Raw genomic sequence first — 144179 nt, forward strand, 5'->3', positions numbered from 1 at the left:
AAATAGAAATAGACTCACAGACATAGAAAACAAACTTATGGTTACCAAAGGGGAAAGGGCAGGGGAGGCATAAATTAGGAGTTTGGGATTAAAATAAACACACTGCTATATATAAAACAGATAACCAACAAGGACCTACTGTATAGCACAGGGACCTATACTCAATATGTTGTAATAACCTACAATGGAAAAGAATCTAAAAAAGAATATATATATATATATATATATATATATATACGTATGTATAACTGAATCACTTTGCTGTACACCTGAAAATAACACAACATTGTAAATCAACTACATTTCAATAAAAATTTTTAAAAAAGAATCATTTCTTTAGCATGCCAAAGACACTCAGAGCACTTAAGAGATTTCTAGGCTCTGAGAAGCTCTGTGCCAGGAATTGGTGGAGTAAGGGTGTGGGTAGAGCCTGAATATATATTTCTTATTATATGAAAACTATAGTCTTACGTTAAAAAAATTTTTGGTTTATCTTTCAAGTCTCTTTTAACCTCTAGGTTTCTCTTTACGCCCTTTTGTTTCCATACAGTATCTGTCGGAGGACCATTGATCTGTAAAATTTCTCACAGTCTGGGCTTTGCGGATTGCACATTTATGGTACAGGTTTTTGTTTTTTTAAAAAATATTTATTTATTTATTTGGTTTTGCCGGGTCTTAGTTGCGGCATGCATGTGGGATCTAGTTCCCTGACCAGGGATCGAACCCTGGACCCCTGCATTGGGAGATTGGAGTCTTCACCGCTGTGCCCCCAGGGAAGTCCCTATGGTACAGTTTAACATGTTCCTCTGTCCCTGTATTTCCTGAAAATTTACAGCGGGATCCAGAAACTGGATCAGATTCAGGTCAGGTCCCTTTGGCCAGACTATAGGATGCACTTAATAACTAGTTGTCTCTCCCTTTGTAATGTTAGCGGGCTTTGGTGCTCAATGCCTTTATCTGTTAAGTTATTAGAGATTGCTAAGTGGTGGTATTCTAATTCCACCATTTCTCTTTTCATTTGCTAATTGAAATACATTTTTAAAGAGACACTCCTTCTTATCTACTACTTGGTTCCACAGGGGGCTTGTCAGACAATGTTTAATTCTTCTTTAGTTACCAGTTTTCAGGATGATGAACTCTTTTTCTGTAATCTTCCAAATGCAGTCCCCTTTTTTTTGGCCTTAACTTTATGAAGTTATGGATTTAAACATATTGGGTGGGTTTCAATCCATTGCAGTTATTTTCGTTATTGAAGGTATGGTCCCACCTTTGGTCTGAAGGTGGCATTTCACATTGGCTCCTGGGTCCTTTTGACATGACCCTAGGAGTTGTTGATAGCTTTTGTGCTATATGGTATTAAAAGATATTTCAGGCCATTTATATGTTTTCTGCCCCAGGACTATATCATCAGTCATTTCTCCAAAAAGTGCTGGTTTCTTTCAGTGAGAAAGAATGCTCTAGGAATGCTCATTGTTACTGGATTAATTATTGTTTCTCAGCCTTTTCAGCAACGTTATATACACATATGAAAATATATATATATAAAAATCATATGTATATGAAAAAATTTTTCCTGAGTTCATATTGATCTTCCAGTTCAACCTTAAGATTCTAGAGCTGTGACATAAACTCTATAGTTTTCTCCTACTATATCTGTAGCTCCTAGTTTTTTGTTTGTTTGTTTTTATTTAATAAATTTGTTTATTTATTTTTGGCTGCATTGGTTCCATTGCTGCACGCGGGCTTTCTCTATTTGCAGCGAGCGGGGGTTACTCTTCGTTGTGGTGCATGAGCTTCTCACTGCGGTGGCTTCTCTTGTTGCGGAGCACGGGCTCCAGGCGTGTGGGCTTCAGTAGTTGTGGCTTGCAGGCGCTAGAGCACAGGCTCAGTAGTTGTGGCACGTGGGCTTAGATGCTCTGTGGCGTGCGAGATCTTCCTGGACCAGGGCTCAAACCTGTGTCCCCTGCATTGGCAGGCAGATTCTCAAGCACTGCGCCACCAGGGAAGCCCATAACTCCTAGTTTTTAAGGACACAGGGGATGATAGAATTAATACGGCCCCAAATTTTGCATTTCTTTTATCCCCTATCAAGCACACAGCAGCCACAGAATAATAGTGCCAATACTACCACGAATATATTTAAATATTTTTTGAGCCTATGTTCTCCACAATCTCTAATCCCCCATTAAAAAAAAACAGTTGTCTCTACCTACATTGTCAGAGCACATCCTCATGACTTACTATGACCTCTACATTTCAACACTCACTTACTTTTAGTTCTACAAATAATGGTATATTTAGTGTTCACCATCGGTCCTTACGCCCATGAGTGTCTGATCATTTGGGGATCTGAAAGTCATTCTCTATTAAATTCCTCAGGAATAGCTGACTGGACCAGTATTCCTTGCTTTCTTGAAAGTTCATAGTAATTTGTGTTTATGTTGAAAAGTCAGTTTTGCTGGATATAAAATCCTTGGCTTAACGGAGCGGTTGGGCCCGTGAGCCGTGGCCGCTGAGCCTGCGCGTCCGGAGCCTGTGCTCCGCGGTGGGAGGGGCCACAGCAGTGAGAGGCCCACGTACCAAAAAAAAAAAAAATCCTTGGCTCACCATCCCTTTCCTTGAGTTTCTTAAATAGGTGTTCCACTTTCTTCTGGCAGGAAGTATTGCAGTTAAAAAGTCTAAAGATGGTCTAATTATCTTTCCCTTACAATTCCCATGTTCTTTTTTTCTAGATGCCCAAAGTTTTTTGGGCTTTTTTTATTTTTTAAACTTAGTAATTTTACTAGACCATGTCTCGGTGTTGGTTTTCTGGGTCAGTAGTCTCAGGTGTGTACTATGCTTTTCCAATATATAGTTTCATATCCTTTTTTTATTTCAGGGAATCTTTCTTGAATTATGTTTTTAATATTTGTTTTCTTCCCTTGCCTTGATCACATTCTTAAGGGACTCCTATTATCTGCATGTTTAATCTTCTTTGCCTACTTCAACATTGGCTACTTTTTCTCAAATCTTTTTTTAAATTTTTTTTTTTTTTTTTTTTTTTTGTTGCAGCATGCGGGCCTCTCACTGTTGTGGCCTCTCCCATTGCGGAGCACAGGCTCCGGACGCGCAGGCCCAGCGGCCATGGCTCACAGGCCCAGCCGCCCCGCGGCATGTGGGATCTTCCCAGACCGGGGCACGAACCCGTGTCCCCTGCATCGGCAGGCGGACTCTCAACCACTGCGCCACCAGGGAAGCCCTAAATTTCTTTTTGATTTAAAATGCTTTTTAAAAATTCTGCTATTACTCTTCAGGCATTATTTCTGTCTATTCATCACTGTGTTCCTTCTAAATTAGTCTTCAATTTTTTTTGTCTTTTTGTTTTTTTGGCTGTGCCACGTGGCATGTGGGATCTTAGTTCCCCGACCAGGGATCGAACCCCCACCCTTGAATCGGAAGCATGGAGTCTTAGTCACTGGACCACCAGGGAAGTCCCAAGTCTTCAATTTCTATATAAACTTTTTTTTGACTTCTTTTGTAAGTTCTGTTATCTCATTCCTGAATTTTCCTAAATGTTGTTTACTCATATATTTTAGCTTATCTTGAAATAATAGGTTACTTTTGATCTGTCTGTTGTCTCATCTCTCTGGCATGCTTTGATCATCTATTGGGATGTTTATTCTGCCTCTTCTGTTCTTTTTCTTATAGTCACTTTGTATGGAATTTAACTTCATTCCTTGTCCATTGCTCATTTTTAAGTGGAATTAGTTCTCCTTAACTTTCCAATTAAGGCAGTGTTCAAGAAGGTTTGTCTAACTCCCCAGAGTTCTTCTAACTCCTCCTCTGTTGCTTTTGTGTCTTGTTAAAAGATCCGGCAACTTGCTTTCCGAGCAAGGTTTCTGGGATCCATTCCCCTTAACCACTGTGACCTGGATCTTACCTTCATCTCTGTTGTCTCCGTCCTGATCAAAATTATTCCATCCCCTGAAGTTTCTCCTCTGTGTGTGCCCTGTTCTAGAAGAAATACCTGGCAGGCCCTGAGCTGCCCCAGTCCCTTTGTCCTTCTTCCCACGGGCCTGTGGTAGTCACTTGCTATTGGAAGGGGCAAAACCCCTCTTGGTTTCAACCGTTGTTCTCAGAATCCACCTATATCTTTGCTTTCGGATGGCTTTTAATCATGGTCCCCTCTTTCTATAATTGCACTCCAGCTAGAGGTAGCAGATGCGAGAAACTTTGTCACTGTCATTTGCTGTTGTAGTGGGAGGAAGAACAAAGAATATACCCCAGGAGCTTGAGCTTGGCAACTGAACTATTCCTAAAAATTAATGGTTTATAATGTGGTTGAATGGATACTTTAAATAAATAGTAGGTTGACTGACTTCCTAATTGTATCATAGCTGAAAGGAGTGATAAGTGTTTGTTTTAGTCTCACATCTTAATTTGGAAAATTTTGACTTGATTGTCATTTAGGCCCAATTAATAATTTTTAAAGTTTTCATGAATACCAATAATAAACACTTAATTCTAAGATATTAATTGCATAAAAAGATAACATCTTAAATCTTGAGTAGGTCTGTTAATCTCTGTATTAAAATAGAAATGCACTGCAAATTTATTTTAAAGATCACTCTACTTTTTAAGGGGCTAATTTAAGCCTAAAATTTAATCTTGAACATGAAATGAAAATTCGTATTTTGTGACAAGTGGGGAAAATCAAGTTATGAATCATTTGTAGTCTATAGTGAATAAAAACATTATGAAGAGAAGAATCATCTTTTCATGGAATGTCACTTCTATTCTTGGGGTTGAATGCCTTGACTGAGTGGGGTGGGACCATGAAACCAGGGTGGTGGCTCGAACAGAGCGTTTTGGAAGATTACACTTCAAGGGGAAGGAAAAAGGCTTGAGTATCAGCCAATTACCCATTTATGGAGCAGTTTAGCTGACTGTAAATGTATGACCCATGGGACCTGAGGATAACTAGCTGTAGCATCACCTGTGGGCCCATGTGAATTTTTCTGCACCTGCAGACCACTCCCAGCACCCTGACAACGCCCCACCTTGAACTCTGGTTTCTCTCTCTTCCCGTCTGCTTGAAGGGCTTTCTTTGGCACTTGAAGCGTGCCTAGACGCACACAGGTGCAGCTTGGAAGTGAGTGGAGAGTGATTGCCTCCAGGGATAAACTTCAACCAGTAGGAGAGGGATCGGTGGGTAAATGCTCTACTGGGCATTTTCCACCTGGTATCTCAGGTGACCCCCAGGGGCGACCAAGGAGCATCCTGACCATCCGTGAACCTCACCGACTTTTCTCCCTTCCTTGTTCACTTTCCTCACTTCTTTCCTCGTGTTTCCTGGGATCACCTTCCAAAAAGCTATCTTCATGCAAATCTTTGTCACAGTATTTCCTTTTGGGAGCAACGAAACTGTGAACTAATTTGGGTATTATTTCCAAAAAGTCTTCAACCTAGTCCCCTATATCCAGTCTGAGGAAGGGAGAAGGGCTAGAAAAGGTGCAGACAGAAAGCAAGAATTTGTCAGTTCAAATCCAAGTTTCTGATGGTAGCTTAGAGCCCACCTTACAATAAAGATGGGGCATTGGCCGGCAGAGTCCCTTGGCCTTAGCCTTCAGGTCCTCCAAGCAGCAGCCTTTGCTGGACTCTGTGCTTCCACTGCCCTTCAACTGACGGTGTGACTTCCCTTGAGGTCTCCCTCCAAGACAGCATGACAGATCCACAGACATGAGTCTTGCAGGCAACTCAGCACTTTCTGTTTGGATATCAGTGATTATATACATTCGCCTCTTGGAAATTTTGTTAACCTGAACTTGTTCCTACATCTGGTCAACCCCAGATTCGGTTTCGGCTGCTGCAATGTTGATGTCCTGCACCTGGCACACGGGGACATCAACCAGGACACATCTAGCTGGCGCCCCCTGTGAGGCCCAGCGGGCACACTGAGTGGCCTCCTAGGGGACAGTCATTGCCTGCTTTTCCTATTGTAGCAGGAACTCTGAGATGTCAGTTGTTTGTTGATGCCAAGACAGGCACTGAAGCAAACTCGATGGGTGGAGATTCCTGCCGTGGCCCCTCCAGAGGGAAGCCCCAACTCCCAGCTCTCAGGTGGTTGTCTGTGGGTGTCCTCCCATCAGTCCTGTGTTGAATGAGTGGGTTGTTCATATACCTCACGGCCTCTCCTTTAATTCAGTTATTATTTTTAAATACCACCTTTCTTTACATCTGACCTCTAGATTATTCTATGATAGAGGTTCACAAAACCTTGCTTGTTCGGTGCATTTTTTTTTAATGTCTAAATTTAAGACCTACACTTCTGATTTCAGATAGGTTTTCTTACTGAAATATCATCCTGACATAGAATTATAGAAAAATGATAGAGCAAAATCCAAATCTCAATGAAAGAAAACCTAGGCAGTTGATCAATGGCACAAGTGTAAAGTCGTCACTCATTGTACGTCATTGAGTGGCCAGCACAAGGGTTAAGGGTTAGAGAGGAAACACACATACATTTCTTTGAAGTTTGAGCCTGAGGAGTGTAAGATGGGCCCACTTATTCTCCGTCGAGATGTCATTGATTTACCATTGGGCTCAGGTTGACTCTGTAATGTGAAAGGAGCTAATTGCAATGATGAGATTGACTTAGAAGAGGAGTCAGAAGGCAATGTCCTTTTTGTTTGTTTTTTGTTTGTTTGGGGGTTTTTTTGCCATACGCGGGCCTCTCACTGTTGTGGCCTCTCCCGTTGCGGAGCAACAGGCTCCGGATGTGCAGGCTCAGCGGCCTTGGCTCACGGGCCCAGCCGCTCCGTGGCATGTGGGATCTTCCCAGACCGGGGCACGAACCCGCGTCCCCTGCATCGGCAGGCGGACTCTCAACCACTGCGCCACCAGGGAAGCCCCCAGAAGGCAATGTCCTTGACGGGACTTCTGGGCATGCGCTTTCTTTTATCACTGGTCTTTGGGGACAGAAGAACGGTCATCTCACTGTTCTTGTAGGCGGCTTAGTTCTCAGAAGACTCTTGGAGATGCCCGTTTTTGAAAGAGACTTCACAGCTTGATTGCTCTTGGTTTGGGTCAGTTTAAACATTTGTCCATTCTGAGTTCATTCAAGTGCTTCTTGGTGGCAACAATGTTCAGTCACTCCTCCAAGCGCTGGTGTGACAATGGTGAGCGAGTCTGGGAAGAGACAGTAAACCAACAAATCTCTAAACAGGAGAACGAAGGAGGCGGGCTCTGCAGAGAATGAAAGGGGGAGGGGGTCACAGAGGGCGGAGACGGGGAGAGGACGTTTAAGATGGGACTCTGTGATGCTCAGATGAGGGGTATACATTTTGAGGAGAGGAACTAGGGGTGGCCAAGGCCCGACGTGAAGGATGAACTTGGCGTGTTTAAGGAACAGACACAGCCGCATGGCTGGCAAAGCATGAACCATGTGAGAGAGGCACAGGTCAGGGTTAAGAAGCAGACAACCTAGCGGCCTGGCAGGCCATGAGAAGGGCTGGGTTTTATTCTAGATGTGGTGGTAACCTTTGGATTTTAGGCTGAGAGAAGGAACACATCTAATGTTTTTAAAGTTCTGCCTCTAAGAGTCGAGGCAGGATACCCATTACGAGGTGCTGAAGATCTCTGGAGATCAAGGTGTAGAGGTCCACCCTCACATGGGGGCTATGACAGGACCCAGTAACGGGCTGCAAGTGGGGAGTGAGGAAAAGAGGGGGTGCCAGAAAGACCAAGATTTTTGGCTTGAAATCTGGGTGAGTGATGGGGTGGTGATTACAGAGATGGAGGGGATGCAGGAAGGATGCAGGCTGCGGGCAAGGGAGGGAAATAAAGAATTCTGTTCGGCCTCTTGAGTCTGAGATCATTCTTAGACATGTGAGGAGCCATGTCAATAAGCAGTTGGATCTAGAAATTTGGAATTCCAGGAGGAGATGAGAGCAGGAGATATGGATTCAGGGGTCAAATACAAGGCGCTTAGAGCCTGGAGACAGGATGAGATACCCGGGAAGAATGTGCAGAGAGAAAGAGGAGGGACCCAGAGCAGACCCTGGATATGCCCTCAGTGAGGGTCAGAAGCAGAGGAGGGGCTGGAAAGGAGCATCAGAGACCAGGAGGGAAGCCCAGAAAGCGTGGGGTCCAGCAGGCAGGAGAGGCCCCCTGCGAAGGTCACTGAGACGCTGGGATGAGGACAGAGGAGGGATCACTTGACTGGCCAGGTGGAGCGCATGCATGACCTTGACACGCGTACCTAGAGCCCATGCTCTGCAACAAGAGAAGCCACCGCAATGAGAAGCCTGTGCGCCGCAACGAAGAGTAGCCCCCGCTCGCTGCAACTAGAGAAAGCCCGCGCGCAGCAATGAGGACCCAATGCAGCCAAAAATAAATAAATACATTTATTTTAAAAAGTTCTGAGTTCTTTGGAAATGCTGTGCGGTTCCTTAGTCTAAGTCTCCCTCATTTCTCCTGCTGCCCATTTTCCTCTTAAACCTGCTTCATTGTCGTCTTCCAAAGACCTCTGCTTTTTCTGCTCACTTCCGCCTCTCTGATTCTTGTTTCTGATTCTTGCCTGTTGCCTATCATGACTCATGCCACCCCCTGGCCTGGGCGGAATACTTGCGCAAATTCTTTAAGCCTTGAAGGTGCATGACTCAGCAGCAGCCCGAGGGACTGAAAGAGTTAAGATGGGTTTTGTTTACGAAGTGCTTTCTTCCAGGGCTGCGGAGGGAAAGAAGCAGGGCCTAGGAGTTGGGGCTTTGGAGCCGACAGGTGCCCACACTGCCACTTCCTAGCAGAGGGATGTTTGGCAAGGTACCACCCTTTCTCACCTGGGGCCCCCGGACACGGTTGCCCAGGCTTCGCACTGAACAATGCTAGGAGGCTCCATTCATGTAGAAGTCTGCACAGAGTAGCTCCCGCATGGGCGTGCTGTGAGCAACACCCACGGCCCACACGCCCCAGCCCTGACCCTCTGAGTCTGTTTCCTTCTCTATGAAACACACTTGATGATTTCATAGCACAGAGTCCTTGGGGAGCATGGTGCATGGAACCCTGCCGGTCTGACACTGGGCACAGGGTATTGGTCAAATATGTGGCGATACATGTGACCGGATGCCGGGAGGTGTAGGAGGGGCCTTTGTCCTTGGACGGGTTAATATTCCAATGTGCGAGGCAAGACAAACCCCTTAAAAATAACCACTTGGAGGTGTGTGGCCCTCGGGGGGACACTAGGAATGTCTCGGCCGGCCACGTCCTCTCGCCTTTACCATTCCAGTGCAGATAGGCCAGAGTCCCAGCACCAGCATAGCCTCCCACCCGCCCCCCGAGGGATTCTGCTTGCCCCTGGAGCCGGCTGTCACCTGTGTGGCAGGTCAGAATTAGAGGCTTCTGGAGTAGGCTTAGCCCATGACTGGTGGGAGTTGGTGCATAAATGCCCCAGCTTCCTCGTCCTCCGGTGGGGTAGCTCAGAGGCAGGTGTCCTACACTGGCTCCCAGCTTCCCCAGCAGGATGACGCTCCTTCACCCCACGGGGATGCTGGCTCGATAACGCATCCTTTATTGGCTGCTTTCCTCCCTGGTCTTATTCTCCGCCCCCTACTAGCATCGCTGGCACCTGCTGAGTAGCTCCCGGCGTTCCAATTCTCACCTCAAGGTCTGGGTGTCCCCAAACCCAGACAGTGACCTGCCAGTGTGTTCCTGCAGAGTCCACGTCATTCCTGACCCATTACCCCCATATGTGAGCATCTTGAGGGCTGAACCCAGGTCTTCTTTTTTTTTTTTTTTTTTTTTTTGTGCGGTACGCGGGCCTCTCACTTCTGTGGCCTCCCGTTGCGGAGCACAGGCTCCGGACGCGCAGGCTCAGCGGCCATGGCTCACGGGCCCAGCCGCTCCGCGGCATGTGGGATCCTCCCGGACCGGGGCACGAACCCGTGTCCCCCGCATCGGCAGGCGGACTCTCAACCACTGCGCCACCAGGGAAGCCCCCCAGGTCTTCTTTGACCTTATAGGCCCAGGACCCAGCATAGCCCATGGCACACGGAGGACCCCCCTAAACGTGTGCTGAGTGTGAGATGCAGTGTGAGTTTCTGTCATGCAGCACAGCTCCAGGGCTAAGGTAATCTGAGTTAGCGTATTTCCCCCAGTATCTGCTGGGGGATGCACTTCATCATTGTCATCGCATGTTCTACTGAGTGATCCTTAAAACTTAAGCCTGTAATTTCAGGCAGACGTCATTACAGATTCTGGAGAAGCGGCAGGTTGAAGGTTCTTGAAATGTAGTGCAGAGTCCCCAGAAGATGTTTGCCAAGGGACTGCCCTCTCCTTTCCCCTGAGGACGTGGGTGTCTGTGAACTGCCAGACCCGGACACACCCTGCCTGTGGCCGAGGTCTTGCTGGAGTATGTGGGAGGAGACACTGGGGTGGCAGCCTGCCTTCCCTTGAGAGCAGCAGCTGCTCTGTGTCCCTCGGCTTCCAGTGTGCAGCCCGCATGGACTCCCTGCCCATAGCTCGCCGTCCCCAGGTAGGAGCGGGCCGTACATCTCACCCCCACTTCCTCTACTGCCCCTTTTATTGAGGTACCAACCTACCCTCTGATTAACGTGAATGCTGAATACCTAGGTGGTATTTTATTCCCAGCTCCGACCCTCTGCCTGTTGGTGATGACTGCAGCTGATGTCACATCTCCAGCGTGTGTTTCCTCGGCGGCCCCGAGGTCGCAGCTCTTTACCTTGATTTATGCTGGTTCCCTTCCTGCCTCTCCACATTTGTTCTGACATCACGCAGATCCTTGAGCAGGTCACTTGACTTCTCAGGGCCTCAATTTTCTTGATAGAAACGTGGGGATAATGGCATATCCCCTGTAGAGATCTTGAAGGATGAAATGAGATAGCCCACTTAAAAATGCTGGGCACAGTGCGTGGCCTTGAGCGCGTGTCCAGTCAGTGTAAGTTATCGTTGCTGTTATTAGCCGAGCCATTTAGCTGGGTCCATGCCTTGCTGTTTGCTTTCGGATTGCTTGCCCTGAAGGTCTCGTATGCGTCGTGCTAGCCCCCCAGGTGACCTTGGCTCTGAGATAATCATTTACATCACCTGCAACCCCTTCACCCAGCTCCCCCTGATGAAGCCTCTCCTCTCACACCTCTGGGTTGACTACTCACCCTCTTTGGGGCACTTGCCCCATCTAGCTGTTTCTTCTTCACCTCTGAAGCCCAGGTCGGAGGCTGACCATAGGAGGATAGGGAGGGGGTCTATGAAAGCACGCGGGGACTTGTGTTAGGACCCAATTAACGACTCATTACTGGGCCCAAAGCACGAGCACTGAGAGCAGGAAACAGCTCAGGAGGAAGAGAGGCCCAGGAATGGCTCCTGGCCTCGGGAGCTCTTCTGCCCTGTCCTTCCTTCCACTCTCCAAGGCTGCCTTTGCCCCTGGATCCCAAACCCCAGCCTTGTAATTAACACTTGCATCTCCCGTCTCCAGTCCATCCTTCACTGTGAGGCACCCTCAAGCTTCTTCAACAGACACTTTTACCACCTTGGCTGACATCCCTGACACTCCTGGTCCTATGTTACTGTGATATTTATAGGCTTGTAGATTGCAGACCCCCATAAGGGGAGGCAGGCTGCGAGGTGAATGAGAAGCCGACAACGCAGAGCTGAGCTGGGCGGGGCTGGGCTCTCGTTAATGTCTCTGTAAATCTTCCCATGCCTTCAGGATGCTCAATATCTTCTTATTCATCTCCATTTTTCAAGGGGAAAGTGTTCAATCTGTCAAGCCTGTTCTTTACAAATGGCTTGTCAGTTGTAGCGGCATCATGGACCTATGATTCTACCAAGGAGCTAGGGAAGGCTTGACGCCTCATGATAACATCCTACCTACGGTCCTAACTGAGCAGCAATTTTTGTCCAGCATGTACCAGCAACGGCGTAGGGGCTGTGGCTACGGAGACCAACAGGAATCATGCCGTTCTCCACTCGAGAGGCCCCTCATTCGTTGAAGGAAGCACCTCGGTTAGTAGTTCCATGGTGGCCGTGGTCAGTGTGTCAATACCAATGTGTCCAGAAGACCTGAAGCAGACCTGGGGGTGTGGAGTCCATCACCCCACGTGGGGACGCAAGAAAGCCTTTGCAGAGGATGGACTTTTTAAAAATGTTTTTTTCCACATTGTGGTAAAATGCACTTGACAAAATTTACCATTTTAACCATTTCTAAGTGGACGATTCAGCAGTGTTAAGTGTATTCACCCTGTTGTGCAATCAGTTTCTAGAAGTTTTTCATCTTCCCGAACTGAAACTTTGTACCCATTACACAATAACTCCCCCCAACTTCTCTCCTCCCCCCTCCCCCCCACCCCCCCGCCGGGCAGCCACCATTCTCCCTTCCGTCTCTGTGAAGCTGGCTGCTCTAGGAACCTCATATAAGTGGAATCATACAGTATTTGTTTCCGGGTCTGGCTTATTTCACTTTGCATAATGTCTTCAAGGTTCATCCACGTTGTAGCATGCATCAGACTTTCCTTCCTTTTCAAGGCTGACTAATATTCCATTGTGTGTATATACCAAATGCTGTTTATCCGTCCATCCTTTGATGGGCATTTGGGTTGTCTCCACCTCTTGGCTATTGTGACTACTGCTGCTATAAATATAGGTGTAGATTTTTTTTTTTTTTAAGTTGAGTCTTGAACACATAGGATTTCCCGGGCAGAGCAGAGGAAAACAGGGGCCAGGAAACACACACAGTGCAAAGGCACTGGGTCATGGCAGCATGGTGGCCTGGGGATGGCTCGGGCTTCCGTGTTGCTGGGGCCCACACAGGTGGTACAGAACAGGGGGAGTTGAGCCTGGACAGCTGAGCGATCTGGGATCGTGATGGGCTTATGTGCTATAGAGAGGGCTCCAAGTCACAAGACATCATGATGCGAAGGTTGTAATTTGATGCAACCTGTCACTCAAGCGTGAACCACATTAAGCATTTTCTGGATCTCAATGGAGCGCACTAAAGAAAACAATTTCTACATTTCCCGCTCACCAGTCATGGGGGACCGAGCCAGGGCATGGTCTACTGGGCTGCTTATAAAACTGGTCTAAACCCAAAGGAGGATTCAATTCCAAATCCCACTATGTGGCTGACAGAACTTTCCATAGCTGCTTGGTCCTGAGAATGGGAACCCCGTCTAATTCTAAAGCTCTGTGATCTCGGGTGAGCTACTTAACCCTTCTGAATCTCAGACTTTGGCTTGTTACATGAAGGACTTGGATAAGTTCTAAAAATTCATAAAAAATCCTCTTATGTACTTATGAATTCTATCAATGTCACTGTTAAATATGCTGCTATGTGTCCCTCTTGCCCCGCAGGAATATAAATCTGCAAATGGTTGACCTTAGACAAATTGCTTAACCTCACTGCATGTCTGCGTCTGAATCATCATCTGTGAAAAGGGATGTTAGATACAATGCCTCCCCATTTCTTCCTGCAGGTCACTGCACGTACCCATATGGAACTTATAAAAGAAAGCACTTAGGGTAAGATGTTGCTGTGTCTTTAACAGTTTAACAATTTATCATCAGGTAATTTTCTCCACCTCTCAGACCTCCACGCTGAATACACATAATCTTTCCCAGCTCTCTTCTCCAAAGTTCCTGGTTTTCCTCAGGTCCTAACATCCTACTTCACTTACTCGCAGGATAATGTCTGTAGCGGCCTCCCCACTGCCTTTGGGACACCCCAGGCCCTGCCCCCCACCCCTTCTCGTCTGTGTCAGGCCTGCCCCTTCTGGTACAATGCCCTCCCGCCTGTGGCCAGAAGTCTTTTCTGTTCTTCATGTTTCAGATAAAATCAGCCGGGCCTCCAGAAAACAAGGCCACCCAGGAAGACAGTTTCTCCCTCCTCTGGTGGGGATCGCTCAGAGTTGTCTCATCATTGTTTATGAATTTGTGTTGCTGCCCCTTTGTCTTAGGTCGAGTTACCCAAGAATCAGATTCTGTGAAGGAGAGCTGTGTGCAGGAAGGTACGGGGAAGAATCCTTCAGATCAGCCCCATGGGGGAGCAGGGGACGTGGGGTGGGAAAGCAAGATCGGGTGAAGGGAGAAGGTGTGTGTGATGCAGTTTAACTCAGGCCTCGGCTCATCCCCTGGGGGCCCTGGAGCCGGAGCGCCTTCTTGGGGATGACCTCCTTGGCCAGGTCTTTATACCCCATCATGGACAGGTCATTGTGGGCTGCCCCCAGGTGGGATGCATGACCTTAGGCTTGGCGACGGCTTTGTGAGGCTCGGAGGGAGACTCAGCTGAGCGTATCCTCTGCCAGCGCTCCCAGCAGTTGGGAGAAACAGTGGCTCAGTTCTGACGGGGTCCCCGGTGGCACAACCCCACGTCCAGCCTCTGGACTCGAAGCCCAGGGATGAGAGGAAACAGGTCTTGTGCATGTGTTCTGCCCATCGTATCTCACACTATCCTGACACGTGGTAGGTCCTCAGTAAACAGTCATTAAATGAATGGAGAAATCAACAAATGAGTAGCCCGTAACATCGACAGCTTCAGTCCGATCATTTTTCATTTTTGTTTCCAAAAAGTTATTTTTAGTCCCATCGATTTTGTTCTCTCTCTTTTTTTTTTACATTCCATTTTAATGTTGACTGTTATTCTAGGCCTTTCCTAGACTCTGCACCTGGGGTTCCCCGGGACACTCCCTGGGGAGGAGTAATAATTCTTTCTTTTTTTGATGGTGGTAAATTATCCACAACATATAATCCTCCTTTAACTATTTTTTTTTCTTTTATCTATTTCAAGTGTCCCACCCAGTGCTGCTTTAAGCACATTTAGGTTGTTGTGCGACCATCACCGCTATACACATCCAGAATGTTTTCATCATCCCAAATTAAAACTGTATCCATTAAACACGAACGCTCCATTCCATCTTTCCCCCAGGCCCTGAGAACCTCTATTCTATTTTCTGTCTCTATAAATTTGCCTATATTAGGCACCTCATATAAGGGGGATCATACAATATTTGTTCTTCTGTGTCTGGCTTATTTTAAGGTAATGTTTTTAAGGTTCATCTATGTTGCAATACGTGTCAGAAATTCATTCCTTTTCAAGGCTGAACGACACTGTATGGATGGACCACATTGTGTTTGTCTGTTCATCCATCAGTGGACACTTCAGATATTCCCACATTTTGGCGCTCATGAATGATGCTGCTATGAGCATTGCTGTACGTATATCTGAGTCCCTGCTTTCAGCTGTTTTGGGTATATACCTAGGATCATTTTTTAAAAAATATTTATATGTTTATTTATTTATTCATTTGGCTGCATCAGGTCTTAGTTGTGGCACGAGGGATCTTCGTTGCGGCACATGGGCTTCTCTGTAGTTGTGGTGCGTAGGCTCCAGAGTATGCAGGTTCAGTAGCTGTGGCATGTGGGCTCAGTGACTGTGGCTCACGGGCTCTAGAGCGCAGGCTCAGTAATTGTGGTGCACGGGCTTAGTTGCTCCGCGGCATGTGGGATCTTCCTGGACCAGGGCTCGAACCCGTGTCCCCTGCATTGGCAGGCGGATTCTTAACCACTGCGCCACCAGGGAAGCCCCCTAGGTTTACTTTTAAAATAAATTTTTTTACCTTCTTTTTCTAGAGGTGAAAACTTTGGCCTAAGGGAATAAAAGCCTTTTGTTTGATATTTGAAACTTTTGTTTATGCGACATGTTAGTGGGACAAGAAAGCCTTTTTGAAATAAGCCCTCTGCTCCATGCTGTAAACCAAAAGAAACTGCAGCAAGATTGAGAACGTTCTTGATCATCGCAAATTTTTACGTGTATATGTTTGTGTTCTTTGGCATCTATAGCTTTCATCAGATTCTCAAAGGATCTGCAACCAGAAAAAATTGGTTAAAAGCTACTGGATTATAAAATTAAATATAAAAATTCAAATCATGAAAAGCTGTAAGAGGATAAAAGGAGTAGGTATCCCACCTCTACGGAGAGGAGCTCTAAGTATCGTACGAAAAGATAAAAACATAAAGGAAATTATACAAGAGAATTTGCTCGGTAAAAAATTTTAATTTCTTATATAAAAAGTAGCAAAGTTAAAACTGACTGGGGGAGAATGTATAGAAAAAGGTAAAAATTATTTTTTGCTATTATATTAGTTTTCTGTTGCTGCTGTAACAAATTACCGCAAAGTCAGTGGGTTGAAACAATGCAAAGTTACTACCTTCCCGTTCTGGGGTCCGAGGTCCTAAGTGAGTCTCCCTGGCTTAAAACCAAAGTGTCAGTCAGCAAGGCTGTGTTCCTTTCCTGAAGCCCTAGGGAGAGAATTGGTGTTCTTGCCTTTTTCAGCTTCTAGAGGTTGCCCATTTCTTGGCTTGTAGCCTCTTCCTCCATCTTGGAAGTTGGCAATGACCCGCTGAGTCCTGAGTCTTTCCAACATCACATCCCAATATCATATCCATCGGACACTGAATCTTCCGCCTTCCTCTTCACTTCTAAGGACACTTGTGACTACAATGGGCCCGCCTGGACAATCAGGAGAATCTCCCTATTTTAAAGGCAGATGATTAGCAACCGTAATTCCCCCTTGCCATATAACATATGCACTTACAGGATCTGGGAAGTAGGATGTGAACATCTTTGGGTATGTTAATTTCCTAGGGCTGCTATGGCAAAGTGCCGTAAACCGGGTGGCTTACAACAACAGAATTTTATTCTCTCTCAGTTCTGGAGACTAGAAGTTGTCCTGATGGCTCTGCCCCCTCTGAAGTTTCTAGGGAAGAATCCTTCTTTGCCTCTTCCAGCTTTTGGTGACTCTGACAATTCTTGGCATTCTTTCCCTTGTAGCTGTGTCAGCTCCATCTCTGCCAGTGTCTTTACATGACCCCTTTCTTTCCTGTGTATCTCTATGTGTCCTTTCTTCTTATAAGGACACCAGTCATTGGATTTAGGGACCATCCTAATCCAGTATGATCTCATGTTAACGTAATTCCATCCGCAAAGACCCTACTTCCAAATAAAATCTTATTCTGACTGTTAGGGTGGACATGGATTTGGGGGGACGCCATTCAGCCCATTCCAGGTGGGCATTATTCTGTCTGCCACGGACACAAAAGAGGTCCCCTGAGCTTAGAGTGTTCCTACTTGGGTAACCCCACTCCTGGGCCTCAGCACTGCCCTCGGAAGAACTTGAGGGAGCTCCTTAGAGGCCCGTGTGCCCTGGGAGGACCTCATTCCCAGCTCCCACCACAAATTGCCCGTCTTATCTCAACAAGATGCCCAGAAGATCAGTCCAGGAAAGCGTCTCCAATCAGAGCTGGATTTCTCTGCTCTGCAGCTCACGGAGGCTTCAGCTTCCGCATAAATGACCGTCAGACACCCTGGCCTCTCAGCTGCTTCATCTTCTCACGTTCAGCCTCCTTTTCCTTCTTCTCACCTTATCTCCGTGCTCCCATGTTCATACCCTCCACAGTGGCTCTCAGTCCTCAAAGCAGAATTGTGTGGAGAGCTTTTAAAATGTACTGGTGCTGGGACCTCATGGCCAGAGGTTCTGATTGATGTCGTCTGGGGAAGGCCCAGACAGCAATATTGTCAAAATTCTTTTGAGCTGCCTGTAACGCAGAGCCAGGCTTCAGGGCTTCTGCCTGGCCCAGTTGTTGGCGCTCTTTGAAATCTTTTTTTTTGATTTTGTTTTTAAATCCCTGGTCAGTTGTAGATTTGCAAACATCTCCCAGTCTGTCACGTTTCTGTTAATTTTACCAACGGGTACACTGCTTATCAGAAATTCTTAATTCTGATGCACAGCTCTTCTAAATCTTGATCGCACCCTTTTGCTGCCCATTTTCTAGCTAACTTCCTGCAATACCGCCAACAGTCAACAGGACTTATGATGCCCTGATTCTTCTACCTGTTCATTGGTCATCAGCAAATTCCTTAATCCTCTTGTTGGGTGTCTGAGGTCCTTGCGCCATGGTTACCATCCTGATCTTGTATATAGTCTGATTGGAGGATCTGAGCCCAAGAATGACAGGATTTGATGTACATTTTAAGGATTGTGCCAACTTCTGCATTGAAAACAGACTATAAGTCAGGACTAGAAGCAGGGAGACTGGTGATTCAGGTAACTTGGACGTCCCTGCAGTGACCCAGCAGAGAGGGGACAGTGCACGGGGTATTGCAGGGATGAAGGATCGTCCAGGGATGTGTGGTAAAGGCGGCACCTTCGAGACTTGCTGATGCATCAGATGCTGGTTTTGAGGGAAAGAGCAGAACCAAGATGAATTCATGCTTTTTGTCTGAGTATCTTGGTGCCCTGCGTCATTTGCTGAGATGGGAATACAGGTGGAGGTGGAGGGACCTTGAGTTCAGCCTTGCACACGCCAAGTGGGAGAGGCCTGTGAGAATCCAAGAGGACTGCTCTGGGTCTGGAAGCTCAGAGGAGAGGTTGGCACTGGGAACGTAGATTTGGGTTTCATCAGTACACGTAATGTTTTATGCCGTAGGACCAAAGGAGGTCACCCAGGGAGTCAGTGCAGATAAAGAAGTGAGTCCTAGGGTTACACAGTGGTCAAGGGGAGGGGCAGGGTTTAATAAGAGATGGAGGGGGAGGAGCCAATGAAATAAGGGGAAAACCAAGAAATTCTGGCGTCCTAAAAGGATGAAGGGAATAGTGATCTTTTGTCAAATGTAGCGAAGACATCAGGGCACCGCAGCACTGAGACCTGACCACAGATGCGGCGCCGGGGAGATCATGGGGGACTTGGCAGAAGCAGGATGCTAGTGGGACAAAGGTCCTGCTGGAGTGGTTTCTAAGGGAAAAGATGGAAGATGTGGTTGGCAGGATAACCATCTCCTGAAGATGTCCATGGTAGAACCCCCGGAGCCTGTGAGCATGTTACCTTACTCGACAAGAGGTGCCGTTGAAGATGTGATTAAGGGTTTTGAGACGGGCATAGTACCCTGGATTATCTAGGTGGCAGTGTAATCACACGGTCTTTATAAGAGAGAGGCTGGAAAAGGGAAGGAAGTGGATTCTCCCCGAGAGCCTCCAGAAGGAATGCAGCCCTGCTGACGCCTTGATTTTAGCCCAGTAAAACCCATTTTGGACTTCTGACCTCCAGAACTGTAAGATTATACATTTATGTTGCTTGCAGCCACTAAGTTTGTGGTCATTTGTGATAGTAGTCATAGAAAACAAATACAGGAGGTAAATCCATGCGTGTTTGCAAAGTGTTGGGGGTGATGCAGATGCGCTAAAGCTCTCTGAAGATGCAGGAGAGGAAGGGAGGGGTCTAGGAGCATCATCCTTGAGCCAGCAACAGAGGCTGGGACCCAGGACCCAGGACCCAAGTGGGTGGAGGGGCTGAACTTCATCTGTACAGGAGGGAGGCCAGATACTGTGATGGTCCAGAAGAAGGTAGGTGGCTGGACTTGGTCAAGGGAAGATAAGAAAGTTCTCTTTGATGGCTTCTGTCTTCTCAGTGAAATCAAGAGGGAAGGTTATCAGCTGAGATGAAAAGGCGGAGGGAAAGATGGAAGCAGGAAGGAGAAGTTATGAAATGGTCCTTTAGAGAGTGGATTTGCCGTGCCGTGTAGCGCGGGGGATCTTAGTTCCCTGACCAGGGATTGAACCTGGGCCCATGGCAGTGAAAGCGCTGAGTCCTAACCACTGGACTGCCAGGAAATTCTCCCCTGATAACTTTTTTAAAGGGAATAATTGGAGAGATGCACAGTGTTTTATACATAAGAACGTTTCTAGCAATCTTGTTTAAAAAGTAAAAAATTGGGAACAGCCAGAAGGGCTGACAGAAGGTTATTAATTGAAGAAATATGTTATATCCATGATGGATCACTCTGCAGCCATTATAAACCGTGTTTTAGAGGACCATTTAATTAAATATGAAAATGTACTGTCTTGTTAAGTGAGAGCAGTTCCAAACAAACATGCACAGAATGAAACCAATTTTGCAGAGATAGTGTATTAAATATATGCATGAAAAAAGATGGTCAGGAAATACTTAAAAATTTAAATAACGATTATCCCTGGGTGAGGGAATTACAAATCATTTACCTTTTACATTTTTCTGCATTTTATATTAAATAGAAATTATTTTTATAGTATAAGGCTCTATGTGTGTGGAGAAATGAAAGGAAAATAGTCCAAAAGGGAAGGACTTGGAAAACTACACATCGATTAGCTAAGTACTCAATAGATCTATTATTTCATGATCAAAACAACCCAAGAAGTAAGCACGACAGTCATACGTGACTAGTGAGGAAATTAAGGCTCAAAAAGTAAAGTAACTGGGATTTCCCTGGCGGTCCAGTGGTTAAGACTTCGCGCCTTCACTGCTGAGGTTGTGGATTCGATCCCTGGTCAGGGGATTAAGATCCCGCATGCCACGTTGTGCCACCAAAAAAAAAAAAAAAAGTAAAGTAAGTCCTTCTGTGTCACCTGTAATAAGAGGCTTTAGCGTCAAATCCAGCTCCTCTTGTCCTATGGCCTCCCTGCCCCTGTGCCCAGAGTTCTGCCAACCAGCTCGAGGGCCACTGATCTGGGAGAGGCCACATCTCTGCCTCAGGGCCTGCCCTTCCGTTAATGAAGGGAAGTTTTTCCTGAATGGCAAGGGTCCGGTAAAGGAGGGTACTGGCCAGGCACCACTCCCTTTGCCACGGACAGGACACTCATGTCATGGTAAAAATGCTGAAATGGAAAACACACACACACAGATGCATACACACAAATGAAATGAAAGATAAGTCCAAGGTGAAGCTATACTTGGTCTGGAATGCTCTATACTGGGAAAAGGATTCTGTCCCAACAATGACTTGAGGCTTTTATGGGTTGAATTGTGTCCCCTGAAAAGATACATTCAAGTCCTGGTACCCGTGAATATGACCTTTTCTGGGAAATAGGATCTGTGCAGATGTGATTACATTAAGATGAGGTCATACTGAGTTAGGGTGGGCCAAATCCAATTTCTAGTGTCTGTATGAGAAGAGGGAAATTTGTGCACAGAGACTCAGAGAGACACAGATGGGAGAATGCTCTGCGAACGTGGAAGGTGGAGATGGAGATGGGAGTGATGCTACTACAAGCCAAGGCATGCGAGGACGTCCAGAGGCCCCCAGAAGCTAGAAGGGAGACATAGACTGGATTCTCCCTCTGAGCAGTCAAGAAGACACCGGTCTTGCCAACACCTGGATTTCAGACTTCTGGTCTGCCGGAGAGAATCAATTTCTGCTGTTCTTAGCTACCAGTTTGCTGTACTTTGTTAGGGCAGCCTTAGGAAACTGATAAACGGTCAAAAGGGAAAAAATTGGAGTTGTGTTTAAAAGGGTTTCCATGAGCACGTGAGTTTGAGATTGCTTCTGAGTAAAATGTCTACTGTCAGTGGAACTTACCAAGGCTAAGGCCGTATGTTCAGGTCACCGTGGCTGTTCTGTCAGTCAGGAAAGTCCAGTTACATCATCGGTGATGCCTACACATGTAGGTCTTTTAAAGTGATGGTCTAGAGCTGCACAACCGATATGGTAGCCACGAGCCACATGTAAGCAATTACATCTTTTAAAATTTTATTTTCAATCTGCATATAATAAATCACTATATATGCATATGCTGTACCACACGGCTTGTGGGATCCTAGTTCCCCGAACAGGGATCAAACCCGTGCCCCTCGCAGTGGAAGCACGAAGTCCTAACCGCCAGGGGATTCCCAATAAATCTTTAGTTTTGATGTAGGGTTCCGTGAGCGTTGACAAATGCAGAGTCAAGTGCTGCCGCCCCAGTCAAAATGCAGAAGAGTTCCATCGCTCCAAATGATTCCATCAGGTGCTCTTTTGTGGTCAACCTTCTCCCAACCCCTAGCCCCTGGTAACCACTGATCTGTTTTTTAATCCCTACAATTCTGCTTTTCCAAATTTAAATTTAAATTAATTAAAATTAAATAAAGTTAAAAATTCAGTTTGTCAGTTGCACTAGCCACATTTCACGCACTCAGGAGCCATGAGTGGCTAATGGCTAACATTTTGGATAATGCAGATATAAAATAGTTCCATCATTCCAGAAAGTTCTATTGGGCCGCACTGGTAAAAGTACATGTATTCAGTGATTCTTAAAAGTTGGGGGGGTCGTATCCTCTCTATGGATCCTCTTCCTAGAAAAAAGGCACATGATACAGACGTGCAGAAAAGTCTGGTACACATTTTCAGGGCATCTGTTGATCCCTCCAAGCCCCACCCTAAGGGTTAAGATTCCCAAATTTCATGTAAACTCGAAAAGTCTAAAAGCTTTTTCCTCAAGTCTATTTTTCCACTTTGTGTCTTCAAGTTAGACAGCAGACCAAAGCATTACCTTGTAACCTTGATGTTTCCCTTTAATATGCCATGCTGACAGGCAATTATACATGCGGATTACTCCATGCACGGCAACAGCCTGCTGGGCTGCCCATTCTGGGTTGCAGGAATGAGCGTTTGGAAATCATCATTATTAGTAAATATGAATCGGGGGTGTTTGAAACGACTGAATGGAAGTTTAGCTTCTCGCCCATTAAATCTTCTTGTTAAAACCTAATGGTAAAGTCACTTCAGAATAAGCTTAGATGGTAAAAAATAAAAGGTAGCTTGTTCCTCAAAACAGTGCTCTCGGCAATTTTTGCCCAGATCAATTTCATTCTGAAAGCTGCTTTTTTCCATTCTGCAATTTAGGTGCAATAATTGTGTTGGCTTACTGATGCTGTCCTGTCCACAATTTCTGTTTGATTCTGGGTCCTGCTCGGCTCCCCTGAAGATGTGGGGAAACCTTCCTCTGTTGCTGAGTGTCCTTTGTTTACAAAATGCCCCATGCCAAATGGGAAAGGGCCTGGCTTAACTGTCGTGAACGGATGCTCATGTGTGGGTCCTGGATCACCTGTGCAACGTGATTCCATCAAAGGAGAACATTTTAGTGACTTGCGTACACACACACTTCCTTAGAGCAGAATAAACCATAACACTTAAAGAGGTTATCTGGTCCCCATTTTAATGTCTCCTCTGATAACAAGGCCTGTTCCTTTGTGACCAGGTGTCTTCTGGGATCTCCAGGTCCCATGCCATCTAGGATAACAGTGACTCAACTACCCATTCTGGGCCTCTGGAAATCAAAAAGGCTATCTGTCAGTGACTGCAAACAGCCCATGCCTTAGCTTCCCAGGAGAGGATCAGACCAGGATTCTTGATTTCCTGCTTGAAAGACTCTCCTTCTGTGCTCTGCCTCTTGTGATCATTCCTTATGTCTACATTATGTCGAGCCCAGCTCTGACCCTACACCTCCCTTCCAACTGCCATGAATATAGGCTGCTTCCACGTGGAAGGACTTTTCCCGAAATTGACGGCCACAGGAGTAGTCCCTTTGTGCAGCTAGCGTTCGAAAACCCCACGTTATGTACTGCTGTTCTTAAGGGCACGTCACAGCCTCCGCAGGTACAGCCAGGCTGTGCCCTGCCTTCTGCCGGGTTCCTGGCTCCAATCTTCTGCCCCCTCCCTCTTCCCCTTTCTCTCTTCTCTCCCCTGAGGTGTGACTAGATCTTGCTGAAAGATATTCCGAATTTAGAGCAGCTTGTGCCCTCTCTTCTGTGCCCTATGCTCTTGCTAGCTCCCACGTCCTCGGGACCTCATGTTTATTCCATATTCACCAGAACGTTTGGGTTGCAAATGACAGAAACTGAACTCAAATTAGCTTATGGGGGGCAAAAAGTATTCTATCGACTCACAAAACCCCAGGGGAAATAGCGGGGTGAGGGCCATCTTCTGGGCTGACTTGAGGGCCTGAAGTGTTTTCTCACTGTCCTTTCAGCCTCTCACAGTTTGGGGGATTTTTATACAAACAGCTTTCTCCAGGCAGTGGAGACATGGCTTCAGGCCGTCATGGACTCCCATTGGGCCAGCTTGCCTCCAGCAAGGAAACCAAGACCTTTCCCCAGTACCTTCAGGTGAAACACTGAAGGGAAAACACTGAAGGTAAAACCTACAGGTAAAACACTGATTGGCCCACCTTGGGTTACACACACCCACCCCTGGACCAATCACAGTGGACAGAGGACAGGGGATTGCCACCTTGGTTGAGTTCCCTCCCCTGCAATTAGGGAAGTAGATTCCAGATCCAGATCCAGGGGACGGGAAGCCAGCAGGATAAAAACAACAGCAGGTGCACATAGCAAGCTGTTCATCAACATGTTTACCTCCGCGAGAGCAGCTCCAGATGAGGAAACTAGGGCTGGATATCCCAACGCGTTGCAGATCTCATGACTCACCGACAGGAGAGGCGAGGCCAGAACTAGGTAACTCACCTTTTCTGCCTCTAGGAAGGGTCTACGTAAGCGAGACAGTAAGAGTATTTTGAAAGCCTAGAAATTATGTATGCTTCTCTAAGAGGTGCTTTTAGAACAACAACTAGGGCAGCAAGGCTTTTCAAAGAGATCATTGCACTCATCCTATGTCCCCCACTCAGACTGCTCCTAAAACAGCCTGGATGGACAGAATTTGTCATACCCTGAATCATTTCCAAAAAGTGATGCTGTGGCCTCTCAGAAGTCAGTATTTAATAAACTTAAGCATCTGGAAACTCCTCCTTATTTTCCAACCTAAATCCTTCCCAATGCAATTGAAAATCATTTCCCTTTCTGTGCTCAGGAAGGGGAAACCAGATGGTCAGTATTCAATCAACTTGCCGGAATTAGTGACCCATCAGACGGTCGTTTTTGCCTCTGGGTTAAACAGTCCTAATTCCAACAATTTATTTTTCTCTCTTAGGTCTTGTTTTCTACCTCCTAAATTATCTGATTTTCTTTTCTCTAGAAGAGACTTAAGTTCTTGTAATTATTCAATGTGTGTTGATGTGTGTGATGGTGTTAAATACTAGTTAGGCAGGGAAGAATCAGCAAAGAAAATTCCAGCTCCAGAGTGGCGATCCCTTGAGGATGCTTTAACTACGACAAAGGCAGGTAGCCCCGCAATCTATCCATACCAATCTGGACATTTTCAAAAGTCATAACAGATGTCAACTCACTGCTTTTTTGTGTCTATTTTATTTGTGAGATATTTTTTGTCAGCTCTAAATCATTTGTTGGCATGGAATTGTTTTTGCTGGACCTAAAATGAGAGCACGTTTCATGGAGTAGTTGTAGGTCATTAGCATGAGCAGCTTTTGAGAAACCATTTAACGTTCTGCCAGGTAGCATTAGGAACCCATCATGTAAGACAGGAGGATGTAGCTGAGCCTTTTCTCAGATGCAAATCCAAAAATGACAAAAGCAACCATCCCAGTTGTTAGTCAGAAGGCAGCACGGGTTCCAACCCACATACACTGGGGTCAAAGAAAGATGCCCCCAGGAGCAGGAATATGGGAGGAAATGCATCTGGCTTGCTGGTGAGATCATGGATCCCAGGTGAGAGTACACCCAGCAGTTGAGTCTCTCCCTGATGTAGGAATCCACTGGCAGCCCCTGTGATGGTTCTAAGGGGGAATTCACAACTTCAAGAGCTGAATGAATGAATGAGTGAATGAATGAATTGAAGGTAGTTATGATTGCTAAGAAGGCTTTTCTTTTTTAATACCTGAAAGTTTGTACCTTTTGATTCCCTTTACCCATTTCACCCCTCCCCCCACCCTCTACTTCTGGCAACCACAAATCTTTTCTCTGTAACTATACTTTTTTTTTTTTTTTTTTTTTGCCGTACGCGGGCCTCTCACCGCTGTGGCCTCTCCTGCCACGGAGCACAGGCTCCGGACGCGCAGGCTCAGCGGCCATGGCTCACGGGCCCAGCCGCTCTGCGGCATGTGGGATCTTCCCGGACCGGGGCACAAACCCGTGTCCCCTGCATTGGCAGGCGGACTCTCAACCACTGCGCCACCAGGGAAGCCCTTTTTTTTTTTTTTAAAGATTCCATATATAAATGAGATCATATGGTATTTATCTTTGTCTGACTTATTTCACTTAACCTAATGCCTTCAAGGCCCATCTATTTTTTCACAAATGGCAAGATTTTATTCTTTTTTTAGGGTGGAATAATATTTCATTGTGTATATATACCACATTTTCTTTACCCATTCACCCGTTGATGGACACGTAGGCTGTTTCTATGTCTTGGTTATTGAAACTAATGCTGCCATGGCAGACATTTCTTCAAGATAGTAATTTTTTATTCCTTCGGATATGGAGCCAGAAGAGATATTGCTAGATCATGTGGTAGTTCTACTTTTAATTTTTTGAGGAACCTCCATACTGTTTTACATAGTGGCTGCACCAATCTGCCTTCCCATCAACAGTGCACAAGGCTTTAGGTTTTCCTTCTCAGCTGTATTATTTGGGGGATTACAGGTGGATTCTGCTTCCCCATCAAGGTGATGGCTCAAGAAGAACTCCTCACTGCTGTGCGGGTCTTGTACTGTGAACTCCAGCAGGGGCCTTTCACATCGTTCTCTATGGCAAAGGGGTGCCCTGCAGTTGTTCAGTGCGCTACCTGCATGGCCGTACATGGCCAACCCATCAGTCTCAAACCCCATAGACCTTCTCATCAAATCACTATACCCATCTGCGAATGGGCTGAGCACCTCCCACTACAGGAACAGTGGATACACGCAGGGGAGCTTCTGAGTGTAACAGACCAAACACAAAATTTTACGCAGTTCTGTTAAATTTCTGTTGATGTTTGTAGACATCTACCGCCTCATAAACTTTGTTTTCAATTATATATGCTCACAAGCTATTCCTTTTTTGATATATTTAGGAAAAGTTCAGTCACATTTTCAGAATTGTAGTGATTTCCCATAAAATATCTGATTCTGAACTTTTGTATCTATACAGCACAAATAACATAATGGCAAGCTAATCATGCTACGTATTACCTTCCTTTATGCTGTAGTTAAAGCTATTACAGCTTTCCAAACATTTCTCTTCAATATCATAAATAAAGACCCTGGGGTACAGGCTATTGTCAAATATATACGTAGCCTGGAGGCCCAGTATTTACTTATCTTTCTAAAACACATCATATTTCTGCTCAGCCCAGTTTCTTCAATAATATTAGTACAGAGGTGGAATCTTTAAAAATGTTCTCTTGCCCAGGGGTCCAGTACAATTGGAAAAGGTACAGTAGGTAGAACAAAACTCCCCAGGTACTGGATCTGGGGTAGGTAGTGATATGGACATTTAGCTGGAAAAGAACCGTGCATCTCGGCAGACCACAGTTTAATCACCTTAAACAGGGAGGGTTTCTATTTTTCTAAAGGAGAAGCCGAGGATGTGTGGTTTGGCATGACCAGGGCATAACCCTTCTGCTCTAATGATCTTCGCAAAGCTGGCAATGAAGAAAGTCTCTATCCTTTAGGAACGTGGTGAGAAGGATGAAGAGGGCGTCCAGGGATCAGTGGGGGTACCCGGAACCTGGATACGTGAGGCAGGGCCGCTTGGTGCCAGGTGACAAGTGAACAGGCGTCTGTGAGTCTCCCCCTCATTCAGGCTTTCATGCCCAGAGGTTTCCAGAGGCACTGCCAGCTCTGGGCAGAGTGGGCTGCAGGAGAGGTGGGGCCTCTGGGACTATGAAAGCTGGCATTCCCTCAAGCACTCATCTGTTCCTTCATTCATCCACACATCCATCTGATTTCTTAATCACCCACAATTTGCCCTAAATCTCTTTCGAAATAAGGCAGGTTTGAAATCAGGCAGCAAGGCAGGCAGCATGGGTGGCCCGGATTGCTGCCATACACGCTGGTCAGGGAGGTACATCAGACACAAACCTACCTGCAAGATGCTGCCAGGCCAGCGAGAAAGTGAGACACGTGAGGACAGAGAAGCCACATCAAAGGGGAGAAAGAAGTCTTCATGAATAGAAAGAGAATGGAAGGAACGAGGAGGGGTCTCACACGGGGCGGTCTGACTTCCAGCTGCAGGGTGGGTTGCTTTTATCCAGCTATAATTTTCTTGCAGGACTTTCCAAGACCACATCTCTGATCACCTCACTCCTGTGCTTGGAAACCATCAATGGCTCCCTTTTACCTGCAGAATGAATGACAACGGCACTGGCATTGCATTCAAGGGTGTTCCAAAGTGACCCCCTTCTACGTTTCTGGAACGATCTCACATGCTCTCCCTCCTACCTTTCATGCCCCGACCTGATGATCTCACAGTCTATTTCCGTTGTCCTTCCCTTCCTCTCCTCTTCCCTGAAAGTGACGTGGGGATGCCCCCTTTCCCCCACCCCCATAGCGCCAGGAGAGGGGTGATGATGTGGTGGGTTTGCCTGGAAGCCTGGGGAGAGCCAGAGAGCTGGGGAAGAGAGAGACCAAGACCTTCAGAGGGCATGGCACCTGACGCCATCTGGGGCCTGAGAGTAGGCACCGTTGGAGTCTCGTGTGCAGGACTGGTGGGAATTAAGGAGACACTAAATGGGGACCCAGGCTGAGAACACCATTTGCCTGGCTACCTTTCTAAGCAGGTTTAATTGCTGGATTTCAGAAATGCTAACAAGTCAGGGGAAACACGCACTGGAAGCTCTGGTGGAGATGGGTTCCAGTGCTTTCACCGCTAAATGACCCTACCTTTGTGAACTCAAATGACTAACGCTTCAATAAGTGATTTAAAAAGCGACTTTGGTCCCCGTGACAGCAATGTTTTAGACATTGTTAAATAAAACCTTCAAGATTTTTCTTTAGAAATGAAACATTGTAGGAAATATATGAATATAGGTCGGCTTCCTTGGGCATGCCATCCAGAAGGTGTTTGCACGTGGGGGGCATGTTAGCAGTAACAACCACAACCATCGGGGCTTCCTGGCTATCACAGGACTTCCAAGGACCCTTGGAAAATCCTTCCTACACACGCCGGTTACTAGAATCCCTAGAGTGGTTTCACACCATGTACACTGAGAAATTTCCTTGGGGGAACTCAGAATGGTCCCTCCCTTCCAACCACAGTAGCTTTGCTCGGGGGCAGCATTTAGGAGTCCCCGCCCCTCTGCCTTCCTCTGCCCTCTGCACCAGGAGAATCTATAAACCCTCCTTAGCCTCCTACCCTAACCTTCTCATCCCAGGGGCCCCAACCAGAGCTGAATCCCCATGTCAGTCATGGGTGGAGCTCAAGCCGCATTTTAATGAGATGGAAAATGACACCTATTTCTTAGAGGATCATAAATACATTAGTTATTGATTGTAAAACGCCTTGGAAATGTAACGGGGAGGCTGTGCAGTCCATGGGCCTGAATCATTAACAGGAAAAGCAGAGGGAGGGGCTCTGGTCTCATTCTTCCACTGGCCCTGGGTATCTGGACACTAACTCAGTCCTCGATCACTAGAAAGGGGCAGCTGCCACGGGGCTTGGGGCCCGCACCCCTCTGCAGCACACACCCCAAAGCCCTCCGGGTGTGGGAAAACCTCCTGGACACGCAGGTATCACCAGGACCCCCTCTTCAGGAAAACCAGAAACAGCAATCTCAGCTGGCTGGGGGCAGAGAGGTGACTATAGATCACCTCCTCTTAGAAAACAAAAAAGCTTTATGATTTTTTTAATATAGAACCAGTAGTAGATGCTAGCTATAGAAAATCTGGCAAGCACCGAGAAGCACAAAGGAGAATCAAGTAACATAAACTCATCACCCAGAGACAGTTGACATTCTTGCTGCTTTCTTCCGGTCTTGTATTCGAATTCTTTGATTTTTTAAAAATGCCTTTACCGTAATAGTTTTCATATGACTTTAGATGGCGTAGACGATTTTGTTTCCCATTAATATTAGATCATAAGCATTTCTAATGTTATTATAAGTGCTGGACAAACATCATTTTAAATAGCAACTTAGTGCATTGCAATTCTATTATTTCCTCAACCATTTCTTGATTGTCAGACGTTTAAGCTCCAGATCATTTGTTTTCGGCAATGATAAGCTAGTGAATAAATGGAACCTCCAGATGGTGGGCTTAGAAATTAACATATAACCCCGCAGCAGGAGGGGCCCTTCTCTTCCCAGCCTCCAGGGGGAGCAGTTATGGGAGCCGCAGTGGTTTCCATGGGGCCTATTCATGCTTGGCTTTGGAGATCAAATGTTAGTCCACATGCCATGTGATGCCACAGAGGAGGGCTCACAAGCACTTGTTAAATTGTCGTTCATTCAGTCAGTCAGTCATTCAACAATTATTGTGCACATCCGTGCGCCAAGCATCGTACAGCTCCGAGGATACACTGGCTGAGCACACTGATGGAGGCTGGTCACTTAGGGCCATGTGGGTTTCAAGCCGGTGATGGGGAAGAGGCTCCTGGAGCTTCCTGGGGGGCCCGACGTCCTTCCAGCAACAGGCAGTGTCAGGGGGCAGGTGGTCAGGACACCCCCTCCCATCCTGTGTGTGTGGCTGGTCCATGAGGCTGTAGCAGCAGGTGTAATTAAAGAGATGTATGCTAATTTCCAACTCGGTTAGGGGATATTAACTTAGACAGATGACCCTCTCCTTTCCCAATAATTAGATATCTAAACAAACACACGCTTTTCTCCCCAGTTAAATGAATGGAAACTTTAAACTCTGGAGCTCGATTTCAACATGCCCTATTTGTTACTGGTTTCCACTTCACTGCTTCCTTTAACTTCACGAAAGCAAACGACACTATAAAGAAGCATAATAAAATCATAACAGTAGAAATATCCTTCTGATTTTTAGAGGACAGAAAACGCTCATTTACAATGGGGAAAAAAGACCCCATGTTCACCTTACATGTCACATTCTTTCCAAGAGAATATAGTTTAAAGGGCTCAGGGGATGATGGCATCCAGGTGGCACATTTCAAAATTATATTTAACCTAAAGCAGTAATGCCCATGCCTTCTGTATATAACAGATGGACCATATCAAGCAAAATTGTTTTTTATTAAATTGCAAAATTAGTGGAAGAAGGAAGTATACTTGATGACTTTATACACTCTTCGGTATAGGCCAGTGATTCCCAAAGCGTGGCACCTGTACTGCATGGACTAAAAGCGTGATGCTTTCAGTGCCATGAAGGCAAAGGCCTTTTATTTTCATGTCTGTGGCTGCAGCTAGCTGTGTGTGCACGCAGCTGGCTGGCCCTGGTGCGGCAGACCGGGAGCGGGTGAGGATGGGGCCCAGGAAACAAGGCTCGGTTGCCTCCCGCATCCACAGGTTTGGACTTGAGGGACATTTCCAAAATGAGGGTCACCGGGCTTGGCACGGACCCCCTCTCTGCTGTCCAGGACATGGCATGGTATTGATGGGACTGCAGTGCGCCACGCAGTGTAGACCAGTGAGCCTCCTTAAGCGAACACAAAGTGAGAAGTTAAAAAAATAGGTAGGTAGGGCTCCCCTGGTGGCGCAGTGGTTGAGCGTCCGCCTGCCGATGCAGGGGACGCGGGTTCGTGCCCCGGTCCGGGAAGATCCCACATGCCGCGGAGCAGCTGGGCCCGTGAGCCGTGGCCGCTGAGCCTGCGCGTCCGGAGCCTGTGCTCCGCAACGGGAGAGGCCACAACAGTGAGAGGCCCGCGTACCGCAAAAAAAAATAAAAAGGTAGGTTTACCCTCAGTATATGTGACATTGTAATGGTGTCTACGTATGCAGGTGGGACTCCTGTTCAAAGACAGAATGAGAAACCATGGTCATGGGCAGAACCCCGTCTGTAAGCAGACCCCCAGCAGAGAACAGGCCTGGCGACCCTCATGCCTTGGTCTAAAATTCCACTGATAGCTATTGTTTGAATTAAGACTCCAAGTCCCCCTCGCCCCCCAAATCATGGGCGTGCCCCCGGGAGGCTGTCTCAATAAACGCAGGGCTTCACATAGTCATACTTGGGCTCCAACAGGCCGTGAAGCACCGGCACACAGACAGGAAGGACGTGATGGGGACAGTACAGGTCATCTGGCCCAGAGAGAGTGGAGGCCCGCCTGGAGGAGACCTGGATCAAGACGGAGAGTTCCACAGAAGCAGAAACCCCGAGTGGCCCGGGGGGTCGGTGCCGGAACCCCTGATGGGCTCCAGCTCTCTCATCCCCAAGGGCCCCGCCCCATGGTGGGATCACCACAGCCCAGGCAACTCAGGTGGGTCTGATGATGAGTCCCCAGGGGGAGGGGACATCCCCTGGTGTGACGTAGGGTCACACCGTAGACTCAGAGCCCGGCCCCGTGAGGTGGTTACGACTGTGGTCGGGAGTCAGGGCTTCCTTCCCCGGCGACAACGCAGGTGGGAAACTGCACAGGTTACCGCCCCAACAATGACAACAAAACCCAGCCCAACAGATGCACGGAACGTCTTTGATGGAGGCCTTCCATACTGTCAATCACACAGCCTTTCATGAGGAAACTTTCAAGACAGCAACTGCTATCATTATTCCCATTTCACAGATGAGGAAACTGAGAGGTTAAAAGACAGAAGACATAGCAGATGAAGGTGGGAAACTGGGCTTCAGCCCCATGGTCAGGCTCCAGGTCCACTATCCACTGTGTCCCCAGCATCCCTTCAGCAAACAGTGTGATGAGGAAGGATGGAGAATGTGTGGGACGTGTTCTTTCACACAGCAGCGGTTGTGCTGTCCTTTTCCACTTTTAGGTACGCTTGGGGGACAAGGCACAGTGCCTCTCTTCTCCAGACAGGGTTGGGCTGCGACAACACATCAACACAACAAAATCACACTTTGTGGGGTCATCAGACAGACCTGGGTAGGATTTGGATGTACTCTTTTCTGTGTGATTTTGGACATATTATCCCATTGTCTGCTCCTTGCTTTCTTTGTGGGTAAATGAGAGTAATCTGTCCCCCGCTCCCAGTGCTGTGAGGTTGTCCATTTCCTCAGCAGCCCCCTTGAGGGGCCAGGCTTTGCCCTCCTCTGTTTAACCTGCCATAGGCTGGGGGACCCTGGTCTTTCAGACTTCAATGGACCCCAGCCTCCTCTTTCACTCCCAGGCTGTTTTTGTGATCCCGAGGGGCTTTACTTCTTGCGGTAGGTCCTGCGGCTCCTGGGGTCCTGCCCTTGCTGGCCACCACCCTCCCACTGCCACCCTGCTCCAGAGGTGGTATTCAGCCCCTCGTCTGTCCCCTCATCTCTCCTGCACCACTCACTGAAGGCAGATAGGCCCGAGTCTGGCCGGGGATGAGGGAGTCGGTGTCACAACAATGCAGTGTTGACATGAGACATCCTTGTCCTTCAGAGCCCAGTGGGCACAGTGCCCCGGACGCGCGCCATTAGCCTCCCACCCCCGTGTGCCCCACGGTCTGTTCTGCTTTCTGCTCCTCTCCTACAGGGTGAGTTAGCGATTTCTTTGTTTTGCTGCCTCCTTTTCTAAGTCAGAGATCACAAACCGGCAGCCTACGGGCCAATACTTTCAGCTCACGGGTGTGTTTTGTTTGTTCCATAGCCTTTGGGAGTTTTTGAACTAGAGACCAATATTTAACATTGGGTGCACTGCGGAAGTTTGAGTTTCTTTGGAAAATGTGGACAATCTGGCAAAACCAGCACCCCTTCCCGTGTCAGTCTGTCCCTTGAAGGGGGTCCGTGTTGTCCATTTGGCCAGAGTCCTGTCACTCCTGCCACCTGACAGCAGGCAGCTGGGGAATCCTCCTGCGGACTGACCTGTGGCCTTTGGTCTCGCTGTGCACAACACAAAAGGCTGATCAAATTATTCTAAGCCAAGGCAGGTGCTGATGGCAGCTGTTAATATTTGTCCGTCTATTTATCCATTCATCCATCATCTATCATTTATCTATTGATCCATCATTTGTCTTATTTATTTATTTTTGGCTGCATTGGGTCTTCATTGCTGCGCGCAGGCTTTCTCTAGTTGTGGCGAGCGGGGGCTACTCTTCTTTGCGGTGTGCAGGCTTCTCACTGCGGTGGCTTCTCTTGTTGTGGAGCACAGGCTGTAGAGCGCAGGCTCAGTAGTTGTGGCACGTGGGCTCAGTAGTTGTGGTTCACGGGCTCTAGAGCGCAGGCTCGGTAGCTGTGGCGCACCGGCTTAGTTGCTCCGCGGCATGTGGGATCTTCCCAGACCAGGGCACGAACCCGTGTCCCCTGCATTGGTAGGCGGATTCCCAACCACTGCGCCACCAGGGAAGCCCATCATTTGTCTTTTTTGACTCCATTACCCATATGCATCTGCAGCACTTAGCACAGTGCCTGGCACACAGTAGGTATTCAGTAAATACCTGCCAAAGAAATCGACAGGTATGTTGTAGACGATGAAGCCAAGGCTCAAACAGGCTGAATTAGCAGCTTGCCCGGGGGGCCCGCAGACGGGGGAGCCAGACCCTGACTCCAACGTTCTTAGGGAACCCTTGGCGCCCTCTCTTCTCTGGGTCACATTGGTTGGGGCTTGTTCCGGCCACCATAGCTCCTCTATCTGCAGTTACCTCACCCCGCCTGTCCCGGTGCTGCCTTTGCTCACATAACTGTCAAACGCTTAATTGCATCTTCCTGGTGACCACTGGGTAGGCAGCTCAGTGTCCACAGAGCCTTTCCAGGTTGGGGCTCCATGGAGAGACGCCCCCTTTCCTCTAAAGAGTCCATATTTCCACGGAGGTTTATCAAACAAGGCCTAGCCCTGACCGAGGTGTCTTGGTCTTTCCCGCCTGCCTCCACTGGCTTTTTCTGGAGCTCAACCATGACAACAGGCACAACGGCCACTACTCACTGCTCACTCCCTGCAGGCCACAGACCGTGCATCATCTCATGTCACTGGGACAGCAGCCCTCGGTTGGTTAAGGCCACACATCTAGTCAGACACACTGCCAGGACTTGACCTCAACCTTGCACTTGACCTCTAGATGAGGTCCGACTATGGCCCATGGGCCAAATCCAGCCGCTGCCCATTTCCTGTTTTTTGTGTGGTTCTTGAGATAAGAAATTTTACATTTTTAAGTGGTTAAAAAAAAAAAGCAAAAGAGGAATCATATTTTGTAACACATAAAAATTACATGAAATCCAGATGTCAGTGTCCATAAGGTTTTGTCTGAACGTAGCCTATGGCTTAGGTACTGTCTCCGGCTGATTTCAAGCAGCATCAGCTGAGATGAGTGGCTGCCCACCTGAGCTTGTGTGACTCACAGAGTCTAAGGTGTTAACCATCTGGCCCTTGGCAGGAAAAGCTTGTCCGTTCCTGCTCTAGTCTGAGACCCAGCATCCGGGTTCTGGGGGCTGAGGCTCAGAACCCAGGCGTTTCCGGAGAGGAGCTGTGAGCATGGAGAATGCGGGTGAGCGGTGCTGTGGACAGCACGGGCCCTGGGGCTGAGGGGATGTCGAGGTGGGGAGGGGGCTGGGGAGGGCCTCAGGGGTGTGACAGCGCAATCAGGTGCTGTGCGTCTCCCCACTGTCCTCACCCGGCAGCCTCGGTCAGCCCGCAAACATCTATTGGCCCAGACCATGCTGTGGCGAGAATGCGGGCTCTCCGGACAGTGCCACCTTGCTCTCAGGGTGACCCTCAAGGATGGGCAGGTCATTACAGTGTTATGATGGGCATAGCCAGTTCAGGGCTAATGTATGTGCTTTGCGCGTGTACCGACTGGTTATCCAGGAGGGTAGATGCAAAACCTTACTTTACTCAGTACGTTTTTGAGGGGAGAGGGAGTGGGAGAAAGTTAGTCAAGGGTTAAAAGCGAGCCACACCCTCCTTTCCCACCCCAAACACGCGCGTGCTCGTGCACCCCTATGCCCCCAACAGGCATCCACATTGGAACCATGTGGACACAGAACTAGTTGAATCCCAGGGGCCGAAAGGGCCTTAAATAGCACGTACTATGCTGCTTTTCAGATTTTAACGTGTGCACGGACCACGTGGAGAATCTCGTTAAGCTGTGGGTTCTGAATCGATAGGTCCGGGGAGGGTCTGAGATTCTGTGTTTCTAACAGGTGCCAGGTGTTGCTCTGGGTCTAGGTAGAGTGTGAGGCTCTTGTGCTGTGGTTTTCCCCGTGCGATTTCTGGACCAGTAAGTAACAGAAGCTGGAGACCTGCTAGAACCGTAATTACTCAGGCCCCATCCCAAGCCCTCAGATAGGAATTTCGGGGTCTAGCCTGGCCCTCTGTGATTAATGTGTCCGGCAATGATTGGGACACTTACTCAGGTCTGAGAACTGCCTCTCTAGTGCCTTCTTCCAGGTCCCCCTCCTCTGCCTTGAATGTCCTCCCATCTGTTCTGAAGCCAGCTGGGCTTCCTGCCATGACTTGAGAGAATCATTAACCAGCCTCTGATACCTAAATCCCGGAGGCCTCTCCCCTGGAGCAGGTGATGCGGCGTTGCCCTTGGGAGAAGCAGCTCAATTATAAGCCAATGCCGGCAATTGTTAGCCTCGGCCTGGGTAATTTTCCATTTGGGGGCTTGTTTTTGAACCTACTGCTTGCTTCCTCTGTCCACAGTGTCTTAGTATGCAGGCACTGTCGGTCTCTTGGAAGGGAGTCACGTGGGGTGGGCAGGGGTGCCAGTCTCAGCTGTTCTGGGATGCCTGCCAGGCTCTGTGAAATGCACCCGCCAGGGCCACCCCCCCCAGGCATTTCCTAAGCTGACACCTTATATTTTAAATCACGACATCCCAAACCTACCCTCCCAATGTTGTGTTAATCTGTTCAAGCATTTTTGTGTGATGCAGCAATAAGAGAGAGAACCATAATTTTATCTTTAATAAAAGCATAAATTACACGTTTCAGAGAGTAGAAAATTATTGCAGAGATGAAGCGTTAGTTTCCTAGGAACCTAGCTAAAGCCTCTTTCTAGAGAGTGAGAAAGTTAACCTAAAACCTATTGGAGAGTTTATGTTTGTACTGCTGTTAATTCCTATTATGAAAATATTAAATTTTTATTTTCATGATAGGTTTTAATCTGTAAAATTGCCCTTGCGTTAGCAGGTGGAGCTCTGGGATTCTGGAGCCCTTATTTTGACTTTTGGTTCTTAAGTAAATGAAACTTTAAAAAAATGTCGGGCGTAATACTAAAATAGAAGGTAGTTAGATTTCACAGTGACTATAATTGTGATTACAATTAGATGACTGTAACGATACAAAAGACACATTATCTTTATAATTTATGATCCTCCTGGACCAAACTCAACATCTTAAAAATGCAACATTTCAGTACCATCTGGGAGATTTGCCCAACAAAATTATGTATAAACAAAGTTCTTTATTGACTCGCTGAGATCCAAGTGGAATCAATTATATATTATTGTTGCCTTTGTTGGCGCTGCAAAGTGTACGGCAGCTGAAGACCTGCATTCCGTAAACCATCCAAGCGTAATTTCCCCAGGGGCTAAGTTTGGTGGAAACAAAGCATTGTTGGTATTTTCTGCTTAGATGTTTTGATCCCATTCAGAGAGTGAGTCTATCCATTTTCCTTGCGATCCCCAGTGAAACTTGCCAGGTTCACCAAATTGGGCATCAAGTCTTGCCCTGGAGGCTTCAGATCCCTGGAGTGTGTGGTGGGCGTGTGTGAGGGGGAGGTGGATTCCGGTGATTGCATGTCAAGCTACGGCCTTCCAGTTCCATGATTTTCACTTGTGCACCCACAGCGTCAAAATTCAGAGTATTTTGCCACGTAAGTGAAAGATTGTACTGAGCTCTATGTCACTGAAGGAGAAATCACTTGATTTCAGAAATGTGGCCACAAAACCCCCCTCAGACCCCGTGGACCTAGAATTTATATTCTGTTATTCTGCGGATGGTTATCTCAGAGCTCACGAGGAAAGATACTCTGAAATAGTCCACCGACAGTTAAAATACGGTGATAGTACTCATCTCGAAGAAAGCGATGGTACCACAGAGGAGACTGACGTTCGTTTCGTGCTGACTCGATCAGAGAGGAACATCACGGTGAGCGGCCCCAAGAGAACTGGCCAGGGCTTTCCCATCTTGCACTTTCACTGAAGCCGTGTCTGTAGCTAGCTGGCCCCCAGGCAGAGGTGACGAACTGGTGGACCTGGGATGGCTCTACACCTGCTCTGGTGTTGGTCTAGCCTGGGTCAGGAGCGGCTTCTTAGGTGGCCCTCTCGTCTTTAATACATTCATTCTGCCAACATTCCCGAGCCTCCATTGGGAGCCCACCATGGGGCTGTTATTGTCAACGTCAGCCGGGCAGGGCGTGAGACAGCAGTTGAGAAACGATAGTTAGTGTGGCCAGTTCCTGGTGGGGGACCCCATAGGGATGGAGCTGCTCCATGAATGTGACCCAGAGGCTAGAGGGATGAGAGGTGAGATGGGTGAAACGGGAGGAGGGGACTGGATGAGGCTCATGCTGGGCCAGGAGGTGAGGGTCCAGAGGGAACCTCTGAGGACTGAGTGGGTCTGAGGGTGATGAGGGAAGCAGAACCTGGGGAGGTTGGTGGGAACAGACTTGTGAAGAGCCCACCTCTATCCTGAGGGCACTGGGGACACACCACGGGTTTATTTCAAGTGGGGGCAGTGACGAGTCAGACTTGCAATCCAGGACGCTCTCTGGCTGCTTGCAGAGCACAAGGAGAGGGGTATTTAGGAAGCAGATGACGATTTGGACCCAGTAAGGGCAGGTCAGTTAGAAGATTCCAGATGTGCAGGTGCATGTTTGCAACAGTTGATTTGAAGGAGAAACACTCAGCTGTGGACTTGCTCTTTGCGAGCACGTGGGGTTGGTACTGGAATCTCCACTTTCCCAGGACAAGTCATCCTCACCTTTCGTTCTCGAATGTCTTCACCTCTCCTGTGGTGGTTTTTGATCTTGCAGACAGGGCCATACTACCCTTTGATAAGAGATGCACTTTCATATCTTCCTAGCCTTCAGTGCTCTCCTGGCTCTCTCCCCAGGAGGGACACCAGGACCCCTGCTCCCTAAATTCTGGTAGGGGGAAGAGGAAAGGCTTCACTTCTCCAGGGCGGTGGCCAAGACTGTATTGTTTTGACCATGAATGTCCAGAATTTTCCCTTGGCTCATGGAAAGCACTCAGTAAATGCCTGCTATTATTTTTATTATATGCTTTTATCAATACTAATATCCTCAGGCCTATAATAGATGCCCAATAAATATTTGCTGAATATTGAGCAACAGATAAATGAGGGTTGTGCTAACTGATAAAAAATTGTGGCTTAATAATTAACTTTGGAACAAGGAAGTATTGGGTCAGCCAAAAAGTTCGTTCAGGTTTTTCCATAACAGCTTACAAAAGCCCGAAGGAACTTTTTGGCCAGCCCAATATTTTTAGTTCAGCATTTTTCTCTTGGTGAGCTACTGCACTCTAGTAAAGATTTTCATCTCTTTCTGGCTTGTAAGATGAGACAGTTTGGGGAAATCAAGGATCTGGGATTCTTTGATCTTTGTGTAGGTGAAGCTGATATCTTAAATGTCCTTTCTCTTTCTCTCTTCCTCTCTTGCTTTTTCCCTCTCTCTCTCTTTCCTGCCTTGTGGAGGGTCTACAGACAATGAAGCCATTTTATCATTTTTGAGACATTCTCAAGCCCAAAAAAAAGGCTTTGCAAGGAGCAGTAAATCTGGCTGCCTGGGAACCTGGGCGACAATCCTGCCTGATGTCCTCAGCTGTCATCAGACCTTCCTGGGATAAATATTCCAGGAAGAAGGGCTCTGTCCCTTCCCAAACAGCCCCAAACACATCATTCATTAGGAAAGTGCTGGTCTCCCGTGTGTGTCAAGATGCCACATTCCCCTCAGCAGAGCCTTAGAGTTTCTTTTTGAAAGAACTGTTCAGCTTCCTCTTACTAAACATCGAAAAACCATGTAAACTATGGTCATCCCTTGAGACTCGATAGCCAGGAAGCTCAGAGCTATGTTTGGTGAATAGCCCCAGTATCGCATTGTCAGTAATTCTTAGTAACATTGCATTTCTTACCTGTTAGCAAACACGTTTGCATTTTTTTTTTTTTTTTTGGCGGTACGCGGGCCTCTCCCCGCTGTGGCCTCTCCCGTTGCGGAGCACAGGCTCCGGACGCGCAGGCTCAGCGGCCATGGCTCACGGGCCCAGCCGCTCCGCGCGGCATGTGGGATCTTCCCGGACCGGGGCACGAACCCGTGTCCCCTGCATCAGCAGGCGGACTCTCAACCACTGCGCCACCAAGGAAGCCCCTCATTTTGAATTTTAGTTCTGTCCAGATATATTGGGTGTCACAGTTCTGTCACTGTCTCTGGGGATGCTCCTGTCCCCTCCCAGAATCCCTGTATCTCATTCCACTTACACTGTTTATAACCTGTAACTACAAATGTTTGTTTTCCCTCCAAAGTGTTCATTTATTTAGTTTCATAAAATTAAGGGAAAAGAGAAGGAAAGAGCCATAATTCATTATTCTAAAACTTTTTTTTCATTTTGCAGTCTTTGTCCATCTGTATATTTATTTAGGTACAGTTGTAAACCTCTGCTAGTGTAGAACCTGGTTCAGAACCACAGTTACTATGATTTATTGTGTTTCCCGAGGGCTAGGTGTAGGGCAGAGGGCTTTACATCTACAGAAAGTGTAACAAGTCTCTGAGCACTGGTCGTAGGTTCAAATCCCTGCTCTCTCCCGCGCTAACCCTGTGAATAGAGATAAACCTGAAACGACAGCTAGCTTTTACTGATTCCTTTGAGCCAGCCATGGGCTAAATACTCCCATACATTCTTTATTTGTCAAACACCTCTATCAAGTATGTGACATTATTATTCCCATTTTATAGAAGAAATAGAAACTTACAGCAGGTAAGTATATCGCTTGTCCAGGGTCACAGAGCTAAGTCCATAATTAGCGTTTGTCTTGTAGCGTTTTGAATCAATCTCCTGTGAACAGAGCACAGACATTTGAATTAATGAATGAGTGAAGTTTGTCCCAGAAAAATGTATTTTTCTGATTCTTAAGAGTGAAGCCATGTAGACACATTTAAAAGTCATCAGAGATGCTGGATTTCAGACAGCTCTCAAATGCCTTTCTCCAGTTTGTATTCATCACGGAAAAAGGTCTTGAAGACAGAGTGTTACAATTCATGGAGAGATCCGCAGCTGACTGGTACGTAATGGGAAGGATGTGTATGTGGAAGAAAACATCAATCTTGGCAAACCTCCAGCGGAGGAGTGGCCCCATCCGTTGTGCACCGCACTTGTCATGACTGGGGCTCACACGTGCCACCAGGAAACGATGTCCCTTGCACCTTAAACACACGTAAAGTCATCTCTGCCTCTGCCCTTGCCAAGGATTCAGGCTGCATCTTAGGATTTGGCACTGAGGCCCCAAAGGGGAGGTGTCTTGTCAGAAGGGAAGATCCAAGTGAAAGCTTAGAGCTGAAAAGAACCAGCTGGAAGAAACCCAGCAACCAACACAGGGCCCGGCACAGGGGCTACTCAACAAATCCTGGAAAGAGCATAAGCCCCGTGACTGAGTTTCAGAGAATGGAGAGCAAGACAGCATCAGAGAGAAGCAAAGCCCGGGAGGAACATCGTGGGAAAGAAGGTTCTGGAATGAGGGGGGGCTCCTCCGTGCACCTGGACCCTCCTGTGACACAAGCCTCGGCAGGTGGACACTCACAGGGACCCTGGCTGTATGTCCATCTTCTGGCCTGGTCTCGGCTTTGTCCTTTGACCCTGGCGGCTGGAATGCAATGACCTGAACCGTGAGCCCTCTGGTCCAGCTTCCCAGTGCCATTGGGTGGGATGTGGACTTGCCTCTGGGCTGGCCTTTCTGGGGCTTCACTAGAAACCTGGGTGATTACCCAGTGCCTTTAACTTGGTCACTGAAATGCCAAACTGTTTCCTGGTGGGAACAGAAATCCCTGCTCAGCACTCAGCTTTCCTGCTGTCCCCCCTCTACTTGGAGTCCCATCGGTCACATATACAGTTCAGGGCCAGCCAGTCATTTGGAGGTGAGATTATTCAGTCATGGAGCTCCCCTTTCTGTGCCCCCCTCCTTTATTGGATTTCCTCCTTAATTTCTTACATCCTGGCAGCCCCGAATTTCTCCCTATTCCTCTCGCCAGCAGGTTGTGACTTTCCTTGAGAGCTAAGGGACCCCCACCATGCGGGGCAGAGTGTTCTGGAAGGAAAAGCAATTAAACGTGGATCACACACCCTGTGACTCCTTTCTTTCAAGGGTTGAACTACCTCCAGGTTCTGCCTAATTTTGGTTGCTCTCCAGTGCCTCCAAAAGTTATATTTTAAAGATTTTTGTCCAGAGTTTATAATTATTATAACCAACATGAAGCTTAGTCTGTATGACCAAAAGGCAGAACTCTGATAAGTTTATAGCTTTATTTTTCGCATTTTGTTTTGCTCCAGCTATATTTCTGAGCACTAATTTTGGTTGTTTCCAATATGATTTAAATTCTTCTTTTTCCCCATGTGGGAGGCTGAATAACTTCTGACCCTATAACACTGGGCTCCCAAACTACTTAAAAACTTTTTTTAATTAAAAACTTTTTTACATTGGAAACTTTTTAGATGTTTTATTTCTGTTATGAGGTTTTGTGAGCATTTTATGAATTGTGAAAGCAATAGTGCTTTCTTTTTTAATTTAGTTTTTATTTTATATTGGGATAGAATTGATTTACAGTGCTGTGTTAGTTTCAGGTGTACAGCAAAGTGAATCAGTTAGACATATACGTATATCCATTCTTTTTCAGATTCTTTTCCCATATAGATTCTTACGGAGGATTGAGTAGAGTTCCCTGTGCTATACAGTAGGTCCTTGTTGATTATCTATTTTATATATAGTCATATGTATATGTTAATCCCAAACTCCTAATTTATCCCTCCCCTCCAAACCACTTATTTTTAAGATTTTTAAAAATTGAAGTATAGTTGATGTACTGATTTGAATTTGTAAATGTTTTTATTTTTCTTAGATCTTCCAACCCGCTTGTCTTCTTCTGGTGCCTTATAATATCTGTTTGAATCTTCTCTCTTCTTTGATCTCTTATCAGAGAATCAGGTTGCATTTGTCTTAGTCCACTTTGGCTGCTGTAATAAAAATACCATAAACGGGGCGGCTTATAAACAGCAAACATTTATCTCTCGCAATTCTGGAGGCTGGGAATCCAAGGTCACAGTGCCTGCAGATGTGACGTCTGGCGAAAGCCCACCTTCCGGCTCAGAGGTGGCGCTTCTCCCTGTGTCCTCACAGGGTGGAAGAGGCAGGGGATCTTTCATAAGGACACTAATCCCGTTCATGAGGGCTTCACCCTCATGACCTAAACAGTTCCCAAAGACTCCATCACCTAATACCATCACTTTGGGAATGAGATTTCAGCACATGAATTTTGGGGAGACATAAACATTCAGTCCATTGCACCTGTGATCTTTGAGATGAAAGAGAAGTACTCTCAATTTTCAGCAACCATAAAGTCAGTGGACTTTTATAAAGTCCTTAGCCATAGCCTCTCTGTTTCATAATCTGGTCAGACTGCCTCCCCTTCCTCTTTTTCTCAGGCAATCTCTCCCTCAGGTCAGATACCATGTCCTTCATAAATGAAAGTGGTGTCTCTTCGTGGTTTCTCCTTTACATTGACCTCTTCTGACCATCAGTTAATTGGTTTGCTTCTAGCATGATCTACCCTATTCACAGATCTAATCAAAGGCTGATGAAGAGATTAGCCTTTCAGGACCTTGATGAACTTTTATGGGCATTGGTGGGTAGCTTAAAATCTGAAGATGTGCCTTATCTCTCGGCGTCTTCCCCAATTTTGACTGTGTTTTACAGCACCCTGTAGGCATGCATCCTTTTGTGCTTTGGAGTTGTGGCTCTTTCCCTGTCCTTTTTAAGAAGAGGCTTTCCCTTCATTTTCAGGTTGTTTGGGGTGACCTTGAAAGGGATGGGAGAAGTAGGTTTACTCACCTGTCTTTAATCAAAAAGTTCCCTTTGCTACCAATTTTAAGGGATCATAAATTACTAAGTAAGGGTACGGGCAGTCCTTGATTTTGCATGGTCCCAATGTGCACCACCACGCAAGGTGAGGACCATCTACACTCATACTGTTCCAGGAAGTTTTAAAAAATGAAATGGTCATGTATTTCATGTTTTTCCTTCATATTTTCATAAATGTTTATATACATATTTTTTGAGGTTTGAAGGGGTGCATGATACAAATGTTTCTTTCTTTCTCTTGGTATGATTTTTGTTGTTTCCTAAAGCTAAGCATAGGCTGAAGATGACCCGTGGGGTCAGGGTGTTCTCCAAGCTTGTTTGGAAAGGGTTGATGTGTGAGTCTCTGTTTCAGAAGTGAGCGTGATCAATATTTTATGTTCCAATGTGGAAGATTTCATATTATCAAAATAGAAATGGAGACTTTAAACTGCTTTAACCAAAGCTTAGCTGCTACAGAAAAGAAAAAGGGAGAAACTCTGAGATGGGAAGGCAAGAAGGAGCAGAGGTCAGAGGTGTGTCTTGCTTGCCTCTTGCCATGTGGGTCCCTTTTCCTGCTCTTCTCTCCCCCAAACCTGTGCCACGAGGGTGGACACAGACCTGGCTCCTCCCCTCCCTAGCTGGGGTGGGAGTCTTTTACTACAGTGTTAAGGCTAACCTAGGGGTAGACAGGAGATTTCTGTTCCTACTTAACTTCCTATTTCGTGACCTACTCTCTCCAGCCTAGGTTTAGGGAGCCATCTTTGTCTAAGGGAAGAGTTCACCAATGTGTTTGCCAAAACAAAATGGCTGCTTTCTACCCAGAATGTGGAGATTCTGACAATTTTTATAGTTTGTGTCCATTTTTGGAACTATGAGGTTTAATGAAGGAAAGTTAGCCATACTGGACGATAAGTGTTGAATGCCAGGTGAGTGTCATGGAAAGTTCTGGGCAACATCTTCACATGGTGAAGTAGGATGAGTAGGTAGAGAAGTCCTCAGGGGAAGTGGAGTTGAGTGTGACGAGGCGGACTTTAGCCCTTTGGAGAGGAGGAGGAGTTTGGGGGAATGGTATGAATAATCTTACAGATGCTAAGGGCATGTGGTGTGCCTGGAGGGTGGGGAGACCTAAGGAGACAAAGGGAACAGGCAAGGGAGCAGGCTTGTGCCACTGTTCACGCCACATTTGGTTCCTGAGGTTCTACCATCAGAGTCAGCGTGCCTTTGCGTGTGTACAAAGTTTAAAAGTCTTCTGCTAAGGTGCAAACTATTATATACAGAATGGATAAACAACAAGGCTCTAGGGTATAGCACAGGGAACTATATTCAATATCCTACGATAAACCATAATGGAAAAGAAAAAAATCATCTGCTAAAGGCCATGTATTCTGACCTAAACTTAATTTTTAGCTTTTACTACACAAAATTTCAATCATATACAGAGTAAACAGAATCATACATGTGCACCAATGTACCCATCACCTAGTTTCAACAATTATGAACATTCATCCATAACTTTTTTCATTAGTAATTATACCCATTCTCCTCCACACTTACTTTTCTTTTTTTGGTAAAATGCTCAAACTTTGCAGCACACTTCTTAAATATGTGTTCTGTAAATGTCTATTAGGTCAGAGGTTTTAGAGTGCCCTTCAGACCTTCTGTATCATTGCTGATTTTTCTAATTGTTCTATCAATTACTTAGAGGTATTAAAATCTCCATCTCTGATTATGGCTTTGCCTGTTTCTCTTTTTTTTAAAAAAATTTATGTTAACTTAGTTTTTTTTTATTAAAGTATAGTTGATTTACAATATTATATTAGTTTCAGGTACACAGCATGGTGATTCAGTACTTTTACAGGTTATACTCCATTAAAAGTTATTATAAGATTATAGCTATAATTCCCTGTGCTATACAGTATATCCTTGTTGCTTATGTAATTTATACACAGTTTGTATCTCTTAATCCCATACCCCTAACTTGCCCTTTCCCCCTTCCCTCTCCCCTTTGGTAACCACTAGTTTGTTTTCTACACCTGTGAATCTGTTTCTATGTTGCTATATACACTTGTTTATATTATTTCTTTAGATTCCACATGTAAGTGATATCATGCATTATTTGTTTTTCTCTGTCTGACTTACTTATTTTACTAAGCATAATATTCTTTAGGTCTATCCATGTTGCTGCAAATGGCAGAATTTCATTATTTTTTATGGCTGTGTAATATTCTAACATATATATATATATATATATATATATATATATATATATATATATATATATATCTCCCATATCTTCTTTATCCATTCATCTGTTGACAGACATCTCCTTTTTTTATTATCAGCTTTTGCTTCATGTATTTTGAAGCTCCATTATTAGGGATACAGTTATGCCTCCCTGCTATGTTGACATTTTTTATCATTATAAAATGCTCTGCTTTATCTCTGGTAATGCTTCTTGTCGTGAAATCTGTTTTGTTGGATACTAATGTAGCCACTCTAGTTTTGTTAGGATTAGTGTTTGCATGGTATATGCTTTCTTCATGTTTTTACTTTCAACTTATTTGTGTCTTTTAAAAAACTATTAAATAACTCCTTTGTAGACAGCATATACTTGGGTCTTAGGTTTTTTTTTTGTTTTTTTTTGTTTTTTTTTTGCGGTACGTGAGCCTCTCACTGCTGTGGCCTCTCCCGTTGCGGAGTACAGGCTCCGTGGCATGTGGGATCTTCCCAAACCGGGGCACGAACCCGTGTCCCCTGCATCAGCAGGCGGACTCTCAACCACTGTGCCACCAGGGAAGCCCGGGTCTTAGTTTTTTATCCAGCTGGAGAATCTCTATTTTATGATTAGAGTTTTTAGTTCACTTACATTTAATATACTTATTGATACAGGTGGATTTAGGTGAGTTATTTTGCCATTTGTTCTCTATTTGTCTCATTTGCTTTTTGTTTCTCTGTTTCTCCTTTCTTGACATCTTGTGAGTTAATACAATATTTCTTTTGTTTCTTCTTTAGGCATTTTTGCTGTTTTAATTTTATTTTTTAATAGTTGCTGTAGGGATTACATTAATTCATCACAATCAACTTAGATTTAACAATTCACTACTTTATATATAATATAGGAACATTGTAACAGTGTCTTAGTTTTACCAAACTACTCCACTAGTACTGGAAGCTGGAACTCACCATTCTTTAAAAAAAATTATTAAAAAATAATTTAAAAATATACACTAAATTAAAAATTGTTTTCGTTTGGTACAGTTCTATGAGTTTTGACACATGTATATCTTCATGTAACCACTACTATAATCAGGATAGAGAACAGTTCCATTACCCTCCCAAAATGTCCTCATGTTTTCCTTCTGTAGTGATACCTTCCCCTTACCTGTCATTCCTGGCAACCACTGATCTGTTTTCCGTAACTATAGTTTTGTCTTTTTGAGAATGTCAAATAAATGGGCTTGTACAATATGTAGACCTTTGAGCCTGCTTCTCTCATGCAGTATGTCTTTGCAGTTCATCCAAGTTGTCCCATGTATCAATAGTTTGTCTCTTTTTTCTTTTTTACTGCTGAGTGATAGTCCATTGTACAGATGTGCCACACTTTATCAATTAGCCTAGTGAACAATATTTGGAATATTTCTAGCTTCTGGCTTTCACGAATAAAGCAGCTGTGAATACAGGTTTTTGTGTGAGCATAAGTTTTCATTTTTTTCTAGGGCAAATACTCAGGGATGGGATTGTTGGGTCAAATGATAAAATTTAACTTCATTATTTGTCTGCCAAGCTGTTTTCCAGAGTGACTGTACATTCTGTATTCCTATCATCGATGTATAAGAGTTGTCATTTCTCCACATCCTTGCCAGCATTTCTTATTGTCATTATTTTTAAACATTTTAGTCCTTCTAGTAGGTGTATAGGTATTTCACTATGGTTTTAATTTGCATTTCTCTAATGGCTAATGATGGTAAACATCTTTTATGTGCTTATTTACCATCTGCAAATAGTCTCTGGTAAAGTGTCTGTTCAGGTCCGTTTCCCATTTTAAAAATTGGGTCGTTTGCCTTCTAATTGTTGAGTTTTCAGAGTTCTTTTATGTTCTGGATATAAGTACTTTGTTGAGCATGTGATTTGTACATATTTTCTTCCAGTCTATAGCTTGTCTCTTTATTCTCTTGACGGTAACTTTGAATAAGGACAAATCTTAGATCTTAATAAAATTCAGTTTATCAATTTTTTAAATGTTTTGTCTGTGGATGCCTGTCAAATTATTATTGCTGAGTGGGAATAAAAGCCAAATACCTCCTCTTCCAACACCTGCTGAAGTTCTATCTATTTTTAACGTAATGATTTTGGTGTCATTTCTGTGAACTCTTCATCTTACCCAGGTTTTGATGGTTTTCCTCTAAAAAATTTATTTTTTTAATCTTTTGGCCACGCCACATGGCATGTGGGATCTTATTCCCTGACCAGGGGTCAAACCCACGCCCCCTGCATTGGAAGTGTGGAGTCTTAACCACTAGACCACCGGGGAAGTCCCCTCCTCTAACAAGTTTTATCATTTGTATTTTATATTTAGATCTCTGATTCACTTTGAATTAGTCTTTATATAGGCCAAGTTTTATTTTTTGTGTATGGCTGACAACTGTTGTAACATCATTTGTAGAAATAACGTTTTTTAAAATTGTATCTCTTTCTTGCCATTTGCAGCAAATGGACCTAGAGATTATCACACTAAGTGAAACAAGCCAGACAGAGAAAGACAAATGTCATATGATATGGCTTATATGTGGCATCTAAAAAAAATGATACCAAAAAATATCTCTCTCTCTCTCTCTCTTTCTCTCAATTGAATACTAGAGCTCAGTAAAAATAAATGAAATATACAGTAGAAAAGTATATGTCTCTTTCTCCACAGTCCACTAGTTCTCTGATTACCTCCCCAGAGACAGAAACTGTTATAAATTTCTATTGGATTTTTGCAGTGAAGTTGTGTGTATGGGTAAATATAAGGGTCTATCTCTCCTTTGAAAATACCCCCACCAATTGTAGCCTACTCTTTCCACTGTTTATGGCCTTGCTTTCTTCATAATATGTTGTATTGGAGAATATCCCATATTAATACAAGAACTGCCTCATTCTTTGAAATTGCTTTATAATACTCCATTGTGTGAGTGCCATCATTCACTTAACCAGCTCATGCTGAGGCACCCTTAGGATGCTTCAATTCACTTGCTATTCAGGTATATCCTTCTAATTATCTTATTCACAGGAATATCAGGTTCCTATGAAAGTCCAAACAATAGGTAACATCCTTCCTATTTAAAAAAAAATAGCATAATACAACAGGGCTGATTTCCCTTCAACGAAGATAAAATAAATTTTCTACAAGTGCAAAAGAATTATCTTCAAATAAAATTTAGATAGAAATGCATCAAGAATGTCTCTCACAATGAAACTTCCCTCTTCAAGAACAGGAAGGCAGGGATTCTTATAGGCACTTATAGTACTGCTTAACAATGGAGTCAAATGGTCTCATTTCTTTTTTTTTTAATAAATTTATTTATGTATTTGTTTTTATTTTTGGCTGTATTGGGTCTTCGTTGTGGTGCATGGGCTTCTTACTGCAGTGGCTTCTCTTGTTGGGGAGCACGGGCTCTAGGCACGTGGGCTCAGTAATTGTGGCTCATGGGCTCTAGAGTGCAGGCTCAGTAGTTTGGGCGCACGGGCTTAGTTGCTCCACGGCACGTGGGATCTTCCCGGACCAGGGCTCGTGTTCCCATGTTCCCTGCATTGGCAGGCGCGGATTCTTAACTACTGCACCACTAGGGAAGCCCCAAATGGTCTCATTTCTTTTCACAAAATGCCCTGCTAAAGAAGCCATGTCTGAGAAGGACTTCTGTTTCTGTCTCATAAGTGCTGCTCACGTGTCAAGCAGACCTATAAACCTGGACGCAAAGACCTTCTTACAGCCATGGATTTACCTGTTCTGTCAAAGCTGATGCAAAGAGCAGGAAAGGGCAGGGTGGTGGTGGTCTTTGAGGTCCCCCTGAGCTGCTGAGACCCCTGTTGCTGTTGACGGGGCTGGGTAGTTAGACTATTTGCCCAAATGTAGGAAATACAATAAAGATGAGAAAATGTGATAAAATGTGGGCACCTTGTCATTATCCCACAGGCCACAGGAATCTGAGACTAGGACTTCCCTGGTGACGCAGTGGTTAAGAACCCGTCTGCCAATGCAGGCGACACAGGTTCGAGCCCTGGTCCGGGAAGATCCCACATGCCGTGGAGTAACTAAGTCCTTACGCCACAACTACTGAGCCCGTGAGTCACAACTACTGAGCCCGAGAGCCACAACTACTGAAGCCCGCACACCTAGAGCCGGTGCTCCGCAACAAGAGAAGCCACCGCAATGAGAAGCCTGTGTGCCGCAATGAAGAGTAGCTCCCTTTCGCTGCATAGAGAAAGCCCATGCACAGCAATGAAGACCCAGCACAGCCAAAAATAAAATTAATAAAATTAATAAATTAATTTAAAAAAAGACAGCAGCTCTACTATTAAAAAAAAAGGAATCTGAGACTAATATTTAAAATCAGAGGAAAGAAAGCTTATGTGGAGGGTGGAACGCAAAATCCTCTTTCATCATCTCTGAAATGTGGTTCTAGGGCAGGAAAGGTTAATAGTGCCTCGTAACTCTTAACACTCCCATTACTTAACTTGAGGAAACATTTTTTCCCTGAATTCAAAGTACTTGGTTCAGTATATTTTAAATCTTCAGAGCTAAGAGCTTCATAAAGGTGAATGAATACTGCCTTGTGTTTGAGCTGTGCCATGATTTTAAGTTTAGATCATGCAGTGTAAGTGACAGAAGCGTCTGGAAAGAAGATTCCTTGCTTTGATTAAACTGGCTGGGTCATTAGGCATCCACTACACTCATAGCAGTCGGCTATGGTAGAACGCAAACCCCTGTGTTTATGACCTGAGAACTCTTTCAGCTAAATGGAAATGATGATATTAGTTCAGTGACATAATTACACTATTTGGTCCTGGGAGCACAACTGGAATTGGTCCCTAATGTGTTTTAATTGCTCATGCAACTTTATGGAATTTTTAAGAGTCTGTAGTAGTTATGTTCATTTCTTCCTGCACAGATAGCTTTCCTACCACTTCCCCTCGAGGGGTGCAGTTTCCTTAGTCTATTCTGTATTCTTTGTTCTTCTGCTCATTTGAAATGTTCTATTCTGAAGTGTAGTCGCAGACAGTGACAAAGATTCTAGATGCCAAAGGAACTAATAGCAGTTACCATTTATTAGACACTGTATGTCAGGCTTTATTCAAGGCACAATAAGAAGAAACTAATAATTCTATTTTTGGTAACATCTATTGAACACTCGCTATGTGCTAAACACCCTTCTAAGTGCTTTACATAACACCATCCAGTTTATCCTCATAGAGTACGTCTGGGCAGAGATAGTTTATTTTCATCCTCATTTGACAGACAAGGAGGGCAGGTAAATAAATGCCTAAATAACCCAGCCAGTGAGTGATGGAGAAAGGATGTGAACCCAGGCTCTGAGGCTTATGACCCTAACCACTATGATCACTGACCTCCTAGAGGACAGGTGTAAGTTCACGCACACTGTTCTCTGGGCCCCAGGCCCCGGTAAGCAGGCACATTGCATCATGGAACGTGAAGCCAGATGTGTCCTGCTGTGTCAGCCAACACAGAGCTTGGATTTATTTATTCAACAAATGCTTGTTGACCTCTGTGCCCATCTGGGGAAATTAAACACACACTCGGCTGCTGAAGAAAGCTAAGCATTAAAGAGTGCTAAAAACGGGATGCTACGGGAGTTAAAAGGAGATAAATGGCTTCCAGTGGCTTCGAGGGTGCAAGAAAGACCACATGGGGGTGGGTGGGTTGAGAAGAGCCTTGTAGGATGCATTGCACCAGGACGTTCTGAAGAGGGGAACGAGGGGCTTTCGACATAGAGGGAGAGAACCAGAACACTCTGGGTCTTTGTTTCTTTTTATGAAAACACAGCAAAATGAGAAAGTTAAATCTGATGACCTCTAAGGTCACTTCCACCTTTGAAATTCTGTGATTCTCTCAATCTAAGCCTTATGGGCATTGAGTAATGAACCTGACAGCATACTCAAGACTTCAACAAGAAATGTTTTTAATTGTATCTTAGCTATATTCACCCCAGAAAGTCATCTGCCAGCTCTTATTTTCTAGGAGAAGGCTCTCAAACTTTTTCTTTCCATGGATCCTTCCCTGAATTCCTAACTCATTTGTTTCCCTTGCAGTCACAAAACATTCCCTAGATTATAGAGTACGTTTGACTGGGCAGATAATTTAATGTCTTAAAATGTCCATTAAATATTTCATGTATTAAACCCTTAGTGTGATTAATTAATTAATGGACATTAAAAATATTTAGTCCTGTTAATGAATTAATCAATTAACAATAAACCTTTGTTGAGTATCTATTTGGTATCAGGAACTGTACTAATAACAAGGAATATAGAAGTGAGCAAATTAATCTCAGTTCTTGGTGTCTGGGAGTTTATACTCTACTGAATCACATTATTACCATAGAATCAGAATGCAGATGCCCATCCTGGTTCTACCACTTATGAGCTGTGTGACCCTGGGCAAGTTACCTAACCTCTCTGTGTGTCAGTTTCCTCCTATGTAAATGGAGGTTAATATTAATACTAATCTCATAGGATTGTTAAAAGGATTAAATAAGTTATTTTAAAAGTTATTTGTAAAGGGTTTGGAACAATATATGACACACAGTGGGTTCTAAGAAGAGATTAAGTAAGTAAATTATTTAAATCAATTGATAGTTACATGTTTTCTCTGCATATTGATACACCATAGTTGACTGTCCTTCTAAATATCACTGAAGTTTTATCTTTAACTCAATGTGTAATTTTTGCAGCAATAGGACTGCTTGTCGAGTTAACTCCTGAACTGCTTTTCCAGAAAGAGACTAACATGTAACAGGCATAGATACGAAAGGCTGCCACATTTGATATTTCACTCTGTAATCTCTCCTGCACTTCCATTTTCTGGTTAAGAACCATCATTTCTTAGATGCTTTACTTCCATCACTGTACGGATTTTCTTTCTGGCATTATTTTGCCCAAAGAAACAATGTTTCAAAGAGAATTCCTTCATGAGAGTTGCGGCCTGAGACATGGCCTCCAAGGAAGAAGAAGGCTTTGTGGGTATAAGAATCTGAGGCTTTGGAAGCAGAACCTCAGTGTGTCCGAGCGTGAGGTGGCATTAGCCAGATGTTCAGGGCAGAGGAAATAGACCACGCAAGGGCCTGGAGGCGAGAGAGAGCAGGGCTTGCAACAGACCAGGATGGCAGGAGAGCATGTGTGGTTGGGAGGGATGCACATGCGTGGAGAGATACGCAGTGGATGGATCTTAAAGGGTCTGCAAAGATCTGACTCTACCGTGGAGGCACTGGAGGACCACTGAGCTAAAATTTTACAGGGGATGAGCACCAGAGAATTTATCCCTGCCCAGAACGAGATCTGGCCTTTGCCCTCAGCTTCTGGGAGGTGAGCTCTAAGCCCTTGGAATGTTCTGCCTGGTAGGAGCATCTTTATTTTCCTGGGGCCTTGGGCCAAGCAGGATAGCAACAATGTGATGTAGGGTGGGGACTTTGGGTCAGGGGTCCAGAGGGGCTGGAGACAGACCAGCTCCACAGGCAATCAGTGATGCCTACGTGATGGAGCCCCAGTACAAGTCCGGACACCAAGACTTGGGTGAGCATCCCTGGTTGGCAATACTCTGTGCGTGTTGTCACACATTGATGTTGGGAAATAAGTGCTGTTCCTGACTCCACAGGGAGACAAAAATGGAAGCTCTGCACTAGGGACATTTCTGTCCATGAGCCCCTCCCTTTGGCTGATTTTAATTGAAGTATCGTTGGTTTACAAGGTTGTGTTAGTTTCAGGTATACAGCAAAATGATTCAGTTATACACACATACATACATATATGTCTCATCTCCATCTCTGTATCTATCTCTTTATCTATCTATATATTCTTTTTCAGATTCTTTTCTCTTATAGGTTATTACAAGATATCCAGTATAGTTCCCTGTGCTATACAGTAAGTCTTTGTTGGTTATCTATTTTATATATAGTGTTGTGTGTGTGTTAATCCCCCAACTCCTAATTTATCCCTCCGCCCACACTTGGCTGATTTTAATTTTATCCTTTCCCTGTAATAAACCATAACCACAAGCATAACAGTTTTCAGTGAGTTCTGTGAGTCCTTCTAGCCAGTTATCAAATCTACAGGGGATTTCGGGGATCCTCCAGACTAGCAATTAGTGCCAGCAGTGACCTTGTGGACTGTGCTTCCTCTAATTTTGCAGTTTTCTAACCTTTACAGGGACGGTTAGAATATTCAGTGGTTGACACTCTCAAAAAATAAACTTTAAAGATTATAAATGTAATAATAGTCATAATTGAAATGATACAAAAATTTACAATTTAAAAGTGAACATCACCTGAAACCACAATTCTCTCTCTCTCATACACAGGCTCACATGCATGTGTGTGAACACACACACACACACACGCACACACACAGAGTATCTTTTAGATATTTTTTTGTTTTAGCCCAGGTACCTAGCTTATTTGCTAAGGCTTTCCTGGGAGGTGCAATCCCATGGCAACAACAGTGAGGGAAAAGGGGAAGGAGGCAGAAGAGGTAAAAAAAAAAGCAAACTGTAGTGTGGTACGTTATTGGGCTATCGAGAGCCTCACAAGAAGACGCAGTGCGCTATCTTCCAACAGCCTGTGTGGGACCTCCATGTCTCAGAACACTCTTAGGGGCTGGAAGGGAGCGGTTCCTACCTGAGGGCTCCTTCTAATTTCTTCCCTCTCATTGGTCAAATTTTGCCCCATGGACGTCCAATAACTGGCCCTTCTGTGCTTTGTTGCCAGCCTCTCCAGGCAGCCATGGGAGACAGCAGGTCCTACCCAGCAGCTCAAGTGCTTCACTTGGATCTGGAAGTGGTGGGAGCCGCCATACATGGGGTTTTTGATTTAGACCTGCCTGTTGGAGGCACGGGCTTGCACCTGAGCCCAGCCCTTGTCTGGGGAGACTGAGGCACCAGGCAGGGTCAGGAGACTAAATAGGTCTTGGTGGCAGCAGTGGGATTCTCACTGAGCAAACAGCCAAGGCTCTAGGGGTGGCAGGATCAGGGGACCAAGCAAACTGGGTTTGCTACAAGAGAAGGCATAATTTTCCCACTTAACTCTCTGCCATGAATATGTTATTAAACAAATATCTGATTATAGCATGTATATCTTAAATGGCTGTATAATCTCTCAGTGGGTGTAAATTGTGGATTAGTGCTACATTGCTAGACATTTAAATGATTGCCAGTTTTTTAGTATTCAATCAGTGCTCTGATAAATATCATTACACACATATTTTTTGGATCATACTTCCTGGGGATATGTTTCTAGAAGTAGAAAAGCTAGGTCAGAAAGGAAAATTGTGCTTTCTAAGTTAAATCAATGAGATTTTTGAGTCTTGGACTTTTGTATGTGTCCCTTGAGAACCTAAAGGACTCTCTTGGCCTTTGAGGCTGACTTGGGGTTAAGACTCCTGGAGAAGCAGCTGAAGTTCACAGCTGGCCACAGGACACTATGGAAAAGTCACTGGTCAAGGAGGCAGGAGACCCGACTGAAGTCACAGAACCAAATGTCCATAGTATCCCAGCAGAGGTGACAACTGTGGGATCTGGTGGGAATGGGTCACTGAGTGGTGAGGGCGACAGTGGGAAAATGGAAAGCGTACATTTGAATGGTCAGCACTGTGGAACTGAAAATATTCAAATGTATAAGAAAACAAACAAAAGAAAACTAAGATTCCTGTGCTGGCCAAGAAAAACTTACTTTAGAAGCAAACCTGCCTATTGTAACCTAAACTCGGCACTCCCAGCTTCTCAGGGCTTTAGCTGTAGGATTAGGGGGTCACCTTTTATGTCATGGGATATTTTACAGAACGTTTCCTCTCTATGGAGCTCACTTTGGGAAAGACCTTGCATACAAAGTGTATTTCTTTAAAAAAATTTGTATTGAAGTATAGTTGAGCTACAATGTTGTTTTAATTTCTGGTGTACAGCAAAGTGATCCAATTATATATATATATATGTGTGTGTGTTCTTTTTCATATTCTTTTCGATTATGGTTTATTACAGGATATTGAATATAGTTCCCTGTGCTATACAGTAGGACCTTGTTCTTTATCTGTTCTATATATAACAGTTAGCATCCCAAACTTCCAATTTATTCCTCTCCCACCCCTTCCCCCATTGGTAACCATAAGTTTGTTTTCCACATCCATGAGTCTGTTTTTGTTTTGTAAATAAGTTCATTTGTATCATATTTTAGATTCCACATATAAGCAATATCATATGGTATTTTCCTCCTCTGTCTGACTTACTTCACTTAGTATGATAATCACTAGGTCCATCCACGTTGTTGCAAATGGCATTATTTCATTCCTTTCTATGGCTGAGTAATATTCCATTGTGTGTATATATGTATATATATATATATATATGCTACTCAGCTTTTATATATATATAAAATCTGAGTAGTATTTCCTTTATATAGTATATAAATATATATATATATTTCATTATATATATATATTTTTTTATATATATATTGGGTGGGCCAAAAAGTTCGTTCAGTTTTTTCCACAAGATGGCTTTAGTAGCTCTTAGTTGTCTTTAACTTCATTCTAATCAATTTTGTTAGATTGTATGTGGCAGCTGTTATATCAGTGTGCATTTAAAAAAGACATCAAAAGACATCAAAACTGGTGAGTTTTTGTGTAGCCATTTTAATATTGAAGATGGAAGGTAAAAAAGCAACATTTTCAGCATACTAGGCTTTATTATTTCAAGAAAGGTAAAAACACAACTGAAAAGCAAAATAGATTTGTGCAGTGTATGGAGAAAGTGCTGTGACTGATCGAATATGTCAAAAGTGGTTTGCGAAGTTCCGTGCTGGAGATTTCTCGCTGGACCATGCTCCATGGTTGGGTAGACCAGTTGAAGTTGATAGCGATCAAATCGAAATGATAATTGAGAACAATCAATATTACACAGCGCGAGAGAGAGCTGACATACTCAAAATATCCAAATCAAGTGCTGAAAATCATTTGCACCAGCTTTGTTTACGTGAATCGCTTTGACGTTTGGGTTCCACATAAGTTAAGCAAGAAAAACCTTCTTGACCGTAGTTCCACATGCGATTCTCTACTGAAATGTAATGAAAACGTTCCATTTTTAAAACAAATTGTGACGGGCAATGAAAAGTGGATACTGTACAATAATGTGGAATGGAAGAGACTGTGGGGCAAGTGAAATGAGCCACCACCAACCACTCCAAAGACGGGTCTTCATCCAAAGAAGGTGATGTTGTGTATATGGTGGGTTTAGAAGGGAGTCCTCTATTATGAGCTCCTTCTGGAAAACCAAATGATTAATTCAAACAAGTACTGCTCTCAATTAGACCAACTGAAAGTGGCGCTCGACGAAAAGCATGCAGAATTCGTCAACAGAAAACGCATAATCTTCCACCAGTGTTAACGCAAGACCACATGTTTCTTTGATGACCAGGCAAAAACTGTTACAGCTTGGCTGGGAAGTTCTGATTCATCTGTCATATTTGCCAGGTATTGCACCTTCGGATTTTCATTTATTTCGGTCTTTACAAAATTCTATTAATGGAAAAAATTTCAGTTCCCTGGAAGACTGTAAAAGGCACCTGGAACAGTTCTTTGTCAAAAAGATAAAAAGTTTTGGGAAGATGGAATTATGAAGTTCCCTGAAAAATGGCAGAAGGTAGTGGAACAAAAGGGTGAATATGTAGTTCAATCAAGTTCTTGGTGAAAATGAAAAATGTGCTTTTTATTTTTACTTAAAAAAACGGAAGGCACTTTTTGGCCCCCCCCAATATATACATAACACATCCTTTTCCATTCAGCTGTTGATATTTAGGTTGTTTCCACATCTTGGCTATTGTAAATAGTGCTGCAATGAACATTAGGGTGCATTGATCTTTTTGAATTATGGTTTTCTCTGGATATATGCCCAGGAGTGGGATTGCTGGATCATATATCAGCTCTATTTTTAGTTTTCTGAGGGACCTCCATACTGTTTTTCCATAGTGGCTATACCAATTTACATTCCCACCAACAGTGTAGGAGGGTTCCCTTTTCTCCATACCCTCTCCAGCATTTATTATTTGTAGACTTTTTAACGATGGTTATTCTGACCACTGTGAGGTGGTACCTCATTGTAGTTTTGATTTGCATTTCTCTAATAATTAGCGACATTGAGCATGTTTTCAGATACCTATTAGCCATCTGTATGCCTTCCTTGGAGAAATGTCTATTTAGGGCTTCTGCCCATTTTTTGATTGGGTTGTTTGTTTTTTTGTTATTGAGTTGTATGAGCTGTTTGTATATTTTGGAAATTAAGCCCTTGTCAGTTGCATCCTTTCAAAGGCGTTTCTTATATAGCCGTTCATAGCCAGTGCTACCACCATGAACTGTTATGATGCCAACTAAGAGCAATTTTGAAAATGGATATTTTAATGAGCTTCTGCAGCCTCAACTCAGATAAGCACATAGGAAACAGAGACAATAAAGCCCCATTATTACCTTGTTTGAACTCCAGCTGTGTGGGAACCACTAGGTGGGAAGGAAGCATTGAGATACCTGAAGGCGTCTGCGCTGTGTTCCGATGTTAGAAACTCAGCTTCCCGGAGCAGCCCTGGCCGGTTTCCTTTCTGTATCAGTTCCTGGGCTCTCCCAGGTGGTTCTGCATCTGTCCTCTCCTTGGCAGGGCAAGAGGGCTGTGCCCGGCTGGTGATGTTTGTCTTGGGGGCTGGAGCGGTCTTGGCACGCGTGCTCTGTGTCTGCTGCTGTGGCTTCTGGAGACTTGAGTGCTTTACGTATGCCCACATCCCCTGTCTCCCACACCCCGATTTATTCCTCCTGCGAGGAAAGCGTCTTTAATGGCATTGTGCAGAGGAGCAGACTTGGCTCTAAGGGATGAAGGAACTTGTTGAGGTCATGTGCCCATCATAACAACGCAGCGATCTGGAGCCAAGCTGGTCAGACACCATCTGCTTTCCAGTGGGCTAAGCCTCCTGTCAGGGGGTACTTTGTGGAGGAGACAAGTCACAAAAGGTACCTGGGCTTCCAGGTAATCAAGGAGAAAGTGGGGGAGACTGAGAGGGCTTCTGGAGGACTGGAGGTGCTGGTGTCAGATAAAAGGAATCTGGACTGAAGTACAGAGAAACTTTGTTTAAAAGGATTATTGCAGTAGGGGGAGGGGACTACTATTTTAATAAGGACACTTGACCATGAAACTGCAAGCTCTTCAAGGTCAGGCAGAAAAGGCATTTTCTTTCTTTTCTTTTCTTTTTCTTTTTTAAATTGAAGTATAGCTGATTTACACTGTTTTAGGTATAGAGTAAAGTGATTCAGTTATATATGTATATATACATATACATGTGTGTATATATATATATATATATATTCTTTTCCATTATAGGTTTTACAAGATATTGAATATAGTTCCCTGTGCTCTACAGTAGGTGCTTGTTTATTTTATATATAGTAGTGTGTACCTGTTAATCCCAAATTCCTGATTTACCCCTCCCCATCTTTCCCCTTTGGTAACCATAAATTTGTTTTCTAGTCTGTGAGTCTGTTTCTATTTTGTAAATAAGTTCATTTGTACCACATTTTTAGATTCCACATATAAGTGATATCATAGGAGATTTGTCTTTCTCTGACTTACTCCACTTAGTATGATAGTTTCTAGGTCCATCCACGTTGCAAGGGATTTTCCTTTATAGGGTGGAGTCAGCGGGCTAGAAAGCACCAGGGATGGGGCAGCGGGAGGAGTGCGTGATCAGACAGCGGACGGGGCATGCTTGGCTCTGACGTCAGCTGATTCTGTTAGGAAAGTTTTGGTCATTGTTCCAGTGCCCGAGGACCAGTTCAGGGGCTCTGGGGAAGGGGCTCCGAGCCTGATGAAACTTTGGCCAAGTTAGCAGGCATTTTGTCCAGATTGGTCAGTGGACACAGCCAGTTCAGCCAATCATTTATGAGACAAAAAATGGGAATTGGGGGTCTGTGTCCGGCTTTCTTATGGGTAAACAAGGGCGGGGCGGGGGCACCTGTGATTCTGACCTAAGCCCTGTGGCGAAGGGCAGTTCTCTGCAGTTGGCTGTTCGCTGGAACAAAAAAGGCAGGGACAGGGTTTAACCATCTCTGTTTTCCAGAGCAGGGGGCTTGGGAAAGTTCGACATCACCAGCAGAAACAGGAGCAGGCAGCAGAGGGCAGTCGGCGGCAGAGGGGAGGGTCGCTTATGAGCCAGGCGCGGAGGCCAGCAAACCAGGCCCCAGGCCGGGGGCGGGGCGGCGGTGGGTGCAGTGGCCGGGCAGCCGTCCTTGCACACACACGTGGTGTGGTTGCACGCACGTGGTGTCACCCTTGCACGCCCGCGTGGCGTCGTCGGCCGGGCCCCTGACTTTCAGGAGCTCTTCCCTCCAGGACAGTCAGTCCCAGCAGGAGGAAGGACCTTACCAGACAGACTCCTCGCGGGGCCTTTGGCTCGGCTGCTAATCCAGGCAAGAAGCTTTGGGCTTTGAAGCTGGATGGCTTTGAGGCACCGACCCTTGAAAGTGAGGACCCAGAAGAAAGCCAGAAAGGTTTGGTGGGTGAGATCACATTCCGGGCCTGCTCAGGATTCTTCATCTCCCTTGTCACCACACCTGAGGGTGGAGATCAACGTTCGGCACTAACAAGGCAGAAGGCGCTGGGTCTGTTTGCTAAGTTGCATGTTTCAGTTAGAAGCATGTGCTGAACTATAATTTTCTATCACACCGGTTGGTCTTTGCCTTGCAAGATCTATTTAATTATCTTTGCTTAAAACCTACAGGGTGTAAATGGAAGCCTCTGTAGAGGAAGACGCCTAAAAATATCACAGGTTTTGAGCAAAAAACCAATTTCCATTGTTTTGGTCGACAAAGAAAGATTTCCGGGGCTCCTTTTGAGCGCAAGCTGGCTGGGGACGTGGGTGTGGCGCTCATGGGACGCCTTGGTGGTGGTGGGGCCTCCTGCACTGTGGAGCTGCTGGTTTTAGGCGCTCCAGCAAGGAGGCAAAGCCGGAGATCTTCCTGCTTCCAGCCTCATGGGCGTCTGGTCTGGGCAGTGGGGACATCCTGGGACATGGCAGCGAGGGTCCAACCTCCAGCTTCCCTATTTGTCGAGTCCCAGCTCCATGGATTCTGTGCTGGCCTTGGAATTTGTTTCTTTCACCATTGAACAGTCATTGCATGGAAGACAGAACTTTATTTTAACTGTGATAATTCCGTAGGGAGGCACTACTATGATCTGTCGTTTATAGATGCCCCCAAAATGCAGACTCTGTGAGGGCAGGGATTTTTGTCTGTTTTAGTCACTTTTCTATTCCCAGCACCCCCTAAAATACCTGGCGCTGTGTAGGTGACGTGTCTAAGCGCAGAGTTTAGACCCGGCGCCTCTTTCTCTTTCTGTCTGTCACGTTGGATGACTCTGTCATGATCACTCCCACTTTCTGTAAGAGTAGTTGAGTGGCTCTCTCAGAGAGAGAGTGGATCACATGTGTTTTATGAGCCCCTCCAGGTGGATTCTATGACTCTGAAGAATCACATCTAAAGTGGGGAGCCCACTGGGAATTATTTTCCTCTGATCTTTGGGTAGAACTTTTTGCACAGTTGGCCTCGGAAGTTGGGCAGGGAACTTCCTAGCTTTCCTCGGAGTGACCAGACAGTTCTGGCCCATCCTGGCTGCCCACACACTCCTCAAAGGCTGCCCAGGGGCCGAGGTCCTCTGTCAGTGGGGAGCAGATGGGTGTTCGCAGCGGTCCTGGCCCTGGCCTTTCCCAGCTTGCCTGATGCTCCTTGGGCTTGGGCAGTGCCCTCTATGCCCACTCATGCCCTGGGCTGAGACCTGGGCCTCCTCTGATTTCTGCTCGCCACGTTCATTCCCCACATGAAACCCCATTTGCGCGTTGAGCCATGCCTACCTGGAGCCCAGATGCCCTTCAAAACCCAAGTCAAGTCTTGCTGCTTCTTGAAGCCTTCTCCTTGACCTTCTACTGACCTCTTATTTCTTCTTTTTTTCTCTTTACTTATTGCCTGGACCCAATCATTTTCACCTCCTTCCATTGCATCTTATTTTCTCTTATTCCCTATTGTGCTTTAGCTGTGTATTCTAACACCATGTGTAGGTGGACATAAAATCCTCTTGGCTTGGTGAGGTCACTGCCCACTCCCTGGGAGACGTCAAGACTTCTGCTGTGCAGAGACCCAACTCTTTCTTCTTGGCTTGTGGACATGATGGTGGCCTCCACCAGACTGGTTTCCTTAAAGTGGGCACAGTTTATAATTTTTCCTGATTGCACCAGTGTCAGACAGGTGTCTGGCACGTAACAGATGCTTAAATCAACATTTCTTTTTTTTTTTTTTTTTTTTTAACGTTACACGGGCCTCTCACTGTTGTGGCCTCTCCCGTTGCGGAGCACAGGCTCCGGACACGCAGGCTCAGCGGCCATGGCTCACGGGCCCAGCTGCTCCGCGGCATGTGGGAACCTCCCAGACCAGGGCACGAACCCGCGTCCCCTGCATCGGCAGGCGGACTCTCAACCACTGCGCCACCAGGGAAGCCCCTTAAATCAACATTTCTGGTGTGAAACAAGAAGTTCCCACCTAAAGTGGGCACTCTTTAAGCAAGGGGGCTATTCCCAAGGCCCCTTTGAGCTTGGACTGATGCCCAGGAGAGATGATTTGAACTGGCCTCTGGCTGGTAGGCGGGGTGTTGGGGGGGAGTGTAAGGCTCAAGGAAAGGGTGGGCCACGTGTTTGGGGCAGAGCCCTGCGGTGTGTTGGGAGTGTCCCCCTGACTGGTGGGGCCCTGAGGCCTTGGCACTGCCCATCTCTATGGAGCAGAAAGAGTTCACAGGGAGGGGACTGCATTATTCACTTGTCAGTGTTGAGATTGACGGGCTAATGGGTGCCAATCCCGTTACCTGCCTGAGTTCAGAAGACAGAGGGAAAGACAGAGAGGACAGGGAGAGACAGAGACAGGGAGAGACAGGGAGGGAGAGAGACCCTTCATGGGAGGAATCAAGCAAACGGCAATGAACACATCCCGTTTCCAGATGAAGAGTCAGTAAGAGGACAGACCCAGGTGTGTGGCCACACGGGGCTCCCCACATCCACAGTATGGACATCCTCTGGCCCTCGCCCCACCCCAGGGCTATAGCTGCCCTGTGAAACTCACTTTCTCAGAAAGCAAAGCATACAAGACAGCAGGTGGCCCAGTGCCTCCTCTGTCTGCAGTGGCTGGGGACTCAGACCTTTCAGCCACTCCAGCAGGACTACCTGGGCTGCTTGCCCAGCAGGGGGCCACCTCTTTGAGGGACTAGGTGCATACACTTGGGCACTGTGCAGCTCTGGTGACCATCCTGGCCTTGCCATCAACTGCCTGGAGGCCTCAGGAAAGTGCCTCAACTTTTCTGGGCCTCACCTTCCTCATCTGTAAAATGGGGATGCAGGTATCCCCCACTTTTGGAAAGTTCACTTAATGCTTTGCTTTTATGAAAGAGCTTTACTAGTACTTGTTTTTGCCAACTGAAAGAAACTGGAAGAAGATTTTCACTTTTACAAAAAAAGGTGAAAAGCAAAAATTGTGAAAGTTGTGTTCAGAGTTTGTTTTGCAGCAGTCACTTTAGGGGCAGTGGACCCGCCCCCCCAGCAGTGGGAGTGGCCCTGCCAAGTTCCTTCCCCAGGACTACACTCAGCATCTCAGCTTCAGGTCCCCAGAGCTTTGAACTGTGTCTGTGAGCACCTGTGCTCTATCTCAATTTATTTTGTACACCTGTTAGCAAGATGTGTCCTAAGGTAATTGTTTCTTCCCTTTATGCTGTTTCAGTTACAGGAGCTTTCATAGGAATGCTCTGCTGTTGGACAGCGGGGGAACCTGTAGCTCCGTTTCCTCCTTTAGAGGCTGTTGTGAGGATTAGATGAGAAAATGCACATAAGATGCTTAGCCCAGGGCTGGCACGAGGTAAGCGCTCAGCAAACACTATTGACTACTTCTATTTTTTGAAAATAATGGTGTTAAGCGGTGTCACCTCTCAGTGATGCCCAAGGCTCCCATTATCATGTTTTTTAGACATTGGATTTCAAAAGTCCTTTCCAATTCTCATATTCTGTGGCTTGCTCTGACTCTGTTCAGTTATGAACACTTAGCAGAAATGAAGAACAACCTTCTCATTTGGCATGAATTTGAAGAGCATGGAATCTCTTAGCTCTCTGCTCTCTGGGACAAGCCAGCTCCACACTCAGCCCTCCCCCAGCTTCCCGGAGGACCAGAGGTCCTTACCCAGGAGAGGTTCACTGGCTTGTTTGTACCATCTCTGAAGCCCACGTCCTGTTCCCACCGTGGTTCACTGCCCGCGCCTTACTGCGTACAAGCTAACATCTAATCTGCTTTCATTGCTTGATTTCTTTGGCAATTTTAAGCATCTCATTCCCTGTGACTTTATCTGTTTGGGATTATTTTTCCTATAGGTATTAACGGGCATTTATCCAGCAGGAATCTCATTTTCTTATTTTCTAGCTCTGTTTATAATCTCCTTAGGTCCATTCTTATTATTTGTCTTTCTTCTGTGATGTTCCTCGAACTGCCCAATTGAGTTATAAGGATGCGACAAATTAGCAGCACAATGTTTGAGATTCTATTTGCCCACCTCTGTGTGGGTTTAGCCAGCATGCATGCTTGGATCTTCATGTTCTGATGTAGCAGTTTAAGAAACAAACCACTCATTCTATTAAGATATCGTCTCCAGCCCATCTGATTCTTGAATAGTTCGGTATGAGTCTGCATCTTGCCTATAATTGGATATGATGAAATCAGTTTATTTCAGAATCAAGTTAGATTAACCAATGATGTTATTATGAGGGACATGTTGGTAGATTAAAACAAGCTTTTTAATGTTTATTTTTGCAAATGTGTTGCCTGAATTTCAGAGTTCTGTGAGTTTTTTCAATTTTGACCTCTGCTTTCTATCTCTTTGATTTACAAAAAATGAACTTTTAAAAAACAGTTTTAAATTTACAGAATTATTGCCAAAATAGTACAGGGAGTTTTCATGTACCCCACATCAGTTCCCCTGTTATTGACATCTTATGTTAATATATTTGTCACAATTCCTGCAACTAAGTTGATACATTATTACTGATTAAAGACCATAGTTTTTTTTTTAATTTTTTATTTTTTGGCCACGCCTTGCTGCTTGTGGGATCTTAGTTCCCCTACCAGGGATTGAACCCACGTCCTCGGCAGTGAAAGCGTGGAGTCCTAACCACTGGACTGCCAGGGAATTCCCAAGATCATAGTTTATTTAGATTTCCTTACTTTTTACCTAATGCCCTTTTTCTGTTTCTTAATTCCACCCAGGATCCCACATTACACTTGGTCATTTTGTCTCCTAAAAGCCCCCTTGTCTGTGGCAGTTTCTCAGACTTTCCCTGTTTTTTTTTTTTTTTTTTTTTTTTTTTTTTTTTTTTTGCGGTACACGGGGCTCTCACTGTTGTGGCCTCTACCGTTGCGGAGCACAGGCTCTGGACGTGCAGGCCCAGTGGCCATGGCCCACGGGCCCAGCCACTCCACGGCATGTGGGATCTTCCCGGACCGGGGCACGAACCCGCGTCCCCTGCATCGGCAGGCAGACTCTCAACCACTGCACCACCAGGGAAGCCCAGACTTTCCCTGTTTTTGATGACTTAAACAGTTTTGAAGATTACCAGTCAGATATTTTCTAGAATGTCCTTCAATCAGGATTTGTCTGATGTTTTTCTCATGAGTGAATTGGATTCAAGGGGTCCTGGGGAGGAGGACCACAGAGGTAAGGTGCTATTCTCATCACATCATACCAAGGGTACCTCCTATTAATATGACTCATCACTTCCGGTGTTGACCTTGATCACCTGGCTGAGGCTGTGTTTGTCAGATCCCTCCACTATAAAGTTGTACTTCTGTTTCTCCCTTTCCCTACGGGTACTCTTTGGAAGAAAGTCACCAAAGAAAGCCCACACTTAAGGAGCAAGGAGTATGCCCCCCTTCCTTAAAGGTAGAGTGTATACATAAATCATGTGGAATTCTTCTGCATAGAAGATTTGCCTAATCTTTCTTATTTATTTACTTATTTAATCATTTACATCAGCACGGACCCTACATATTCATTATATACTTTGAGTTATAATCCAATACTACTTTATTTATTTTATTCCACTGCTCAGAATTTTCCAGTTTGGCCATGGGGAGCTCTTTCAGTACTCCTTCAGTACTGCTTCTGTACTCCTTTAAAATATCCTCAGCTTTCTTTTTCTTTTTATACTTCCTTGCATTACAGGATGCTCCAGGCTCATCTTGTGTATTTCTTGTCCCAGTCTATAATCTCACCATTTGTCTAACTAGCCTGGATTTCTTTCACTGGAGAATGTCATTAGAAACCAAGATCTAGTGCTTGTTGTGCTTGTTGCTACTAGGGTGTCATTTCTTTTTTAAATTTAAATTTATTTATTTATTTATTTTTGGCTGTGTTGGGTCTTCGTTGCTGCACGCGGGCTTTCTCTAGTTGTGGTGAGCAGGGGCTACTCTTCGTTGTGGTGCTTGGGCCTCTCATTGCAGTGGCTTCTCTTGTTGCGGAGCACGGGCTCTAGGCACGTGGACTTCAATAGTTGCAGCACATGAGCTCAGTAGTTTTGGCTCGCGGGCTCTAGAGTGCAGGCTCAGTAGCTGTGGTGCACGGGCTTAGTTGCTCTGTGGCATGTGGGATCTTCCCCGACCAGGGCTCAAACCTGTGTCCCCTGCATTGGCAGGCAGATTCTTAACCACTGAGCCACCAGGGAAGTCCTAGGCTGTAATTCCTTTTAGGTCCTCTCAGCTGACAGAGCAGTCATATATGCATGTACTAGTCCATGTGTATGTACATATCTATAAATATTGCTACGTGTAGCCATCTGTATCTATAGCAAGCTGAACATGAGTTTAGCATACTCCTACCTCTAACTCTAATCCATTCCCATTCTAACAGTGAGAAACCGGACTCCAGCCATTTATTAACTGCTTACTTTCATTATATTTGTATAACGGTTTCAGAATTGCTAATGCATATCCCCACGGGAACAAGTTTATCAACTAAGGTGCTTATGTATAGGTTACGTGTATAGCCGCTACTCATTTCCAAAGTTTCTTAGGTCAGCACCTTATTCCCCATCCTAGTCAGATTGTTGCATATATTTTTACTGCATTTAGAGTCTTCTGTCACATTCTGACTTCCATCCTGGGACCCCCAACATCCTCAGTGATTTTTTATAAATTTGCCTAATTTGCGTACTTTAAGGTTTCCTCTTTGGGCTGTCAAGTTCTACAGGTTTTGGTAAACAGTAAATGTTCCTGTTTTGTATTCATCATTATAGTATCATACAGAATAGGTTTGTTGTCCTAAAAATCCTGTGTGCTTCACCTAATCAACCAGCACACCCTGACTTGGATCTCCTGTCAACCATAGATCTGTTTATTGTCTCTATTGTTGGCCTTTTCCCCAACATCATATAATTGTACAGATATACCATAGTTTGTTTATCCCTTCACCTACTGATGGACTTTTTGGTTGCTTCCCGTTTTGGGCAAATATGAATGAAGCTGCTATAAACGTGTAGGTGCAGTTTTTTGTGTGAACATGAGTTTTCAAATCATTTGAGTAAATACCTATGAAGGTAATTGCTAGATCTTATGGTAAGACTGTGTTTAGTTGTGTAAGAAACTGACAAACTGTCTTCCAAAGGAGCTATACCGTTTTGCATTTCCTACAGCAATGATTGAGAATTCCTGTTTTTCTGCATTCTTTCCAGCAGTTGGTACTGTCAGTCTTTTGGATTCTAACCATTCAAATAGGTGTGCAGTGGTGTCTCATTGTTGCTTTAGCCTGCAATTCCCTAAGGACAAATGTTGAGCACCTTTTCATATACTTATTTGCCATATGTTTATCTTCTTTGTAGAGACGTCATTTCAGATCTTTTGCCCATCTTTAACTTGGGTTTTCTGTTTCCTTATTGTTGAGTTTTAAGAGTTCTTTGCCTATTTTGGATACAAATCCTTTATCAAATAAGTATTTTGAAAATATTTCCTCCCCATCTGTGGCTTATCTTTGCATTCTCTTATCAGTGTCCTGTGCAGAGCATGTTTTAACTATAATAAAGTTCAACTTACCAATTTTTTTCTTTCAGGAATCATTCCATTGATGTTGTATTTAAAAACTCATCCCCAAACCCAAGGTCATATAGATTTTCTTCAAGAAGGTTAATAGTTGGGCATTTTACATTTAGGTCTATGATCCATCTGGAGTTAATTTTTGTGTAAGGTGTAAGGTCTGTGTCTAGGTTATTATTTTTGGATACAGTACTTTTTTTTTTAAACCATTTTTTAAATACAGTACTGTTTTTGAAAAAACTACCTTTTTCCATTTAATTGTCTTTGCTTCTTTGTCAAAGATCAGTTGACTAGATTTTTGTGGGTGTATTTTTGGACTTTTAATTTTGTCCCATTGATCTATGTGCCTGTTCTTTTACCAATATTGTGCTGTCTTGATTACTGTAGCCTTACAGTAACTCGTGAAATTAGGAGGTGTGAGTCTTCCAATTTAGTTCTCCTTCAGTATTGTGTATGCTATTCTAGGTCTTTTGCCTTTTCCCATAAACTTTAAAATTATTTTGTAAATATCTACAAAATAGCATGCTCATGTTTTGACTGGGATTAAGTTGAATCTTTAGATCGCATTGGGAAGAAGTTACATCTTAACAATATTGAGTCTTCCATTCCATAAACATGGAACATCTCTCTATATAGATTCTCTTGATTTTCGTCAGTGTCTTACAGTTCTCTGCATATAGATCTTACACATTTTTGGTTAGATTTGTACGTAAGCATTTTACTTTTTGGATGCTACTGTCAATTATTTTCTTTATTATTTCAAATGGCAATTGTTCATTGCTGGCAAAAGAGAGCAATTGACTTTTGTCTATTAACTGTGTATCTTATAATCTTGCTATCCTCTTTTATTAGTTCCAGGAGGTTTTTTTTCTTTTCTTTTTTTTTTTTGGTTGTAGTTTCTTTTTTGGTTGATTGGAATTTTTATACATAACCATGTCGTCTTAAAACAAAGAAGTTTTGTTTCTTCCTTTCCACTCTGTAGACCGTTTACTTTCTTTTCTTACCTCATTTTGCCAACTTGCACTTCCTGTGTGATGTTGAATAGGAGCGGTGAGAGAGAACATCCTTGTCTTATTCCTGATTTTAGGGAGACAGTGTTCAGTTTCTCACCATTAATTATAATATTAGCTGTTACACTTAATAGTTACCTATAAAAACTAAATAGATTTTTAAATTTTTATTTTTTTGAAGTGTAGTTGATTTGCAATGTTGTGTTAGTTTCAGGTGTACAGTACAGTGGTTCAGTTATACATACACACACACACACATATATATATATATACATATATATCTTAAATAGGTTTTTATAGATGTTCTTTGTCAGACTGAGGAAGTTACCCTTCATTCCTAGTTTGCTGGGAATTTAAAAAAAAAATCATGAATGTGTGTAGATTTTGTCAGATGCTTTTTCCATGCCAATCGATATGACAATATGATTTTTCTTCTTTAGTCTGTTGATATGGTGGATTACATTGGTTGATTTTCAAATGTTCAACCAACCTTGCATTCCTGGAATAATAATCCCACTTGGTTGTAGAATAGAATACATTATACATTTTTGGATCAGATTTTCTAATATTTTTTGAGGATTTTTGAGTATGTGTTCATGTGAGATATTGGTCTGTAATTTTCCTTTCTTTTAATTTCTTTTTTTTGATTTTGTTTTAGGGTAATGCTGGCTTCATAGAATGAATTAGGAAATGTTCCCTCTGCTTTTATTCTCTTGGAGACATTGTGGAGAATTGGCCTTATGTCTTACTTAAATGTTTGGTAAAATTCACCCATGAAACTATCTGGATCTGGTGCTTCTTTTTTGGAAGGATATTAATTATTAATTCAATTTCTTTAAAAGTCATAAGGCTATTCAGGTTATCTGCGTCTCCTTTTTATTAGTTTTATTAGTTTGAGTTTTATTAGTTTGCCTCTTTCAAGGAATTGGTCCATTTCATCTAAAATATTAAATTTGTGGGCATAGAGTTGTTTGTAGACTTTCATTGTTATCTATTTAATGTCCACTGTATCAGTAGTGATGAACCTTCCAGATTTATGATATTGATAATTTGTGCCTTCTCTTTTTGCCTTAGTTAGCTTGGCTAGATCTTTATCAATATTATTAATCTTGCCAAAGAACCAGCTTTGGGTTTTATAGATTTTTCTCACTTATTTTCCTGTTTTCAATTTTATTGATTTTTGCTCTAATTTTCATTGTTTCTTTTCCTTTCTTGCTTTAGGATTCTCTTGATTTTCCTTCTCTAGTTTTCTAAGATGAAAGTTTAGATTATTGATATTCTAGTTTTCTTCTTTTCCAATGAGTACATTTTAATGCTGTGTATTTTTCTCTAAGCACTGATTTTACTATCTCCCACACATTTTGATAGGTTGTGACCTCATTTTAATTTAGTTCATAATATTTTTACATTTCTCTTGATACTTCCTCTTGGAGCCACGTATTATTTAGACATGTGTTGCTCAATTGCCAAATATTTGGGGGCTTCCACCTATTTTTCTGTTACTGGTTACTAGCTTAATCCCTTTGTGGCCCAAGAACACACGTTGCGTGATTTCTATTCCTTTTAAGTTATTCAGATGTATTTCCTGGCCCAGAACATGGTCCATTTTGCTGAATATTCCATGAGAGCTTAGAAGAAGGTATATTCTACTGTTGTTGGATAGAGTATTCTATAAATGGCAATTAGATCAAGTTGATTGATAGTATTATTCAGGTCCATTGTGTCCTTACTTATTTTCTGTCTGCTTGGGCTATCAGTTACTGACAAGAAGGTATTGAATTCCAACTTTAACAGTGGATTTGACTATTTCTTCCTTCAGTTGTATCAAATTTTGCTTCATGTATTTCAATGCCTTCTTCGTAAGTACATACATCTTTAGAACTGTTACATGTCTTCTTTGAGAAATAGCCCCTGTATCATTATGTAGTGCCCCTGATAATTTTCCTTGTTTTAAAATCTGCATTGAAATTAATATAGCTACTCCAGCTTTCTTTAGAATAGTATTAGCATGGTCTATCTTTTCCAATCTTTTACATTAAACTTTATGTTTATAGTCACTTTCATGTAGATAACATATACTGTGGTCTTTTTTTCTCTGACAGTCTATTTTAATCATATTTAATGTGATTACTGATATATTTGGATTAATGTATCGACCATGGTTGTAACCATTTTCTATATATCGTCAGAGACTTCTTTCCTGCCTTCTCCGATTTTATTTGAGCATTTCATATGATTAAATTTTATCTGCTCTCTTAGCATAGCAAGTATGCTTCTTAAAAAATTGTTGCTCTAGGGGCTTCCCTGGTGGCGCAGTGGTTGAGAATCTGCCTGCTAATGCAGGGGACACGGGTTCGAGCCCTGGTCTGGGAGGATCCCACATGCCGCGGAGCAACTGGGCCTGTGAGCCACAACTACTGAGCCTGCGGGTCTGGAGCCTGTGCTCCTCAACAAGAGAGTCCACGACAGTGAGAGGCCTGCGCACCGCGATGAAGAGTGGTCCCCACTCACCGCAACCAGAGAAAGCCCTCGCACAGAAACGAAGACCCAACACAGCCGAAACTAAATAAATAAATAAATTTATAAAAAAAAAAAATTTAAAAATTGTTGCTCTAAGAGTTTACAAAACTCACTTTTAAACTAATTTAAGTCTACCTACAAATAACATTATTCTACTTTATATGTAGTGAGGTTATCTTGTAAAAGAGAATTCCCAACTTCTCCCTTCCATCCTTATGACCTTGCTGCCATTCATTTCATTTACTTATTTGCTGTAATCACCTAATACGTTGTTATTATTACTACTTCAAACAAATAGTTATCTCTTAGATCAATTAAGAATAAAACATATTTTCTTTACCTTCATTTATTCCTTCTCCGATGCTCTTCCTTTTTTTTTTTAAATGTAGATACAAGTCTTGGACCTACATCATTTTCCTTCTGCGTGAGAAAATCTTTTAATGTTTCTTGCAGAACAGGTGATGGATTTCCTCAGTTTATGTTTATATGAGTAAATCTTTCTTTTTCTTTCACTTTTGAAGAGTGATTTCTCTGAACATGGAATTCTAGATTGACATTTTTGTTATTTCAACAGAAAAGCTTTGACTCCATTCTCTCTTGTGTGGTTTATGGTGGAATGGCTGCTAAAATTCTGTTTCATCTGATAAAGTGTTTTTTTTCCCTCCTGCTGCCTTCATTCAATAATTTGTCTTTGTCATTGGTTTTCTGCCGTTTGAATATGTTATGCCTGCATGTAGATATTTTTTGGCATTTATTCTGCTTAATGTTCTCTGTTATTCTGGATCTGGGATTTGGAGCAATTATTATTAATTTTGGAAAGTTCTTTGCCATAATTATTCAACTATTTCTTCTGTTCCACTCTCTTTCTTCCTTCAGGTATTCCAATTATGCATTTATTATACCTGTTGAAATTGTCCCATCACTCTATTTTTTTTTTTCTTTTTGGCCACACAGCAGGTTATGTGGGATCTCAGTTCCCCGACCTGGGATTGAACCCAGGCCATGGCAGTGAAAGCCCAGAATCCTAACCAGGAAACTCCCCTTTCCCATCACTCTAGAATGTTCTGGGGATTTTGTTTTTCATTCTTTGAATTTTAGTTTGTAAAGCTTCGATTGACCTATTTTCTTCTTTAAGTATAATTGATTTACAATGTTATATTAATTACAGGTGTATATCTATTGACCTTTGTTTTTGAACATCTTTATTAGAGTATAATTGCTTTACAATGTTGTGTTAGTTGCTGCTGTATAACAAAGTGAATCAGCTATATGTATACATATATCCCCATATACCCTCCCTCTTGCGTCTCCCTCCCATCCTCCCTATCCCACCCCTCTAGGTGGTCACAAAGCACTGAGCTGATCTCCCTGTGCTATATGGCTGCTTCTCACTAGCTATCTATTTTACGTTTGGTAGTGTTTGTATGTCAATGCTACTCTCTCACTTCATCCCAGCTTACCCTTCCCCCTTCCCGTGTCCTCAAGTCTATTGTCTACATCTGTGTCTTTATTCCTGTCCTGCCCCTAGGTTCATCAGAACAATTTTTTTTTTTTTAGATTTCATATATATGTGTTTAGCATATGGTATGTGTTTTTCTCTTTCTGACTTACTTCACTCTGTAGGACAGACTCTAGGTCCATCCACCTCACTACAAATAACTCAGTTTTGTTTCTTTTTATGGCTGAGTAATATTCCATTGTATATATGTGCCACATCTTCTTTATCCATTCATCTGTCGAAGCAACTTAGGTTGCTTCCATGTCCTGGCTATTGTAAATAGAGCTGCAATGAACATTTTGGTACATGACACTTTTTGAATTATGGTTTTCTCAGGGTATATGCCCAGTAGTGGGATTGCTGGGTCATACGGTAGTTCTATGTTTAGTTTTTTAAGGAACCTCCATACTGTTCCCCATAGCGGCTGTATCAATTTACATTCCCACCAACATTACAAGAGGGTTCCCTTTTCTCCACACCCTCTCCAGCATTTATTGTCTGTAGATTTTTTTGGTGATGGCCATTCTGACCAGTGTGAGGTGATACCTCATTGTAGTTTTGATTTGCATTTCTCTGATGATTAGTGATGTTGAGAATCCTTTAATGTGTTTGTTGGCAATCTGTATATCTTCTTTGTAGAAATGTCTATTTAGGTCTTCTGCCCATTTTTGGATTGGGTGGTTTATTTTTTTGATATTGAGCGGCATGAGCTGCTTGTTCATTTTGGAGATTAATCCTTTGTCAGTTGCTTCATTGGCAAATATTTTCTCCCATTCTGAGGGTTGTCTTTTTGTCTTGTTTATGGTTTCCTTTGCTGTGCAAAAGCTTTGAAGTTTCATTAGGTCCCATTTGTTTATTTTTGTTTTTATTTCCATTTCTCTAGGAGGTGGGTCAAAAAGGATCTTGCTGTGAGTTATGTCATAGAGTGTTCTGCCTATGTTTTCCTATAAGAGTTTTACAGTGTCTGGCCTTACATTTAGGTCTTTAATCCATTTTGAGTTTATTTTTGTGTATGGTGTTAGAGAGTGTTCTAATTTCATTCTTTTAATGCAGCTGTCCAGTTTTCCTAGCACCACTTATTGAAGAGGCTGTCTTTTCTCCATTGTATATTCTTGCCTCCTTTATCAAAGATAAGGTGATGATATGTGCATGGGTTTATCTCTGGGCTTTCTATCCTGTTCCATTGATCTATATTTCTGTTTTAGTGCCAGTACCATATTGTCTTGATTACTGTAGTTTTGAAGTATAGTCTGAAGTCAGGGAGTCTGATTCCGCCCGCTCCATTTTTTTCCCTCAAGACTGCTTTGGCTATTTGGGGTCTTTTGTGTCTCCATACAAATTTTAAGATTTTTTGTTCTAGTTCCGTAAAAAATGCCATTGGTAATTTGATAGGGATTGCATTGAATCTGTAGATTCCTTTGGGTAGTATAGTCATATTCACAGTGTTGATTCTTCCAATCCAAGAACATGATATATCTCTCCATCTGTTGGTATCATCTTTAATTTCTTTCATCTGTGTCTTATAGTTTTCTGCATACAGGTCTTTTGTATCCCTAGGTAGGTTTCCTAGGTATTTTATTCTTTTTGTTGCAGTGGTAAATGGGAGTGTTTCCTTAATTTCTCTTTCAGATTTTTCATCATTAGTGTATAGGAATGCAAGTGATTTCTGTGGATTAATTTTGTATCCTGCAACTTTACCAGATTCATTGATTAGCTCTCGTAGTTTTCTGGTGGCATCTTTAGGATTCTCTATGTATAGTATCATGTCATCTTCAAACAGTGACAGTTTTACTTCTTCTTTTCCAATTTGTATTCCTTTTATTTCTTTTTATTCTCTGATTGCCGTGGCTAGGACTTCCAAAACTATGTTGAATAATAGTGGTAAGAGTGGACATCCTTGTCTTGTTCCTGATCTTAGAGGAAATGCTTTCAGTTTTTTACTATTGAGAATGCTGTTTGCTGTGGGTTTGTCCTATATGGCCTTTATTATGTTGAGGTAGGTTCCCTCTATGCCCACTTTCTGAAGAGTTTTTATCATAAATGGGTGTTGAATTTTGTCAAAAGGTTTTTCTGCATCTCTTGAGATGATCATATGGTTTTTATTCCTCAGTTTGTTAATATAGTGTATCACATTGATTGATTTGCATATATTGAAGAATCCTTGTGTCCCTGGGATAAATCCCACTTGATTACAATGTATGATCCTTTTAATGTGTTCTTGGATTCTGTTTTCTAGTATTTTGTTGAGGATTTTTGCATCTATATTCATCAGTGATATTGGTCTGTAATTTTCTTTTTTTGTAGTATCTTTGTCTGGTTTTGGTATCAGGGTGATGGTGGCCTCATAAAATGTGTTTGGGAGTGTTCCTTCCTCTGCAATTAGTTGGAAGAGTTTGAGAAGGATGGGTGTTAGCTCTTCTGAAAATGTGTGATAGAATTCACCTGTGAAGTCATCTGGTCCTGGACTTTTGTTTGTTGGAAGAATTTTAATCACAGTTTCAATTTCATTACTGGTGATTGGTCTGTTCATATTTTCTATTTCTTCCTGGTTCTGTCTTGGAAAATTATACCTTTCTAAGAATTTGTCCATTTCTTCCAGGTTGTCCATTTTATTGGCATAGAGTTGCTTGTAGTAGTCTCTTAGGATGCTTTGTATTTCTGCAGTGTCTGTTGTAACTTCTCCTTTTTCATTTCTAATTTTATTGATTTTAGTCCTTGCCCTCTTTTTCTTGATGAGTCTGGCTAATGATTTATCAATTTTGTTTATCTTCTCGAAGAACCAGCTTTTAGTTTTATTGATCTTTGCTATTGTTTTCTTTGTTTCTATTTCATTTATTTCTGTTCTGTTCTTTATGATTTTTTCCTTCTGCTAACTTTGGGTTTTGTTTGTTTTCCTTTCTCTAGTTCCTTTAGGTGTAAGGTTAGATTGTTTATTTGAGATTTTTCTTGTTTCTTAAGGTAGGCTTGTAAAGCTATAAACTTCCCTCTTAGAACTGCTTTTGCTGCATCCCATAGGTTTTAGATCATCTTGTTTTCATTGTCATTTGTCTCTAGGTATTTTTTGATTTCCTCTTTGATTTCATCAGTGATCTCTTGGTTATTTAGTAATGTATTGTTTAGCCTCCATGTGTTTGTGTTTTTTACATTTTTTCCCCTGTTACTGATTTCTAATCTCACAGCGTTGTGGTCAGAAAAGATGCTTGATATGATTTCAATTTTCTTAAATTTACTGAGGCTTGGTTTGTGACCCAAGATGTGATCTATCCTGGAGAATGTTCTGTGTGCCCTTGAGAAGAAAGTGTAATCTGCTGTTTTTGGATGAAACGTCCTATAAATATCAATTAAATCTATCTGGTCTACTGTGTCATTTAAAACTTGTGTTTCCTTATTAATTTTCTGTTTGGATGATCTGTCCATTGGTGTAAGTGAGGTCTAATGTCCCACACTATTATTGTGTTACTGCCCATTTCCTCTTTTATAGCTGTTAGCGTTTGCCTTATATATTGAGGTGCTCCTATGTTGGGTGCATATATATTTATGATTTTTGTACCTTCTTTTTGGATTGATCCCCTGGTCATCATGTAGTGTCCTTCCTTGTCTCTTGTAACATTCTTTATTTTAAAGTCTATTTTATCTGATACGAGTATTGCTACTCCAGCTTTCTTTTCATTTCCATTGGCATGGAATATCTTTTTCCATCCCCTCAGTTTCAGTCTGTATGTGTCCCTAGGTCTGAAGTGGGTCTCTTATAGACAGCATATATATGGGTCTTGTTTTTGTATGCATTCAGGAAGCCTGTGTCTTTTGGTTGGAGCATTTAATCCATTCACGTTTAAGGAAATTTTTTTTTTTTTTTTTTTTTGCAGTACACAGACCTCTCACTGTTGTGGCCTCTCCCGTCGTGGAGCACAGGCTCCGGATGTGCAGGCTCAGTGGCCATGGCTCACGGGCCCAGCCACTCCGTGGCATGTGGGATCTTCCCGGACTGGGGCATGAACCCGTGTCCCCTGCATCAGCAGGCGGACACTCAACCACTGCGTCACCAGGGAAGCCCTAAGGTAATTATTGATATGTATGTTCCTATGACCATTTTCTTAATTGTTTTGGGTTTGTTTTTGTAGATCCTTTTCTTCTCTTGTGTTTCCCACTTAGAGAAGTTCCTTTAGCATTTGTTGTAGAGCTGGTTTGGTGGTGCTGAATTCTCTTAGCTTTTGCTTGTCTGTAAAGCTTTTGATTTCTCCATTGAATCTGAATGAGATCCTTGCTGGGTAGAGTAATCTTGGTTGTACATTCTTCCCTTTTATCACTTTAAGTATATCATGCCACTCCTTTCTGGCTTGTAGAGTTTCCGCTGAGAAATCAGCTCTTAATCTTATGGGAGTTCCATTGTATATTATTTGTCATTTTTCCCTTTCTGCTTTCAATAATTTTTCTTTGTCTTTAATTTTTGCCAATTTGATTACTATGTGTCTTGGTGTGTTTCTCCTTGGGTTTATCCTGTATGGGACTCTGCACTTCCTCGGCTTGGTTGGCTATTTCCTTTCTCATGTTAGGGAAGTTTTTGACTGTAATGTCTTCAAATATTTTCTCTGGTCTTTTCTCTCTCTCTTCTCCTTCTGGGACCCCTATGATGCGAATGTTGTTGCATTTAATGTTGTCCCAGAGGTCTCTTAGGATGTCTTCATTTCTTTTCATTCTTTTTTCTTTATTCTGTTCCACAGCAGTGAATTCCACCATTCTGTCTTCCAGGTCACTTATCCGTTCTTCTGCCCCAGTTATTCTGCTATTGATTCCTTCTACTGTATTTTTCATTTCAGTTATTGTATTGTTCATCTCCATTTATTTGTTCTTTAATTCTTCTACATCTTTGTTAAACATTTCTTACATCTTCTTGATCTTTGCCTCCATTCTTTTTCCGAGGTCCTGGATCATCTTCACTTGTTCCTTCATCTGGTACATAGCCCTCTGCCTTTTTATCTTGTCTATCTTTCTGTGAATGTGGTTTTTGTTCTACAGGCTGCACGATTGTAGTTCTTCTTGCTTCTGCTGTCTGCCCTCCAAGGATATACACTCTTTAAAAAGGATGTCAAATCATCCTGGGGCTTTTTCACACTTCTGACCACTGACTGCTTAGGAAGTCTTCCATGACATAGAAATTTACTTGAGACTCTTTTCAATACCCAGGCTATGATGCCTTTGAAGAATCATACCATTTCACATGAGATCTCTGAGAATTTTCTGATGCACAAGAAATATAACTTGTTGTCAACTTTAGCTTGATCGTCTTGAAGTCCAAGAAGAACTTTGACAGTCAGTGGCCCAATTATGACTTTCACTGTTTGAACCACACTCTGTTTATTGTAGGCAACAGGTGATGTTTTTGCTTTATGAAAATAAAATGCTCAGTTCGATACATTGGTTGGAATGACATTTTTGAAACGTATATTTAGTACCTGGATAAAATAGCCAAGTTTTAAAAATGCAGAAAACCTAACATTAGAAAAGACAATAAAATTAAGATCAGAGAAATATTAATGTGGAAATAAGAAAGTGTTAAGGGAACCATGACTGTAATTTGTAAAATCGATGAGTACAATGTGTGATGTAATAACACCAGCAAACCTCTCTAATGGCCTCATTGTAGGACACTAGCTTCCTTTAAGTAGTTTCCTTCCAAATGCCTCAGAACTATTTCTGTGAGCTCCTCCAGGGTTTCTGGATTTAGCAAATGAAAATACAGGACAACCATTTAAATGTGAATGTCAGATAAACACTGAATAATTTTTAGTACAAGTATGTTCTGTGTAGTATTTGGGTTTTGTTTATACTAAAACTGATTTGTTGTTAATATGAAATGAAGAGTGTTGAGGACCCGCCCACTCCCCTGCCGTGGTTTCCCACCTTGGCCTCCTGCACCTTGTGGATCCCCTCTGTGGCCTCTGCCACCAGTGCCTCTTGGGTGGGCTCCTTTGCTGGGTGCATCTGTCAGTGCTCATTTGGGCTGGGGCTGGAAGGCTGTGGAAGGCTAATAATGGCTTCTCAAGGTGTCCAGGTCCCAATCTCTGGAGGCTGTGAACATGTTACTTTACATGGTAAAAGGGATTTTGCAGGATGTGACTAAATTGCGAATGTTGCCATGGGGAGATCCCCTGATTCACCAAGTGGGCCTGATATCTTCACAAGGATCCTTTTAAGAGGGAGGCAAGATGGTCAGGGTCAGAGAAGCAGGTGCAAGGATGGAAGTGGAGGTTGGAGTGATGCAGCCATGAGCTAAGGAATCCAGGAGCTCTCTAGATGATAGAAAAGGCAAGGGACTGATGCTCCCCTAAAGCCTCCAGAAGAAACACCAGCTTGATTTTAGTTCCTTGAGACCCATTGTAGACTTCTGACCTCCAGGAATGTAGGAATGACTGTGTTATTTTAAGCCACTGAGTTTGTGGTAATTTAGTACAGCAGCAACAGGAAACTAACACAAAGGCTGAGCGTGGCCTTCCCCTTGGCTCCTCTGGGTCCTGCACCGCAGCAAAGAGCAGGTTCCAACTTCCAGAAAAATATTAAAGATGGATCCATGATCACAGGAGACGAGCAGAATCACATACAACCACTGCAGGGCATCTTCTCCCAGCCCCCTCCTTACCTCGGTTCACAGCCCGCTTCTGTCTCCCCACTGGTGCACTCCCAAGATGACCCCAGACCCCAAGCCTCAGTGGACATTTTCCCCGTAACTCTAGTAAGAAGTCCATCCGGCTTTGATCTCTTTAGAATCATTGGTTTGCCCCACTACTAGCCACAGAACATGAGGACATTTCTCCAAGCTGGATTACCTGATCTTAAATCCCACCTGCAGTGTAGGCTGGGCTGGGCCAAGGGGAGCTGGTGTCCTTTTGAGTCTCTCCTCTTGGCCTATGGGGCTAGATGGGCCTGCATGTCCTTCCTGTCCATCCATGCCACCCAAAACTGCTGAGAACACGCCCACAGCTCTGTAAGGATGCACAAGAAAATAGGCTAAGGGCAGGCTCAGTCCTCACTTAGGAAAGAAGCACTTTTCCATCACTAATACCCCGCAGAGTAGGCAGCTCTGTCCACGAAAATAGCAGCATCTCGGAGGACGACGCAAAGGAGCATGGTTCCCAGCGCCATGTTTTCTCAAGGCCCTCCTTTCCAGTAAAGTCCCTTTGCTTTGCAGATACTGAAGGACCTTGGCAGGTTTCCCCAGAACTGAGGAGCAGACAACATCAAATGCAAATCCAAGCATCTCCTGCTCAGGAAAAAAACTGCTCACAAATATACCTGAATTTTCCCAGTTTCTCTTCATCTGGATTCAGAAAAACCCGTGACCCATCTCACCTTGGGCTAACACATTTTACACTTTCTGTGCGAAATGGACTTGGTCACCATCTCCTAGACCCTAGAGTGAGGAACCATCCAGAAACTTAGAGGAAACAGTTTTAGAATCTACAAGTTGGGGGGTAAATCATGAGTTTACAGAGCAGGGGATCTTAGCCTGAGTTGCCAGTTACAACTGTGTATTACTGGTGGTTAGTTACACAGTATATCTACTCTAGTGGGCGAATTTTCCTAATATTTTCTTCTTCTTTCAACCATTTCTAATTTCTTGCTCAGTAGAAAAATATTCCTTTCTAGCAAGGCTGCCTATATGTTGTATGTTATGCAGAGTTGGTGCTCAGAAAATATATTTTATTTTAGTTTTTACTTATTATTATTTTTATTGATGAAATAGTCTGTAATTTCTCTCCTTGCTGCGGTAAACTTGATTTTAATTACTGTAAACAACATAAGAGAATATCTAATTAAATTTTTGTGTATGTTTTCCTCCATATAAAGTATAAAACTGAAAATTAAGTGAAACTGATGTATTCCCATTGTTTAATTGTGTCACGTTTGCATCTTTTTTTTTGAAGTAAGTCAGAAAGAGAAAAACAAATACCATATGCTAACACATATATATGGATTCTAAAAAAAACGGTTCTGATGAACGTAGGGGCAGGACAGGGATAAAGACACAGACGTAGAGAATAGACTTGAGGACACGGGGAGGGGGAAGGGTAAGCTGGGACGAAGTGAGTGAGTAGCATTGACATATATACACTACCAAATGTAAAACAGATAGCTAGTGGGAAGCAGCCGCGTGGCACAGGGAGATCAGCTCGGTGCTTTGTGACCACCTAGAGGGGTGGGATAGGGAGGGTGGGAGGGAGACGCAATAGGGAGGGGATATGGGGATATATGTATATGTATAGCTGATTCACTTTGTTGTACAGCAGAAACTAACACACCATTGTAAAGCAATTATACTCCAATAAAGATGTAAAAAAAAAAGGGAAAAATATTTTAAATGGATGACAGTTGAGACTGAAAAGGAAGAAGAGGACTTGGTATATATATATAACTTTAAATACATACAATTTTTATTTGTCAATTATATATAAATAAAACTGAATGGATGAATTAATTAATTAATTAGTACAAGCCAGATCACAGGTCTAATAAACAAACAAAAACACATGTATTACCTTCTTTAAAACTTGTAAAAACTAAGCTAAATAGTAATATTATTATGTCAGTTTTATAGAAGGGTAAATTGAAACAGATACATTGAAAGCATTGTATATGTTCCCACCATTGTTGAGGCAGAGCTGGGAGTTGAAGGTGCCTGACTACAAAACCCACATTACTAGAGTAACCCGTCCTAGAGCCTGAAACTTCTACAATACTGATTCCCTTGAGTTCTGTTGAGGAAGGTCAATATTGATAAACTTATTTTTGCCTTAGAATAGAAGTTTTAGTTCTTCTACCATGCCATGGATTCTGTACGGTTTCAGTTCAGAGTACCTAGTCTGAGCCATTCTGTGAGTGGGCAACTTTAGAGAGTACAAGTTTGACAACAGTAATGTCTTCACTATCAAGGAGTGTACAGTCATCACAGCAAATTTGTTAGTGATGCTTGAGAGAACGGGACACAGATTGGGAGATTTAAATTGTCAGCAAGAGAAATACTATCATTTTATAAAAGATCTGCAAAAATGTCAGCTAACTAGCTGCAGTGTCGGTGTAGAATCCTAGGCTTCCAGCCTATCAGCTCTTAATACAGTTTTTTTTCTCTAAAATTTTCATTTGCTAGAAAATTTAGTGGTTATATATTTTGGGTTACCTGCTTCTTTGGAATTTCATTATAAAACAAAACAAATTTATTTCCCTCAAAAGTAGACACATATGCAAAGTTCTACATATAATATAAGTATGTTTCCTGACCCCAAGTTAAGAGCAAGTATTTTAGAAACAGGTATGGCAAGATGAGTAATAAGGATGCATGTGATAATTAAGAAACATTTCTAATGTCCTATAAACTGGAATAATGATAATATACTCACTGCCTATTACATATTATCAGTCAGCATTTTTTTTTAACATCTTTTTTGGAGTATAATTGCTTTACAATGGTGTGTTAGTTTCTGCTTTATAACAAAGTGAATCAGTTATACATATACATACGTTCCCATATCTCTTCCCTCTGGCGTCTCCCTCCCTCCCACCCTCCCTATCCCACCCCTCTAGGTGGTCACAAAGCACCGAGCTGATCTCCCTGTGCTATGCGTCTGCTTCCCACTAGCTATCTACCTTACGTTTGGTAGTGTATATATGTCCATGCCACTCTCTCACTTCGTCACTGCTTACCCTTCCCCCTCCCCTCCCCTTCCCCCTCCCCTCCCCTTCCCCCTCCCCCCTCCCCTCCCCTCCCCTTCCCCCTCCCCATATCCTCAAGTCCATTCTCTAGTAGGTCTCTGTCTTTATTTCTGTCTTACCCCTAGGTTCTTCATGACCTTTTTTTTTTTTCTTAGATTCCATATCTATGTGTTAGCATACGGCATTTGTTTTTCTCTTTCTGACGTATATATATATTTTTAATTTATTTATTTTAGGCTGCATTGGGTCTTTGTTGTTGCACGTGGGCTTTCTCTAGTTGCGATGAGTGGGGGCTACTGTTCATTGCAGTGCACGCCTTCTCATTGTTGTGGCTTCTCTTGTTGTGGAGCATAGGCTCTAGGCGCACGGGATTCAGTAGTTGTGGCGCACGGGCTTCGTTGCTCTGCAGCATGTGGGATCTTCCTGGACCAGGGCTCGAACCCGTGTCCCCTGAATTGACGGGCGAATTCTTAACCACTGCGCCACCAGGGAAGTCCTGACTTGGTACATTTTAAGACTCCAGTTTGTGGTTGAGGACGAAGGGAGAAGGGGACACAGAGCCTTGAGGATTTTCATCCCCGAGCAAAGATGCCAGAAGTTGCTATCACCCCAGTTTCCTGCAGAGATTTTCCATCAGTTTTGGGCATATAGGAAATCTGACCATCTCTGAGTCCATACTGAGAAAGTGAGAGGAGGAAACACCCAGCTGAAGAGTCGTAGGCTACGTCATCCTTAATCCTTTATGTGCTTTGCTGAAGGTATATCTTTTCCTGGTGTGGGGAGGGGAAAGCTCTGTTGCGAGTCACAGATCTCTTGAGTCAGAAAAAAAATATGGAAAAAGATTTCCAGGGGCAAATGTTTTCTTTTCAAAAATTAGCGGTAATATCAAAAAAAGAGACTCGAAGGCAGGGCATCCCCAAGTGCCATGCAGAGGTCCACCCATGTCCCCTCATCCAGGCCCCCCAGATTCAGGTAAAGCCCTGGGCGCATTCAGTTTTTGTTTCTGCGGGACCCACAGTCTCTCTGATCCACGCCATCCTGAGTGCATGACTCTGTCCGTCCGCTTGATTCCACACACAAGGCAGTTGTGCGGGCGGTGGAATTGGAGGAACGTTGGCGATGGTGGAGCGGCTTTGTAACTCACACTTAATAAGCTATTCTGTCCTTCGAAGCCCCTGGGGACCCTCCGCTTCAGCCCTTCCTTCCTCTCCCCCCTCCTCTCTTCTCTCCTTGACCTCTACATGCAGAGCATCTGAAGCCCATCTTTTATTGACTTGCTTCAAGCCAACTTGAGTGGGGCAGCCATTCAAGTTGAGGAGCCACTTTAAGCCCCCTGAACGGATGACTGAGGTATTTTCCAACATAGTGACTGCACCCTCCCTGAAAGAATGTTGGTCTTTCCATTAAGATGATATTTTTAAACCTTACTCTATAAAGATAGTGTATATGCCCTTTAAAATTACGTACCATAATGTACATTTTTGCAACATATCTGAAAATTCAGCCTTGTGTTAGCTTAATAACAAATTCACATTTTTCCTATCATTAAAATAATGAATGAAAACGATTCCATGAGAAAGTGCAGTCATGCACAGGATTACCTTATTATCTTCATTAAATATTTCCTGAGAAAGTGATAATTATGGTAGTCAAACTGTCAAAGCCAAAATGAGTCACAAGACAAATATTGTAGGTAAACCTTCTAGTCCTCCAGTGTAGGAATTTGCCGACAAAATAGAGTTCTTAGTTCTTCTAATTTCTTAGTTCTTCTAATCAACAGAGGAGAGCTTTCTCAGAGGTGATAGAAATATGATCCCTTACCAAGATATTCCATTTAAGAAAATTTGCAAATTGTGAATATAAACTATTTATGGTCATGTGATGTCATTTTCAGAAAGGGAGCTAGAGACTTACTTCAGGCGGGTCTAGCAGCGTGTGATTTGCAGTCAAGACATGCCACCTCGAGAATTTGTAAACATATTTATGAACATATATGCCAGAGCCATTTGCATATTGTAATTTTTAATTGGTCGGTGATTCCGCACGGAAATCTTTAGTTGAAGATTTTCATGGGAGATTCTACTCAACCTTTTTCTAAATAGGAAGAAGTTTCTAAAGAAGCCTTCAGAGGCTGCCTTAACAAAAGAGAAAATAACTTGTATCATCTTTCCTAGCAAATATGGGACTTTTTCCAATAGAGCAAGCATTCCCCTCACTGCCGAATCCACTTTACTCTCAGTCATCTTCTATTTTGACTTTGGAAATGCAATTGTCTCCTCTCCTGGCCACGGAAAGAGTACGCTCCCAAGCTTTCAGGGAATTGAGAAATCAGAAGGCGTGGCTTTACTTGTACTTTCTTCAGTTTCTTTAGATCACTGTTGATTAAATATTCAAGCAGCATTTCTTTCTTCTTGGGCATCTTGTACTTTATAAACATAAACCCTTATTTAGCATTGTTCTATTATTCCATAGGAGTTGGATTATTCTTCTTTCATGAAATTTCAAGATTAGTGTTGTAGTTGCCAGCTAAGCGCATCTATCTAGGTGATTCAAAATGGAAAGCTCAAGTTTAAGGAAAATGTCTGAAAATTTCAAGAGGATGCAAACATCAGAAGGCAACAAGGTTCATTTCAAAGGAGGAATTGAATCCATTCCAGGGGAATTTATTTGAACAAATGGATTTCTCACAGCAAATAAGAATTGCGTGCTACAATGAGATATTGCTGTGTGGCATCCACCAGTGAACAAGACCCAGACTGCTCTCTCACGGCATTTATAACCTAGTGAAGAGAGCGGGCATGTATGCTCATGGTACTAATAAAGGCAGCAGAAAAGCAGGGATCCCGGATGTTTTCCTGGCAGGTGGACCAGAGCTGGGCCTCAGATGATTCTGCTAAGTAGGGATGGGAGGTAAGGAAAGGCGCTTCAGGAAGAGGAACCCATGTGAGCAAAGGCTGTGGGCACGCACTTGTGAAGTGTCCATACTCTGGTTACGAGGAAGTAAGCAGTGCATGTGAAGAAGGGGCTGGCTGGGGCGAGACCCAAAAGAAACTTGAATGTCAAGCTGAGGGGATTGAATTATACAGAAAGCAGTGTGAGAGGTGGACGTGGGGGCTGAGGGTTTTTAGATTCTGGAACTGTGTGCTGTAACTTAGGAAGATCTTCTGGGCAGTTGTATAGAAAGAAGAGATACTTGGGACCAGGCAGTTGGAAGGCTAGTGTCCAGGAGAAATGCAGTGACTTGAGCAAAGGGTGGCAGCAAAAAGAATGGAGAGAATTGACAGGGCAAGTAGGGAATAAGAGGGAGCATTCAAAGATGACTTTGAGTTTGTTTTCTTAGGTTGGATGATTTGAATCATGTTGGCCCAACTGGGTGAAATAAAAGAGTTTAGCGTAGAAGGCAGTCTGAGAAAGGAGATGAAAATTTAGTTGAGCATGAGATGAGGGTCTGCTGAGACATTCAGGGAAGGATATCCCATAGACAGGTAGCAGTGGGGGCCAGGAGCCCAGGGAGAGTTTGGCTCAAGGGTCCTCAGCGGGTCATTGGCTGCAGCCCAGGTGGGTTGAGAAGGTCCAGGAAAGAGGATGTGAAGAGAGTGGGAGAGAATTGGGCCAAGAGATGGATCCTCACTTAGGAGGCCTGTGGGAGAGAAGAGAATCCTTTATCCTGGAAGGGAGCACAGTAGTAGGAAGTATTTCCTTTTTGGGAAGGTCTACATGTGTTTGCTTGGAGCTAGTAGAAAAGAAAAAAAGGGAGAGCGGGAGAGTCATGAAGGGGCAGAGGGGAAGAGCAGGTGAGCAAAGATGATGGAGAGGAGGGCCACTTCTTTCTAGATGGGGAGAGAAATGGGGAAGCCACAGGACTATTTTGAGAGACACTCTTCTCTTTGTCACATCAAATACCACCAAATAGCACAGACGTGATCTCTTCAAGATGTGAGTTACATTAATGTACGCTGAAGTCATAAGACTTTACATCGTATAGTGCTTCCAACAATCAGACCTTCCTGGTCAGCTGTCAGCCCAGGGTCCGGTGGACGGCCAGCATCACCGGAGGGGAAGTCAGGCGCTTCATCCCATTTGGAGCTTGGACCCAATTCCCTTAATCCACTCTACCTTCTTTTTGCTTGGATGCCTCATGTCTCTGTAACTACTGCCTTAGCATCTAAATATTGACCATAATTTGTGTGTATTGGGAACAGCTTCATTTGTATAGTGCTTTCCTCTACATTCGAGCCTCACTATGACTGGGCGAAGAAGTTAAGGCAATTTTTACTATATCTACTTGTCTGACCAGTAGCCTGAGACCCTGGGACGAAGGGTGATTTATCAAAGTCATACAGGGACAATGTTGGGGCCAGGAGTGAGCTCTTTTAAATTGATGGAATTCTCTTCCCATAATGCGAGACATGGGGTTAGATTTCCCAACTGGACACGACATCTTTTTGGTGGTCCCTTTGGAGAGAGGAGTTAGCGTCCATGCGTTCTATGTGAAGTGAGGCTTTGGGGTCAGGCCTGCAGCAGCCAGGCTGAGTATGGTCTCTTACTAAGTACCCCAAGGAGTGGGATTTTTGTTTTCTGAGCCATTATGCTCATGAGGGTGCTGGGCAGGCTTCATGACTGTACGCAGGGTTGCACTCATTTGTAGTGCCGTGTGCAAACTGACAGTCTGGTGCAAGAACTGCCAGCAGGTGAGGGGAAGGCAAAGCAGAGGGAGGTCGGGAGGGAGGTCGCAAGTCTTGCCAAATGTGTACTTGGCATTATAATAGGAGTGATGCCACGAGCCGAGTAAATCCATTTAAATTTCTGATAAATAACTGCTGCTGTTGTCATCGTGCAGTGATGTCAGGTTCCCTTCATGCATCCATCCTTTCCACAAAGAATCCATTAGTCTTGCGTGAATCTTCGCTTATCTCATTACACGGTCTACAGAAAGCAGTTATTTCAGTTGGAAAATCTTCTTTTTATTCTCCTATTTAAACAGGAATCAGACCCTAGAACATTAATAATCTTTCCTTACATCATATAAAATATCAAAGGAAAGGTTCCATGGATTTTCTGCTTTGATGCCTGTGTGTAGGATCCACCCCTGTTCATTCACTCACTCAAAAACTTCTGTAGAGTACCTACTATGTGCCAGGAACTGGGATAAATCCTGGAGACTTTTGCCCGTTTGACAAGGGGCCCATCTACCTTGTTCAAGGGATGTGACACATTACAGCTATTGCAAGTCAACCCCAACAGGAAGAATATTAATAATACTGTTGTGAAGTTGCCTCTACTGATGATGAGCCCATCAGAGAGGTTAGACTTCCTTATGTTTAATTTTTTAAATTTTAAAAGAATTACAAAGTTATAGAAAAGTTGCAATTGGAATATAAAGAATGGTTTTCTGGACCATTTGAGAATAAGTTGCTGAGCTGATGCTTCATCTTCCCTGAACACTTCAAGGAATTCTTTATAGAGAAGGTAGCATTTTACTTAAATCCTAAAAAATTAGAAGAATTTGGATCTATGGGGATAGGCAAAGGGCATCCCAGATAGAAAGAATAGTTTTAACAAAGCCAAGTAGGTGGAAAGTTACAGAGTACACATGGATGACAGTAAAATCAGGAAAAGCAAGATCAGGTCATGTGTCACTTAAGTCTCTTTGGGTTGGAAATGACAAAATCCAATACCAGTCAGCTAAAGAGAAAAGGAATCTATTGTTTCACTTAAGAGAAAAGTCAGGGATAGCCTTAGGAATGACTCAAAAATGTCCCTACCCTGTTTCCCCCCATCTTGTCACCTGGCTTTAGTGATGGGCTTCATCCCAGAGAGGCTTTCTTTTCATGACCACAAAAGAGATGCCATAGCTCCAGTCCTCATATTTCTTAGCAGAAAATAATGTGTATTTCCCAGGATACCTGGACAAAGTCTTATTGCTTCTCATTGCCTCTGATTGGTCACGTGCATAACATTGAACTCACCAGTGTGTCAAAGGAAATGTGATTTATTCACTGATTGGCTTAGATCTTGCTGGTGTGCTTCACTTTTGGAGCGTGTCCTCTGGATGAGGCCAGGTTTCCTCCAAGAACCAGGAGTGAGAGTTTTGAAGAGGTGGTTTCTCAGAGGGAAATAAGGATGTGGTTAGAAAGGAAAGTGGAATAGATGCCAGGAGGTCATGAAAAAAAGCCTGAATGTTCATAACAGGCAAAGGGTTTGGGGTCAGATCCCAAAAGGCCTTGAATGCCAGGATATGCTTACTCAGGACATTCAATGCCCAGGGGTCAGCTCTGATGTCTTTTCAGAGTGATGGTGATGATGATGATGATGATATTGATGATGATGGTGATGGTGATGTTGATGATGATGGTGATGGTGATGTTGAAAATGATGGTGCTGATGATTACTTACTCTGTGCTAGACATTGTCCCCTGGGCTTCACTCACCTGAATTAAAATTTTATATGTACCTAGAACAGTACTGGGTATACATTTGTCACTCAGTAAATATCCACTAACTATTTGAAAATGCCCAAAGACATAGCGCTGAGGGCAGTGTGGTCATTAGGGTTATAGAGAATCAGACATTCCTGGAGTGTATTGTGCTTGTTTAAAATGTTTAAACTACGGAAATTGAAATTATTAACTTTGATGACCTTAGAGTAGATAATTCCAAGGATAAGTTTACTGATTACCTTATTTGTGTGAACTGGGAGTAAAATAATATTATTTCAAACTAGATGCTGAGGAGGAGCAGGCAGATGCAAAGAAGAGGCAGCTGGTTAATCTTGACATTTTTTATAGCAGAGGGTCAATAGGTGAAAAGTTAAGTGAGCAGGAAGTAAAGTATTATAAAGAGGTGTTTGTGTAGAGGTGATTACTTGCACAAAAATGCAAACCTCATTAAGACAGAAAGATAAAAAACCGAAATGACTACATACTGAAAGATCATTGTATGTATTTCCATATACATGTATATGTGTGTATAGGTATGTATATATATATATATACATCTATATACATAAAATATATAATATTCTGAAACTGAGGCAAAATATATTGATTGTGATAAATGTAAATCGGCTTAGACTGTTAAAGGAAGGATTTACAGTTTTGGTTACTTAAGAAAAATCCAACACTATGCCGTATATAAGAGACATTTCTAAAATAAAGAGATCTAGAAAGATTAACAGTTAAAGAATGGACAAACTTATGCTATATGAGATAATGAATAAGTAAAATAAAAATAAAAATGCAAGAAAGAAAACTTGATATCTGGCAAGGTATGTCAGTTCAGAAAGCATTATAAAAGACCGGGAAAGCAGTTTCTAATGTCAAGGCTACGATCACAGAAGATACTGCAGTTGCTAGCATGTAGGCACCCGGTGACGTGGCAACAATTGCAGTGCAGAATCTATAAAAGATTCAAGGAGAATTAGTCAAGCACATAACGTTAGACTTAACCCACTCCTCTCAACTGAAGCAATAACACGTGGACAGAAAATTAGGAAGAATATAGAAGACATAATAGCATACTCAATGAGTAAATTTTATAGATATGTATAGAAATCTAAACTATATATGAGAAGACACCTTCTCTTAAAGTACAAATGAAACATTAAGACAATTGACCAAATCTTACCTCACAAAGAGGATCTTAATGAATTTAAAGGAATAGAAATAATACAAGCAGGATTCTCAAACCACAATGAACCAGAAATTGACAACATTAAAAAACAAAAACACCCTTCCACTCTTAAATATAAAACAATGACAGCAAACACAGGCAACAAAAGCTAAAATCAACAAGTGGGAATGCATCAAACTAAAGAACTTCTGCAGAGCAAATTGAAAAATAATCAATAAATTTGAAAACAATACATTGAAAAGGCAACGTACAGAATGAGAGGAAATATTTGCAAACCATATATCTGATAAGGGATTAATAAACAAAATATATAAAGAACTAAAACCTAAAACCACTACCACCAGCAAAACAACAACAACAAAACACCCTCTATTAAACAGCTCTTGGTTAAAGGGAAAAGGCAAAATGAAATTGTGGAAGTTCTGAAAAGTAAGTATAGGTTAAAAATATGATCTATCGGAATCTGAGGGATACAGCTAAAAGAGTTATTAGCAGAAAACTTGTAGCACTAAATACATATAGCAATAATAATGAAAAAGAAGGGAAGAGTTAATAAACGTAAAGAAGTTAATATATTAGGCAGCAGAAAAACAGCAGAGATCTTAAAAAAATGCAAAGGTGGATTTCTTTAAGTGAAAAAACAACAAAATAGACAAACCAATAGCTAATCAAATTAAAAATGGAGAAAGCAGAAATTCACAGCATTAGAAGTGACAAAGGGTGAAACAAAAAATAAAAAATCTTAAAAAGTCAAGAGAGTACTTTTCACAACTTTAGGCAAATAAATATGAAAACCTAGATGAAATGGATAGTTTTTTAGAAAAATACAACTTACCAAAATGGAACCTAGTAAAGACATTAAGTCTAAACGGACTTATTACCACAGAAGAAGTAAGAAACTATTAAAGAACTATCCTCCCCAAGAAGCACCAGGCCTAAAATGCATCTTTCAAGTTCATGTAATCTCAATACCTCCTGAACTATTCTAGAGTGTAAAAAAATCAAGGAAAACTTTGCTATAAAGTGAGTATTTTATTAATCTTCAAATTTGAAAAGATTTCATTGGAAAATAAAACTTCTGATTGATCTTACTGATAAATATTTATGGTAATTATTATTTTTGACTGCATTGAGTCTTTGTTGCTGCATGAGGGTTTTCTCTAGTTATGGTGAGCAGGGGTTTCTCTTGTTGCGGAGCACTGGCTCTAGGCGCACAGGCTTCAATAGTTGCAGTGCACGGGCTCAGTAGTTGTGGCACGCAGGCATAGCTGCTCCTCGGCATGTGAGATCTTCACCGGCCAGGGATCGAACCTGTGTCCTCTGCACTGAAGGGCGGATTCTTGACCACTGTGCCACCAGGGAAGTCCCTATGTTCAATTTTTAAATAAAAAGTTATCCAGGGCTTCCCTGGTGGCACAGTGGTTGAGAGTCCACCTGCCGATGCAGGGGACATGGGTTCGTGCCCCGGTCCGGGAAGATCCCACATGCCGTGGAGCGGCTGGGCCCGTGAGCCATGGCCGCTGAGCCTGCGCATCTGGAGCCTGTGCTCCGCAATGGGAGAGGCCACAGCAGTGAGAGGCCCGCGTACCGCAAAAAAAAAAAAAAAGTTATCCAAAAGAATGCAATAGCACATGAAAAGAAAGCTACATTAAGAGCAAGTGAGATTGAGGAATTCCCTGGCGGTCCAGTGGTTAAGACTGGGTGCCTTCTTAGCTGTGTCCTGGGTTCAATCTCAATCCAGGAGCTAAGATCCCACAAGCTGTTCAGTGCAGCCAAAAACAAAACAATCAAACAAACAAAAAACAGTGAGATTAATTCCAGAATGCAAGGATGGTCCAATATTAGGAAATATATTGATATACCATACTATTAATAGAGCTAAGGGGATGAATCATGATCATCTCCATAGATACAGAAGAGGTACTTCACATAATTCTGTCTATATTAGACTGCTAACAGTGTTATAACAAAGTACCACAGACTGGGTGGCATGAACAACAGAAATGTATCTTCTCATAGCTCTGGAGGCTGGAAGTCCAAGATCGAGGTATTGGCACGGGTGGTTTCTTCTGAGGCTTCTCTCCTTGGGTTGCACGTGGTCTCCTTCTCGCTGCCTCACCTGGTCTTTCCTATGTGTGCATGTGCTCCTGGTGCCTCTTGGTGTGTCCAAATTCCCTCTTACAAGGACACGAGTCAGAATGGATTAAGGCCCACCCTAATGGCTTCATTTTAACTTAATCACCCCTTTAACAGCCTTTTCTCCAAATACAGTCACATTCTGAGGTACTGGAGTTAGGGCTTCTACATATGAATCTTTTTTTGGAGTGGGGGACACAATTCAGCCCATAACAATACCCATTCATTTTATAAACACTTAGTAATATATGAATTGATGGATACTTTCAAAACATGATAGATATATACGCTTCAGACCAAAGTTAGCTTTTGACTTAATAGGAAAGCACTTGGGGCTTTGCTACGAAGGTCTGGAACAAGAACTAATGCCTGCTGTCTCTACAACTGCTAAACATGGTTATTAGCCAATGTAATCAGACAAAATAAAACATTTACAGAGTATATATTAGAAAGGAATATAGATGTATTTCTATTTACAGATAATATGATTATGTAGCAACCCAAAGAATCAATGGGAAACTACTATAAAATAGTAAGAAAATTTAGTAAATTAAGTTATAAAATCAACACAGAAATCAATAATTGTCATATATATAAATAAAAACCAGTCAGAAAACGTAGTGGAAGAGAAGACTGCACTTATAACAGCAAGAAAGGAAATGAAATATTTAGGCATAAACTTACATAGAAATGTCCAAAACCTTATGGAAAACTTAAACACCCTGGAAGACACAAGAAGGGCCACGAAGAAGTGGAAAAACATGCTATGTTTTGGATAGAAAAACTCATTTTCACAAATATATCAATTCTTCACAGGTCGATTTGTAAATTAAAGTTTATTTCGAAGAACAAATAAAGAAGGTTCACAAGGGAAACCTAGAGGAAGCTGAGGCACAGGTGTGGGGAGCACAGGTTAAACATACGATAGAACGTCTAGAATTAGAATGTTACAACATGCCAGAAAGGCTCTGTAACTACAGTACTATGGAATTGGTGCTTGCACAGACAGACCGATGGAACAGAAGTGGGAAACTCTGGAAATAGACCCAACCGCAGATGGAAATTTAGTACTTCATAAAGATGGGTCTCAGACCCGTGAGGAGACAGCAAGGGCATGCTCATCCTTTGCTCAAAGGAGGTGACAGTTACAGGGTGTCCTGGGCTGGAGACTGTTCCCCCCCAAACTGATGTCCTTCTCAGAACCTCCGAATGTGATGTGATTTGGAAATAGGGTCATTGCAGATGCCATTGGTTCCAATGGGGCCATGCCGGTGTATGGTGGGCCCTTAATCCAACACGACTATGTCCTTATAAGAAGAGACACGGCGACACAGGGGAAGACGAGTGACAATGGAGCCAGAGAGACTGGAGTGTTGTACCTACAAGCCAAAGACAGCCTGGAATAGTGGCAACAGCAGAAGTTAAGAGCAAAGCGTGGGACAGGTTCTCCCCTAGAAGCTTCAGAGGGAACACAGCTTTGCCAGCTCTTCAGTCTCACACTTACAGTCTCTTGTGAGGGAAGAGCGTCTGTTGTTTTAAGCTATCCCGTTTGCAGTACTTTGTTGCAGCAGCCTTGGGACACTAATACTTTGGGTGTCGAGACAGAGAGGATGCTTGACAGGAGGTGGGACCCTCCAACCTGTGAAGACCCCGTGGTGGGGGGAGTTAGGGACATAAATACTCCGCTCTTACTCCTCTCCCGCCCTCTGATCTCCCGGTCTGAGCTCTCCAGGGTGGTGGGCGCTCATCAGACGCAGCAATGGTGCCCTTGAAATGTGGCTAATCTGAATCGGCACGTGCTGTAAGTAGAACATACACGCTGGATTGCAAAGCCTTGGTGAGAAAAAAGATTGTAAAATATTTCACAAATAAGTATTTTTTTTCATATTGATCACACGTTGACATGGTAATGTTTCAGATACACTGAGTCAAATAAAATACATTATGAAAACGAACCTCACCTATTTCTTTTTACTTTTAAAGTGTGGCTACTGGAAATTTTTGAATGATACCCGTGGCTCATGCCAGGGGCTTGTATTTTCTTTTTGTTGAACAGCACTGCTGAAAAAGCCAGAGGGCAAGACATCCTGCTGAGATGGTCCATCAGGTCAGCTTCCTGGGCCCAGAACAGGGGCAGAAGGGAGGAGAGTGGATCCAAAGAGGCAAACAAAAGATATCACACAAGCACCTACTATGTGCTAGGAATGATTCTGTGCAAGCACCTACCATGTGCTACAAATCATTCTAGAGGCTGGGAATAAAGCAGTGAAACATCCAGGTGAGAGATGGCAATGCCTTGGTGTGAAAGCAGAAGGAATGGGGAGAAAAGGAGGGATTCAAGAAGTATCTAGGAGGCAGAGTTAACAGAACTTAGGGACTGGACTGGGAAAGAGAGAGGAACCTCGTTTGTAGATGGAGTGAACATGTGAACAGTGATTTCGTTTCCTGAGATAGGAACAGCTATAAGGTGCAAGTCCGGTGTGGAAGAGGAGAGATGCTTTCCATTTCGGAAATAATGAGTTTATTTGTGAAACCTGGTTGCATATATGGAACCAGAGATGAGGAAAAATCATAGACCAGAGATTATGATTTGGGAATTATCAGCATATGCTACAAATCATTGCCTCTTAAATATTTTCAACATTAATTATTGGAGACGCAGACACTCTGGCCCCAAACTGCCCTGTTCGCCTTCCCAGTTGAAGAAACACTTTCAATAATCACAAAATTTCACTGTCCAAAGACATTCTGAGGGAATGACTTCTATAACAACAAACTAATATATATAATATATTTATCATTATATAGTTATCTAAAATAACACCTCACCACTCTTAGCAATAGGAGTCTGAAGGGTCCATATTTGTACCATTACACATTGTCCTAAATCTGGGCACTGGAAAATTATGGGCCAAAAATGCAATGGATGCTAATAGGCATCTCATTATACAGCTGACCAAATAGCTCACAAGAAATTAAAGTGGTAACGAGGAAGTCAAACTAATAAAGATTTCTAATTGAAATGGAATAATAGTTGCAAGCCCAAACCACAGCAACTCAAGGCAACACTGACGACGCATTAATGACCAAGCATTATCCCTGAAGATTCCAAATGCTTATTTGCACAGGAAGTAGGAGAGAAGTAGTACTGTTCGGCAGAATTCTCAGTAAATTCTTATATGGGGCTGATTTAAGTTTAAGAACTCCAAATTTAGAAACACATGTCACGGGTAACGCTTAGTCCCGTAAAAATAGAAGCCCTTGTCACTGCACGCCATTTGTCTGTTAGAAAAGAAAGCAATTTGTACAAAAGTATTTGCACATAAGTATTTTCACCCTGTCTTATTCCTCTTCCCGGGGGATCAGGATTTTTTTGGGGAGGGGGTTGTTGTGTTGATCTGTGTAGAGCATGGAGAAGAGAAGGGAAGAAAGCTAGATAATCATATGAGAAAACGGGAGAAGTAGTTGTAGAGAAAAGATGGATCCTGAAAGCCAAGATAGGCTGGAGGGTTTTTTTAGGAGGAGGGGGAAGTGGGAGGAAGGATGCTCAGGAAGAACTTGACGAGGAGATTTCTGGAGAAGGCGGCTGCCCGGAGTGGGACTTTGACACAATTTGCACCATCTCATGGAGTACCAGGCAATGTCATCCCCTCTTTGGCACTCACAATCTAAACGGCTTTTCGAGTTGTGGGTGTCGGTCTTGTTTTTCTGTTGCATTTTTACTGGGGAAGCAGGAGATTTCACAGCCTCTCAGGGACAGGTTGAGAAATCCGGCTGCAGATGGTAGTTGGAAGTCCGTGAGTTGAAGAGGTTGCTCAGAGTGGGGACATAGCACAGGAATCCTCTGGTCAGCAAATCCTCCATCCATTGACCTTTGAGGACTGCTGTCCAAGAGGGCTGCTCTTAAGATCTTTCATCTTCACAGAGATCATCGCTCTCTCCATGGAATGATCAAAGTCCTTCCATACGTAACGAGTGTCCTGCACTGACTCAGAAAAGCAAAGCCCACTTGTCATGAGAGCTGCAGGGCTGGGAATTTGTCTGCAGGGACTCCCATTCTCCAGGTACCCAGCTTCTTCCTGCTCTCCTTTGCTGTTGGGGAGTGACGTCTAGAACCGTGGGCTTGTAACCTCTGTAAGAGTCAGCGTGTGTGCAGATAGGGTGCTGCCGCTGTTGATTAGGTAGCGTGTGGCATGGGCAACTCATACGCTCTTTTTTTTTTTTTTTTTTGCGGTACGCGGGCCTCTCACTGCCGTGGCCTCTCCCCTTGGGGAGCCACAGGCTCCGGACGCGGAGGCTCAGCGGCCATGGCTCCCGGGCCTAGCCGCTCCGCGGCACGTGGGATCTTCCCGGACCGGGGCACGAGCCTGTGTCCCCTGCATCGGCAGGCGGACTCTCAACCACTGCGCCACCAGGGAAGCCCCCTTCTCATACACTCTTGAAATGATTGAGAACCCCGGAGAACTCTTGTTCATGTGGGTTTTATTTAATGAGATTTCCCACATTGGAACTTAACTGAGGTGCGGCGAGCCGTTTCTGACCGGCAGAATAACGAGCCGCCACACGCAAGATTCTTCTCGTATCACACTTTATTGGAGCACAGCTTGGTTGAAGAAAGATGGAAGGAAGACCCCGCAATCCTATAGCAGTCTGCTTATATAGGGATTAAGAACATGTGTCGCTCTGTGATTGGCTTTCGCCGATGGTGCGATTTGTGAGCCAGCATCGGATAGGTCGCTACTTTAAAACCTCATTAGTATACTTAGCGCAAGCGCAGTGGCCACAGGAAGGATGACTCAGCTTATTTCAGCTTCCTGCTGCGTAGCAGTTAGCTGACCGCGCCCTACATCTCCCCCTTTTTTATTTATTAGAACACCAAGCGGAATGTAGCCCGTACAAGTGTTCACCTCATGATGTGCTCACTGTTCGAGGGCAGTTTTCCGTTGGCATGTCTGAGACACCTTCCTGCGTGCAATGCCAACAAGGGCTGCAGGGTGCAAAGGCTGACTCAGAATAATGGCTGATTCCCTATAGAGGTGCAATGGCAACAAGGCCTCTCTGTGCAAGGGCAATCAGGACAATGGCTGACTCCCTATAGAGGTGCAATGGCAACAAGGCCTCTCTGTGCAAGGGCAATCAGGACAATGGATGACTCCCTATAGAGGTGCAATGGCAACAAGGCCTCTCTGTGCAAGGGCAATCAGGACAATGGATGACTCCCTATAGAGGTGCAATGGCAACAAGGCCTCTCTGTGCAAGGGCAATCATTTCGAATTATTCAGGGCGGAGAGCCAGGCTGCGGGAGAATCTCCTTCCTTAATAGCCAGAAGTGCCTGAGTGAGCAGGACCCTATCTCGATGTGCCCTGATGCGCACACGACAGACCAACCAGAGACACAGCATAATCCCAAATACACAGCAGACTCCAAAAATTCCTACCCCCACCCACTCCCCAAAGGAGGAAAAGGCAGAAGAGAGCCAAGAGGCAAAATCTCCAAAGGCAACGGGCTCCAGCCCGGCAGCACTCAGTTGCACAATTTGAATAATCCTTTGTGGAATTCCAACTAATACAAAGACTTCGATTAAGAATCATCAGGAACATCCAACTCAGCATCTTCTCTGAAGTTTTCTTCAACAATTCTCGTCAGTCTTGATGGCACCCAGATCGGATCTTGATCCTGACTGGACTACTCACCGACGGTTACCACTCCGTGTGTCGAGTTCTGAATCGGTCCTCCATGCAGGGCGCGAAGTTCCCGGGTTTCGGCACCACTTGCGGCGAGCCGTTTCTGACCGGCAGAATAACGAGCCGCCACACGCAAGATTCTTCTCGTATCACACTTTATTGGAGCACAGCTTGGTTGAAGAAAGATGGAAGGAAGACCCCGCAATCCTATAGCAGTCTGCTTATATAGGGATTAAGAACATGTGTCGCTCTGTGATTGGCTTTCGCCGATGGTGCGATTTGTGAGCCAGCATCGGATAGGTCGCTACTTTAAAACCTCATTAGTATACTTAGCGCAAGCGCAGTGGCCACAGGAAGGATGACTCAGCTTATTTCAGCTTCCTGCTGCGTAGCAGTTAGCTGACCGCGCCCTACACTGAGGCATTAAAAATTATTTATTAATTAATTTAAAAAGAACAATAACAGACCTATTACATGTTAACATAAATAACGTATTAATTTTTAAATTGAAGTATAGTTGATTTACAATGTTGTGTTAATTTCTGCTGTACGGCAAAGTTATTCACACACACACACACACACACACACATACATATATATACATTCTTTTTTGGTTTATCACAGGATATTGGTTTATCACAGGATATTGAATATAGTTCCCTGTGCTATACAGTAGGACCTTGTTGTTTATCCATTCTCTATATACTAGTTTGCATCTACCAACCCCAAACTCCCATTCCATCCCTACCCCATTCCTCCTCCCCCTTGGCAACCACAAGTCTGTTCTCTATGTCTGTGAGTATGTTTCTGTTCCATAGATAAGTTCATTTGTGCCATTTTATTTATTTGTTTGTTTATTTATTTATTTTTTTGGCCATGCCGAGTGGCATGATGGATCTCAGCTCCCCAGCCAGGGATCAGACCCAGGCCCCGGCAGTAAAAGCACTGAGTCCTAACCACTGGGCCACCAGGGAATTCTCTGTGTCATATTTGAGATTTCTCATATAAGTGATATCATGCAGTATTTGTCTTTCTCTGTCTGACTTACTTCACTTAGTATGATAATCTCTAGGTCCATCCATGTTGCTGCAAGTGGCATTATTTCATTCTTTTTTATGGCTGCCCAGTATTCCATTGTATATACGTACCACATCTTCTTTATCCATTCATCTGTCGATGGACAGGTTATTCCATGTCTTGGCTTAAATAACACATTAATTTAAAAAAACCTATATTTTCCAAGGAAAAGACAGTGAGAAGAGTGGTATTGTTTTACATTTTTACATATCTCTTTAATGTCTGGCTTACTAGAAGACAGCTACATTTTCTTATCTACTTCTTTATGGAATGTGATGTGTTTGGTTGAGGTATATAAGAAACACCTGGCCTCTCACAGGTATGTAGTTGGAGAAAGGAGGGCGATTCTGATAGTCTCTTCAGATAATGGTGGCTATTCTGCTTTTATACCATATCAAACCTTGAATGTCGTAGTCCCCAAAGTTAATTGCTACGTGGAATATGGAATGATATCAATGAACTTTTCATTCTCTGTTATATTAAAATCCATTTTTCTATCACTTTGGATGGATCTTCTACCCATGCATGATTTTGTAACATCATGCACTGGCTGCTTGGAAAATACTGGTTCACTCAGTGAGGCAGCTCTTCCAAATGTTGATACATTTCATTAGACACTATCAAAAATTACTTTGGTTAATATCAATCACATCAGAAAAGGGTTTACATATTGGAAGGCTTTCCAGCTCGTGGGGGCATATGTAAGTTTTCCAACATCTAATTTTCACCTGAAAGCTTGAAATTTTATCACTGGCAACAAATAACAGTTGTTTTCCTTGAAGTGACAGACTTACTTCATTCACTCCTGAGAAAACGTCTGTTAGTTATCCAAGTCTGAACAACCATAGTTTGTCAGAGGTTCATTCGAGTAGAAACGGAATTCCGTGAAAAAATACCTAGTTCAGTGCACAACTCAATAACTGCACAAGAACTTTTCTTCAGGACAATATCGTCCTGTGGAGTCCAGCGGAAGTATTTTGTGTGTATTTCCCAACTTTGTCACAGGGATATATAGAGACATGTTCTCATAGGTGAAGACAAAATAAAATGAATAACTTTTACTGCTTCATCAAGAACATTCTTGAGTGAAACTAGCTTTTTTTTTTCTTCCAATGAGCACAGGGCAGTAAAGAACATGATGGCGACTGGTGCGATTTAGTGGCACGCCTTCGTTGGTTATTACGGCACCTGCAGTTTGATCCATCATTGTTTGCACCATCTGTGCAAATGTCCATACAGAGAAAAGGGCGCATATCATCTTGGTGGTATTGTGTAAACTGTTTTACTTTCACAGACTCTCCGAAAGCGCATTAGCAAACTCCGGGGTCCACGGGCCCTAGCTGGTGAACTGCTGGTATAGTTGATCCTCATTATTCACGGATTCAGTATTTGTGAATTCACCTAGTCACTAAGATCTTTTTGTCACCTCCAGTCAATACTCACTGCACACCTGTGGCCAGTTGTGGACAAGCGTGTGCACAGAGTGGCTTGAATTCTGTGGCTCAGTGTGCACGTTCCCAGCTGAGGTCAAACAAGGGGACCCTCTGCCCTCCTTGTCCGGCTCTCAGACCATAAACCAGGGTCCTTGATGCAGTTTATTTAGTGCCACACTTTTAGCTTTAATTCTGTGCTTTTGTCTGATGATTTTACTGTTTAAAGTGACCCCCACATATCACACAGAAGTGCTATCCAGTGTTTCTGAGCACAAGAAGGCTGGGATGTGCCTCATGGAGAAAATACACGTGTTAGATAAGTTTTATTTTAGCATGAGTTATGGTGCTGTTGGCCCTGAGTTCAATGTTAAAGAGTTAACAGTACATATTACATAAGGTGTCTTTAAACAGAGACACACATAAACCAAGGTCCTATATTGATCAGTAGATGAAAATGTGACCAGAGGCTCATAGGAACCTAACCTTGTATTTCCTTTAGGGGCAATGACTCAGTATTCCCTAGTTCAGTGTTCACGGCAACTTTATAGAACATAACTACTGCAAACAATGAAAACTGACTGTATAAGACAGCGTGGCCCACACTGACCATCACACCGTTAGTCAGGATCAGCTAAGTTATGCTGTAGTAACAACATCTCCTACATCTTTGTGGCTTAGGATGATAAAGATTTAGTTTTTACCTCATGCTTCATGTTTATTGTCGGTACCTGGGCTCTTCTGCATACTTCCTTCCTTCCGGGACACAGGCTGACAAAGACCCCAGCAACTAGAACATTCGCGGTCATAGTGGCAGCAAAAGGACATATGGCTCACAGGCACTTAAAGACTTTCTTCTGGAAGGGGCATCATTTCTGTTCACATTTTATTGGCCAAAGTCAATCCCACAGTCGCACCGACTTTTCAGAGGGCAGATAAGCGCAATCCTACCATGTGTCCTGGAGGAGAGCAGGTGATATTCGGTAAATATCACAAATGACTGTCTTCTTCATGACATTTCATCGACTCTCGGGTGCCAATAGTTGAAAGTGCACCATTATTTTATCTACCAATAAGAAAGAAAAATGCTGCTAATTAAGCTATGACATGCTATCCATTATAAGACTCATCCTGATCTTAAGGAGGTTAAAATATAAAAACACAGAAACTTAAAATTGAGGAAATTTGGTAGATGCTGGAGGAAAACGAAATATTATACTTGAATATGAAAAAGTAGAGTAAGTGATCATAATTTTTTTTCATGGCCTACTCTTAATGTCTTATTGCCTCGAAGTATAATGCTTACTATGCCTACCAGTAATTGTGGGTTAGAGCAAACTCACTGGTATGTTATTATTTTGACTTTTTATTCTTAAATAATTATAGGGTCAAAGTTAATTGCAAAAAAGGTACAAGGAAGCCTCACATACTCTTCGCCCAGTCTCCCCCAAGGGTAACATCTCGTACAACTAGAGTACAATATCACAACCAGGAAATTGATATTAGTGCCACCCACAGAATTAGTCAGACTTCACTCATTTGTGTGTGTGTGTGTAGTTCTATGCAGTTATTATTGTGTAGATTCGTATAACTACCACCCAATCAAGATACAGACCATTGGCATGTTTCCTGTGATATTAGCAGAACATTTTATACACATAAGCTCAGTGGTCAGGGGATGACTCAGAACACTTGCCTGTTTGCAACTTAAAGTTAGTGGGCGCATTGTTGATGACCTTGATTCCTTGAAATACTTTCGATCAACTTGAGCAAGAAGGGTTGTCTAACACAGGAATTCTTTGACTTGAGAGTAATTTGTGGGAGGTTTTTAAAAAGAGCTATCGAGGCCTGTTAATTTTAGAGGGAGATCCAACAAGCAGTGGAGGAATTGAGAAGGGAAAAGTAAAGAACACGCAAGATGGTTTGTATCAGATTCTTCATATTTTCAGACCTCATCTTTAGAGGAAAGGGGGCATGACTTTATTACACACGTGTGTGATTTTAAGATGTCTATTGTCATGTCGGCGAGGAGGTGGAGAGAAGGGAAGCCTCGTGCACTGCTGGTGGGAGTGTAAATTGGTGCAGCCAGTATGGAAAGCAGTATGGATGGTCCTCAGAAAACTAAATATAGAACTACCATATGACCCAGCAATTCTACTCCTGGGTATATACCTGAAAAAAATGAAAACACTAATTGGAAAAGATACATGCATCCCAATGTTCATAGCAGCATTATGTACAGTTGCCAAGATATGGAAGCATCCTAAGTGTCCATCAACAGATGAATAGGTAAAGAAGATGTGGCACATACTGGAATACTACCCAGCAATATAAGAATGAAATTTTGCCACTCGTAACAACATGGATAACCTGGAGGGTATTATGCTAAGTGAAACAGGTCAGACAGAGAAAGACAAATACTGTATGATATCACTTACATGTGGAATCTGAAAAATATAACAAACTAGTGAATATAACAAAAAAGAAACGGACTCACAGATATACAGAACAAACTAGTGGTTACCAGTGGGGAGAGGGAAGTGGGGAGGGGCAAGATAGGGGTAGAGGATTAAGAGGTACAAAATATTAGGTATAAAATAAGCTGCAGAGATATATTGGACAACACAGGGAATATAGCTGGTATTTTATAATAACTATAAATGGAGTATAACCCTTAAAACTTGTGAATCACTAGTTTGTACACCAAGAATTCACATAATATTACACATCAACTATACGTCAATAACATAAAATTAAAATGTCCATTATCTCCCCTAGTTTAATTAAGTTACGTAAAGAACCTAAAACAAGGTGTGGGGTGGCAACACTTTTGTGACAGTTGCCACCGAGGGACTGCCTACCCTCTACTAAGCCGTCATGCATACTGTCTTGTTTGTTTGGACAGTGACTCAGGGGGTAGGGCTTCTTTCTCCCATTTCACAGATGAACAAACTGTGGAAGACAAATGACTTGCCCTGTGTCCCTTAACCAGCAAGTGGCTGAACTGGCCCCGCAGTTTCTTTGACAGCCAGGTCTGTGTTCTTCCACTGGGCAGTGCTGCTTTTCTCCACCGCTGGGCATTTCACCCTATTTTTCAGCAGATCTGGAGAGGGTCCACCAGAGCTTCAAAGCACCTATTGCCTCTTCTGTCAGGTGCCAACTCTCAGCGTGACACCGGGGAACCAGACCTGCACCCAGCAGTCATTCTTCTCATAGTTCTAAGTGTCTCCTTGTTCTAGGTGTCGATTGCTTTCCTTTCAATTTCAGATTCTCTCTTCCTCTGCTCCTCCCATTCCCGCACGCCATCCGCTGATGGCGTCGCCTTGGCCTTCCGTGGGGCAAAACAGAAACGTGCAATGGCGCAATGCAGGAAAAAACAACCACCACCAGAGGGCACTGCAACTCTTAAGTGGTTGGTACCTCCAGGACAAATGGCCCATCCACTTTCTCGACAGAGAAACGTGATTTCTCTGAGATTTACTTTCTCTTTTGGCTCAGGCATTGCCTTCATTGCCTTACGCGGATAAATCACAGTGGTTGCAGCACGTTACAGAATCCTTATGTGCTTCGCTGGCATATCGCCGTTGAAAAAAAACGACCCCCTTTTAAGGCATTGCCCCTTCCATCTAACCTTGATGAATGAGGACGGCTGAGGCTGCTTTTTCGCAAAGCACAATGGATTCAGTTGCACTCTTTAGAGCGCCTCATTCAACTGATTCTGACACTAAAATATAAGAAGTGGTGTTGGAGAAAGGTCAGCAGATTGCTTGGGATCTCGAGCAAAATCCTAGGCCCCCCAGCCCTTGTTGATTTCAGTAAAAGGCAGTGTTTTGCTGTCAGTCGGCTCCTAAATCATCTAGAAGGGGAGCTATAGCTCGGGATGGGGAATGCCAAAGATTTCTTTATGTCATGGGAACTACTGTTATCTCTGTATCGAACTGCCCAAATGTGACTGGTTTATGTATTTATTTCTAATTTATTTATTTTTTTAAACTTTTTATTTTATATTGGAGGATAGTCGATTAACAACGTTGCGTTCGTTTAGGGTGTACGGCAAAGTGATTCAGTTATACGTGTATCTGTTCCAAATGGGACCGGTTTTAAATTCTTCTGACCAAGTAGAGATGCTGCTATTTAAAGATACAAAGTGATCTGGAACGTTAGGGAAGGGAGAACGTGAGATGGATAACAGGCCAGTGCATTTATAATTTAGTCCGTCGGTCTTCATGTGCACGGGCAGCATCTTTGCGAAAGGAAATCCTGTGGTGGAGACAGTTTGCAGGAGGACTGGAGCTGCCAGTGGGGCGTCATTATCCATCCAGGAAAGGGCAGCGCTCCACAAATCCCTCTTTTGACACGTATCTTTGGTCTGTAGATGGGGAATTGCCATGGACAGGGCATCTCCACCATGTGCATTCTGTCTGGGCTCTGACAGCCCCTTCCCTGTGAAAATCCTTGGGCCAGTTCTCAGCGGACTGTAACATAAATGCTCCCTCCCATAACCCACCCAGGTTCCAACCAAGCTACTGGACCTCAGCACGGGATGACTCTTCCAGTAGAGATCTCTATTTTAATAAGGGGCTGAGGATTTTTTTAAAATTACAAAATCAGCCCATTCTAAACAAAAAAAAAAAGAAAATGAGAATCACCTTCTTTATCATTCCCTCCCTACCAATTACATTCTCCGGGGTAACCATTGTTCTTAGTTTAGTGTGTACCCTTCCAGAACTTTTTCTGTGCACATAGAGACATATACCCATGTATTATATATTGGTAGACATCTTAATTTTTTAACAAAGTTGTGTATATATTCTGTCTGTAGTGGTCTTCCCCTAATAATCCAGCATGGGTGCCTTTCCAAGTAAGTAGAGACAGCAGGTACCTCATTCATTTTAACTGCTGTGCAGAGTTCCATAGCTTGGGGGTATCATAGTTTATTGGCCAATTTTTATTGGGGGACTTTTAGGAGGTCTGCAATTTTTTGCCGTTACAAACAAGACTGTAATGAACACCTTCTCACAAATATCCTTGACTGCGTGGAGTCGCTGTGCATTTTAACTTTTAACTTAGTAGGGATTGCCTCAGTAGCCCCAGTTTACTTCAGTAGAGAGATTTTGAAGAGGAACAGTTTTAATGCTGAGAAGGATGGCTATGAAAGAGTGGGTCTGGGGTTGTGGAGCTCCTGGCGAGGGAGGGCTGGTCCTACTCACAACAGAGGCAGCCAGTAGCCTTCCAGCCTGTGTGGTCCTAGAGTTAGGGCATCTGGGCAACCATGGTGATGGACACAGAAGTGCGCTCCCCGCTTCATGATAAAAACGTGACACATCCGGAGACTCATCATCCACCCTCTCGATTGAAAAATATTCGATCGTAACCAAAGCAGCTTCTAAGGTCCCCCTTCCCATGTTTATAGCGCTCAAATTCTAGACAAGGAGTGACAGCAAACGTGGAGAGGCTCGTTCACCCGTCATATTAAAGGAGTCAATTCATCTAGAGAAGGATATGTTTTCTGTCTTTCTTGCTTGACGCAATCTCTTTCTCTTGTACAGACACACACACGACACATACACACACTCGTGTTCTATTATTTCAAGCCAACCTCGACACTTTCCAAATCACACTTTGCTCTTGTGAATTTCTGCGGAACATACATTCCACTTCTTTAAAAAGCAACCTGTGTTTTTCTTCTTCTTCCCATAAACACTCAGCCTCAAATATCGTCTCACACCTAATAAAAGACGTGATTAACCTCCCGTTTCTGCATTTTTGTGACTGCAAGGCCTGTTGATGGCATATTTCCTATGATCTGAAATGGCCTCCCAACGGGGCACCTCTAATGGCATCGAGTCAAGGGGAAAAGCTGAATGGAGAGCAGCCAGTTTAAGTCATATCTGGCGAAGAGTAATTAATTAAAGTGTCAGTAAAGCCATTTACAGAGCACTTATGAAGGGCCACACAGTGGCAAGTGCTGCATACAAGAGATGATGAAGACAGTCTGTGTCCTCAGGCCGACAGACACACTGTAGGGAGAAAAGACAGTTGCCCTTGGAAGGATGGCTGAGTGTAGACCTGTGGAGGCGCACAGACACTTCAGTAGATGGTGAGACACCGTTCATTAGACGAGGAGACTGACTCACAGAGGAGGGAAGGCATTGGTTCTTCTAGAGCCAAACCTACTGGTCTGTGCTTATTCCTTCAGGCCATGCTGGGGTCCTATAGGAATGTTAGCTGACGACACAGCAGGACCTCTCGGGACAACCTGAGAAGCCTCTCTGGTCCTCAGGTCTGCACGTCCAAAGGGGTGTTGCAGGCACCCGCCAACCCAAGGAGATGGGGCAGCAGCCAGGGTCCCCTGCCACGTGATGCTGAGTCTTCCCTTTGGCAGTCCTTCTCTGCTGCTTCTCCTTTCCATCCCCCTCCCTAGGTCCCAGCCTCTTGGAGGTCCTAAGCCAACTCTAAGCTTCTTTTGTGGCCTGACGCATTTGCCTTACATCAGAGAGCACATCTTCCATCTTCCACTTTTCACTGCAGCCCTCTTCTCTTGGAAATGATAACTCAATGTCATGTTCCCGAGAGAATGCTCTATCGAGTGGCACAGCCCATTCCTCTAGCTGTGTGGTCTTCAACAGGACCCCCTTCAAATATGCACCGGTCCATGCATTCACCTACACAAAGGGAGCCATTGCAAATGGAGTTTACCTTTGCTCCTACCAAAACGTGCTCCCGGGGCAGGGTCAAGCAGAACGTCGACTAGACCCCGCTGCCTGCCGCGATGAGATCAGTGCATCTCTGGGCTCTGCCTTACAGATCACAATGCAGGAGAAACACCCAGTGAGGCCAGTGTCAAGTGCACATGCAGTACATACTTGCTGAGTGGCCAGAGACTAGCAGCGACCCACCAGGAGGCCGAGCTGTGCATCCAGGGAAGCAGACGTGGCTCCCAGTTGGTTCTTCTCGGAGTGGTCCCACCCACAGGGCTCCTGGTTTGGTGGGTCTGAGGTGGGATAGGAATCTGGGTTTTTAACAACATCGCAGGTCATTCTTATTATACGTGGGCTGAAGTAGGGTATCCTAGGTTAACGACTGGCCAAAGGGCTGCTTATAACTCCTGCATGCATCTTTTGCCTCCTAACCTGTCCTAATGAATAGAGTAAAATTGGAATTAGTTACCTTTAAAAATCAGAATTCTTTCCCCTGGAGTCAGAAGGAGTGGAAACTGACTCCTTCTCGATGCTGGGGAGAAGTAGCTAAAGTGCCTGGCAGGGCCAGGAGACCCCAGGCTGTGAGGACGGCAGGGTGGACAGTGGGACTGATAGAAAGTCTGTACCAGAGCAGCTGGCCTCATATGCATCTAGGAAATTCATTCTCTAAAGAAACTGAGATGGGGACTATCTGGGCTGCAGAAGGCGGGGGTGAAGTGCAGGGCTAAATATAGAGGATTTCGTGGAAAAAATGCACTGCACGTGGACTTTCTCTAGCTGTGGTGAGCAGGATTTCCTGAGCCTGGACACCCGGCTCTTGCCCCCACCCTGTCTGGAATGCTGCAGCCAGACACTGTCCCCAGGTGGGACTGGAGGATTCCACTCTAGGGACGTGGGCAGAGCTATGGAGAAAAGACCCTGGATCCCATGAGGTGAAGGTCACCAGTCCACAAGCACAGCCCACAGGCACAGCCTTTTCAGGTCTCCCTCCTGGGTATGAATGAAGAGCCAAAGATGGCCAGAACTTTGAGGAGGAAATCCTGCGCTTGAAAGCGAGAGAACAAAGCAAACACGTGCAAGGGGAAGAAATCCTGAGGAAACGCCATCGTGGGACTCAGAAAACAATTTCAACGTTTACTTATTATTCCCAGAGAGATAAGAAGACACATTGCATCCAGAAACCAAGATCAGAATGCCAACGGGGAAGGAACCATCAGGGACATAGAATGAGCTCTTGGAAACTGACATATGGTAGCCATCAGTAAACTCAACAGAATTGGGCAACAAAGGTCCAGGAAATATCTCAGAAAATAGAATCATAATTAAAAAGAAAGAGAAATGGGAAGTAGGAAAGAATGGGAGCAGGAAAGGATGAGTCTAGGAATCCAATGTCTGACTGATGGGATTTCCAAGACAGAGGAGAGAAGATGGAGGGAGGAAATTACCAAGATGCAGTTCAAGTAACAGGATGGAAGGACACAAACCACTGCAAGAAAAAGCCAAACTAGAACAAAGAAATGTAGTATCAAAAGTCAAAACCCCCAATATTCAGTGGTTGCTCACTACATGCCAAGAACTGTGGTTTTTGTTTTTTTTTTAATTTTATTTTTGGCTGTGTTGGGTCTTCGTTGCTGCACGTGGACTTTCTCTAGCTGTGGTGAGCAGGGGCTAATCTTCATTGCGGTGCACGGGCTTCTCATTGTGGTGACTTCTCTTGCTGTGGAGCATGGGCTCTAGGTGCGCAGGCTTCAGTAGTTGCAGCATGCAGGCTTCATAGTTGTGGCACGCGGGCCCTAGAGTGCGTGGGCTTCAGTAGTTGTGGTGCATGGGCTCAGTAGTTGTGGCTCGTGGGCTTAGTCACTCCACGGCATGTGGGGTCTTCCCAGACCAGGGATCAAACCCATGTCCCCTACATTGGCAGGCGGATTCTTAACCACTGCGCCACCCGGGAAGTCCCTGTTTGAAGGGTTTTGATGTATTATCTCATTACTCGGCACATGCACTCTACATGAAGGGCACTCATCCCGGTTTTACAGAGGCACAGTGAGGTCAAGTCACATGTCCGAGATCACCCAGTTTATGAGCGACATTGCAGGGTTTGAGGCCCAGGAGGTCTCCCTGACACCTCCGTTTGTTGCCATGAAATGTCCGAACACCATGCATGAAAAGGAGAGCCTAACATCGCAGAGAGAGAAGCAGGACGCAGCCTGCTTCAGAGGAACATGAATCAGTGTCAGATTTATCCAATGCACCTCTGGAAATGGGAAGACATGAAGAGATGCCTTCAAAATCTGAAGGAAAACAGTTTTCCAGGCAGAAATCTATACCAGCCAAATTCCAGTCAGATGTGAGTAGAATAAAGACCTTTCAAATGTGTGAAGTCTCCAAAAATTTACTTCCCAAGCAGCCTTTTTAGGAAACTACCAGAAATATATCTCAACAAAATGACAACTGAGAAAACTATGGAATCCAGAAACCAGGGGTCCCAACTCAGGAGAGGGGCACAGGGACGCCCCAGGGTGAGAGCAGGACTAGGAAGCTGGTGAGACCGAGGTCACTGAACAGGGGCTGTGACTGTGTTGGGAGGGTCGGTGCAGTAAGAGCTAAAAATTATCAGCCTCAGTGAATGCAGGAAATAAATAGGCAATGCTTAGAATAAGCTAACGAAGAGCAGAATAACCATACTTTTTAGTAATAGTGAAGAAATAAAAAGCATTTGAAAGCGGTGACTGAGGATGGTGACTGGACAGAGATGGGGCAGGGGCCACTGGTTCTATAAGCCTTTGATTTTTTTCCCCCAGTTTTTCTTTGCTCTTTAGCTTGGATCTTTAGAACCCTTAGGTTCACAGCAAAATTGTGAACAAGGGGAAGGTACAGAGATTTCCCATATAGCTCCTGCCCCACATGTGCACAGCCTCCCTCACTATTAACGCCCCCACCAGGTGGTACATTTGTTACAACTGATGAGCCTACACTGACACATTGTTATCACCCAGAGTCCGTAATTTCCATTAGGGTTCACTCTTGGTGTTGTGCATTTGGACGAATGTATCATAATGACGTATGTCCCCCATTATAATATCATCCAGAGTATTTTCACTCCCTAAAAATCCTCAGAGGCTATTCATCCCCTCCCCCTCCCTCCAACCCCTGGCAACGAGTCTTTTTACCATCTCCATAGTTTCTAAGCCTTGATTCTTAAATTACATGCGTTCATGAAGTTAATTAAGAAAAATATTCCGTGGCTTTCACCTAAAAAAACAAATATCTGGCTTCTTTTGAAAAACCAGAAAATCTGGCAGCTCAGGGCTGCCACTGTGCCGGCAGCATTGGATGCAGCTCTCTAGCTGCAGATCCTTCTGGACGAGCTGCCCTTCGAAGTTTGCTACCATCCCACACAGGCCAGCTTTCTGCATCTCCTTACCCCTTTTCCTTATAACCTTGGAGTGTGTGCCCCGAAACCAAGTGAATCGCCTGTGTATGCTGCACACCTGTCAACCTGGCTGAGCACAGGTGTGTGGAAGATCCATTAGCTGCAGGAGGAGGCTCTTGGGTGCCAAGGCTGAGGTTGACATCAGTGGTACTGGGGTCACATTCAATACCCAGAACCGTTTCTTGCTAGATTACACTGTCTCTAGAAAGCCTCAAGCAATAGATGATGTAAGTGGGATTAACAGTGGTGTAGTGAAATCCCACTTGGAGAGGTTCAGCTTGCAGGCAAATGCACTCAAGCCCTACGCCTTTCATGGGGGTTGTTTCTGTTGAGCAGATGGCATACGGCCCCTCCGTTATGCTTCCAGGAGCTTCTCATCTAGCCTATCTACCAGGATCGCAGGATAAAATCATCTAGTCAGAGTGTTGTCAGTAGGAATCACGAAAAGTGTATTTCATGCCCCCAGGAGTCGGCACTTTGATTTTAGTGAAGTACTACACAGATGTTTGATCTCTTGGCATGTTCTTTAAAGAATGATTGTCATCCTCATAAGAGGAACAAGAACTCATGGAACCCCAGATCAAGGTGGTCCTGGCATTCAGAAAGAGCAGCAGGGATTCCTTCTTGTTAAGAGAGAAGGAGTGTGTGTATAAAGGAGCAGCTGTAGCAGAAGCCAATTCAGTGTCTGTGTATCTTCATTTCGAGATGTAGCTGGTTAAGAGCCAAGATGTTAATTTCTCCTCCTTTTAGATCCTTTGTCAACAGTACCAGGGAAGTTTCAGACAAGAGGCAACTCTGATGGGCTTTTCAAAACTGCACAACCTTCCTGTATTGCAACCAACCATCCCATGTGGACACTCACTTCCTTTTAGGAAATGTCAAGAGCAGGAGCCACTTTGGGAAACAAATGTAAAGACTCCTGATTGGAATCCACAGCCTCGGGCATCCCAACAGTGAGTCAGGGACAAAGCAAAGATTTGAGCGCAAGTCCCTCTGGGTCCCTGACGGGAATGTATTCCATTAATATCATGCTCAAGAAACACTAACAAAGGTAAAGCACAGCCAACGTTTTGTTAAATTCAATATATTTCAAGTGACCTTTTCTGCAACTATCAATTGTGTCACTGGTTTGATGTTGGAGTTAGTGGCGGTCATATCCACTTGGGAAACTTTCCAGCCCCTAAGCAAGAAGTTTCCCCATTTTTTGAGCCATGAACCCGCAGGATTTTAGGCGTGGTTGTTCCCAAAATTCTGCTTCACCTAGACTGTGTTGTGGAGCTGCTGATTATTGCCCTTTCCCAGACTTTCTGAAACAGCCCACAAGTCCCCTAAATTCACCACGAAAAATGTACTAAAATTAGTTCACTTCTGTTCTGAAGTGCTGGCAGGGAATTTGTGTGTGGGTGAAATAAATAGAAGTGTGTGATATTAATCTAATATGTCAAGTCCTATGTAATGAGATATGAGGCAAGGAAGATCACAGTCACGTGTAAGACCTGGAAGGGGCCGATACTATTGAGTTCCCTTTCTGGTGGGTTTGTTTTCTTTACAAATCTATCACAAGTGTGGAGTGTTTCTAAGGCACTGATCACGTCAAAGCCTGCAGGGTGGGTGAAGAGCACCCTAAGTGGAAAATGCCACCCTACTATTAAGTATTTTTAAAGTGTTTTCCATGGGCTACTTGTATCAGCATCACATGCGGAACTTGTTAAATATTTGAATTCAGACGCCTGCCTCCTGTCCCCAGACCTAATGAAGGTCTAATGAAGGAGGCTTTCTGAGGGAGCAGCCTGGGAAGGTGCATGTGTCGCAGATAACCCAGATTATTCTCGAGCTGTGAAAGTTTGGGAATTTGTGGATATTTCCAAAGGTCCCACATCCTGGGTTTCTGTATATTCTGGGAAGGATGGAAGAAGTAACAGCAGGTCTGAGACATTCAGCTTCCAGTCTGTGGGACAGAGTCCCAGGGACAATGTGTCACCAAATGCTAAGTGATTTGAACGCTTAAGACATTTAAATGGTGAAACACGCGTATTTACTTCTAGTGATGCCTCATGTTTCAGCTTCACCTCGAGTGACATCAAATGAGTTTTTTAATCTACTTCAGACCCAATTTTGTTTTTCTCATTAAAGAAAGAGCTGACAGAAAGAGTTGAGTTTTAATCCTGACCTTCATTTAGTATGAAGGCCACGGACAAGAGGGTCACTTTTAAAGACAAATGTTTTGCTAAAGTGTAGGTAATTTAAACACCTTAAAACACAAATGCCCTGCAACCTCTTCAGAAGAGAAACTCGGGTGCAAACTGAGATCTCAGTGGGAAGATGGATGAAATCTGAAAATACCCACAACAATGAAATGGAGATGTCAGAATGATGGGAACAACTCAAGATTCATCAGCACCTGCCCCTCCTCCCCATGGCTTCCTCCATACCAGCCTCCAATTCTTCTCTGAACCACTGGGATGTTGGAGGATAAACATTCTGGAGGGAGGAGAGCAGGAAATGGAAGGAAGGCAAGTGTGGGGGAAATTAATAAGGAAGAAAAAGAAGCCAGTGTTTGTGCGGAGCTCAACGCTCATTCTTCCAAAACACTGAGTGGGAATTAAGTTACCAGAAGGACCAAAGCCTCACCATCCTTCCGCCATCATCCCCACGTCCCCCAGTACTGACGACATGATATGGCCCAAAGCCTCTTCACTCTGCTTTGCTGCCTGCTGTACCAGCGTTGGGCTCCTCTGCTTTAAGACAGAACTGCATGAGTGGAGCTCTTTGGCACAGGGTGAGAAAAAAACCTACTTCTGTGGAATCCAGGTTCTTAAACCAGCTTCAATTACTCACCAAGTAACCCATGGAGACGTGGTTCATGAGGAGACTTCTGTGCTTTTGTTTGATAAGTTCTTGCCTTTGTCTTTTATTTATGCAGTCTTTTCCCTAAAGAACACCAAATATCTGAAAATTGACCACACTTGTGGGAAATATGAGGGTCGTGTTAGGGATGTTCCCACAATGGAAGGAGGGATTTTATATTTGGGGAGCAGAAGTGATCATGAGGGCTAAGGCCATTTGGGAAAATAAATGTGATTTGCATGTTGGATTTTTTTAAAAAGCTGGTTATTTAGCAGGAGTTGCAGGAAAATGTACATAATTAGTAGTCACACAAGCTTAAGACACAATTATTTTTAATAATATGTCTGAACAACTAAAGCTCTTTTACTTAACAAATGAATACAAGTAATAATTGCTCTTGCTGGAATATGTCATAATGATTTTGTAAAGTACATTATTAACCTTCATGACAGCATTGTGAAGTGATTATCATTCTAACCATTTTTACAGATGAGGAAATAAGCAGTAGAGGTCAAATGACCTGCTGAGTTGCAAAAGCAAGCTTGTTATACCAATCTTAAGAATTTTTCTATCGTGCCCATCACATTTCTAGAAAGAAAATCATTAAAAACAGTAGAGGGAAGTTATTTATTTTTATCAAGTAATTATGGCTGAAGCGGTTGGCTTGGGAAAACTTTAAAATGCAGTTATGCATGTGTTTGTTTACCATATACTGTTAACTTTACCTTGATATTCACTACGTGATATTGAGAAACCCCAGTGAAAATCCAGGTCAGAGGAAAGACCTGTATCTTTTTGAATACTAATCCACTGAGATCTCTGCCTAATCGAGGGAAAACATATAATGAAGTGTGCCTGATCTTTTTTTTTCTTTCCATAACGAGTTATCACAATTCCTTAAAATAGAAGAGAAATGTCTCTTAGATTGAACGTGTAGATAATGGTGTGTATAATAGGGTATCATCACAGATACAGGTCAAGTTGATTTCCGAAGAAGAAAGGCATCATCTTCTAGGTCTAATTCTGTCCATTTCTCATGGCACATTACTAGGCTGGTAAGAGAGGCATTTCCAAGTTAATGGTCTTGCACCCCAAATTGGGATTCAGTATGGTGGTTGGTTTGTCAATGTTAAGTCTAAGCAGTAAGTCCTGGTGAGTAAGGGCCCAAGAGTGGGGAGGTCACCTGAGGCCAAACACATAGAGTCCAGCTCTGAGTGCTGGCTGCCTTCCTGGGTTTGTGGCTTGGGACTTCTTTGCAGGTGCAACACTTCTTCAGGGGGCTCCTTGCTTTCCTTCCCAAGCCCGGTTCTCCTCCCAGGTTCTATGCTTCAGCTCGTGATGCTGAAACACTTAGGGTCTGGTCGACCATGCATTGTTCATCACTTTGTCCCCAGATACAGCACGGTGCCTGGCACGAAGGTGGCACTCAGGCAGTATGTGCGAATAAGTGACCACATCTCTGCCTCTCCCTGTTCCCTGGCTCCCAGAGCTCTATGTGTTCGTTCACATACTCCTGATGCTGCCAGTTTAGACATCACACTGCCCCCCACCCCCATGCTTCTGAGTTCAGGCTTGTGTTAGCTCTCTCTTGAACTCAACGATTCCTTAGCGTTTTCGAGCACCCACTGTTTGCCAGGAAGTTTCTAGACACTAAAGATGTCCAATGAACATGACTCCGATCTCTCCTCATGAAGCTCACAACACAGAGACTTTTCACTTTTTGCTCTTCTAGATTTGAAATGTATCAAAAGTGATGCATGCTCACTGTTTTATTTTTTATATTTAAAGTGTTATTGAAGTATAGTTGATTTACAAATGCTACTTGTTTAGAAAATCTCAAAGTACATAAAGTGTGGAAGACTTCTACATTCTTTGAGGTATTTTTGTAAGTATATACATATGTTCATACCCATACGTACATTATTTTATAACACGTTTAACAGCTTGCTCTTTAAATTTAAATCTTAGATGTCTTTTTATGTCCGTATAATAGATGCATCTATTTTATTCTTTCTTCTACTGTGTAATATTTCAATGTATTGAATAATTGCTGAGAAGTTCACAGGTGCGTGGAATAATTCATAAAATGAGTTTATTCATTCATTCAATAAATACTTTTTGAGTGCCTTCCACATGCCAGGCACTGTTCTTGGTGCTGGAGATAAAGGACAAACAAAACAAAGTCCTTGTCGTTATAGAGCTGATGTTCTAGAAGAAAAAACAAATTGTTAAATACATAGCATGTCAGATGGAGAACCTAACATAGGGTGTGGAGGAGAGGAGTGAGTGTCTGGGGTTACTCTATCTCCTATAGTGTGGTCAGGGAGGACCCCCTGGAAAGGATGCATTTGAGCACAGACCTGAAGGAAGCAAAGGGTTGAGACAAAGCAGGACAGGTTGTTCTAGGCACAGCAGTGCTGTGCTGTGAGTAACTAACAATCAGCTCTCCGAAACGAGATTTTACTTGCAACAGTGGCTGATTTCCACTGTATAAACATACCCACCATAGCTGATTTTATGCCACCAACATGATGTCACTGGATGTGGAGTCGGCAAGGGATACTCATAATTGTCCCCTGTGAGCCAGATCCAGGGGGCATGAGCTGGCCTCAGCACACCACAGAGGCAGAAGGTGTCCCTGGTGTGGTCCCAGGGCAGCTAGAAGGACCATGTGGTTGGAATGGACTAAGCAAGGGGGAGAGAAGTAGATACAGAGGGGGGCTGGGGCAGGTCACATAGGGCCAATGTAAGGACTCTGGTTTTGCCCCGTGTAAATAGAAAGACTTTGGAAGGTTTTGACTGGAAGGGTGACTTGATCTGACTTACAGTTTTGAAGGGTTGCTAAGAGATTATAGGAAGGTCAAGGACAGAAGCAAGTGGGGAGGAGGAAGCTATTACAATAATCCAGGAGGACGATGCTGGTGACTTGGACCCAGATGTGAGCGAGTAGTGATTGGGTCATGGGTGACTTTTGAAGGAAGATCTGATGGGATCTGCTGACTCATTGGACAAGGGTTGGTAGAGAAAGAGAAGAGACAGGAATGACTCCAAAGCTTTGGTTCCAGTAGCAGGAGGCACAGTGTTGCCATTTCCTAGGGTTGGGAACATTTCAGGAAGAAAAGGTTTAGGGGAAGAAATCAGGAGTTCCGTTTTGGCTATTTTGAGTTCAAGAGGCACATGACACAAGCAAGTGGAGAGGATGAACAGGCCGTTGGAAATGCAAATCTGGAGTCCCAGGCAGAAGTCTGGACTAGAGTTATAAATGTGGGAGCTAACAGCCTATGATGGATGTTCTCATCCAGGGAGTGTATACCGATGGAGAAGAGGTGCCCGAGGACGGAGTGCTCCAAGGTTTAGAGATCAAGAGGATGCAGAGGGGCCAGCAGTGTTCCTCGGAAGGAGCAGCAGAGAGAAAGGAGGAGGAGAGACAGGATGCAGCAGGTAGGTGGGGAAAGCACGCCTGGAGGAGGGATAATCAATCAAGTAAAAAGCTGCTGATGGTCAAACAGGATAAGGACTGAGACAGAGCACGGGATTGAGTGACCTGGAAGTCACTGGTGACCTTGAGGAGAGCCTGGCAGTGAAAGCTCCATTGGAACGAACGGCACAGAAAATGGGAGGTGGAGAGCTGGACCGTGCTGTTCAGACGTCTCTGGCCGTGGGTTTCTTGTAAAGTACAATAGCGGGATGGGGCGGAGGGACAGAGGCAGAGGTTGTAGGATCAAGGCGGAGCTTGATGACTTAACACTTCTTTATCATCATCACACCACATATGTACCAATGTAGAAAGAGGTATCAAATTCTATGGTGATAGCTCTTCTACAACCCTAAAACCCAACCAAGTGATTCATTAAATAAAAACAAAATTACAATAACATTCAAATCACAAGAGCATTAGGACAATTGACACTGTTTTCTTGAAACTGAATCATTGATGTTAGGTTTCCCAGTAGAAAGGTGCATCTTCATGTTTTTAAAAAATTCATTTGTTGCCTAATTGATCTTTTAAAGTGTTTTCTATTGAGCCCACTGGGCCTCCCCCTACTGCCACCTGCCAAGGTTGGAAATTCTAGTATGTTTGAAAGCTGCTGGGAATGACCTGGTAGACAGAGGAACAACTGATTAGGATTTATTTAACCAGCCCCCCTCTAATCATGCATCCTTGAGCACCCCTGTGAGGCCACACCTGGTCTCCCTGCTTCCAGACTTTTCCTTTCTCACCTGTCCTTCATACTGCTGCCAGATTACCCTTCCTGGAGCCCAGCGCTGGTTACATCACTGCCCTCCTCTGCTGAAATGTGATCAGCAGCCCCGTTTCCCACCAAATCAAGTCCTCAGGTCTTGGTGGGCGTTCACGGTGCTACCCTCCCTGGTCTCGATCTATCTTTCCATGGAAAGGGGCAGCATCTGTGGACGTGGCCAAAACAGTGCCTGGTCATGTGTCAAAACCATGAATTCCCTTCCACGACTCCCTGTCCCACACCAGAAGTTCTTCCTGTTCCCCGGAAGCCTCCAGTGGGTCTTCTAGGATCTCAGTTCTTGGCGTTTCTTCTCTCCACACTGTGCATGCCTGGCTGCTGAGACTTCCAAGTGCCAGTCCACATTCTGAACTCCTTCTCTGCAGACTCTCGTGGTTTTATCGCATTTTACATGTGTCTGGGCCCCAGGGTGTGGGTGCGGGTGTGTCCTCCTTCATCTTGGCACCTCCGCTGGGCTTTGCCCAGACCCTGCACACAGCTCAGAGCGTGAATAGCAGTGCGCGGCATTCGCTGACGCTTCTTTGTGCCTGGCGGTGTGTTCAGTGCTTCTGTGCATTATGTAATTCATCTTTTTTTTCTTGTACTTTGAATATCTGCCTTCCTCTTCTTTTTTTTAAGTTGAAGTATAGTTGATTTACAATATTGTGTTAGTAATTAATCTTTAAACAGCATCAGAAGAAGGTGCTTTAAAAAAAATCGCTGTTTTGCTGTCGGTGGAGGAGAGCCTTGTCCAAGGTCAAATATTGGGTGAGCAGCAGTGCTGTGGTTGAACCTGGGTGGAGAGCTCTTCACCCTCCGTGCCCTACTATCAACTGTCAGCTAATAGCCCTCCTGAATGAATGAATGGATGGATGCATGCATGATTGCATGGATAAATGAATTGTACAAAGGGTACTGAGTGTTTCATGAAAATCATCGTTCTTCCTAGGAAACAAGAAAAGATGTGTCTTCTAATTGAAGGAGCAGCCAGCTCCCTGGCACATTTTGTTGGCACGATGGAAATGCTGTAGTGGGGTGAAGGGAGTGCTGCAATGGGATGGCAAGGTCACAAGGCTGGGTTCTAAGATGCTAACATCTCACATTACAAATGTGCATCCTTGCCCACTTGCCTAGATCACCCAGCACTCACTCTAACCCAACTGTTCTGTGGAATAAGAAGCTATTCAGAAGTTATTTCTTTACCTCTCAGATAGAGCATCTTCACTGAAAGAATCAATAGCTGAAAAATGAATTTTTAAAGAGATTTCTTTTTCTAAAAAATTAATTAATTTATTTATATATTTTTGGCTGCACTGGGTCTCCGTTGCTGCACGCGGGCTTTCTCTAGTTGCAGTGAGCGGGTGCTACTCTTCGTTGCGGTTGCGTTGGGTGGCTTCTCTTGCTGCGGAGCACGGGCTCTATGCGTGTGGAATTCAGTTGTTGTGGCGCACGGGCTTAGTTGCTCTGCGGCATGTGGGATCTTCCCGGAGCAGGGCTCGAACCGATGTCCCCTGCATTGGCAGGTGGATTCTTAACCACTGTGCCACCGGAGAAGTCCTAAAGAGAATTCTTTAAAAATCAGTGTTATTGCAAGAGGAGAAGGTGTCCTGTATCTTACCTGTAGATAAATAAATACAGTCTACAGCTCTCTCAGTGTTTCATCCTTCCAGACTACAAGTTATCAAACACTCGAATATTTAAAGCCTCAAATTAACTTCAAGATAACACTAAAGTGCACCAGTGTCTTCTACCCTGATAAGAAGAGCAATGGATGGTTTTAAATTAATGCCGAGTGTACATGCTCTGAATATATTAAGGAAGCCGTGCAATTTGTATGCCTGGCAGAGCCGTGCTTGTTCTCTCTGCAATTGAGGAGGTTTGGTGCTCATTAAACAATGCCAGTGACAAACAGCGCCGTGATTTCCAAGAGACAGCAGTGGACCAGCGGGCTGCCGCTCCTGCCTGCCTGGCTCAGTAGGAGGCCACCAGCTGCCTTTGAAGCACGTGTTGTGTTGTCAATAACATTTGCACATTTCATAGTGTGGACACACACTGGGTCTGATGTGGTCCTCACAGGCGCCCTGGGAGGTAGGCAGAGGACAGATTACTAATTGCCTTTTTACAAGTCAGGAAACTGAGGCATAGGAAGTTTGGCTTATCAGAGCTGGGCGCTACTTTGTTCCTTCAGTGCTTTGGGATTTTTGGAGGTCACGCTGCCATTGTCTTTTAGAATTAAAATGTGCACAGCTTTTGACCATGCAGTTGCACTTAGAACATAGCGTAGAAAAACTGACATGGGAAGGTCTCCTAGTCATGTTGTCAAGAGGGAAAAAAAAGGCAAGTTGCAGACAAATAATATAGTATTTACGTAAAGAAGAATCCTGTGCATTTCTATGTGTAGAGATATATGTTTGTAAATGCTTGGTAGAAAGATGCACAGCAATTGTTACCAGTGATCACACCTAGGGGATCACTGCATCATTAGTGTTTCTACTCTTAGTAGATGTAGTGGCAGCGGTTTTAATGGTAGGAACAGCATTGCAGGAATTCTTGTGTTTTTGATAGATATTTCGCAGCATAAGATACAAAGAATTTAGAATCCGTACTTTTTGCTACTCACCCATGATTCAGAAATGGCTTTAAAGGAAGTACATCGGTGGGGCTGGAGATCCCCACAGCAGTCTGAGGGCCACATGATGCCTGTTATTTAACATGAATGTCAGCAAATATCTGAGGTGTCCTCTGTTCACAGCTCTGTGGCATCTTGTACTTTTTTTTTTCTAGTACTCATTACAGTTGAAATTAACTGGACTTCCTAGCATGTCATTATTTCCTAAATGCTTGTTTATCCTCAGGGCAGTAAGCTTCTTGGAAGTAAGGATTGTGACTAACTGAATGAATGAATGAATGAACGAATGAATGAAGCAGACCTTGTGTCTGTGTGGACCTCTTCTGATGGCCTCACACAGCACCGTGGGCAAACCAGTATTGTCAAATGCATTTTAATGAAAATATGATTTGCTTAAAGACTCCATGAATTATAAAAAACCTGGAAAAAGTCCAAATTTTGTTTCTTTCTCTGTCTTCTTCTATACTTGATATGGGAGGTAGTAAGAGCCAGCGCTCCTTGAATAGCGATGAACAGAAATCCATGTCAAAGTAACTTAAGCAAGAACAAGGAGTTTATTGGGTCGTGTGAAACTGGCCTGGGGACCGGGACCTCAGTGACATTGGCTGGTCTCTCCTGGTCTTTCCCCGTAGCTTCTCCCTGTGCTGTTTCACATTTCATGCCGCTCATGAGCTTCCTCGATGGGATCATGGTGCCGTCAGGGTGTGGGGACACAGGGGTGACCAGAGACCTATGGCTTTCCTGATTAGAGACCCCAGGGGACAGGGGGAAAGGACAGCTCCTCTGTCACAGCCTCTGTGTATAAAATCCCAGGGAAGGAATGGACTGACCCGTGTGTCCATCCCTAGGCCCAGCCCTGCGGCCATGGCATAAGCTCAGGTGACCAGCCAGCCTGGGAGTGATGCTCTGATAGGAGGGGGAGTGGGAATTGTGGGTCCCCAAAGAAAGGTAGCGACATTCTCAGGATAAAGAGATGAAACCCACTGGGGCTGGCACCCCAGTGTCTGTGCAGTGAGTTGAAGCGAATTTCCATTACTAGTTTTTATCTTTGGGGTGACTGTTTGTGCAATTACAGCTCAAGCAGGGAGCCCTTTTCCATCACCATCTGACCCAGTGTTGTTGCCCCATCCCAAGGCCCGAGGTCCTCTCTCCTCTCAAGTCCGTCTCCACAGACCAGACACCAGCCTGCAACAACAAATATGTGTATGAAATACACACTCCCTGCTCCCCCATGAATACAAACCCCAGCCCAAAATCTACCAAAGGAGCTGTGTTTGTTGGGGCTGCCTAACCAATTGCCACCATCTGGGGGGCTTAAAGCAACAGAAATCTATTCTCTCACAGTTCCAGAAGTCAAAAGTGCAAAATCAGGGGCTCTCAGAAAGCTCTATGTAAGAATCCTTCCTTGCCTCCTCTGGCTTCTGGGGGTTGCTGGCAACCCTTGCGGTTCCTTGGCTTGTAGACTCATCCCTCCAATTTCTGCCTCCCTCTTCACAGGCCTTCTTACCTGTGTGTTTGTCTCTGTGACTCTTCTCTTCTTATAAGCATGCCAATCACATTGGATTAAGGGCCCACCCTCCTCCATTGTGACCTCATCCTAACTAACTACATCTGCAATGACCCTATTTCCGAATAAGGTCACATTCTGAGGTTCCAGGAAAAACATGAATTTTGGGGAGAACGCTATTCAACCCAGTACAGTAGCTATAAAGAAAAAAAGAAAACAAAATTAGATAACTCAGAGGATATTGAGGCCAAATATTTCATCTTTGGAAAAGTGGAGAAAATAGAAAGAAGGGCTATAGAGAAAAGTGGGAAGGAAAGGACACGGGCAGGGAGAGGGCAGGTGACATTGCTCTAATGAGAAGCATCCCGTAAAACAGCTAAAGTCTATGCGGTGCTGAGGGAGCCCTGATTTCTGGCTCAAGCACCTGGGGCCTCACTGTTCTCTCAGCTCTGTTGCCACGTGACACCTTCCTGCCGCTGAGACTAAGGGCTAAAGTGTGGCTGGTGACATCACCCTCTCTGCCCCGACTGCTGTGAGAAGCATATAAAAGACTCTATAGAGTAAGTTATTGTGCCAAGAAATTGACTTTCCTTACCCCTTTCTTTCACTCTGGAGAGGGCTTCGACTGCATCCGCAGTGAGAGGAGGTCCTCCACTTCACAGGTGTGAAAATGTTTCCCAGGTGTTCGCTGGCTCTGCGGGTACAGAAGCTGCAAAGCCTTTAAAAGCTCACCACGAGTTCACTGCACCGTATTCTCCAGGGTACTTCTTGATATAGGTCCCTCGGGAAAATAACAGGACCCCAGCTGAGGTGGCAGGACCACCGTGGAAATTGTAATCACTTGGCGAAAGGTCAAATGAATGGTGGGTGTGGAATCCTTTCCTTCAGTCAATGAGCCTGGCATGTGCTTGGTGCTGGTGATACAGGATGTGAAGGACAGAGCTCCTCTTTCTAAAAAGCACAGTTTTTTTCAAGGGTTTGTAAGCTGGGACCCATAGGTCTGGTGATCTGGGCTTCAAGGTCTATGAAACTTCTGAAACTTCTCACAGAAGTTTTTGTGTGTCTATGAGGGTATGTGGCCGTAGTCACTAATACTTACTCAGTGCCCATCACATGCTGAGGATTCCAGTCTGCACGGCATTGATGATAATAAAATCCGATGTCTTTCAACTTTTATGCTCCGTTTAGCATCTTTATAGTTTAGCTGAATCTACTGAAATATTTACATAAAAATTTGACTGTTTGACTTTTATCTCGTCACTCAAACTGCCAATCTCTGAGTTGAATGAGCATCTTTATTTCAATTTCCTCCTGAAACATTCTGTTTGCCTGGCAGTGATTCTGCCTGCTTTTCAGGGTGTGTTTAGAACTCGGCAACTCGAAGGCCGAGTTACAATAATGTCCAAGTGAGTCTCAGCTCTAACTGTTCATTGGAACCACCCAGGAAAGCATTTAAACTATACCATGGATGGCCAGGTCCCATTCCCCAGTAGCTGAGATTCAGGTTCATCCCAGAAATGACCAAGGCATCAGTGTGTTCTAAAAGTTCTCTAGAAGATTCTAACGTAGAGCTGGGAGGGAGAACTCTGAGCTGCGAGGCTGTAGGTGAGACCTCACGCAGGCACACCTGGGTTGCTGGGACATTCTGAGGTGGGAGCAGAGGCAGGACCACCTGCACTGGGGACCAGGAACAGGGAGGGTCTCCAGCAGACCCTGCAGAGGGCTGGAAGCCTGGGGGCAAGAGGAAGAGGCCTGAGCTTTGAATTACGAGGCAAAGAAGTCTGCCCCAATATGAAGAGGGACTGGCAAAGGTTGCAGGTACCAATGGGCGAGGCCCTCCAGGGGTGGCCAAAGAGCCTGTCTTCCTGCTCCCTAGGGACCCAAGTGAGAAAGCAACCTTGCCTCAATGGGCAGATGGGTTTGCCAAGCTGCTGGGAGTGGGGTCAGTGGCATGGATAGACCGGGGCTGAGAATGGGGGACACTGGGAAGGGACTGGAGATTCCCAGCTGCTCTGCCAGCCCAAGAACCTATAGTAAGTTCCCAGCTTGGCTGTAATAAAAAGAAATAATAATTATTATAAACAACAATAATAGCACATTAGGTGTTCATACAGCAGCCGCTCTGCTAAGTGCCTTTTGTGCATTATTTTATTTAAATATCAGAAAATGCTGTGGTTCTTCTTCCATTTGCTTAAGTCAAATACCTAATTAAGGCATTCTCTCTTTTTTAATTCAGACATAATCGACATACAACATTATATAAGTTTAAGGTGCACAATGTATTGATTTGACACATTTATATGTTGCAATATGATTCCCACTGTAGGGTTAGCTAACGCCTCTGTCACCTCACATAATTATCATGTCTTTTTAATGGTGAGAATATTTCAGATCCAGTCTCTTAGCACCTTTGAAGTTTGTAATATGGTAGTGTCTGTAATCACCAAGCTGTGCTTTAGATCCTCAGAACTTATTTATCTGCGAGCTGTAAGTCTGTACCCTTAAATAACATTCCCCCATGTCCTCACTGCCAGACCCCTGGTAACCACCGTTCTACTCTCTGTTTCTCTGAGTTTGGCTTTTTAAGATTCCGCATATAAATGATCTCATACAATATTTGCCTTTCTCTGTCTGGCTTATCTCAGCACAACGTCCTCAAGATCCAACTATGTTGTCACAAATGACAAGACTTCCTTCTTTCTCACGGCTGAATAATATTCCATTAGATATATATATTTATATCATTATATATGATAAATATATATCACATCTTCTTTATCCATTCATCCATTGATGAACACTCCAGTTGTACTGCAATAAATATTGGGGTACAGATAGCTCTTTGATATTTTCACCTCTTTTGGATATATACCCAGAAGTGGAATTGACGGATTATATGGTGGTTCTATTTTTAATTTTTAAAAGACCCTCCATACTGTTTTCCACAGTGGCAGAACCAATTTACATTCCCACTAACAGTGCATCAGGGTTCCCTTTTTTCCAAATCCTCTCCAACATTTGTTATTTCTTGTCTTCTTGATGATAATCATTCTTACCGGTGGGAGGTGGTATCTTAGTGTGCTTTGAATTTGCATTTCTCTGATGATTAGTGATGCTGAGCACCTTTTCATGTACCTGTTGGCCATTTGGATTCATTCTTTCTTTTCGCTTCAGAATACTCACCTGATCCTTTAGCACAGCCCATCAGCTTTACCTTCAGAATACATTTCCCCTCAGATTTTTTTTTTTTTTTTTTTTGGCTGCACCACGTGGCTTGTGGGATTTTAGTTCCCTGACCACTGATTGAACCTGGACTCTCGGCAGTGCAACCCCAGACCAGGGTAATATTTCTATGACCTTAGAGTAGGAAAATATGTTTAAAAGGATACGGAAAACACTAAAAATCAAGGAGGAAATTGGTAAATTGGGTTATATCAAAATGTACAATCCATCTGGAAATGTTTTTTGTTTATGGCGTGAGGCAAGGGTTACAATTTTTTTTATATACATATCCAATTGACCCTGCACCATTTATTGAAAAGACTATGTTTTCCTACTGCCCAATAAATTAATAAATTAGATATCCCCCTTTGTGAACCTGTTTCTAGGCCCTTTGCTTTCCCACTGGCCTATTTGTCTCTCTTTGTGACTATACCACACTGTCTTAATTACTATAACTTTAATATGAGTTGGTATCTGGCAATGTAAATTCTCCCACCACTGTCCGCCTTCCAGATTTGCTTTGGTTATTCTTGACCCTTTGCATTTTCATTTCCATTTTAGAATCAGCATGTCAGTGTTCTCAGAAAGCCTGCTGGGATTTTGACTGAAACTGCATTAAGCACATAAATAAATTTGAGAGAACTGATATCTTTATAATATTGAGTCTTCCAAATTATGAAATTGACATATCCCTCCATGTATTTAGTTCTCATTCCATGTATTGAAATATGTGTAAAAATTTTTCAGTGTACAGATTTTCTACATTTCTCTTATATTTATTCATAGCATTTGAAGTTTTGTGATGATATTATAAATGGTAATTAAAAAGTTTTCATTTTCTATTACTTTGTTTCTCATATATGGAAATATAATTGGTGTGTGTATATTTACCTCATATCTAAAAAACTTGCTAAATCTATTAATTAATTGTAATCATTTTTCTGTAGGTTCATTTATACATTCTCCATATGCATATTTCTTCATTTCCAATCCTCAAGCAGTTTACTTTTTTCTTGCCTTATTTTACTGGCTAAAAACTGGTTCAAGGTAAATGGAAGTAGCGATAGTAGGTGTCTTCTCACTTACAATCTCAAGGGAAATGTTTTAATAATTCAATTTGACAATTCAATTTGATGTTTGTTGTTGTGGGGTTTTCTTGGTAGGAAATATAAGACTAGGAAGGCATCCTCATATTCCTAGTTTGCAATGAATGCCGGAGTGCATGTATCTTTTTGAATTAGTGTTTTGGTTTTCTTTGGATAAATATCCAGAAGTGGAATTGTTGGATCATATGTAGTTCTATTTTTAATTTTTTAAAGAACCTCCATACTCTTTTCCATAGTGGCTGCACCAATGTACAATTCCACCAACAATGCACAAGGGTTCCTTTTTCTCCACATCCTCACCAACACTTGTTACTTGTTGTCCTTTTGTTGAAAATCATTCTGACAGGTGTGAGGTGGTATTTCATTATGGTTCTGTTTTTCATTTTCCTGATTTTTAGTGATGTTGAGCCCCTTTTCATACGTCTGTTGGCAATCTGTATGTCTTCTTTGGAAAAATGTCTATTCAGGTCCTCTGCCCATTTTTTAATTGAGTTGTTTGTTTTTTTTTGATGTTGAGTTGTATGAATTCTTCGTATATTTTGAAAATTATCCCCTAATCAGATATATCATTTGCTAATATCTTCTTCCATTCAGTAGGCTGCCTTTTAGTTTTGTTGACAGTTTCCTTCATTGTGCAAAAGCTTTTTAGTTTGATGCAGTCCCATTTGTTAATTTTTGCTTTTTTCCCCCTTGCCTGAGGAGACGGATCTAAAAATATACTGCTAAAACTAATGTTAAGAGTGTACTGCCTATGTTTTTGTCTAGGAATTTTATGGTTTCAGGTTTTACACTTAAGTCTTTAATCCATTTTAAGTTTGTTTTTGTATATGGTGTGAGAAAGTAGTCCAGTTTAATTCTTTTGCATGTAGCTGTCTAGTGTTTCCAACACCATTTATTGAAGAGGCAGTCTTTCTTCATTGTATTATTCTTGCCTCCTCTGTCATGACTGTATAAGTGTGAGTTCATTTCTGGGTACTCTATTGTGTTCCATTGATCTATGTGTCTGTTTTGTGCCAGTACCGTACTGTTTTGATTACTATAGCTTTGCAGTATAGTTTGAAATCAAGGTGTGTGATATCTTCAGCTTTGTTCTTCTTTCTCTAGTTTTGGCTATTCAGGGTCTGTTGTGTTTCCATACAAATTAAAATTTTTTTGTTCTAGTTCTGTGAAAGACTTTAATAGGGATTGCATTGAATTTGTACATTGCCTTGGGTAATATGGTCATTTTTTTAAAATTTTAATTTAATTTATTTATTTATACAGCAGGTTCTTATTAGTTACCCCTTTTACACATATGTCAATCCCAATCTCCTAATTCATCACACCACACCCCCTCTGCCATTTCCCCCCTTGGTGTCCATATGTTTGTTCTCTACATCTGTGTTAGTATGGTCATTTTAACAATATTAATTATTCCAATCCATGAGCATGGTATATCTTTCATTTGTTTGTGTCCACTTCAATTTCTTTTATCAGCATCTTATGGTTTTCCAAATACAGTTCTTTTACTTCCATGGTTAGATTTATTCCTAGGTATTTTACTCTTTTTGATGCAATTGTAAATGAGATTGTTTTCTTAACTTCTCTGACAGTTCATTTTCAGTGTATAGAAATGCAACAGATTTCTGTGTATTAATTTTGTATCCTGCAACTTAACTGAATTCATTTATGTCTAATAGTTTCTTGGTGACATCTTTAGGATTTTCTATATGTAGTTTGTCATCTGGAACCAGTGACAATTTTACATCTTTTCCAGTTTGGATTCCTTTTATTTCCTTTTCTTGTCTGACTACTGTGGCTAGGACTTCCAAGAAATCTCTTTAATGTTGCTTTAAATGAAGTTTGGCAACAAATTTTCTTGGGTTTTATTTGTCTAAAATGTATTTATTTCACCTTTATCTTTGAAGGATTTTTTTTTTTTTTTTTTGGCTGATATTTAAATTCCATGTTGGCAGTATTTTCTTGAAGAACATTAAAGGTTTTTTTCCCCCCTTGGCACTAGAATCCATAGTTTCTGTTGACAGCTCAGCTGTTAGCTTTTCTGTTAGTCCTTTGAAGGCAATTTCTTTCCTCTCAACTGCTTGAATGATTTTCTGTACATTTTTGATTCTTTTTAGTGTTAACATGATAGACCTTATTATGGTTTCCTTTATACTTATGTAGAACATCTTGGATATGTGAGTTGATCTTTCACCAGTTTTAGAAAATTCTGTGCCATCATGAGTTCAAATGTTGCTTCTGTCCCATTCTTTTTCTCTTGTCCTTCCAGACCACCAATTATACACATCTTAGATATTTTGACTGTGACCCACATAAATGTTAATTGTTCCTTTCTGCTTTTATTCCATCCTTTTTTCCTTTCCATGCTTCTGTTGGATATTTACTATCAAAATGCCTTCCAGTAGAGGTCAACAATCTTGTTTTTACTATGTTAAATCCAATTAATGAGTTCCTAATTTCAAGCATTATCTACTTCAGTTGGAGACTGTCTATTTAATTTTTTATAGATAATAGTTCTATGTTAAAACGATCTACCTTATATCTACTATCCATTTTAAAAATTATCAGAAACATGTTAATTATGGTTATTTTATAGTTTGTCAGCTAATTTCAATATTTGGATCCTTGTGGGTGTTTGTGTTGTTTAGGGTTTTTTTCCCCTCTTGTTATTTGGTCATGTGATTTTGTCTCTTGGTGTACCTAGTAATTTGTTAATTTAGAGGCCCCAAATCGTTTTGTTTTCCTCTAGATAAGACTAAACCCTTTTCTCTGCTGGGATCAGGGAGCAATGGCTGATTACCCCAATGCGATCAGGGTTTGAGCTGCTGCTGGTCTGCAGCCTTAGGAAGGCTCAGGTTACTCTGATCATCTCTGACCCTAGAGGGTTTTTCTGCTGTGATCCGAGTTAAGTCTACAAGGCTTCTCTTCTTGGAAGGTCCTGAATGCAAATCTTTGTCTCCTGAGACTGTGCTTTTCAGAGGTTTACACCTAAATTTTTAGCTTACATTGTGTGTAGCCTCAGAATTCAGCTAATATTGAGAGGAAACAGGTCATCGTTCTTGAGGACTCCAAAAGTGTACCAGAATTCTGCTGGGGTTTTTCGTCCCCCTGCAGTGGCCTTCCGCCTAGTTTTTCACTGAGCTTTACGACGTTTTCAGTCTTTCTTCCACACTTAGAATTGGAAAATGTCCTGAGACTAACAGCCGCCAGTGACAGCCAGCTTTCCTCTCTAATATTCTTCCTTCTCTGGAATCTTGGTCCCTCTAATTCTCATCGCTTCAGCAGCTTTCTACTGCTTCTGAACGGTCGCTCCTCACAAACCTCCAGTTATGGGAAGCACAAGTGACCCAGATCTCCAGCTGCTGGGCTCTGAAATCCATCCCTGCCTTTGTACTGAGCCCACACTTTTCATGAGTTGCTCTCAGCTGGTGATTGAAGGTGCCACAGATACTAAGGCAGACCCACTCCTGGGAGACACAGGACTCCTCTACCAGATGACTTTGGCTTGAGGGCCTCCTGGGGGCTTTTCCCAACCTCCTGAGACTGCACCGCAGCCTGGACCATCTCCTTCCCTCCTTTCCTCCTTCACTTGCCATCAGACTTGCATCACGGTCTGATGACTTTTCCCAGCTCCCTCTCAGTTTTTTCTCACAAGGCATTTTTCTTTTTTCCCTTAGAAAGTCACTACACAGTCAATCTCTCCTTGATGTCTTCTTCTTGGAGGACCTGGAGTAACACAGGCTATTTCTGTATTTTATAAGCTGCTGCTGCCGCCATCTTAGGTGGGAGCACTCGTCAGCCATCAGTGACCCCAGCCCATTTGGAAGTGAATGTCTCAATCATATTTTGAACTGTTAATCTATGTTTTCCCCTGGTATTTTCCTATTCCCCCTACACACATTGCCTCTAGGGCAGGGTTGGTAAGGTCAGTTTAGTCAAATTAAAAAAAAAAAATGAAGAGAGGCAATTTTCAGCTTTTATTTCAGAAGTTGAGGTGTAGGTATGAGAAAGTAAGACTTAGAAGAAGACTTAAGGAACCGATTTTCTTGCTCTAGAGAAGAAATATTTTCTTGGGTTCTTGCTGCGGAGGGTCAGAGGGAGAACCCAGGAGTTAGATGCTAGCATGGGATTCTGAAAAGGGACGTGTTCTGTGCCTCACTCCCTACCCCATGGAGTTTGGTAAATATCCCCAAGGAGGAGAGAAACCTCTAAAGCAAAGGAGGGCTGAACCTCGCTGCCTGGCTGGGCCCAGGGAAGCAGCGAAGGCTCATCCCCCACCACGTGTAGCGCAGCAGCGGGGGAGGGGGTGGGTAGATGTGGTGGGGCAGGGGGTCTAGTCAGAGCGGATCTTAGAGACTCAGGGGCTTATGCAGCCCCAGAGCGTTGGGCAAGGGCATCGGGAATATCCTGTGTCTCAAAGAAACAGTTGCCTGTATTTTTATTTGCTAAACCTGGCAAAGTGGCAGGGGAGATGCAGAAGTAGGCAGAGATGGCTGTTAAACTCAGGGGTCCTGGAGGCTGGGGTGAGAGGGCTTCACATCGACCTTGTTGACTTTGCTGGTAGACCAGCTGGCGCTGAGGCTGTCTCATAGAGGCTAGCAGATATTGACGCCGACGACCGGTGACTAGAGGGAATGAGGGCTCCCTAGCAGCTGTCGCTTCGACAGATGACACCAAGGCCCCCCTCCCCCTTTCTCTTCTCTGCTTGACACAATATAAACCCCCCTCCCTGCATTTAGAGGCCAATCCAGTAAAAAGGCGGGGAAGAAGAGCCTGAACTGCCTGGGCTTAACCTGAACGATCTAAAGTTACGTTCCTGCCACGGGTGGATGAAATTTAAGATAGAAATTAAGTTCAAGTAAGAAAAAATAAAATTACCTTTGCATATGCCTGAGCTTGTGGCTGGAAAATGTGGGGTCTGGGGATTATGTAATTCTTTGTAAAATTGGTTTAGATGATAATTTCTGTCAGGGGAAGGAGGTTGTTATCACTCTTCTATCTCCAGGTCTCAGTACAGCACTTGACACGCAGTCAGTGCTTTGCTCTCTTCCAGAAGCTCTTATCTACTTATTTTACTGCCTGTCTGCCTGCTCCCCGCTAAATGCAAACTCCCTGAAGGCAGGATACCTGCTTTACATCCTATTTAGTTGGACCCACGTGGCTTCATCAGTTTTCCTTCATGCATCAGGTCTGGCCATTCTGCATGGGGTATTCAAGCCAAACTTTGAAACAGAATCACACATTTATCCTCAGTGTCTGGCTCCCTCACTGCCTCCTTAGGAGCTAGAAGGTCTGTACCCTCTTCTTCAGAAACCCTGGCTTTTTGACTCCAGTGATCTTGGTGGGGGGCCCTTTCTGCATGCCAGACTGTGCCTTGGCCCGGAAGAAGTGCAGATGAGCTAGCTGGTCTCTATTTCAAAAGGGTTTACTCTCACGGGAAGCCAGAGAGGGAAATGCCAATAGGACAGTCCCATAAGCACCATAATGGGATGTCTTCGCCCTTCTGAGGGAGCTCAGGGGAGGAAGCCACGCTTTCAACCAGGGGAAACCCAGGTAGACTTCCTAGAGGAGGGGCCCCTTGAGCTGGGCCTTGATGATTGAGTAGAATTTCCCTAGCTGGATATGGGGCAGTGGAGATGGAGGGCTGGATGAGAGAACAGCATGAGGAAGGATGCAGAGGCGTGCCTTGTTTCAGAAGCAGCAATCAGGGTGGCTGAAGCCTTAGATCCAAGGGTGGGGAATCTGCGTTGCCTGATATTGGAGATGCATTTCTGACTTGTGTTTTGAAGGGTTGGATAAAGCTTCTTACCTTTTGTTTTTCCTAATTAAATAATTATTTTATTGCTGCTTTCATTATTTGAGATCTCTGCAGATTCACAATACCCTCGTATTTTATAAAGATAACGTGTCTGCCCTTAGCAGAGAGCATCTCTCTCTGGGAAAGCACAGGAAGTCAGGAAAGACAGAAGTTCTTTGCGCCCTTAGGAAGCTCTGTTAACACTTCGAGGTCATCCGGATGTGAAGGCCCGGGAACAGCTATTCATGCTAAACAGCTAAAACATGCCCTGTTTTCAGGCTCTCAAGAGCAGTGGGTGCTTCCAAGGCTGAGTAGTTTGGCTGCTTTTACGTAACCAGATCGTGCCCAGGGCAGCGGGAAATCAGGTGGATGCTGGGAAATTCCTGATCTTAGAAGCAGGGTCCCTTCACTGCAGTGCCCCAGAGGCCCAGTGGGAGAATGAACTCCCTTGACAGGAGTGTACGGGGGACAGATCCGCCAGCAGGTACAGGGGCTGGTGAGCCTGGAGAGGAGCTTGGAGGAGAGTAGCTTTTTAGGGGAAAAGACATCCCTAGGCCCGGGTCCTACAGGAAGCTGAATGTTGGCTGGGCTGGTTGAGGCAGACGGCAGTCAGCAGAGGGGAAGCTGAGACTTGAACTGGTTGGTACGGGAGGGAGGTTCAAGCAACACCGGCACCCAGGGATGTTTTCTGGAGACGTAGGATCAAAGCGGGGTATCTATTCCCCTCGCTCCGTGCGCCAGGGGAGGTGGCAGCAGGGACAGACAAGGCACAGAGTGGAACAGAAGAACGCCCAGGGGGCCGGGGCTCCTCTCTGCCCTGGGCCCCGTCCTCATTCCGAAGGCTGTCTTCTTGTCTTGCCCCTCCCCCTTCCTCTCTTCCCCCACGGCCTTGGAGTTAGGCACACAGGACCGAGCCCAGGATGTCTGGGTTTGTCCCTGCTCCATCACTCATTACCACTGTAACCCTGAGAAAACATCGTAACATCCCCGAGCCTCAGTTTCCCCATCTGTAAAGTGGAGATGTGGTATCTGATCCTAGAGTCAGCACTCTTTATCACTTGCTCCTTTGAGAGTTCTCCACTACTCCTGTTTCTACTGTCTGTTCCCTCAGACAAGGGTCCAAACAGGGAGGAGGGGAAGGAATGGGATACAAAGAAGTGCTGGGAGGATGACAACCTTCTCCTGGCTTCCGCACACCTTTCTCAGACGGTTTTACTTGGGACGTTGCTGAGGATGGAACCAGCAGACTTCCCCGTCTGCTCTCCTCTGCTCCGAGCTCAGCTAGGACTGGAAGGCCAGTGTGAATGGGGAGACCTGCCATCCGAAGGGTATTTGCAGCCAGAGAGCCATGCCCTGCCTGGTTCCTGCACCCCAGACTCATTCCTCACCTTTCCCCACCTCATGTTCCGCTTCTCCAAATCCCCTCAGAGATGCCAAGACTCTTGTGGCCCTGGGCCTCTGCACTGCCAGCTCTCCACATCTTCTCCCCTTCCAACCCCTCTCCACGACCCCGCCCCTCTTTCCCAGGTGCCAGTCTGGAAACTCTAAGATTTCCTTTCCCAGTTTGGATGGCACTGCCTCCAGGAAGTCTTCCTTTCTGACACCCTCCCCTCATCCAAGTTATAAAGCCCTTTTCTGTGCCCTTAGTATCCGGCCTTTCCCTGTTGATGCCTTTGTCACACAGTCATTGCCAGCTTCTTTTTTGTCTCTCTCTTTAAACTGTAAGCTGTGGCCGGTAGGGCTTTTTTCTTTTTATTGTGATAAACTACACAAAACATTTACTACTTTAACCATTTTAAGGCGTGCACTTAATTGGCATTTAATACCTTCCTAATGTTGTACAACCATCTCTTCTATCTAGTTGCAGAACATTTTCATCACTCCCAAAGGAAAAAATCTGTACACATTAAGCTGTCATCCCTCACTTCTCCCATCCCCCCCAGTCGTTGGCAACCACTGATCTACTTTCTGTCTCGTGGACTTGCCTATTCTGGACATTTCGTTTCCATGGAATTATACACTATGTGGCCTTTTGTGTCTGGCTTCTTTATTTAGCATGTTATCAAGGTTCATGCATGTTGTAGCATGTGTCAGTACTTTATTCCTTTTTATGACCAAATACTATTCCATTGTATGAATAGACCACGTTTCATTTATCTATTCATCAGTTAATGGGCATCTGGGTTGTTTCCACATTTTGGCTATTGTGACTAGTGCTGCTATGAACCTTCGTGTGTAAGTTTTCGTTTAAACACCCATTTCAGGATGGACCTAGAAATTATCACACTAAGTGAAGTCAGACAGAGAAAGACAAATATCATATGTTACATGTGGAATCTAAAAAATGATACAAGTGAACTTATTTACAAAACAGAAACAGACTCAGAGACATAGAAAAGAAATTTATGGTTACCAAAGGGGAAATGGACAGGGATAAATTAGGAGTTTGAGATTAGCAGATACAAACTATTATATATAATATAGATAATCAAGGACCTACTGCATAGCACAGGGAACCATATTCAACATCTTGTAATAACCTATAGTGGAAAAGAAGCTGAAAAAGAATATATATATGCATGAGGATTCCTGCTTCTCCACATCCTCATAAGAAATATATGTAAGAAAAGAGTCTGGGAGAATCCCTCAGAAAGTTAAACATAGAATTACCCTGTGATCCAGCAGTTTTCCTCCTAGGTTTACACCCAAAAGGGCTGAAATAGACGTTTTACTTTTTTTATTGAAGTATAGCTGATTTACAATGCTGTGTTAGTTTCTGGTGTACAGCAAAGTGATTCAGATATATATATATATATACATTCTTTTTTATATTATATTCTTTTCCATTCTGATTTATCACAGGATATTGAATATAGTTCCCTGTGCTACCGAGTAGGACCTTGTCGTTTATCCATTCTCTATATAATAGTTTGCATCTGCGAATCCCAAACTCCCAATCCATCCCTTCCTCAAACCCCTCCCCCTTGGCAACCACAGGTCTGTTCTCTATGTCTGTGAGTCTGTTTCTGTTTCGTAGATAAGTTCATTTGTGTCCTATTTTAGATGCCACATATACGTGATATTATATGGTATTTGTTTTTCTTTTTCTCTTTCTGACTTCACTTAGTATGATAATCTCTAGGTCCATCCGTGTTGCTGCAAATGGCATTATTTCATTCTTTTTTATGGCTGAGTAGTATTCCATTGTGTATATGTACCACATCTTCTTTAGCCATTTGTCTGTCGATGGACATTTAGGTTGTTTCCATGTCTTGGCTATTGTGAATGGTGCTGCTAAGAACATAAGGGTGCGTGTATCTTTTTGAATTATAGTTTTTCCCAGATATATGCCCTGGAATAGGATTGGGGGGTTATATGGCAGCTCTATTTTTATCCCACAGAGTCCTTATTGTCCCCCCCAGCTGCCCAGTTCCCATGGGCGGGGATAACTGCTACTGGGGTCTCCAGCCCTGGATGTCACCTCCGTCTGGGTCCTGTAGTCACCAAGCAGGTATTGACCTGCTGGACACGAAACCTAAAGCCTGGAGAGGTTGCTGGGTCTCCAATATGCCTGCTGCCTATGGGGGACTTGGCCCAGGGCAGCACAGAAAACAACTTCCTGCTTTTCATCTTCCCTACGTTTCTCTCGTTGCCACTCGAGCGGCACGGCACAGTGCTCTCGCCGTCACTCAGGCTCCCTAGCTGCTTTTCATCCCCTTAAAACGCTGCTCACAGGAGGCAGGGCTTTGCCTTCGAGGGCTGCTCTTTCATGTTAAATCACCTGGAAGCAGCTGGAATATTGATAGCTGTTATTGCAGAAACCTAGAGGATGACACAGGTTTTTTTTCACTCCTAATTTGGAGGCAGCCCTCCCTAGGAAACCCCCTTGGCAAACACCTGTCACAGCCCTGCCTGTGGGGCCTCAGCTTGGGACCAGGTTACAGACGGAGCAGGGGTTCAGGTGCTTGTCTGCAAGCAACAGAGACAAACGTCAGCTGGCATGCAACCCAGAGAGGCATTTGCTGGAGGGTGTGGGGCAGAGCACAGACAGGTGGCAAGCTGAAGACCCCGGCCTCAGAGGGGCTGCTGTGCAGAGCTGGGGAGCAGCAGTGAATGGGTGGCCTCTGCCAGGAGCAGCGCCAGCTGGGAGGTGGGGCTGGGGGCCTCGACTGGCCGTCCCAGCATCACCACATACTGTGTTGGAGTGGGACATCCCGAAGGCCAAGTGTGGCTGCTACTGCAGAAATGGGGGAATGGGGGCAGGCAGGCAAACGCGCGTGTGTCCTCTGCATGTTCCGGGGCGGGAGTCAGGAATTCTCCAGCATTTAGTCAGGGATTCACGCAGCACTCCTGTAGGAGTTCTAGCGAGACATTCAGCGAGCAAGGACTTACGGATCATGATCCAGGGTTTCTCCAAAGGTGTCCCGTGGACGCACACATCAGAATTGCTTGGGAGAGCTGGTTGATCCCACAGAATCAGAGTCTCAGGGGATGGGTGGGCTCAGGGTGCGTATCAGCGTGTTTCCTCAGTGGTTTTCCTATAAATTTCATCTTGGACCCCGTGTGCCCTTTAAGCTTTTTGATTTCTAGAGCAATGTGCTGACTGCTCTTTGACTCTGTGAGAATCACATTCCACGAGTCTCCACTCATGAAGCTAACCCGTCCAAAGGCGAGGGGACTGAAGGCTGGGAGGTGTGATGGGAGAGAAGAGGACCTAGAAAGGGTGGATGCCCTTGAGCCAGCAATCAGTGCCCATTATGGTGGCCAAAGCATTCTTCTCCATTAGTAGCAAAAGCTGAACTCCTGTGTCATTTTTGAACTTGTGTAAAGATGGAGACTTGGTTTTGTTTGTTTGTTTGTTTGTTTGTTTGCGGTATGTGGGCCTCTCACTGCTGTGGCTTCTCCCGTTGCGGAGCACAGGCTCCGGACGTGCAGGCTCAGTGGCCGTGGCTCAGGGGCCCAGCCGCTCTGCGGCATGTGGGATCTTCCCGGACCGGGGCACGAACCCGCGTCCCCTGCATCGGCAGGCAGACTCTCAACCACTGCGCCACCAGGGAAGCCCTGGAGACTTCTTTTAAAGGGTGATAAATAAATAATGACACAGTGTTTATTGAGGGCTTCATCCTTGCGTTTTGTCCTGGCAGCTTTGAACTGTGGAGGCGTTCTACTCTGCTCCTAGTTTTATAGGTCAGGAAAGGGTTGCACAGAGACGTCCAGAAACTTGCCCACGGCCGTGTGGCGGGTGACAGCGAAGCTGGGGGGAGACCAGGTGACCTGCTGGCGGGGCCAGCCTCCGACCCCGTGCTGCCTCCAACTTGCTGACACAGGGTTTTTACAGATGGTGAAAGATCTGCCCGTGCAGGCAATGCGGTTGTGTCCTTGTGGTTTTGTCCGATTCTACTCTATTAGGATGGCATTTACCAAGAGCCAGGCACCGAGGAAGCAAAGGTGACTGAAGCACTGTCTTTGTCTTCAAAGTGTTGGTTCTGGGCAGGGTTACAGAAAAACAAACCCACAATGCTGATGTAACAGCCTAATGCACGAGTGTTCTCAGCCAGGGGCCCCATCTGTATGGTGTGGAGCAGTGGGTGGGACACAGGCAGAATCAAGGAGGGCTCCAGGGAGAAGGTGACCATTGAGCTGGGCCTTGATGGGTGAATAGGAGTTCAGCAGGTGGACAGGTTGGGAGAAGTGGGAACGGGGCAGGGCATGGCCACGGGGGCGGGCGTGTGTGCCAGTGCCTGAAGCATGAGGACTCCAGGCCAAATTGTCCAGGCGGGATTGAATGGGGAGAGGTAGGAGGAAAACGGGGTAGTGAAGGGGTTAGAGATGGAAGAATGGCTGGAATGAGATTGGAAAGTGAACCCAGGTTATAGAGTCCTGGACACATTCCTAGGCATTGTCCATTATCCTGTGTGTTAGTTTTCTGTGGCTGCTGTAACATCACCGCACCTTAGCGGCTTAGACAATGCAGTTTTATAGCTTACAGTTCTGGATGTCAGAAGCCTGAAATGGGTCTCCCCAGGCTGAAATCCAAGGTGTAGGCAGGGCCACGTTCCTTCTGGGGGCTCTAGGGGAGAGTCTGCTTTTTTGCCTTTTCCATCTTCTAGAGGCGCCCACATTCCTCCTGGCCCCTTCCTCCATCTTCAAAGTCAGCGACAGAGGGTAGCAACCTCAACCTGCATCTCTCTGGTTCTCTTTTCTACTTGTAAGGTCTTTCGTGATTACATTGGGCTCATGCAAGCAATCCAGAATGGCTTTCCTATTTTAACATCAGATAATTAGCAACATTAGTTCCATCTGCCACCTTAACTCCCTTTGCAATGTAACCTAACATATTGAAAGGTGCTGAGGATTTGGAGGTGACCATCCTTGGGGGCCATCATTCTGTCCAATGCACCTTGTATCACTGAAGGTTCGTAACTTGTGGAGTGACGTATCAGAGTTTGAGAATGATGATCTTGGCGGCAAGTTTACAAACAGGATCATAGAATTCCTTTTTCTGCCCCTCATGCTGGACAAGACTTAATTCATTTTCTGTATCCTTATGTTAATGTCACTTTGTGACATTTACAGAAAAAAGGGGAATGGCAAATTTGGAAGTTTGCATCGTGATGTTTATTTACCTGTGTTTTCTCCATATTTTATGTATATTTTGCCTCAGACAGCAAAGAATTTGATGTAACTTCCCAAAATGTAAGTAATACACAATGTTGGAATAAGTAGTTGTAAACAGGAAAAAGAAAATTTTAGGTAGGAAAAAATGAAGCCAGAGGGTTAGTTCATTGCTGACTGAGGTGGTTCACAAACTCAGCTCGAGCTTCCTAGCTCACAAAGCAAAGAGAGAAACAGGGTCAGTGACAAAATTCACACTCGCAGTAAGATAAATACAGGTGAGTTGTTTAGCAGATGCTCAGACACCTGTGGCTGACACTTGAGAATTTCTGCTCTGGGTCCTCACAGCAATAGTGTTGGTTGATGCAAACTTTGTCCTTGGAAGAGCTCTAGTGGAGACAGTAATGACCTTTGTATGAACGCCAGTTTCATACCGAGTCCCTTAATGCAAGCAGATGAGCCAAAACTAAAGTGCATTTCAGTGAAAGATACCACAAAAGGTGTGTGGGTGTGGGAAGTGTCTCAGGTATTTATTGCTGCATTAAAACACCCCAAACTTAGTGACTTGACACAACAACCACAATTTCTCTCGCCCGAGTCTGCCGGTTGATTGGGTTCAGCTGGGCAGTGGTGCTGTAGTGTCTGCTGGGGCTGCATCCTCCATGAGCTTGGCTGCGGTGAGCATCCGACAAGACTCCCTCGCACGGCTGCTGGTGGTGCTGGCTGTCAGCTGGGAGCTCAGCTGGGCTGTCAACTGCGATGCCTCGGTTCTCACAACAAGGCTGCTGGGTGCCAGGAGAACCATTCTAACGGTGAAGGGGAAGCTGTGGACATCTTTAGATATGTAGATATTCCAAGGTCCAGCCTTGGAAGTTTCACGGTGCTACTTTCTCCGCATTCTATTGGTCAAACCAGATCACCAGGCTAGCCCAGGTTCAAGGGAATGGGAAATTGACTCCACTGCTTGATGGGAGAAATAGCAAGGAAAGGGTAGCCATTTTTAACTCATCACAGTGGCCAAAACAATGACCAGGTGTGCAAGTCCCTGATAAGCTGACTTGATGCACGGGTGAAGCTTGGAAGAGCTCAGGGAATGGATGGGCTGCCTGAACATCTCTTTCTAGCAAATTCCCTTAAACATCAGCTACTTAAAATGGTGTTCTTGATAAAGAGCAAAGTTTACAAAGATTTTTCACCCCTGATATCTCAGTATGTCACAGGCTAAGTGCCCAGAGTATGGACCAGTGATGTGGGTGACCAGGAAATGGAACTTTCCTGCTCAGAGGGTCAATGAGCAGGATTTGGGGAGAGAATGTTAGCATTCACTCGCCCTTGATTACTCACCTGGGCTCGTTCACTGGGTATATCATGTCCAGCGAGTGTTTAATTCCATATTGGATCATCCCAAGCAACTGGCCGTCTGTGGGCACCATGTCCCACCGGTGGAAGTGAGACATGGCTTAGAGGGCAAGACTGGTGGGCTGAAACCATGCTTATGAGGGAAGCTCCTGTTCCCTTCAGTGACAAGTTCTTTTGTAACTTTGTGTTTTGTGTGGTTTCAAACTTAGAGAAAAGTTGCAGAAATTTTTATAAAAAATCCCAATATCTCTCTACCAAGATTCACCCACTGTTTACATTTTGTTCCCATTTGTTTATGGTTATCTTTGTTTTTTTTAATGATATATTTTTAATTGAAGTATGGTTGCTTTACAATATATATATATATATATATATATATATATATATATATATATATATATATACATCTATTCTTTTTCAGATTTTTTTCCCTTACAGGTCATTACAAATAGAGTCGAATTCCCTGTGCTATACAGTAGGTGCTTGTTGGTTATCTGTTTTATGCACACTGTATAGTGGTGTACACTAATCTCATCATAGAGGCTCCATTCTCACGACTTCCTCTAAACCTAGTTACCTCCCAAAGGCCCCACCTCCAAACACCATCACTTTGGGGCGGCTTCAACATATGAATTTTGGGGGGACACAAGCATTCAGCCCATAACAGCTCTTTCGGCAAGAGGAGAAATCTGAAACCAGTTCCTCTGTCATGACTAGACATGGATGTCTCCATTTAGTTTTGATTTAATACTCCAACACACTGGATTCAAATCGTGCATTTTAACTTTTGATCGCATCCACAGCCTGCCAACATGCTGGTAGAATAGATTCAAAACAGCGTCATTTGAGACTTTGGAAAACTGGAAAACAAACTCATTTCTTTTAGCATCCTGTTGAGATTTGAGGCATTCGTATTTACACATCTTATCAATTTGTGATACCTTTCAGAGAAGAGTCGCATCAGAAATTCCAAGCCATCAGTGGTCTTCTGTGTGATTTGCTTTCTATGAGTCTTGAAAACACTGATATTTCTGTATTTGTTTGTGTGTTTGTTTTAGTTCATTTCCCCCTAATTTCTAAAAGCACGACATATCACTTTTTGCAAAACTGGGAAAATAACATGAAATTATAAAGAAGGAACTGAAATCACCAATAAAGTTATTTAAAGACAATGATGGATGTTCCTTCAAGTTTCCCAGTGTGTTTGACATAGACGTGCCTTGCTTTCAAAAAAAAGATGGTTATTCAAAAATCCCTATATACATGTGAATTGTTGAACAGGACAGTGGGACGGGCATTCAAGCATACCTTGTCTCAGTCCCTCATTTCATAGCTGGGTAAACTGAGGCCGGGTGAGGCCTCAGAAATACATGACTCTTTGCATCCTGTCTGCGTTTCACAAATTGTGCCACTTCTGTATTTCTCCCCCGTATTGTCTTAGTCATGTATTGGAGTAATCATTTTTCCTAATAACCAGTACACTAGGACTAAAGTTAAGACATTTGCCCATGTCCTGCCTCAGATTCTATCAGGCACCCTACCTTGTCCTTGTCAACAACAGCCAATGGGAATTGAGTTAGAGAATGGTGGTGTCTCTATAATTACCTGCATCACTTCCGTGGATCTTTTCGGAAATTCCAAATTATGGAAGGAGTTGAGAAAAATCTTACAGTCCCAGGATTCTCACGTTTTAGATTTTTTTATCTTGAATAATTTTAAATACACAGAGCGTTGTGAAGATAGCAGGGGGCTCCCTTCACCCTGCTTCGCCTAGTGTTAGTATCTTATGTAACCACGGTGCATTCATCAAAACTGAGGAATCAGCGTTGGTGCAATGCTGTGAATGAAACTACAGACTTATCTGGATTTCTCCAGGGTTTCTACCGATGTCCTCTTTCTGTCCCTGGAGCTAATCCAGGATCCCACGAGGCACTTAGTCCTCAGGGCTTCTTAGCCTCCTCCTGTCTGTGACACTTCCTCAGTCTTTCCTTGACCCCCATACTCTTCACCCTTTTGAAGAGGAATGATCAGTCATGTTGTAGAATGTCCCTCAGCTTGAGGTTCTCTGATGTTTTCTCATTATTAGGCTGAAGTTACGGATTTGGGGGACGAACACCGTAGGGGTCACGTGCCCTCCTTGTCATGTCGTATTAGGGGGCACGTGATACAATGTGACTCAGTACCAGTGGTGTTAACCTTGATCTTTGGTTGAGGCCGTGCCTCTCTATGGTTACCATTTTCCCTTTCCCATTCTCTCTTCGTTAAGGGAGTCTCCCTTTCAGCACTGCGCTGATGGGGTGAAGCAGAGAGGCACAAAAGACCCACTAAGTGTTTCTCCTCCTGCTTCCCTCCGTGAGGTCGGTCCCTGAGCAGCGATTCTCAACGCTGGCTGCACACCTGGGGATACCTGGGTCCCTCCCTAAGAGCAGTGGCTCTCCAAGTGTGGTTCGCAGGCCAGTAGCGTCAGTGTCCCTGGGGAACTTGTTACAAATGCAAATTCCTAGCCTCCACCTCTGACCTACAGATTGAAAGCTCTGGGGGTGGGGCAAGCAAACTGAATTTTTTTTTTAACGTCTTTATTGGCGTATAATTGCTTTACAATGGTGTGTTAATTTCTGCTGTATAACAAAGTGAATCAGTTATACATATACATACATCCCCATGTGTCCCTCATGCGTCTCCCTCCCACCCTCCCTATCCCTCCCGGGGAGGCGGAAGGGTAAGCTGGGAGAAGTAGAGAGTGGCATGGACAGATAAGCAAACTGAATTTTAATGAGCCCTCCAGGTGATTCTGAGGCACAGGTTTGAGAACCATCTCCGAGCTGCTGTTGGCCTGATCACTGGGAGTTCCAAAGCTTCTCAGGTGATTCTAACGGGAGCTGAGGTTGAGAATATGACCCCTGGAGCCGTATGCCAATTTCAGGGCTTGCTTCTCCGGCCAAACTGGCCTCCTGCGGGCTGCTCTTCATCTGAATAATGGCTTTTTCTACTGTTTATGGCAGATTTTTTTCATCTCTCTAATCTGTATTTTAAAAGAGTAGAAATGTAATTTCCTGGTTAGCTTATGTTTTACGTGAAAAATGGCCAGTTTGAATCAGACAAAAGGGAAGACATCCTTCATCAAAGGGTAATGACCCCTGTTTAGTCAAATGGCAGCTTCCCCGTTTCACTGCGAGAGAAGGGAACAATTCAGTTCTCCTAAATTGCTTTTCTTCAGGGCATCTTCCCCCCTACAGAGGAACTCTTCTTAGAAAACCAAGAGTGGGTGAAAGGGAGGCAGCCTTCCAGCCTCAGGACCCTCTGACTTTCGGGTCACTCTGGGGCGGGGTCTGGGATCTGAAGTAGACACTCTCGGAAGGTGGGGACCTCCCACGCGCGGCACCGCCTTGCATTTGAAACTTGGAGTGTCTTCCACGCTGGTCTGATGGAGGCTTTCTCGGCCTCAGCACTGTTGAGGTTTGGGGCAGGATAAGCTCATTCACGGGGGGTGTCCTGTGCCCTGTAGGGTGCTTGGCTGTATCCCTGGCCTCTGCCCACCAGATGCCACAGCACGTCCTCCCCATGTGCGATAAGCGCAGATGTCTCGACATACTGCCAAACGCTCCCCAGGGCGGGGGCAGGGAGGGCAAAAGGGTCCCCAGTCATGAGCCACCGGTCTTAGGAGGCAGAAGTCACAGGGGTCTTAACCAAATGCCCTCCCAGCGGGTTCAGCAGCCGTGCAGGAAGCTCTCCTGCGTCCCCGGCCTCCTCCCTGCCCGGCGCTGCTGCCTCTGCCCTGGGAGCAGCCCCCAGCTCCCGGTTTCCAAGCCCACCTGGCTCCGACCCTGCATCCCCGCTCGTTTGACTCCATCTATGGTCTCCGAGGCAGCTCCCGGTGCTTTGCC

At 43.9% G+C, this 144179-nt stretch overlaps 1 long non-coding RNA gene across 1 annotated transcript; it reads left to right on the forward strand.

The window, feature by feature from the left end:
* The first annotated feature begins 35040 nt into the window (after positions 1-35040).
* On the forward strand, positions 35041-117254 carry LOC141276727 (uncharacterized). The gene is made up of 3 exons (XR_012326716.1): positions 35041-35176; positions 77043-77234; positions 117125-117254. It is a non-coding gene; the product is annotated as an uncharacterized lncRNA (long non-coding RNA).
* The last annotated feature ends 26925 nt before the right edge of the window (positions 117255-144179 follow it).

Source organism: Tursiops truncatus, chromosome 16 (genome assembly GCF_011762595.2).
Source record: "Tursiops truncatus isolate mTurTru1 chromosome 16, mTurTru1.mat.Y, whole genome shotgun sequence".
Taxonomy (NCBI): Eukaryota; Metazoa; Chordata; class Mammalia; order Artiodactyla; family Delphinidae; genus Tursiops; species Tursiops truncatus.